Source organism: Cinclus cinclus, chromosome 12 (assembly GCF_963662255.1).
Source record: "Cinclus cinclus chromosome 12, bCinCin1.1, whole genome shotgun sequence".
NCBI lineage: Eukaryota > Metazoa > Chordata > Aves > Passeriformes > Cinclidae > Cinclus > Cinclus cinclus.
Genome location: NC_085057.1, coordinates 11,727,875 through 11,861,792, shown reverse-complemented (window position 1 = coordinate 11,861,792; position 133,918 = coordinate 11,727,875). Strand labels below are relative to the sequence as shown.

The window sequence follows — 133,918 nt, the reverse complement described above, 5'->3', positions numbered from 1 at the left end:
AGCCTGGAAATGTGTTGTTTTTATTTATCATACCATTATTCTCTTCAAAGGGTTGTTTTCCTCAAGTCTCATTTATGCTGAATTTCTGCTAGTTTATTTTCAGGTGCCAGCAGGTGTTTTGTAATAGCAAGCACACAATCCTATAGCTTGCTTTTCTTTTTATTTAGTCTGTCTAGAAAATTGAATGACTGAACATGTCAGACAGGATTTTCCCTCCATAATATGTTTCACTTGAAGGGCATCGATTTGTATCTCTAAGGTCATCTTCCTAAAATCTTGGCACTGAAGAAACTAGTGGTTTGCCAAGAAGGGGATTAGTAGAAATGCTGCCGAGCTGCTATGTGCATATTAATGGGATGCCAGATAGTGAAGCACTGGGCATTTCTGGGGTTTGGCACAATGTTGCTGCTTTGGTGTCAGTTTTCTCAGTGCATCGGGAGCATTTCTGTTTCTTAGTATGCAGCCCAGAATCTTTCTAGCATTTGATGCCATTTCCTTACTGTCATCTTAATACCTTCCTCCGGATTAAAAGATTATACAATCTTTACATTTTGAAAATCCCTGTTAGGAAACACTATGCCAGAGTAGTCATCAGTCCCCTTTTCTTTTCCCCAGTTTGTAATTTTCATAGACTCATAGCAAATTTTTGCTAATGTCAATAAGAATACTGACATTTCTTATACCACCTACCAGGGTTGATGGTCTCAGCTGCTTTCCTCTTTCCTACTGCTTCATGCTGTATCTTACCTAATGGCCTCTTTTTGTGATCTGCGTTTTGCTGTGGTTTGGTAAAAAGTGGCATACACTGCCAGCTCACAACTTGTGTATTGGGATTTAAAGGGCTTTGATGGGTTGCTTTCTGAGACTGCCATACACTGGATTTTACATTCACAATCACTGCACCTTTCAAAGGTTGTTTCGGTATTTAATACTTTTTCTTGGAATGTAAGCAGTAGACCAGGAAGTAACAAATTCCCTGCAAGCCCTGTCTTCCTAAAGGACCATATAAAAAAAGATTGATTTTCTCCTCTGACTAGTCTGCCAGTATTTGGATGGAGCATTGAGTCCTTAAGTGAACCCCTTAGACAGCAATATCACAGGCGTTATCTCAGGCTTTCCTGAAATACTTGCTCTTTTGGATTCCAATTCTATTCCGAGCACATGTAGGATGATTTTCACCAAAGCCACTCAATGATGCCTCTTCTCTTATAAAATAAGAGTGAAATGCATATCATAAGGATGGATCCCCACTAAAGGTTATACCAGTAATTATAATAATGGTGGCTCCCTCCTGCTGTTACATTTGTAAAGGAGCTGATTTTCCAAAGCGAAATATTCCAGGCCTTTGAACACAAAAGGAAGTCTTTGTCCTTTGCAAGAATTATCCCTTGGAGGACGTGTTAATTTTGATTTGTAAGGTGTTGGCCCTGCCGCTGGTTTCACTGCTGCATAAGAATCAAAAAAAGATTGCAGTTTCTTGTGCTGTCACTCTCCCTCTGAGAATGCACAGGGTGCCCATTCCAGGATATCCATTCTCTTGGATGCCTATTCCTGGAATGCTCATTCTGTGGAACCCACATTCCCCACAACCTGTCCCCACCGTTTTCCAGGATCCCCATTCTTGAGACCTCCATTTCCAGGATCCCCATTCTCTGGGATCACTATCCCTCAGACCTCCATCCCCTGGGACCGCCATCCTCTGGGACCCCCATTTCCCAGGACCCTCATCCCCGGTACTCCCATCCCGGTACTCCCATCCCGGTACTCCATCCCCGGTACTCCCATCCCCGGTACTCCCATCCCCGGTACTCCATCCCCGGTACTCCATACCCGGTACTCCATACCCGGTACTCCCATCCCCGTACTCCATCCCCGGTACTCCCATCCCCGGTACTCCCATCCCGGTACTCCCATCCCCGTACTCCATCCCCGGTACTCCCATCCCCGGTACTCCCATCCCAGTACTCCATCCCCGGTACTCCCATCCCCGGTACTCCCATCCCCGTACTCCATCCCCGGTACTCCCATCCCCGGTACTCCCATCCCCAGTACTCCATCCCCGGTACTCCCATCCCCGGTACTCCCATCCCCGGTACTCCCATCCCCGGTACTCCATCCCCGGTGCTCCATCCCCGGTGCTCCCATCCCGGGCTGCCCCGTACTTGTCCCCACCGCGGCGCCCTCCCTCCACCAGGGGGCGCTTGCCCGCCCTATCTGCGCGCCCTTGTGGCCACCGCCCGCGCCGTCCCGGCCTCGCCCCGCGCAGGCGCAGTCGGGCCGCTGGTACTCTGTGGCTCGGGAGAACAAGATGGCGGCGCGCTCTGTGTGCCGGGCGGGCAGCGCGGCCGGGCGGGCCCTGCTGTGGGGCCCGCGTCCCTCCGTGAGTCACCGCGCCCCGCGGGGGCAGCGCGGGGGGGGAGCCCGGCAGGGCCGCGGGCGGCTCCGCAGTGCGGAGTGGCCGCCGCGCCCCGCCTGTGCCGCGGCCGGGAAGGTCATGGGGACGCGGCGGGCGGTGCGGGCCGGGCGGCGTTGGCTGTGGGAGCCCTCGGGCCCCGAAGCGGGGCCGGGCGGGCGGGGGGCAGCGGTGGCTGTCACTGTCACCCAATGCGGGGCTTGCCGCTGAGCCGCTGTCCGTCCCGGTACTGGGGTGTGACCCGTTCGTGCGGCTTTTCCCTGAGGTTTCCCACCTCTTCAAACCCCTGAGTTCCCGGCGTTGCCGAGGGGAACAGTCTGTTAGTGGTGATGACAGCGTTTGTTTTTACAGCCAGCTTTATTGAATTTGACAAGGAAGCGAGGTGCTGCCACCTATGCCCAGACACTCCAAAATATCCCCGAGACCCAGGTCACCACCCTGGAGAACGGCCTTCGAGTAGCCTCAGAGGAGTCCAATCAACCAACTTGCACGGTAAGTTTAGCATGAGTCAGAGACTTATTTGAAACAATCAGTCTTGCCTAGCCTGCAGCTGTCCAAAAGGGACAGACCCCTGTCTGAACCAGTGCTTTGGACAGAGACCCCACTGTTTCTCTTTGCAAACAGGTGGGATTAATATAGTAGCAGGAGACCCAGACTGGTATTTTATTGTCTTTAGACAGATTTTTGTGCTCTACAAATTTGCTCAGCCTTACAATTCTTGTATGAGCAGTAAGTGATCAGTAAACGTTATCTCTATAGCAAAACCAGATTTGGTGAAGCTGAGAGAGAAAAAGCCAAAATATGTGCAGGAAACAGTTGCTAATTTGTTCTTATTTTGGTTTTTCTAGTGTAATGTCTGTGGACAAGACATTTTGTCTCTGCTGTTATGTTTGTATCATTAGGATGCTGATTGTTTTCTTCTCTAACATTGGTTCTCACTGGTTTTGCTGCCAGGTGGGTTTGTGGATCGAGGCTGGGAGCCGCTATGAAGACGCAAAGACCAATGGGGCCGGTTTCTTTATGGAACACATGGCCTTTAAGGTAAGGATGTGTGCTAGATCTGCACAGAGCTGCCCTGAATATTCTATCTATACATTGTCTTCCTGTTTTGGAGGCTGTGGTTGTTGAAGGAGGGTGTAAATCAGGTCATCTGAGTGCCAAAGTCTTGGCACACAGTATAAGTTTAAAAAGGCATCTGGTCCATGTGGTGCTCATTGGTTGAATATGCAGCAACTTGCAAGCATGCATGAATTAAAAATAACTCTTAATTACTATTTGCTGATTTTTTCGTCTTAAAGGAAAAAAATGTATTAATTAACAAGTGTAACACGCATAGAGCACTGTGTTATGAAGCGTGTTTCCTCAGGTTAGCACAGAGAGTTCAAAGCAGCATTTCCTGTAGCCATTTATTTTTCTTTGCTTTTCTTACTGGTCCAGCAAAGTTCAGAGGCTACAGTACTTGCTTTTCAAATTATGCAGGTGTCTGCTGAACTGGGCAGAAGACATCTAAGCCTGGGGCTTGCTGACTTAAGTTCAGCGTGTGCCTTCATAGGCATCTACAGCATCTGGCTAGCTCCTTAAGAGACAGACTCTGTATTAGAAGTCTTTTCTTCTATTTGTTGTCTTCGGTATGGATAGCTAGAAACCTGCTTATTTTTGGTTTGGGCTTTTTCTTGGTTTACTGCCAGGGATGTGTTGTTCAAATACTGTTGTCTCAGCATGGGTTGTCTCCTTCCCTGCTGAGTTTGTGTTGGTTAGTGATGATGACAGCCTTTATTTTTTCGAGCTGCTTTATTGTTCTTTAATAAATATAAGCTGTATTGAAAGATTGTGTTGGTCTTTCAAAATACACCTCAGCCATCCTTTATCTAGAGGAAATAAGCCAAGTATTAAATATCTTGCCTTGTGCATCTGCCCTTGGCTTTTATGAATCACACGACAGTTTTTATTCTGATCTAAAGGCAACTTTGTTCATTTCATAATTGAGTTTATCTGGTTTCCTTTAGGGCACAAAGAAGCGTTCTGGCTCAGCCTTTGAGAAGGAAGTGGAGAGCCTGGGTGCTCACCTGAACGGGTACACCTCTCGTGAGCAAACTGCCTTCTATATAAAAGCCTTCTCCAAGGACATGCCCAAAGGTAGGATGGCCAGGGGCAAAGTCTGATTGGGAGGTTAAATAAGTGCATGTGGTTCTGTTTCTCAGCTCCAAGCATCTTTTCTACCAGCAGACCGGGGACTGAAGTGTAAACTGAGCAGTAAAATGGAGGTTCTGTTTGGTAGTTGGAGAGAGCAGTGCTGTGATGTGGTGCTTCAAGGCTGTATGCTCATGTGTCCTTAAACCAAGAGTTCTAGTTATGTCAGCCTTCACTGCATTGCCAGGAAGTCTGGATGGGGCTTCCTATCCAGAAGGGATGATGGGAGGGATTTGCTAGTTTTTAGTTGTTTTATGGAGCTTAGCAGCTGAGGTCAGCAGCAGTTACTGTGTGAGGAGTCCTCAGTGCAGCTCTTGCAGGTGCTCCTTGTGCTCTGTACTGCCATGTGCTGCCTTCTCTGGGTTGGTTTTGGGCAGAGGCAATGATTTGAGTAGGGGCCTTACTGTGGAGATGTAGGTGTCATAAACTCTCAGTAAGGATTCAGTGTGTATCTGGAAGAGTGTCTGCTTCTGACATACTTCACCTTCTGCAGATGTTGCCTGCACTCTGCTGGCAGGGGTGCTTGGCAAGCTGATCTGGAGACTTGTTGCTAAATCAGTTTTGGTTTCTCTCAGATGCTTTGGGAGTAGGTAGTACTCAGCTCTGTTGTGTCGCATGCCCTCCCCCAGCATGGTTTTTGCTCACTCCTGTGTGTCTCCTTTCAGCAGCACTGGGTAGCAGTCAGGCAGTGGGATGCTAACGTAGGAATTGTGTTGCAGTTGTAGAGCTTCTGAGTGACCTTGTGCAGAACTGTGCGCTGGAGGATTCTCAGATCGAGAAGGAGCGTGGCATCATCCTTCAGGAATTGAAGGAAATGGATAGCAACCTGACAGATGTCACCTTTGATTACCTTCATGCCACTGCTTACCAGGGGACTGCGCTGGCCCACACCGTTGAAGGGACCACAGAGAACATCAAGTGAGCAACAGGCTGGATGTGGTGCACAGTCCAGGGTTGCAGTTTGTGAGGTGCATGACTGCTGCTTCCTGGGCATGATGCCTGCTCAGTGTGCACATGGAGGTGATCTGAGCCCATGGGCTTCTCCTTGTGCCCTGACTGTTTTCCCCATTGGTGCTGATGAAAGTGTAATGTTGCAAGCATTCCTTAGAACCACCTCGTGCAAGCCCTTCCTGAAATTGGAAGGGACAGGTTGAACCTTCTCCAATACTTAGCAGTTTGTTAGAAAAATTAGAGAGCTAGGGGTGCTCATTAAAGCAGTGGCCTTGTGTTAGCTCTGACTGGGTTCAGTACTCTCCAGTCCATATTGAAGTCTGTCTTTACCTCTCCATCTTGGCTGCTAGTTCCTGTTCTTTGTGTTCTAGAATTAGAGCACAGGGCAAACACAATGCAGTCTTGCTTCTAAAAAAGCATTGTTACCCCACAACAAAGACAACCACTGCTGTCTCTGCACTGTGAACTTGCTTCTCTTAAGCCTCTCATTCTTTTAGAGTTGGAGATGCTGATGTTCCACATCTCTGTGTTCTTTCCAGGAGGTTGACTCGAGCAGATTTGTCTTCATATGTTGATACTCATTTCAAAGCACCTCGTATGGTCCTGGCAGCTGCTGGTGGTAAGTTCTAGATCCTTGAAATCCTGGGAAGCCTCAGTATCTTCAAGCTTGTGATCAGACTTGTCTCACACCACTAATGTAAAATCAGATAATTTTGTTAAATTAGTCTGTTTTAAGACTGGGATCTCTCTCTTTTTCATTGCCAGGTATTTCCCACAGAGAACTGGTAGATGCAGCTAAGCAACACTTCACTGGGGCATCTTTTGCGTACAAGGGGGATTCTGTGTCTGCCCCCCCACGCTGTCGCTTCACAGGGAGTGAGGTAAACTTCTTTTGGTGCCCATCAAAACAAGCAGCTGTTACCAGACTGTGGAATGAATGTAAAACCAGTTACAGCTGCTTCTCAGTGGAAAAGTCTGTTTGTGTGTCTCAGAGAAGCTGATGATGCACCATCTTGGTAGTACTCCCATATTCTGTTCTTGGTGCTTACTGCCACGTGTTGGGTTTTAGATGGATCCCAAATCCATTAGGAGTGTGAGGCTGTTGCTCATATGATCTGCAGAACTCACATCAGAACAGCTGGTTTGTGCTGAGTTCTGCCTGGGATTCTTTAATTTCACTGGAATAACATCAAGTGCCTCAGTTTGTCAGCCTAGCGTTGCAGCAGGCTGCAGACAGATCACAGTGTTCATGCAGTTCTCCCCCACTCCTTGATGATTTTCCAGATCCGTGCCAGAGATGATGCTCTGCCCCTTGCCCATATTGCTCTTGCTGTGGAGGGGCCAGGATGGGCTGATCCAGACAACGTGGTCCTCAATGTGGCTAATGCCATCATAGGGCGCTATGACCGCACTTTTGGAGGTGGGAAGGTAAGAGTCTTGGGAGGGAGTCAGCAGGGAGACCCTAGAGCCTTTTCATGTGAAGTGTTACGGAGGCCATAGGTGGATGTGCTTTAGAGGAGGTAAGTAGTTAACTTCCTACTGTTAAGGGGTTAGGAGCCTGGGAAGTAGAGTAGAAGTATAATCGAGGCTAGTCCGGGACAGTTCTTGAGAGGTGATGCTGGCAAATGAACTGAACCTTCTGTGGAAGAGGTGTAGCTGGTGAGTTCTCAGCAGCTTATTCCCACCCTTACAACTAACCACTCCATGGGGGTGGTGATGGAAGTGGGATTGAATACTCAACAGTCTCATGATGCAAGCTTGTCTTACCCCTGCAGAGCAAATGGAACTTGTTTAAAACCTCAATATTGCATCCATTATCATCTGAAATGTGTCTGGCTGTATATCTGTGCTAACCCCTGCTGCTGGGAGACCTTGTCCTTCTCATTTTTTTCCCACTCCTATGGTGGTGTGCATACCAGCTTTTCATCTGAAGCTGGGAAAGGAAATGGTTCTGCTGGATGGACTCCTAGGCCATTGTCTGTGGCTTTTCCAGCAGTGATTCTCATCTGTTGACCACATGAAGGGTCTAAATTAAGCTCTCCTTCAGCAAAGTGTTCCGCTCTGTCTTGTCTGTGGTCTTTGTAAAAATAGCTCAATGGGAAAGAATTTGAGCTGTGGGGCAGCTGAAAGTGAAATGGCTGACAGCATCTCCTTATTTACAGAATCAGTCTAGCAGGCTGGCTGCGCTTGCTGTGGAGCATAATCTCTGCCACAGTTTCGAGCCATTCAACACCTCCTACTCTGACACCGGCCTCTTTGGTTTCCATTTTGTTTCTGACCCTCTGTCCATAGATGATATGATGTTTTGTGCTCAGGGAGAGTGGTAAGTACAACTTTGGCACAAGTTGCTGTTCAAGATGTGAGCCTCTTGTGGGACTGAGCTGCTCGGGAAGCATATTAAGTTTACGGAGAGCTGTGTCTCTTTATGAACTTCTTGGTAACTTGCACTCTGGTTAAGTGATCCTGTAAGTGGTTTCTGTAAAACTCTAAGGATGTGGCTTTTGAGGAACTGTTTTAATCCCTTAGGGCTCCTCAGGTCTTTTGTTCATGCTTTTAAGTATTAGCACTGAGACTTTGGGGCTTTTTATATACAAGCAAGATCATTCCTTAGACAAGGTTTTCCTAGATGATCAAGAGACTTGTCTCCATTGTCTTGTTAAGCCTGAGCAAAGCAGGCAGTTCCTGCTGCTCAGGCTCTTGTGTTGTGGCTGATGAATGATCTGCTGTTGGAATCATGCCAGTGTTTGGGAGCCTTCTGGCTGTCCATCTCACTGTGTCCATGAGCAGTAATGGCTCAAGGCTTCTTGTGAGCTACAAGCCATTCCGTGTGGGGCAGGTAGAGTGAGACCTTGCCCCAGAGACGTGGCCATTGGCAGGAGAAGAAGGGATGTAGCAGCTGGAGTCCAGACAGACTGTGGAGCTGTCTTGTTCTTTCAGCATCAGTTTCCATAGCAGCTTGCCAGGCATGGGAATGGCTGATGTGCCTTCCTTCTCCTGTGATAGGGCAATGCACAGTGTGTGCTGCTGGGCAACCAGAGCCAGCACCAGGGTTGCTGAACTTCTGAGTGTAAGTCAGCATGTATCCTACTGTCTGAATTCCCTGCCTGTGTGCTGGAGCTCCTGACTGCTGTTGCTCAGTGCTCCCCTGTTCTTAGCTGCTCTGTGGAGATCAAGGATGTATGGCTGCCTGCAAGACAGGCAGTGTTGATAATAGTTTATTTTTGAGGAGGCTGGGGAAAGGGAGGAATTCACTTTCTGTCTGAGCAGACAAACATCTTTAAGTGCTTTTTTGGTCTTTCGATGTCTTCTCCAGGATGCGTTTGTGCACAAGTGCCACAGAGTCAGAGGTGACAAGAGCCAAGAACTATCTCCGAAATGCCATGGTGGCTCAGCTGGATGGTATGTTCTGGTTTATGGATTGACCACTGTGCAGCTTTTAGAGGGTTTCTGCTTGGGGTTCTCCTCGGGAACAGGACCTGTGCTAAAGATTGCAGTTCTGCTGGCAGGCACTGGGCAAAACTTCCTTTTCCTGCTCCATACTCCTGCCGTGTTGTCAAAGCAGCTGACCCCAGCCTTCTGTGCTCCCAGGAATGACATAGTGCCTAGTGACCTAAAAATTGAGACCCCCAAACTGGTCTGCCTTGGCTGTTAACACTTCAGAGAAGAGTAAAGCAATCTGTGTATCGTGTAGCTCCTGCTGGAGCTGCATAGAGTGAGAATTAGGACTGTGCTTCGACAGCAGGGGGTTTAATGCTTAGAGTTTCTACTGTGTACTTTGGCTGATGATCAGGCTGTGCAGTTCTGGAGGGCTTCTTGGTGCACTGACCATGCAATATCTTCAACATCCAGGTACCACAAGAGTGTGTGAGAATATTGGAAGCCATATCTTGCACTATGGACGCCGTATCCCTCTGGAGGAGTGGGATGCCAGGATTTCTGTAGGTATCCATTTGTTTTGGCTGGGATACCTGAGATGGTTGGTGTCAGCATTGTCTGGCCTTAGTCTGCTGCAGTAACACATGGCTTACTTGTCCCTTAATCAGACTGCCTAGAGTCCAGTTGGTTATCCTGCTGACACTGATGTAACTGTCAGAATCTCTGGCTTATGTGCAGTGTATCCTGTGTGCCTGTGATTGGAGTCAGTCTGTCCCAGAAAGAGGGCATACAGCTGTGTTAAGTGGCACAACCTGAAATTCCTGTAACACTTTTCCTAGTTGTATCCCACACCTGGTTTGTGTAATTTCTGCAGCCACTCTATCCCTTAGAAGACTTCTGATTTTGGCCTTGTCTTCTGTACCCACAGGAGAATGCACTTTGTAGGGATGTTAGCCATCCTTGCAGGCAGAGCTGCGCAGTTGCTGCAGATGCCCCCAAGGGTCTGATTGTATCTTCTCATGATCTTGATATGTAATGGCAATAGTAACTTGCAACTTTGAGAAGTGTAGGTCTGCTGGAAGAGTCATTAATTACTTGTTTGATCTTTGTTAGGCCGTTGATGCAAGAATGGTGAGAGATGTCTGCAGTAAATACATTTATGACAAATGCCCTGCAATTGCAGCAGTTGGTGAGTAGTAGGTGACAATCAGTGCATACTTAAAAACAAGGTGGGGTGGAGAGCTGAGTGGAACTGAGTTGCAGGCAGTCCTCATATGTCTGTCCTGACTCCTTAAACCACTTTGGCTCTTTACTGGTTTCCTCCTGCCTCTGCACAGAAGGTGTGCCAAGGCACATTTGCCTCGAGATCAAACTTGCAGGTGATGAGATGCAGTGGCAGTGAGCTGCTGGCTGTCCTCCCACCTCTGCCTGCTGTGGAGCTGTGACTAAGACTGGGAGTCCTGTAGCTGGGTGCGGGCCCAGCCTGTCTGCCAGGTGTCCTTACCCTGGGGTCAGGGTGGTTTATGTAAGGGAAGTGAAAGGACCTGGTTCTCCTGTGCTGCTCTGGCATGTCTGTCTGGCCAAGGACAAATTCCTCTTGGAAAACCTGCCTAAGCAGCTCAGCTCTGTTGCCTCCTTCCTGTGTGTGGAGAATTCCCCTCCTTCTTGCAGCTGTTTCCTCTGGCCTTCAAAGTGGAGCAGCTTGAAAAAGGGAGACAGTGTTTGAGCAGGAAATTGAAATGTTGAAATTACTTGGTGGCTCCCTGTATTTGACAACCTGTATGGGGAGCTGTACTGAGCATTGTGGAGTAGTGTGGGAAGACACTTCATTCTATCAGGTGCTGGTATCTGCTAGTTTTCCTGATGCAGGTTTGAGCTGTAGTTGCCTGGTTTTGAGCTGAGTTGCTATGGATTGCAAGCACAGGCTGCTCTGCCACCATCTGCTTTAAAGACCATGTGAAACTGTACAGGGATTTTTAACTATGTCTGCAAGTGACTTTACTCCTGTTCACTCAGGTCCCATTGAACAGCTCTTGGATTACAACCGCATCCGCAGCGGCATGTACTGGATCCGTCTCTAGGATGTGCTGCCTGCAGGTTGGAAATAATGAAGCTGTGGACTGTGACAGGTTCCCTCTGGCACTGAATGTCTTGGGCACCACAGGCAAGCTGAGTCCATTCAAAGCAGCTGTCTTCTCTGTGTTAAATGTATAAAAATAAATACATTCTATGTGAAGTTGGTTCTGCTGGTAGTCAACTGTGTCTTCCTGGGTGGTGTGTGTAGACGTTGTTAATCTTGCCAAATTGGGGAGATACCACGTGAGGAGCTAGAGCTGTTGATGGAGCAACTTCTTTCCAGAGGGCCTATGTTTTAATAACCCATATATTTCTGTATGGAGATCTGTTACCTCTTATCTTAAGCTTCCTGATTGCCTGTAAACCAGCTCAGTAATGAGCAGAGTTTGTGTAGTGGTGGTGTTGGTCTACACATTATTTTCCACTTTGTGCAGTCAGGCTCAGCTATGCAATAACTGAGAAGCTTCTGACTGACCTATACCCATAAAATAATCCCTAGGTCTGAGTAGCTGGAAGAGCTACCCAGCACTTTAAGCCTTTTTGGTATTAAACTAGTTGTTGCTCCCTTGTCTTGCTTCTGGGAAGTTGGAACATAGAAAGCTGAGCAAGGGAGAGGGAGAAAAGTTTCCCACCAGGTGGCACTAGCCTGTCACAGCTACCCTTAGAAGCTGCAAGGTATTCCTGTTTGATTTTTCTCCTTGAGATAAATGTCGCTGAGGTTCTCATTTAATTTCCAGATTCTGCCCTGACAAGGGAGATTTAAAAATAGTGTGGAAGTTTCTCAGAGTTAGTCATTACACTTGAGACAAATCCAGTGTACTAAATCATTTGTGCTGAATCTGGATTCTTGATCAGAGAGTCAGTGTGTCTGAACCCATTGCGTATACTAGGCAAGTTTGAAACTGTTAAATGCTCCTGATGCAATTTGTGTTTAACTATTGTCACAAGCTCTGGCTCGTTACAAGTGCGCTGAGGACTGAAAAACTGAACAAGCTCACTTATGCCTCCAGCCTTGTGGAACCAGTAAATGATTCAGTCTTGGTTTTGTGACTGCAGTCAGACTGTAATCCTCTTTTGTCTTCCATTGCTGTATATTCTCTCCTCCTGGTTGACTTTTCAAAGTGTTACGCAGTTGGTGAGAAATACAAGGAAAGACATCCTTGCTTAGCATTTCCTACAAGTTTTCTTCTTTGGAGGTATCTCTTTGGGAATGTCTGTTTTCCTTGAGTAATTAATTCCTCAGGCTCTTCTCTACTAGTTTATTCTAGGAACACATTCAAACCCCTCAGCAACGGATGCTTTCCAAGTTGCTCTGTTTTTCTGGATAAAAAAAAAAAAAAACAGAGTTGGCTGTGCTGAGCCTTGCTTCCAGTACTTCATAAAGGACCAGCTCCTGACCAAAGACTGCAGCTCTGCTAGGCTGCCTTTTATACAGCCTTAAATGGATTTTGTAGATGCTTTTTCCATGTAGAACTCTTGAGTATCTGGTTTGGTCTGGACTAGGAGCCATGCCCTGGTGGGTACCTGTAGTAGTTGAGGCTCAGCTGTGCCTGGGATGTTGGCACTTTCAGGTTGCAGTTGTGATGGCACTCTGCCTTGTAGTGCCTGTTGGGTTTGTTTGCTGTGGCAGTCCATGCTTCCAGAAACATGAGCATCTCACCAGCTCCAGGGATGGAGAGGTTTGCAATATTATTTTTTTTCCTTGGTAAACCACAACTGGGGATGTAAAAAGTGGAGGAGGGAAGCCCGTACAGGAGTCAAGTGTTCCTGCTTGGCAAAGACACCCATGCTCTGAGCCTTATCAGTGGCTTGGGAAGTGTAACCTGGAATTGGTGCAGAGTCATTAAGCATTTGGCAGCCAAATGCTTTGATACTGGAGGAACTGAAGCTCTAATCTCATTGGCAAGTCTCTTGCTGTTTGAGCTTCATGTGTTTCTATTCCTCCACCAGAGTAGCCTCAGTCCAAGGGAATCCAAACTAGGAAATGTCTGGCATGACAGGAGTGTCCTGTCTCAGCTTTTCCTGAACCTTGAAAAAGATCTTTTGCTGGATTCCTTCTCTTCCCTCTCCCTCTCCTTCCTGCCTTCCTGCAGTTTCCACTGCCCAGTGAAGGACAGTGCTAGAGGAGGGAGTTGGAACCATCCCTAGAAGCATCCCAAGTTCACTGTAACTGGAGATGGCCTGGGTGACCTAATAAATCTGTTTCCTGGCTCCATGGACAATGTGGGATTGTTCAGTGGGGCTCTTTGACCAGTTTAGTTTTCAATGGCTTAAGTGTTTTATTTTGCTACTTGGAAGGTTACTTGGGATCCCATTAGTCTGTGCTGATAAATTTAGCCTGGTATATGGATTGGCCTTTGCTCCCTCCCCTTCTGCACGGTCTTACCCTCTCCAGATTAAGTCCCCTCTTTCAAGCTATTGTGATTGCTGTTACTCCCTGACACCTTGGCATTCCATCTGTTGGCTGCTAAAGGAGAGGATTTGGGAAGGAGGATACAGTGCACTGCTGTGTGCACCCTGTGCAAGGCTCTGCAGTTTCCTGCACAGTACTTCAGTGGCTTGTCTCCACTACACAGAGCTATTCCAGGAATGTAAACTCTAGCAGTGAGAATGGGGAGCACTCAGAGCTGTGTGCTGAGCACTCCATGTTGTCCTGGTCTCTTCAGGGAGAGCTGCTGGTACCCCCAGTGCAGGGCTGCAGGGCCTGGCAGATGTACAGGGTGGATCTGCCTGTGGAGTAGGCAGCCCCTTTGATATGTGAGATGCTTGTTTGTGATTCGGGTGCTTGCCAAGAGAGGGGCCACAGCAGCCAATTGTCAGAGTTGCCTCACCTGAACTAATTACCCACCCTGGAAAGTACAGTTGATATTCATCATGGGTGCTGAGCCAAGCCTGTCCTGGGGAAGCAGGGAGCTGCAGGGAGGCTTTCACAGAAATGAGAATCTTGGAGCTGTGCCACTCTTTAGTGCCAGAGAGCTTTTGGGAGGAGAGCCCACAGCCCTCTGGGCCTGCTTCTCTACCTGCTGTCCTGCCAAGGCTGGTGAAAAATGGCAGTGGGAACCATAGGTGAGTGGGGTTTAGAAGACAGGGCAGCAGTGCAGCTCTGTGGTGTCTTGTGCTGGAGCCTTGCTCTGTTCAGACCCCTGGTGCAGGGATTGACTGAGGTGTTTGCATGGCTGTGACCAGGGACTTTCTCCCCTACCCAACCCCTGTTTTGTGTGGTTTGCTCAGGAAAGAGATGGGTTCTCCCTGTGATGAAGTGTCACTCTGTGGGGCTGCAGGATTGCCAGGCTGAGGGAGGTACCTGGTGCTTGGTAGTCCTGACCAGGACTCCTCTCTTCACTTTGCCCTTCTGTGCACTGCTGAGACTTCATACACCAGGAGAGAGGATCAGTGAGCAGTGGTATCTGGACACATATCCAGCAATCCTGTTTCCTATTCGGGAAAGGAAATGCCTCGTGTAAAGCTTTAGTGTATTCATTGCGTGGAAAAGCGATGGACAAAAGGCCCATCCAGGCCTGACTGCCAGCAACATCCATCCCGGGCTGCTGTGAGGCACGAGGCATGGTGGTAGGAGCTGTCTTTGTCTGCAGTGGTGTGCCTGGAAGGGGTGAGTTGGAGCCCTGAACACCCTCATTAAAAGCTGCTTTATCCCACACGCCATCCAAAGAGGTTGGATGGTTCTCACTTTTCCATTCTAGTCTCTGCTTTCCTGTGCTTTCCCCTTATACATTTTCCTTCCTTGGGACTGTGAAGTTTTTAGTTGGGCTGCCATACTGAGACTTGGCTTTGTTTCCCATTCAGACCATTACTGGGGATGCCCAGAAAAACTGTTTGAAGTGTGGGGCATGGAGAAGGATCTGCCCAGGAATGGAAAATGGAGCTGCTGGGATGGCAGCCTGGGGAGCTCCTGGCCCTGATCTATGAGAGCAAGAGATACTTTCTTTTGTACAAAGAAATGTCAGTAGTACCTGTGCTGGATCACCTGCAAGTGTCCTGGAGACACTGCTCCTGCTCAGTGTCCCGCTATCCATTGCTGAGCCTCTGCCATGATCTGGGGTTATTTGAGGCTCCATATCCTGCTTTAGTGTGAGAGCTGCACAGCAGAGACAGCATGAGGACAGAGAAGGAAGCTGGATTAAATGCCTGAAGCAATGTTTGAGCAAGGCTTACGATACTGAAACAGGAGCCTGAATATCTGAGGGCTGTTCCTGGTTCCACCAAGAGCCTGCAGTGTGACATCAAGCTTTCAGGTTTCTGGGGCACTGTGTCAAGGTGGATGGTAATGCACAGAAATAAAGCTGCTCCCCATGCACTGCCCTCAGCACACAGCAACTGAGGTGTGCAAAGCATTTTGTAAAGCAGCCCCAGTACTGTGCACTGCTTTCTGCTTTGCATGTGACTTTTATTCAGAGTAGGCACTTGGATAATGCTATAAACAGAATGTGCTGCTTATCTTTGATTTGTTATATTTAGGGAAGAATGAGTTGACTCTTCTGAGGGGATTTTTTATTTCCTCATTTGAATGTTTAATCTAGGGAACTACATTGATGTTGCTTCAGGATTTAGAGTGGATGTATTTCAGCTTCAGGAAACTGCAGTCTGAGCTTCTCGGGGTGCACCGTAGAGCTCAGCATTGTACAGATTCCTGTGTACCAAAGCCATGGCCCCCGATTCAGATCATGTCACTCTTGAGCAAAACTTGTAGTGATCAAGGAATAGGCTTGGTGCTACCCATGAAACATCGAGGGTGGGATTTCCAGGTAGGGATAACTGCACATGCCCTGGGGGGGTCTCACAGGAAGCTTGGTGAAGAGCAGCATGTGTCTGTGGCAAGTTCCTGCCTCTGCTCCCCTGGCACGAAGGAAGCCCCGGTGTACCAAGAGGCTGTCAGGAGGGGGAGATGGCAGGTGAGTGTGCTTGAGTCTTAAGCATCCCAACTCCACGTGGCAGTTCTGCTTTTTCCACCCCTTCCCCCCCTTCCCCCCACTGGCTGCTGCGAGGCTGGAGGTCCCCGCTGCCCCTGGCAGCTGTCCGCTCTGGTTCTCCAGCTTCCCCTGCTTTGTTTACTGCTGTTCCAGATGTGCAGCACTTGGCAGGAGCCCCTATGACGTGGGAACACAAGCATCTCCTGTTCCTGCTTCACACGCGCAGCAGTGACTCACAGGTGACCTTGCCCCAGCTCTGCTGAGGGGGATGGAGGATGAGGTCCTCATGGTTCAAGGTGCGTCCTGAAGGTGGTGAGGGGCCAGAGACAGGATGCTGTGCTCTTCCCTTCTTGGTTGCAACACAGAGGGATGCAGAAGTGCTGGTAATGTGGTTTCTGCGAGGACCTGGAGCTCTTGAGAGCCCCTAGTTGTCACTGCCCCGGGGATGCACTATGTGGATGCAGATCATACCCCTGTCGCCATTGGGACCCCCACCTGTGCTGTTCAGCCTTCCCCCTGGAGCTCCACAACATCCTGCCCCACAGCTGTGGTCCTTGTGTGGGATGTAGGTGTCCACCCGCCCCGTGCCATCCTGGTGACCCACCCTCCTGCTTGACGGAGATGTGAAATCATCCAGGGGAGGTCTGGGGAGGGAGGAGTTCCCATGGTGACAGACAGCCATTCACCCGACAGGGCAGGGCCGTACTTCGTCCTTTTTAATCCTTTCTTCTGGAGTCGGGCACCCAGCCAAAGAGCTGAAGGAGCAATGGCACAGCCTCGTGGGGGAGAGATGCAGGGCAAGTCTGGTCTCGTGAACTGCATGAATCCCTCTGCAGCAGTTTCTCCTCCAGCCTGGCTGCTGCCCCACACGTAGGGGTGAGCCTGACCCTTCCTGCAGCATTGCTTCCCTGGGTGCTGGCTCCCTGCAGTTTCCTCACTATCCTAACAGACTGATAAACAGACCTTAATCCTCCTTCCCATGGGTCATCGGTCATGTGTGGAACATTCGGGGCAGTATCCTGCAGCTGCTGGGGATCCAACACTGTTAGCCAGCATAGCACTGGTATGGGCAAGCGGGGGTAAAAGAGCTTTGTGCTATCCATATGCCTTTATCGGTGCCCAAGGCCTGCAAAGTTGCAGCATGGCCCAAACTCTAGTGGCAAGAACCCCTTCCATGCCTGGTTTTGAGCTGTGCCATCGCCTCCCTGGCAGACCACTGAGGGTCCTGGCAGAGCTGCATGTCTCCCAGCAGCCCTCCAGCTGCAGGTGATGCTCCCCACGGCTCTGCTGGGCTCCCCTTGTGCAAGGAGCAGCCAAGCCCCAGCAAGAGAGTGATAGGGGCTCTTTCACAAGTCCTGCCAGAAACTTATATAGAGCTGCAGGTAGTTTTTAGGGGGGTTGGTGCAGGTTGTGAGACACTTGAGGCAGAGAGGAGGCACTGAGCAACCACCCTGTCCTCCCAGCCATCAGGCCTGCATCCCAGATGAAGAACTGGGGAAGTGAGAGCAGGATCATGCAAAAGAGGAGTGAAAGAGGGACAGCCTTTCCCTGGCACAGGGGCTGTGAGAAATCTGGATTTGGAGAGTTGAGGTGAGCAAACTCCTTCTTCTGCAGCTCCAGAGGGTGAGTCTCTTGCTGTCACTTGTGAGCAGAAGCTGTCTGCTCTGCCAGGCCCAGTGGTACCAGTGCCTGTGGGCTGGCAGCAGGAGAGGCTGAGCATGAAGCATTAGGGATTTGTTATTTCCATGTCTTGGGAAGGCAGTGTCTGCCCACTGTGAGCTGTGGTGCAGCAGCAGGGTCCCAGGACAGTGGTCCAGCATGTCTGTCCTTGGGGGCTGGGATAGAGGCCCCTGAGGACTGGCTCCTCAGATTCACGAGGAATAGCCAAGGTATTCCTCTTGGCAACACTCCTCCCCTGGGAAGACAGCTATCCTGATGCCGGGAAGGATCTGTTGTTGCCATTGAAAGGAAGAACAAATATACCCAGCCTCGTCAAAGGAGCAAAGCCCCTGCAAGGAGCAGCTTCTTGCAGCACAGCTGGCAGCATCCCTGGAACAGCTCCATCTCCCTAGGCCTGCATACTGCCTCTGCCTTTCCTCCTTCCTGCACTGCAGTTGCTGTGAGCCCCTGTCACCACCCTGCTGCCTTCTCCTGCAGGCTCTCCAGGGTCCATGAGGGTTCCCATGGCTGGGTTAGCCTGCAGCTGGCCTTGTTCCTTGGGTGCTGTGCTGGGAGCTGGGCAACTGCCATTTCCCTCAAAAGCTCAACATTATGCAGCAGAACAGATTCCATGTGCAGGAAAGGTGGTGCTGCCTTGTCCATCTACCCCTGTACCATTTGCTCCCAGCTTGGGTTGGGAAGGAGGGATGGGGGAGCCATGGTTTCATGGTCCTTGTTTCACTCTTATCGGGAGTGGAGATGGTGCAGGGTTTGGGATCTGATGGGCAACTTGCCCCCACATGTGACAGGGGCTGCTGTGTTGCTCCTGCAAGTGCCCTGGCTCTGCAGGTCTGTCCTGGCCTGGCCTCCTGCAGACACCCCTGCTTGGCTGTTCCTGTGTGCTCCTCCAGTCCCCTGCAGCAATGGTGCCCCTGGAAGCCAAAGTTGGGGCAGAGCACCTTGCAAGGCCAGGAGCAGCCCCTGCTGCAACAGTCCCCCAGCACCCAGCAGGGCCTGAGCTGTCCCATCTGCCACACCCCTTCTTGGAGGGATGCTGGTCGAGGGCTCCAGGTGGCCAGAGGCGTGGCAGATGATTTCACTTGGTGTTTGCAGATGATTTCCTGGCTTTCCCCGGCACTGTAGGGAAGCACCAGTGACCTGGCCTTGCCCCGAGCTGCTCTCCCAGGGGCCGGCTGCAGGAATGCCACCTTTCACCTCTGCATCTCTCACCTGGCCCGAGGCGCTGGGCTGCCGACAATTCTGGTCCCTGGGGAGCCCCGCAGAGGCGCAGGGTTGGGCCGGCAGGCTGGGCAGCACCGCTGGGTGCAGCGGGCACGGGCTGGCTCAGCAGCCCAGCGTGTCGAGTCACGCTCTGCGCACCTCGACCCAGCCCTCACATGCCCTGTGTGTGCGCGACGTGGGCTGGCAGCTCTCCCTCTGCTTCCCTTCATCTCCTCCTCCTGCAGGCATCCGAGAGAGGAAACCGCTCCCTCTGTTCTGCCAGTCCCCGCTCTTGCATTGCAATGGGTCCCTGGGTCTCCCTTTGTGCACCCCAAGCCCGACTGTGCCCCAGGCGCTGCCAGTCACTGCCTGCTGCTGCCTGCAAACCCTGCAGCCAGGACTGGGCTGGGAGCACCTCAATCCTCGTAACCCCAAGGCAGGGAATTTTTATCTGCCCCTACAAAGAAGCAGGAGTTTTCTTTCCATAACTGCATGTGCTGGGCTGGCTGGGGCATCTCTGGGGCATAAGCATCCCATAGGACTGTCAGCTTGAGGAAAAACAGCACCCATGAAGAGGTGTTGGGGGAGCTTTGCTGCACCTGGTCCCTGCATTTCTACTATCTCCTACATGCCCATTCTCAAGGGCAAGGCAGGTTGATTTTACTAAGCCTGGACCCAGCTGCAAGTGGGGACTGCAGGGCCAGGAGTGAAGGGGAGCAGCTCGTGCCTCAGTCAGTCGTGAAGCTGGATTCCTGCAGAAGAGCTAGGCTGTGTGTGTGGCCATCTCAAGCATGGGGTACTTTAGCCCCTACCTGCATTCTTCTTACACCTTCCCCCTTGCCTCTTGACACCCAGCCCCTGTGCAGCCTCTCTGGGTATCCCCCAACATCACCCAAAGCCCAGCCACAGGATGCAGCTGAGGGCAGCTTTTTAACTAGGGAGTCTAGAGCCCTATTCAGTGCTGCTGGCTCCTTATCCTGCTTCCATCATCCCCATTGTCACCTTCCCTTTTTGGCATGCTGGCCCTATGCCATTGCAAAGCACTGCCAGCCCTTGGCAGAACCCTGGTGCTGCCTGGCTCTCCTCTTGCTTCCCTGAGGAGCAGCCTGGCCTCTGAGATCATGCTGACCAGGACTGCCTTCTCCTGCACTACTTGGCCAAGGGCAGGGTCACATCCCTGTGGTGTCACCATTCCCTCATAAGCCCATTTTGCGTGGCCAGTGGAGCCTGGCAGCAGTCCAGCACAGGTTCGTGCGATGCTGATGTGCGGCTGTGCTGGCAGCAGCCTCCAGACACAACAGTTTACAGGCAGGAAAAACTTTCCATCCCTCCACAGCAGTTGTGGGAGAGCTGAGACATGCACCCACTTCATGGAGAGCCCTGGTGTGGGGGCACAGCAGGCTCAGCCTGACCCCAAGCTTGGCCACAGTGGGACCACTTGCCTCCACTATCATTCAGTCACCAGACTGCTCCTGTATCTACAGCAGCAAAAGTCCCCACAACCAGGAGCATCCCCTTCACTTTGGACATCCCAAGAGCTGCTGGGCAGAGAGGGCAGCTTGTTGGTCATGACTTCATCCTGATGTCATACTTTGATTCCTTTTGCCACAGGGATGTGGCCTTGGGCAGCAGCAGGAGGGAGGGTGCTCTAAGCTGCCCCCTCTGGCACAGAGAAACAGGGGAGCTTCTGTCTGTCCCTCGTGAAGTGCAGCGTGGAGGACTGGCATGGCTTTTTCCCAACCCAGACCCACCAGGGTAGGTCAGCAGGTGGTAAGGGCTGACCATTTCCAACCCTGGTCTATTTTGTGGTCTCCTGGGTTGCTGGATTGTTCCGTGGGGTGGCACAAGTGTTCCCCAAGGCTGCACTGTGTCACCTTGTCCCTCTGGGCTCTCCCTGAGCTGACTGCTGATAGTGGCCAGGGGTCATGGGCCTGCTTCCTGGGATGCTGGGCTGGGTGCCACATCATGGAGCTGGCAGTGGCTGCTGCTGGAAGACATTCCTGAAGCGTGTCCCAGCTAGCCCCTGTGGCAGACAAGGCTCCCCCTCCAGGCTCTGACCAGCTCCTCAGATCCTCACCCACCTCAGTACCAGCCCTGTGCTGTTCCTCTCCCCAGTGTGCAAGTGCTGGGAGAGGTGGCTTGTCCCTCCCAGCAGCCCCAGAGCTGTTCCATGCATCCCCACTGGCTGGGGATGCTTGAGTCATACTGGAGTGAGGAGCACAGTAGGGCCAGAAAACTAAAATCCTATAAGGGTTGTGCTGAATCCAAGCCCATGTCAGATCAGCACAGAGGCAGTGGCTGCGGTGGGTGGAGAGGGTGGGCAAAGGATGGGGACAAGAAGCCCCACAGCACCACGAGTGCAGCAGGCTCTGTCTCTCATCATGATACGTGACTCATCCTGTCTCAGAGAGCTGAAACCTCACCTGGGGCTGAAGATTTTCTTCTTGCTTCCCACTAAGGCAGCAGTGAGGCCTCATGCCTGGCAAGCATGGGCAGGGAGAGGCTCAGCTCCTGTGCTTCCCTTATGCACACACTCAAACCAGGGGGCTCCCTTCCGTGGGGGTGGCAGGGGAAAAGCCCTGTGAGGCTTTTCCTGGGCAATGCCCTGCAAAGACCTGGGTTGTTGGGAGGTGGAGGTGTCCTGGAATATCTCATGATCTGGCCAGAGGCTGAGTGTCATTTGGGAACCAGGTTGGCATGCACAGGCGAGGAGCTTGGGTCAGGGTCACCCCTACAAATTTTGACCAGTGTCCGTGTAAAGGAATCAGCAGGCTCTGGGGCCGAGCCAGGTGGGAGATGGGGAACCCCAAGTCTGGGCTGTGGGAATGACTAGTGGCTGGGCTGCCACCCTTCCAGGCTTTGAGGAGGGTTTGCAGCCTTTCGGGATGTTCCCGGAGGGACTGGCGTGCAGCGGGGCGGGGGTGCCCGTGAGTCATTCACACCTGGTGCTCTTCATCTGCACAGGCAGGACCGTCCCGCGCCGGGGGCCGCAGATTCCTTCCCTGGTCCTGGTATGCGGAGGGAAGCTGGGAAACACCGCGGAGGCGGAGACACTCTGTTTTTGGGGCACCCCTGCGTCCCCCGCTCCAGAGCACATGTAAGGGGAATGCTGCTGACAAGATGGTCAAGATGCTGCCGGGATCTCCATGGGCGACTGGGGTTTGGAGACCACCCCAAACCAGTGCCTGCCCCAGTCCTGGGTGCCGAGGTGGTGGGCAGAGCCCCTGGCATGGCTATGAAATGTCGAAGCCACGGTGCCACTGCCTACGGTGCCCTCTGGGCGATGCTCGCCCCGGCGCTGCCCTCGTTCACCGGGGTGACCCCCAGCTGTCCGTGCCCTGTCGCCGGCACCGCGCCGTGGGGCTGCTCCACCAGCTCCGGGCCCGGGGCCAGCCACAGAGCCCTTGGCAGGCCCCTCCGCTCCCTGTTTAACGAAGCCCCTTGTCTAATTGGGACAGGCCGCCCTGTCTTCATTAAACGGGCTCTGGCGGGAGGAGGGTTTAGGGATGGTCCTGATCTGAGGATGCTGGACTCACGGCCGGATCCGCAGAGCTGGGGCGGGCAGGGGGAAACCTGTGGCCACGGCGAACTTCGGAACCCGCCCACCAGGTTTGGGGGCCAGGGCTGGGGTCTAAGGACAGGAAGGCTAATGAAGAGGAGGGGATTCACTGCTTGCTGTGCCTTTAAGAAGAGCGAGGGCATCACCGCTCCTCCCCTGCCTGGGAACAGCTTGTGCCTGGGAAAGTTGCCTGCAGCCGACCCTGGAGCATCTTTGCTTGGTGGCCAGTGGCCCTGCCCCGGGCCCCCAGCTGTGACGCGGCCCTGGGCCCCAGAGATCCCCACTGTTGCTCCCCTTGCTGCCCACGAGAAGATGCCCCTGGACCTGACCATTGCCCTGCCAGGAGCTCGAGGGGAGCCCCTGGGCCAGTGGCCAGGAGGGCACAGGTACGTGTGGTGCCGGGGACAGGGGAATGCGGGCTGACCACGGGGACAGAGGATAGATGGTGAGGGGTGCATGGCGGGTTCCTTGAGCCAGAGTCACCCTTAGGTGAGGACAGGCACCAGTGGGGAGGATGAGGTGCTGAGTGATGTGCCTCAAGCAGCAGTGTGGTCCCACAGGTGCCTTCGGGGTCAGGAGCACCCTGAGGATCAAGGGTGCACCCTGGGCTTAGGAGGAGCCTCAGGGGACTGTTCCACCAGTCACAGAATGGGCAGGAAGTGAGACCAGGGCAACACGAGGTCCCTGCCTGCCTTGCTGGGCATCTTCTCCCTTTCACCTCCTTCCAGCAACTGCAGCCACATCACCAGTGGCTTTCCAGCAAGATTCTCCAGCTCTGGGGTAGGTCTCAGCCACAAGGTGGCTGTGAGATGGTATTTTGAGCAGGGCAGGATGATGTTCCCGCTCCAGTTGACTCCAGGGCAGTCCCCATACTAGAACCATGTGTGTTGGGGCCCCACATGACGGATACCCCCAAACCTTGTGTGCAGGAAAGATCCTGGACGAGGCCTGGCTGTCCTGCAGCCGAGGGGGAGCTGTGCTGGGAGGGGGAGCAAGCCTTCACCACCAGCGTCGTCCCCAGGCAGGGCTAGTGCTCAGAGCCAGGCTTTAACCCAGATGGTGCCAGTAGCTCAAATCCTTGTGGCATCTCCATCCAGCTGTGCCTGGGGAAGCTCTGTCCTGTCTCCAGGACACATTCCTCTGAGATGGATGGATGGATGGATGGATGGATGGATGGATGGATGGATGGAAGAGGGTGGACAGCTCCTGGCTGGCAGGTGCCAGAGCTGCTCGCCTTCCTCGAAGATGCAGATGCTGGGGGGAAAATTGCCTTGAGCCTTACTGGACCGCACTCAGCCCCTCACGGAGGTCTCGGCGACAAATCCAGCAGCAACCGTTCCCGGGCGTCCAGTCTTCTCCTGCTCCATCCCCATCCCAGAGCCGCTGTGCATCGTGCAGCCGCGGGGCAGCCCGGGGGTGGCACTCGAGCGGGAAGAGCCTGAGGAGCGTCTTGCTTTCTTTCCTTCCTTCCTTGCTTCCTTCCCTCTCAGAGTAGCGGGTGGGAAAAGCCCTTTGGGAGGCCGGGCTGGGCGGGGGCCGCGCCGCTCCGCTCCCCCCGGACCGTGCGCCGGGCCGCCCTCCATAAAGGGGCGGGAGCGCCGGGGGCCGGTGCGCGTCGGCACCGCCTGCGCCCGGCACGGCTCGGCACGGCTCGGCACGGAGCGGAGCGGAGCGGAGCGGCGCGGGACGGAGCGGCCCCGCGGGGGCAGTGGGTGAGCGCGGAGCTGCGGCGGGGGTCCCGCCGCGGGCGGGGGGCACTGCGGGGCAGGACCGAGCCTCCGTGCGGGCACCCGTGGGCGCTCGCCCACCCTCCCGTGGCGGGGCTCACACCGCCGGGGCCGGGCTGTGCTTGGGCTGGGACCCGGCGTAGCCATCGCGGGGCTGCCGGGCCAGGTGGAAGCGGCGGGGCAGGGGGCTGACAGGCAGGGCTGCCCACGCTGTCTCTCTTCTGCCCTAGAGCACCTTCCTGGGGCGGGAGGAGCCCCTGCGGGCGGGGGGCCAGGTGCAGCCCGGCCGGGATGCGCCGCTGCCGTGGCGTGGGGCAGGGAAAGGGGCAGGGAAAGGGGTGGCGGAGGCAGAAGCCGGGCTGTAGCCGGGCCAGTCGCTCCCTGTATCCCCCGCACCGTAGACAGCCCCACCGGCTGTTCACGGGCCAGCTGCTGCCCGCCTGCCCCGGCCCGAAGCGGGGCTCTCCCTGTGCCGTGGGGTGCCTGGGATGGTATTGGCGCCCTGCCCTCCCAACGCTACCACGGCTGCTGCTGGGAACCTCCCGGAGTGCTGTCCCCAAGGCTTGGGGCTGGTGTGACACTGGTGGTGGCATCCTGTCCTATAGGCTCCCACGATGAGCAGCCAACTCCTTCTCCTGGCTGTGCTCCCAGCACTCCTGGGTCCTCCAGCTGCCATGGCACAGAAGAGGAGCCAAGGTGGGTGCTGAGCACTGTGCAGAGAGGTGCACACGGTGGGTGGGACAATAAGAGGGCTTCAGCACCAAAGTGCCACAGTCCCAGTCTGTGTCCTGAGTGCTGTCACTGCTCCGCAGCAGTGTGCGAGAATGTGCTGGAGGCTGACATCGCCTTCCTGGTGGATGGCTCATCCAGCATTGGAAGGAACAACTTCCGTGCTGTCCGCACCTTCATGGATGAGCTGGTGGCACCCTTTGTGCAGGTGGTTGGTGAGAAGGCAGTGCGCTTTGCCATGGCACAGTACAGTGATGACCCACGGTAAGCCCAAGGGAGGGGGCATGTGGGGTGCAGGGTGGCAGAGCTGGGAAGTGACAGTGTCCCCCTGCACTCCCCAGGGTGGAGTTCCCATTCTCCCAGCACACTGATGGTGCAAGTGTCCGGAGAGCCATCCAGCAGCTGAGCTACAAGGGTGGCAACACACGGACAGGCGCTGGCTTCCGCTCCATTGCTGACAACTTCTTCGGCCCCACGCAGCGCCGGCCTGGCGTCCCCCAGGTATGTCTACCGCAGTGGCCTGGCAATGTGAAGAGAAGTGACAGGTCCATGGGCCCCATGCTGGATCCCACTGTTCTTTCCTGGCCCCGCAGATCTGCATTCTCATCACGGACGGCAAGTCCCAGGATGATGCTGAGGGGCCGGCAGCGAAGCTGAAGAGCCAGGGCATCAAGGTCTTTGCCGTGGGTGAGTGAAGCTTCTGCACCATGTGGAAGAGCCTTGAGTGAGGCTTCTGCACCATGTGGAAGAGTATTCTGCTTGGTTCAGGTTCCTCCCTCCCCCATCATCTCACTCTGTCCTAGGTATTAAGAATGCTGACCATAAGGAGCTGATCCGTGTGGCCTCAATGCCTACTGAGGCCTTCTTCTTCTATGTTGGTGATTTCAAGCTGCTGGACACGCTCGTGCCACTGATGACACGCAGGGTGTGCACAAGTGTTGGGGGCTCTCTACGCCTGCTGGGTATGGGCCCACATACTCCTCCCTAAGGGGCACAGGTGCTGACAGTGCTGGGTGCCAGTCTGTTCACTCTTAGCATCTGTCCTGACCCCAAAATGACCTCCTGGCTATCCCATCCCACTAAGCACACATGCTGCCCCAGCAAGATCTCCCCTCTTCTTCATGCACTGTGAAGCCAACAGCCCCTGTGCTGCCCCACAGATGGGCCAAGCCACACTGGCCCCTCCAACCTGGAGATCCCAGAGGGGGGCCTCGACCATCTGCGGATCCGCTGGAGAGCAGCCAGTGGTCCCCTCACTGGCTACCGGGTGCAGTACTTACCTCTGACAGGGCTAGGGCAGCCCATCATGGCAGAGAGGCAGGAGGTGAGTGCCCCCACCTGACTGCTCAGAGTCCTGGGGGTTCCTGATGCCTCCATGTGTGACCTGGGGAAGATGAGGGAGTGACATTGTTCCTGCCCAGGTGAGCGTGGGACCACGGGAAACAAGCACTGTGCTACGGGGACTGCGTGTTGGGACAGAGTACCTGGTCACTGTCACTGCCCAGTATGCCAACAGCATTGGCGAGTCAGTGTCTGGCCGAGCACGAACCCGTGAGTGTCCATGTCCATGGGGATGGGTGAGTGCCCACAGCACATGGGGCTGGGCACTCATCCCTGCTTCTGTGTGCCTCCAGAAAGCCGTGCTGGTTCCATACTGGATTTTCGTGTGGTGGAGACTGGACCAACATTTCTGCGGCTGGCCTGGCAGCCTGGCCCTGAGCCTCCCCAGGGCTACAGCCTCAGCTATGCTGTGCAAGGTGAGGGGATGGTCCCTGCCAGGGTCAGTGCTGCCTAGGCACCCTGCCTTTATGCAGCCCCTTGGGCAGAGGGATGCATGAGTGAGGGTTAATGCAGGGATACATGCCCGGAGTGCTGTGGGTGTGTATCCACCCACCTTCTCCACGGCAGCCGCGCTGTGCGCTGGGTGTGGGGCGCGTGTGCGTGCAGAGGCGTGGAGGCAGCCTGTGTATTCCTGCACCCGGAGGCTTCGTGAAAGGCTCAGGGTGTGTGCTTGGGCGTGCACAATGGCTGGGGGCCTGGTGTGTGCCCTTGTGGCTGCTGCACATGGGGGGCAGGCAGCAGACCCCCGTCCCAGCCAGGGACAGGGCTGGAGCCACACACCTGGCAGCCCCACCCTGGCCTCAGGCGCTCCAGGGGCTGCACCTGGCCCACATCCCAGCCTCTTCCCGGTGCTCCCCACCCCTGGCACTGACTGGCATCCTCAGGGCAGGGTGCAGGCCCACAGACACTCCTTCCCTGCTCGGTCTGGTGTGTGCCATGTCTCTGTGTCCCCCCACCACCCCTCCAGGAGCACCTCAAAGGGAGGAGAAGAGCCTGACGGCCAGCGCACAATCGGCCACGCTCAGCAACCTGCAGCCTGACACTGAGTACGTGGTGGTGCTCTGGCCCCGCTATGCACAGCAGCCTGCTGTCCCTGCCACCCTCACCGCCAGGACACGTAAGTGCTGTGCCCACCCCTGGGCCCAGCCAGGGTTAGGATGGGGTTCCCAGCACAGGGATGCCCCCCTCCAGTCATTGTGTCCCATTGGGATGAGACTGCCTGGCCCATTGCTGCCTGTGAGGTTGGGATGGTGATACAGGTGAGCATGGCTACAAAGTGATGTTCTGAGCCCCAAAAGTTGCTCCCAGGGCAGGATACAGCACTGTGCACTCCCAATTTCCTCTGCAGCCTTCTGGGAGTATTTCCACCAGAGCTTTTCTCCCATGACATAAAAAAATTCTGACTGAAAAAATGAAGGGTTTGATTACAGTGCTCTTTGGGAGGAAAATGTGGTTTCCACCAGGGCAGAGGCTGTTGGAAAGCATCTCCGGGTGGGAGTGGGGTTGAGGCCCCAGGGCAATACCTTTGCAAGCATCACATTTTGGCAAACCAATTCCTTCAGCTGCCCCAGGCAGTCTTAACCCACAGAAGGTATTTAAGGCATTAAGAGGAAGACATTTGAGCTGCATTTTGCATGAGTTTGATGCTTTGAAGGAGCCACCTGAACTTGGGCTGCACTCAGTGACCTCAGTGTGGTTAGCATCCATGAGCAAGGGCAAGGGGCCTTCCTGGAGAGAGCAGTTTGCAGGTGGAGGTGGTTCCTGTTGCTCCCTGCCCCATTCTCATGTGGAAGATGGACAGTCACCTCACTTCCACAGGGCACCTGGTGGCCGTGCAGCACTTGACTGTCCACAACGTCTCAGCACAGAGTATGCTGCTGGCCTGGCAGTCTGTCAGTGGTGCTACTGGCTACCGGCTCTCCTGGGCAACCCACACAGGTAGGTGCCTCTCCCAGAGCTTGTGCCCTTCTGCTGGTGGCCCTGTGAGGAAGGACAGGAGGGATCTGGTGGCACCTGCTGCCTGAACTCCCCAAGGAACTGCTGCACCGGTTCCTACAGGGCAGGACAGGCACAGGGTGGACCTGGATGCTGGGCAGACATCACATGCACTGGTGGGGCTGCAGCCCAACACTGACTATGTGGTGATGGTGGCCCCACTCTTCAGGCAGCTGGAGGGGCCCACAGCCACTGTGAAGCAGAGGACAGGTAGGTCTTGGGTACAGGTGACACCATCCTGCTGCTCTGCATGGAAGGAGGCAGGGACCAGCCCTCATAGCCCCTATCCTTGCCATGTGTGGGGACCAGAGACATGGGCTAGGTGGCTGGCAGCAGAGTGGCACAAGGTACTGTGGCCCATGGGGTCCCTCTTGCAGAGGCAGGTACAGACCAGACGCTGCAGACCAACATCCTGGGCCCCACATCCATCCAGGTGCTCTGGACCAGTGCCCGTGATGCTCGTGGCTACCGTCTGGAGTGGAAGAGAGCTACAGGTGGGCTTGGGGTACCTGTTGCCCCTGTGGGCCCTCCATGCCAGCAGCTGGCTGTGATCCTTCTCTTCCTGCAGGACCAGAGCCCCCCAGAACGGTGTCTCTCCCCAGCAGCACCAATACTTACCAGCTGACAGGGCTGAAGCCCGGCACCGAGTACCGCATCACCCTCTACACACTCTACGATGGTGGGGAGGTGGCCACCCCTGTCACCACCTTTCAGACAGGTGAATGCTGCTGCGGGTCCTCTGAGTTGTCTCCCACCATTCCAAGCCTTTGGCATGGAGGGATGTCCCACTGGGCATTGCTCAGCCTGAGGAATTCCTTGGCCATGAGACCCCCCCCAGCTATCTGGTCACAGCCCAGGATGTGTATGGGGGTCATGCTGTCCAGACTGTGCCACTCCAGATGTGCCTCACATTCCCCTCACAGGCATGGAAGCACCCATGGGTGCTGTGTCAGACCTGCGGCTCATCGAGGAATCGGGCAGGCGGGTACGGCTGAGGTGGACCGGTGTCCCCGGTGCCACCGAGTACAAAGTGGTAGTGCGCAACAACCAGGGTGAGTCTGTGGGCAGGGACACGGGTGGCACCTGGAGGATCCTGACCAGCTGATACCGAGTGACAACACTGCCCTGCTCCTGGCAGATGGCACGGAGAGGACGAGGCGTATCCCAGGCAGCCAGACAGGGCTGGAGCTTGGTGACCTCCAGGAGGGCATCGCCTACCTGGTGCGTGTTTCGGCACTCGCAGGCAGTCAGGAGGGCAATGCTGCCACACTCACCATCCGCCTCAGTAAGTCCACATCAGGGTTTGGTGCCAGGAGTTCTGATACTGCATGTTCCCACTTGGACATGCATCTGACTTCTATCAGCCTGAAATTTCTTGGGGTGGCAGCTTGGCTGTGGAGTCCCTTTGGACTCCCCAAGGTGACACTGTGGTGCTATGGGATGGTGCAGAGTATCCAGAAGTGGGCAGCATTTCGGAGCTGCGGGTGATGGAGGCCGGTCCCAGTCAGCTGCGGGTCACCTGGCGAGGGCTACCAGGTGCCGGGGGCTACCTGCTGATGTGGCAAGGCAGTGATGGTGAGTATATAGACTGTGGGGTGCTGTGGCAGCAGTGCTGGAGCCCTTCCTATCCCAGCCATCTCTTAGGTCTGAAGAAATCCCGCTTTCTCCCTGCTGAACCCACCACCTTCACCATTGAGGGGCTGCACGCCAACATTGTCTACACTGTCAGTGTCTCAGCCATTGTAGATGGCCGTGAGGGCAGCCCTGTCACTGCCACGGGACGGATAGGTGAGTTAACCCCTGCCTGACAGTGCTGTCTGGTGCCATTTACTGTGAACCTGGGTGACAGTGGCCCTCTTGGTGTCACAGTGCCAGAGCAGGTGGGGAAGGTGACCCAGCTGGAGGTGCAGGCATCCAGGAGCAATGTTGCCCGTGTCACTTGGGTCGGTGTGCCGGGAGCCACTGCCTACCGTGTGGTGTGGAGCCGCAGGGACGGTACTGTGGGACGGGGATGGGGTCAGGCTGTCAGGGCAGCAGGGTGGGGGGACTGATACCACAATCCTTGGCAGGGGGTTCGGAGAATAGCCGACAAGTTCCTGGCCACACCAACTCCTTTGACATCCCCAGCCTGGAGGGAGGCGTCTCCTACACTGTGAAGGTGACAGCACTCATTGGCAACCGGGAAGGCAACCCCGTCTCTGTTGTTGTCACCACCCGTGAGTGCTGGGGCAGAGGGCATCACCTTATGGTGGCACTGGGCACTCTTGCCCTAATGGCTGCCCCTCTGCTCCACAGCGGAGGCAGTCCCCCTACGCTCCATCAGCGGCTTCCAGGTGACCGAGGCCTTGGAGCACCACCTGCGCCTGACCTGGCTGCCAGTGCCTGGCAGCACCGGGTACCGTCTGTTCTGGCGCCTGGCTGAAGGTAAGCATAGCTGGCTGGCACCCCTGCATCCCTGCCATCCCCATCCTCACCCCTCTCTGCCCCTGCCAGGGGGGTCCCAGCATAGCCAGCAGCTCCCAGCCACCTCCAGCTCTTATGTTCTGTCGGGACTGGAACCGGGCCGGCGCTACCAGATCAGCATCACCAGCCTGGCTGGCAGCCGAGAGAGTGAACCAGCCACCATCACTGCTATCACCGGTAAGTGACTGCCTGGGGTCAAGGCAGCATAAGCCCCCTGACATTTGGCTTGAGCCCAGAGGGGCACCCAGGGACTGGACTGTCTCAGCATTGGGCTGGGGAGGGAGCAGGTTGGGGGCTCCCCCATAAAACTGGGACACCCTTTTCTTCCCCTTGGTAGCATCCCCAAGCCACATCACCAGCCTGCGGGTAAGGGAGGTGCAGAGAGATTCAGTGACTCTCACTTGGACCCCAGTCCCTGGCGCCTCTGGTTATGTCCTATCCTGGAGTCCTCCCGCAGGTGAGATGAATGGGTGGCCCCAGGATGGTGGGCAGCATCCCCGCAGGGGCTTGCTGATTTCTGACTGTCCCCTGGGCGGCAGCTGGCGGGGAGAGAGGGCAGACGCTGCCCAGCACTGCCAGCTCCCATCAGGTGTCTGGGTTGCGCCTGGGTCAGCGCTACACCTTCACCCTCCGCCCACTCCTGGGGAGTACACCGGGTGCCGAGGTGTCCGTCAGTGAGCGCACAGGTACTGTGGGGTCACTGCAGGGGTGGGCTGGGCTTGTCTCCACTCTGGTGGTGGCTTCATCCCTTCCTGGCTTGCAGTCTGCAGGGATGCCCTCGGTGACGTGGTCTTCCTAGTACACGGCACCCGCAACAGCTCCTCTGGTGCCCACGCTGTCCGCACCTTGCTCTCCAACACCGTGTCTGCCCTGGGACGCCTGGGCCCTGAGGGCACACAGGTAGGCTGCTGCCACAACTCTGGGTGCACGGAGAGGTGTGGGGGGGCCTTAGTGTCCACTGCCCCCCTGCATCTTTGCAGGTGGCCCTGGCCACATACAGCTACCGCAGCCTGCCCTGGCTGCTCCTCAACCGCTCCAGTGACCTGCCCACCGTGCTGGAGCAGATCCGCACCATGCGCTATGAGGAGCCCAGCGGCAACGCCATTGGTGAGGGGCAGCACTAGGAGCTGGGGCACTGGTTTTCAGGATCCTGCTGACTGTCCCTTCTTCCTTCTCCCTCTCTAGGGGCAGCCATCACCTTTGCCAGGACCTATCTGCTGAGTCCTGGTGCAGGGCGCCGTCCTGGGGTGCCAGCAGTGCTGGTGGTTCTGGCTGACAGCCCCTCTGGGGATGATGCCATCACTGTGGCCAGGGATGTCAAGGCTGGGGGTGAGGATGAATAGGGTCCCATCAGGGGGTGTAGGGAGTTGTGTGAGGTGCTGAGGGTGCTCTTGGCTCAGGGGTCCAGGTGCTGGCAGTGGGCATGGAGGGGGCAGACCGGGAGCAGCTCCGGCGCATGGTCACCAATGAGGACCCTCAGTACATCTACCATGGCAACAACCTAGCAGAGCTGGAGGGAGAGCTCACTGATGACCTCTGCACCATCATCTCCACCAGGGTAAGGGCCAGAGTACCTCGGGGAGTGTGGAGGGGGAGCAGCCCCAGGTAAGCCGGGGGGTCTCCTATTCCTGGGTTTTTACACAGGCTTGTCTTTTCTTGCCAGCCAGCGCCAAAGCCAAAGCCCTGCACTGTGCAGTGCCCCAAGGTGAGCTTCTCGAGGCTGTGCCATGCTGTGCCGTGGCGCGCCACAGGCGTTCAGCATGCATGAGGGACCCCTAGTTGCCGACTGCAGAAGCCTAGTAGGGAATTAAGTACAAGAGTGCCACCCCTTCTCTCTGTCCCCTTGCAGGGCGAGAAGGGAGACCGCGGTGAGGCAGTGAGTGTTTTGGTGACACCCTGCCACCAGCTGGTGGCTTTTGGGGGTTTCCATCTCCCATACCATGCTAACACCGGCTCACAGGGGATGCTCACTACTGTCTTTGTCTCTGCAGGGACTGCAAGGACGTATGGGACCACCAGGTCTCCCTGGTCAGCCGGTAATAACCTGATGGAGGGGGGGCATCAGAGAGGCAGCTCCCTGGAGAGGGCAGTGTCATGGTCCCCATGTCCTCATGTTCCCTTGTCCCTTTGTCTTGCCAGTGGGTGGGTGTGGTACAAGCACATGTCCTACCCTTGCTACAGGGGTAGACAGGAAACACCTCTTGACCACCATCTGCCACCCAGCCTGTGCTCTCCACTGTGTCTCCAGGGTCGCCACGGGCTTCCTGGCCCTCCAGGTCCACCAGGGCCACAGGGTCCACCAGGAGAGAGTGCTGAGAGTCTGGGCAAGAAGGGGGACAGGGTGAGTACCTCTGGCCCCTCACCCAGGCACCCCAGGATCCCTGGACACAGTTACCTGGCTCCATGGGGCCTCTCATGCCCCTTGTCCCTTCGCTCTCCACACCTACGCTGGAGGTGAAATCCCATTGAAGCACCCCAGTCCAGCCCCACACTGCACCCTCACACCCCAGCTCAGCACATGGGGAAAAGGCACCTGGGAACCCAGCTCTGCCTTGGGGCTACCCTGAGCTGGGACCAGCGCTGCTGGGGACACTGAAGGAGTCTGGCAGTGGTGGAGTACACCAGATGCTAGCATGATCCTCTTCTGACCTCCAGGGATTTCCTGGAGCTGATGGGACACCAGGAAGCCCTGGACGCCCTGGGAATCCTGGATTACCTGGGCAGCCAGTGAGTAAGGGTGTCCTTTGGGCTTTGCTGCTGCACATCCCATAGCCCTGCCTGCTCCCTGAGCCAGCCTTTGCTTCCCTGTTCCCTGTGTTTTGGGAGTCTCAGCAGCTGGCAGGGGCACTGCTGTCTCCTGTGTGTGTATCCGAGGCACAGTGTACTGACTATCCTTGCTTTGGCTGGAGATGCCATGCCATGCTATGGCATGCCACCCATTCTATCTCATCCTATCCTCACTCTCCTGGCTGGGAGGGATGTGTTCACCTCCCGAACCATTATTTTCTAGGGCATCCAGGGCATCCCTGGTCCTCGAGGGGATCCTGTGAGTATGGCCCCAGCACTCCCCAACCCTTCTTACACCCAACACCCCCTCTCATTCTCATCTGTCCTTCCCAGGGGACACGGGGGCCCATGGGACTTACTGGCCCAAAGGGGCAGAAAGGTGAACCGGTAGGTGATGGACAGGGGGCTGCCCCACAGCAGTGCCTGGGGAACACTGGGGACTCTGGGGGCACATCTTGGCACCTAGCATCTCCTGGCCCCAGGGTCTCCCCATCTCCCTGCCAGAGTCCTGGCCTTGTGGCACTGTGGCCACAGCAGGGCACATGTGGTCACTGATTTTATCTCCCCTTCCTTGTGCAGGGAGAGCCCAGGGTGATCACGGATGGACAACAGAGGCTACCAGGCCAGAAAGGGGAGCCAGGTGTGCCGGTAGGTGTGGGAATACAGATGTGAAGGGATCTCTGCCAGCACCCCCAGCCTCAGCTGATGGAGCACCTCTGTCCTCCAGGGCAGCCCCGGCTCACCTGGGATCCCTGGCCCACGGGGGCCCCTTGGTGATCCAGGCCCCCCTGGTCCACTTGGACCCATGGGGCTACCGGGACCTCCTGGAGAGTTTGTGAAGGTATTTCCCCCCCAGTGCTGCATGGGGATGGCTGGGGGATGTGTGGGCAGGTGGATGGGGGAGCAGCCAGCTGCTCCACTGTGGGGTCCTCCTGGCCCTACTCACAGGCTGTGCCCTCCACCAGCTGTGCCTGCACACATATGCATGTGCCTGAGCTGTTGCTGGCATTGGGCAGTGTGGGGAGAGGCACACAGCATGCACATAGCCTAATGCCACTGATGATGGACTGCCCTTATTTGCTTTTTTCACCCTTGCAGGGAGAAAAGGGTGACCGAGGGGAAAGGGTGAGTGGCTGTGCATTTCCCTGACTCCTCTGACCCATGGAGGTCCCTTGAGTGTCCAAGGGCACTGCAGACTCTCAGGGTGCTGGGGAGGATGGAGCCCTAAGGGCAAGCACACAGGAGCTGACCCTTCTCTCTGCAGGGCCCCCCTGGATTTGTAGATGGGGCAGTACCTCGAGGGGATCCTGGACCCCCAGTGAGTTGAGCCCCTAGGCCAACAGATTTGGCAGAGGGGATCAGGGCTGCAGTGGCTATGTGTGCCCAGGGCTGAGTTCTATCCCCAGGGGCTGAGATTTTCTCTCTTGCAGGGCCCACCTGGGGACCCCGGGCCTCGGGGACCTGCTGGACCCCCTGGCTTGAAGGGAGAGAAGGTAAGAAGGTGTCAGGGATGATCCCCACTGGAGCTGGACCTCACACCACTCTTCAGCGGGAATTCCCATGTCATGAACATCACTATTGCCTTTCCAAATCCCTAGGGTGATGGCACAGAAGGTTTCCCAGGGTCACCTGGCCGCCCTGGGGACCCAGGAGACAGGGTGAGTTTCCTGAGACAAGGTAAGGCAGGCAGGAGCTGGCCATGCCAAGCACCAAGCCCAGAGGGCACACTTGAGGGCTCCTGCTTTGGGCAGTCTGGGCATTTGCGTTGTCACACCAAAGGTGACAACAGCTCCATTCTCCTTTGCAGGGTCCTCGGGGGCCACCAGGAGAGCAGGGCAGGAAGGTGAGTGGTGCAGGAACCAAAGCGACACTCATCCCATGCCTTTGGCAGGGAGAAAAGGGTTCTGGGTTCTGTGCCAGGACCCAGGATGTCCCCCAAAGGTCCTGCTGCCCCTGACCCTGTGTTTCTCCTATGCCAGGGAGACCGTGGGGCACCGGGCGAGCTGGGAGAGACAGGCGAGAAGGTGAGATGTTGCCAAAGCAGACCAGCATTGGCCAGTCCTGGTGTCCCTGAGACCTGGTGGTGGTTGTGTATGGGGATTGCTGTCACAACCCAGTGGTCTTGGATGGGATTCAGGACTGAATTGTGATTCAGAATGAATCAGGACTGAATTTGGGGGAGTGTATGGGGTGGGGGCAGTGTGACGTAGAGGAAGGAAGGCTCCCTGAAACACTCCTCTGCTTTGCTCCGCAGGGAGACCGTGGTGTGCCAGGCCCACAGGGTGAGAAGGTAGGTGTGCTGGAGCAACTGTGCATGGTGAAGTGATGCCTCCTCTGCCCTGGAGCAGCCACCTGGCAGGATGCTCATACACTTTCCTCTTCCTCCTCTCCTGTAGGGTGAGACAGGAGCCCCAGGGCACCCAGGGCCATCAGGCAGAGAGGTGAGTCAGGGTGTCAGGTGTGGCGCTGTGGAGCCAGGAGCTGCCATGCCCTGGGTGCATGTTCCCAGGCACTGCCAGCCCCCTGAGGTCTCTAATCTTGCCATAGGGAGCTCCAGGACCTGCTGGCCCCCGGGGGGAGAAGGTGAGGGCAAAGTGGGGTGCTAGTGGGGTGGCAGGGGTCTGTTTGGGAAGGGGCTGGCAGTGACACCTATCTCTCTGCAGGGTGATCCAGGACCACCTGGCAAGCCAGTAAGTGATGCTGCCCAGCGGGTCCACTTCTGCCTGCCCTAGCCCCAGGACAGGGAGCCATGGGCAGTGCCCAGCATGTTCTCCTCTGCTTTTCTTCCAGGCTCCTAGCGTGGCTGGTGTTGGAGAGAAGGTAACCCTGGCCCAGCTGTGCCCTCCACCCTCTGGGCATGGCTGTGGGCTGGGGAGGGGGATTGCACAGTTGGGCCCATCCTGGTCCCAGGCCTGGTTGTTCACAGCTGTAATGGGGAAAAAAATGGGTGGTTTGGTGTGCTGATTTTGTCTGCTCCAGGGTGATAGAGGTTTCCCAGGACCAGAAGGACCTCCTGGCCCCAAGGGTGACACAGGAGATAAAGGTGCCCGTGTGAGTACTGCCTTGAGGATAGGAAGAGCAGGGCACATGGCACCGCCCTCCCCAGACTCATGGTGCCTGTGCTGTTGCTCCATGCTATATCCTTTCATGTCTAGGGTCCCCCTGGCCTGAGCATCCCAGGGCCACCCGGCCCCAAAGGCGAGCAGGGCGATCGGGTGAGTCTGGGGGCACCCTGGGGGCATCAGCTCATGGGCCTGGTCCCTCCCCTGTGAAAGGGTCACCGAGGTTCCCAGTGACACATGCTCTTCCTCTCCAACAACCAGGGTATCGTTGGCCTCACAGGCAGGAGCGGACCAAAGGTAGTGTCATTGCCCTTTCATTCAGCTGTCCATCCCCGCCTGTCTGGCTCTAGAGGGGCTGATCCTGCAGCTGCCCAGACTCTACCCTGACTGTTGCCCCTTCCCTTGCCTAGGGTGACCCAGGAGAGCCAGGGGAGAAGGGGGAGCCAGGCCGAGCAGGCACCCCTGGGCAGATTGGGCTGCGAGGCAAGGAGGTAGTGTGGGACAAGGGGCTATGGGATACTGTGGCCCTGAGGAAAGGGGGGCTGTCAGGGAGCAGGGGGATGCTGGTGACTTGTACTTTTCTCTCCTGGCCGGTGCCCACTGATTTGTGCCGCAGGGAGAGCGAGGAGAGAAAGGTGACGAAGGCACCCCGGTAAGTGAGAGTCCCCAGGACCGCTGCCCCTGTACCCGCTGCCCCTGTTCCCACTGCCCCACACTCACCCTCTCTTTCCCCACAGGGTGAAGCGGGTCTGCCTGGCAAACCTGGAGACAGGGGTCCCCGGGTAAGTGCAGGGCTGCTGGGCACCCTGGGGCAGGAGAGAGACCCATGGTCTTGTGGTGGCTCCTGCTAATGCATGTCTTCCCTTTGCCCTCCACCCAGGGCCTTCCTGGCTACCGTGGTCCCCCTGGGGAGAAGGGTGATTTGGGGGACCCAGGACCTGAAGGCAGGAATGTGAGTACCCCCTTGTATGTACCCACTGCTCCATGGACACCCCTCACACCTCATTGCCCCAAACCCACCCTTATTACAGGGTACCCCCCATCCCACAGGACTCATACCCCAGGGTGCCCCATTCCCTCCCCCTCTGACTCCATCCCTCTTTCCTGCAGGGCAGCCCTGGAGCACCAGGAAGCAAGGGTGACCGTGGGGACCCAGTGAGTAATGGCAGGGCCACGTGTGGCCCCCTATTCTGGAGCCAGCTTCCCCAGATCTGTCCCTTAATCTGCTTCCCTTGCTCTTCTTTCAGGGGCCTCCTGGACCCCCAGGACGAACTGTAAGTTCTGCCTCCCTCTTCTCCCTGCCCATGGGCTGGTGTCCAGCCCCATGTTCTCCAACAGCTGCTCTCTGCCCCACAGGTTGATGTTGGGCTCGGAGGAGTGGGGGCAAAGGGTGAGAAGGTAATGAATGAGTCCTTGGGATGCTAGTGGTGGGATACCCTCTGCTGTCCTCTGGGCTCTGCCTGTCCACTGGGATCATTGGTCATCAAGCCTTCCCTGCCTAAAACAGCCTCTGCCACGTGCAGCTGATGTGCACTAGGACTGAGAGGCACATGGGCTGACACACTCATGCCCTGTGATGGGAGGAGGCCCTGTAGTGCTGAGGGTTGCAAAGGAAATGGTGTGCTCCTGGCTCCCCAGCCCCACAGTACTGCTGGGGTAGCACCCAACACTCTGGGTGTTCTGCTTTTACAACCCAGCTTAGGCTCAGGACAGCTTTGGTTTTCCTCTGAGGTCTCCTCTGGTTTTCCACAGAGGTTTTCCTCTGTGCTGGGTGGCATTGTTGTCCCAAGCTGTAGCTGAGCTGGCTCCTGGCTCAGCAGTGCTGCTCGGTGCCTTTCTTCTGCAACCATGCTGTGGCCCACACTCCCCCAGTGGGAGCTTCATTGAGCCTAGCTAACTCTTTCTCAGCCTGTGCCTCTTATTTTGAGACCATTCCTCTCATCCCACTCCTAAACCACACAGCACCAGCACTGTGTACTCTTGGTACAGCGCAATACCCTCTGACCACTGTGCCCTTCCCTGGCAGGGGGACCCTGGGGACCCGGGCAAGGATGGTGCGAGCGGTGCCCGGGGTGATGCTGGCCCCCCTGGAGTGCCTGGAGAGAGGGTAGGTGCTGGGTCCTGGTGTGGGAGGCACTGGGACAGCATGATGGGCGATGTTCTGCAGGAGAGCCAGGGATCCTGGTGTGCACAGACAGCCTGCTGAGCATCCAGGAGCCCCTTCTTTCCCCCTAAGCCCCACTGCTGAGCGTGTCTCTTTCTTGCAGGGTGTGGAGGGCCCCCGTGGCCCCCCTGGCACACGGGTAAGTGTCCCCTTTCTCGTGGGGGTCTGAATGGGGACCAATGCCCTGTGCAGCTACTGTTAATGGGAGATGATGCTCACTTCTCTTCTGGCTCTGTAGGGTGACCCTGGGGACCGAGGCCTGCCAGGAGAGAAGGTGAGAGGACTGGGGGCTGAGGGTTGCCCCACAGCACTCCTATCCCACCCCAAAACTCCAGCCGTCCTGCTCTCTTACAGGGGGACCGTGGTCCACCAGGGCTGGATGGCCGCAATGGGCTGGAAGGCAAACCTGGGCCCCCAGGGCCTGCTGGGCTGCGGGTGAGTGTGGTTCAAGGTGGGGGGAATGTCTGTGCCTGGGTGCCATGGATGGGAGCTGTGGATAGAGGGAAGATGGGGTGGGAGGAGCTGTCCCCCTGGACACCCTCTGCTTCAGGCTGGGGATGCTCTGGACAGGGGCCTTTGGCAGGATGGGAATGTCCCTGTCCTCACCTCTTCCTTGTCTGCAGGGAGACCCGGGAAAACAGGGAGATCCTGGCCGGGATGTAAGTACTTCTGGAGAGGGTGGGTTTAGGTTGTGTTTCTGCTGGGGCCATCGGACTTGTAAGGGACCAGTGCCCTGTCCCATGCTTCTTGGTCCAGGGCAGTGCAGCAAGACCCTCCACTGTCCCCAGCAGAGTGTCACTGCCAGTCACACTCCCTGCTCCCAGGGCTGGCTGTGGCAAATGGGTGCCCTGCTGCCCTGTGCTCCCACCATCTCCTTTCCCTACAGGGGCTTCCTGGGCTGCGTGGGGAGCAGGGACCACCTGGTCCTGTGGGTCCCCTGGGACCACCTGGTGTGCCTGTAAGTACCAGCCACCCTGCAGCCTAGGGACACATCCTGTGCCATGCCCTCTGTGGTTCCCAGTTGGATCCATCTAGCAGGGTTTGCCCTATGCCCAGCTCCCCCTTCCATGCACCTGGCTGCTGGTGCCCCACCCCTGGCTGCTGGGGCTCAGGCACCCCTGGCTGCTGGTGGAGAGCCTGGGGGCTCCCTCACTTCCTTTTTTGTCCTCCCAGGGCAAACCCGGTGAGGATGGCAAACCTGGTCTGAATGGCAAGAATGTGAGTAGGGGAAACAGGGCTTGACTTTGGGGCTCTCCCAGGATGCTGAGGGATAGTGAAGCCAGTAGAACATAAGGCAAGGGGAGTATGTGGCAAAGAACTGCCATGCTCTGAGTCAGCCTCCGGTTTGTACCCATGTTGAGATGGTTGAGTGGGGCGCTGACTGGCAGCCTTTGTTCCCAGGGAGAAGATGGAACGCCAGGAGAGGATGGGAGAAAGGTAAGGAGATGATCCATGGTTGGTTCCTATATGGTCCCCGTGGTCCCCATGTGATCCCCACAAGCCTGGTGGCTCCACCCTCTCCAGACCAGAAGCACCATTTTGGGGCATGAGGATGGGGCAGCATCCCTCCAACTCCTTTCTCTCCTGGTTAGGGAGACAAAGGTGATACAGGACTACCTGGGAGAGAGGTGAGTGCTCCACAAAGAGGAGTGTGTGATGGGGGCTGCTGGGTACATGCCCCCATCAGGCACAGACCTGGGTCCCAGATCCTGGGGGTGACACTGCTGTCTCGGCAGGGTCGCAGTGGTGCCAAGGGTGAGCAGGGGGACAGAGGTGTGCCAGGCCCCCTTGGCCCCCCTGGCCTTCCCGGTGTCCCAGGGCAGGTTGGCCCCCCAGGCCAGGTGTGTATTTCTCAACCCTATGGTGCCATTCAGCAGCGTACCCTGGAGTCCAGACTGCTCTGAGGCAGACAGGACCCCCATCCGTGGGCATTGCCCTGTGTCCATGGAGGCTGGGTGCTATTGTGTCACCTCCTTGTCTTCTAGGGCTCCCCAGGCCTCCGTGGGGTGGCTGGACCAAAGGTAAGTGTGCTCCTGCCCCCAGTCCCACAAGACAAACATCTGGGGGGGGACCACATACCAGAGGGAATAAATCCCTGGTAGGAGTCCCCACTGCCAAGATGACAGGGCTGGACCCTGGTGCTGCAGTTGGTGCTGGGCAGTCTGACTACTCCCTTTGATCCCTTTGCTGTGTTTCAGGGGGACCCAGGGGAGCCTGGACTGCGAGGGGAGCCGGTGAGTACCCAGCACTGAGCCTGACAAGCTACGAGCACCCCAATCACAACCACAGCCCCTGCTCAAAGTGTTAACTCTGAAACCTACTAGGGGTGAGCACTGCTCACCCCTCTTGCTGCACCTCTGTGCATCTTCTCACTCCCTCTTTTCCTGTAAACCTAGGGGCGACCTGGCAACCCTGGAGCACGTGGTGACCCTGGGACTACAGTGGTGAGTCCTTACTCTGATCTGCTGTGCTGCATCAGCCCTGGGGGACAGAGGACTGTTCACAGCCTCTCTGGTGGGATTCTACTTTGTTTTAAATGTCTTTTTATTGCAGAACATTGAACGTAGCCTGGAAGCGCTTGGCATCAAGGTATGTATTTTCTGACTGTTCAGGCTGGGGATTTTTTGTGCCATATTGCAGCAGGAAGAGTGCATGGGAGGTGGTGGGAAATCTGAGCAATTTAGGATGGGTTAGCAGGACTGTAGGGTGCTGGGTTCCCCTTATGCCCTGAGTGGTGGCTCTCTCCTTCCTCCCAGGTTTCATCCCTGAAGGAGCTCACAGGTGCCTATGATGGGAGCTCAGACTCATTTCTGCCGGGGTTCGAGCGGCTGCGGGGCCAGAAGGGCAGTCGGGGGGATCCAGGAGAAAGGGGGCCCCCAGGCCGAGAGGTGAGTGGAACCAGCCTTGATGCCAAGCCCCGGCACTCTGCCCCACTCCTGCTTTCTGGGCTGGCTGGGAGTTCATGCAGCCAGCCCAGCCCTGGAGTGCTTGGGGAGGGCTCACAGCCCCACCTCAGAGCTGGCTCTGGCAACACAGCTTATGTTTTGCAGGGCTCCTTAGGCTTCCCTGGTGAGCGAGGACCCAAAGGTGACAAGGGGGACCCAGGTACCCCCGGCCCCCAGGGCCCCATTGGCCGGGCCGTGGGTGAACGGGGTCCTGAAGGCCCTCCTGGTCAGCCAGGGGAGCCTGGCAAGCCAGGCATTCCTGGGGTGCCGGGCCGGGCTGGGGAGCTAGGGGAGTCCGGGAGGTCTGGTGAGAAGGTGAGTGTGTGTGCAGGTGCCAGATGAAGTCTGGGGGACCTGGTCTAGGGGCTGGGGATAGCCCCGTGACAGCCACCATGGTGTTTGCACAGGGCGATCGAGGCGAGAAGGGTGACCGAGGTGAGCAGGTGAGCTGGGATAAGGACATGGTGCCCTCCATCCCCTCCTGTGCTGTGCCCCTCTTGAGGGGATGCAGGGCTCTCTGTGGGGCAGGCAGATGCCCTGTGGAGGCCAGGAGTGGCCATACCAGGAGGGCTCTCCCATGCCCTTTGACACTCATCCTATTTCTCTACCCTTCTCAGGGAAGGGATGGCTTGCCTGGACCCCCAGGGCCCCCAGGGCCCAAGGTAGGTCATGGCTGCTGCTGGGGACCATTGTCAAGGTGCCAGCCTGCCCCTCTGCAGATGGATAGCTACATCCAGTCCCTTGGCGCAGGAGCTTGGGGAGGGCTTTGCCCCTGAGGGGCCCTTCCTGAGGTTCCCTGGACGCTGGCCCTGACTGTCCTGCCCACAGGTGGACGTGGTGGAGGGCAGCCTAATGGGCCTCCCAGGTGAACGCGGCCCCATCGGACCCAAAGGAGCAAAGGTGTGTGGCTGATGTGAAAGGAGAAGGGCAGCCAAGACAACTGAGCTGGGACAGCATCATGAGCTGGGGCTGAGGATGGCGGTGGGGCAGAGGGGCAGCAAGGGCTGATGGCATCTGTCTTCTTCCCAACACAGGGTGAGCCAGGAGCTGAGGGCGAGCGGGGACCCAAAGGAGATAAGGTCTGAGGTTATAAGTATCCAATGTCAGAAGGGGCAAAGCCCTGTGTGAGGGCACTGCTGTGCCCACCCCTCTTTGGGTGTCAGCAGACCTGGGTGGTCATGGAAAGGTCCCTGCCTATCCTGTGACACTGCCTGTCCCCACTGCAGGGCGAGGGTGGCTTGAGGGGTGACCGAGGGGAGCCCGGTGAGAAGGGCAGGGACGGTGCCCCGGTGAGTACTGCACTGTTCCCCTGCCTGGCACTGACCCCGGACCCTGCCTGGCACTGATCCCAGACCCTGCCTGGCACTGATCCCATCCCTGTCTCCATCCTTTGCTCCAGGGTCTCCCGGGTGAGAGAGGGCTGGCCGGCCCTGAGGGGAAGCCGGTGAGTGGGGACATGGTGGGGAGATGCAGGCTGGGGTTGGGGGAGGTCCTGTGGTCTCACACCAGCCACCACCAGTGCCAACAGGAGTGTTTATGCCTCATTCACCTCCTTCTCCCCCCACACCCCATGCAGGGTCTGCAGAGCTTTAGGGCGTTTCTCCCTGTTCCTACCTCTCCTAAATGCCCTGGCTGGGTACTACACACTGGGAATGGGGAACATCCTGGGGGGCAGGCAGGGCTGTGTGGAGGTGGTGGGTTTCCACTTATCTACTGACCCTGATGTGGTTCTTTGCAGGGCTTGCCAGGCTTTCCTGGTGTGCTGGGCCGCCCGGTAGGTGTCTGTGTGTCCCCCGTGTCCTTGTGCCCCACCACCTCAGCACACAGCTGGGGGGCCCCTGGCTGTGAACGCTTGGTGAAACCATGGGGGTCACTCTGCTGCCGGGCTGGGTTCTTGGCCCCCTGCATCTTAGCAGGACCTATCTAGCCTTGTCTTACTTGGTGCTTACACGAGCTGCTGGCACTGTCTGGGTCTGCTCTCCCTCGGGACACCCCCTGCTCCCACTGGGGAAAACCCACTTCTGCAGTGATCCCATGTCTTCCTCCCTTCAGGGCAGTCAGGGAGACCCAGGACCCCCAGGACCTCCGGTAAGGAGCCACCTTGCACCAGGTGCAGGGGACTGTCATGCAAGGGCGATGTCAGCCAGGGTGGGCATTCCCACAGGGAGCAGAGGTGGGGTGGCAGTGCTGGGACTGAGTGGTCTTGCTGCCCCCTCCCTGTCCTGTGTTACCAGCAAGCACCACCCCAATAATGTCCCCTTGTCCCCTGCAGGGCAGCACTGGCCCACCAGGGACCCAGGGCCCAGCTGGGGCCAAGGTAAGGCAGTGGCATTGGCATCTGTATCAGCACTGCCATGTCCAGCCTGGCAGAGTGAAAATGGTGCCTTGCCAGATTTGGGGACTGGAGGGAAGAGCACATTTCATTTAATTTTTCACATTTTACGTTTCATTTTCATTGGGTTGGAGGGAGGGACGTTTGGGCTGGACCCCCTCCTGGATCCAGGTCTGAAGATAGGCCTGTGACCAAAGCAGCTGGTTGGTTGGGGTGGTCAGGCTGATGCAACCTGTTCTTCACAGGGTGATCCAGGAGAACCTGGCTCCAGCATCCGTGTGAGTACTCATACCCTCCCTGCTAGTACCCACCTGGCTGCCCAAAACCATTCAGGCTCCCCAGAATCAGCCAGTCCCACCCCAACATGCCTTCCCACAGGGGCAGCCAAGGTCCTAGCTATGCCATCCCCTCTCTGATGTGGCTGTTTCCATTGCAGGGCTTGCCTGGCCCCCAGGGCAACATGGGCCTGCCAGGACCCCTTGGCCCCCCTGGCCCAGCGGTAGGTATTTGCAACACCCCAAACCCGCCCCTTGGCTGTTCCTGGTGCCTGGGATGCTGCTTGATTTCTGCTCATGTCTCCATTGCAGGGCCCACCAGGTGTCCCTGGGCTGCCGGGACAAGTGGTGAGTGTGTTGCCCCCCACATCTGTCTGCCATCAGTGTGGGTGTTTGGGGCTGCCTGGGGGGCTGTAGGACCCCCCAAACCCCACCCCAACTCTTACTGCCCGCAGGGGGAGAGCGGGAAGCCAGGAGTGCCAGGCAGGGATGGTGTGCCTGGGAAGGACGGTGAGGCAGGAGTGCCTGGGAAGATGGTACGTATATGCTCACCCTGCCCCATCCCAGGGGGACCCCCACTCAGCTCAGCCTGGGTTGTCTGCAGCTAAGGCTGAGGGCTGTGCTACTTGTGCCAGGGCTTACCGGGACCTTCAGGGCCTGCTGGTCCCAAGGGAGAGCCAGGGGATGCTGGAGTCCCAGGGCAGGTGAGTGCAGAGCTGCCTTGTCCAGTGTTCCTGACCAGGATGAGGGGGAGCATCCCCATGCAGCCTTGCTCACCTGCCCACTCTGTCCTCTGCCCCAGGCCATCGCTGGCCCCCCTGGAGCCAAGGGAGAGAAGGTAAGGAGCCAGGGTGTGAGGGTTGGGGTGGGCAAGGGTCTGCTGGGCACTGGCATCCACAGTGGGCACATCTGAGCACCTTCTGCAGGGTGAGCCGGCGCTGCTGGAGGGTGTGCTGCTGGGAGAGCCCGTGAGTCACTCCCATAAACCTGGACACTCCCATTACCCTCATCTCCCCTCATTAACCTTTCCCTACCATTGACATCATCCCCTCCCACCACCCTTGCCTTCTGAGGGGCAAGCCAGCCCTATGGCTGCCCTCTCCCCCAACTCTGCTGTCTGTGACAGGGTTCCAAGGGTGACCGAGGCTTGCCAGGCCCCAAGGGTGAGAAGGTGAGTGCTGTCTTGGGGGTCGGTGGGGAGGGGGCTCTGTGGTCCCTGGCTGCTTGGCCACAGTGTGGGGATCCAGCTGCATCTGCTCCCCCCATTCATAATCCCACACATCTGCTTTTTCCTTGTTTTTCTCTGCCAGGGGGAGCCAGGAAGGTTTGGAGAGCCAGGAGATCCTGGGGAAGATGTGAGTAGGAGGCATATGGAGGTGGTGGGTGGATACTGGGGACACTGGATGCTGGCAGGGGCTGGGATCTGTTCCCCTGCCACCTACTGCACTGCACCTACTTCCTGGGGGCTTGGTGTCTTCACAGGGAGCCAAGGGATCTCCTGGAGCCAAAGGGGAGAAGGTGTGTGTGCCCTGCCCCCAGGGGGATCCCCCACCCTGGGGGATGCTCTGGGTGGCATGATGGCCCTGGCACCCCTGTGCCCATCAGCCAGGTGATGTGCCACATTCTCTCTGCTGCCTTGCAGGGATCATTGGGTGTCGGTGCACAGGGACCACCAGGACAGGACGGGCCTCCAGGTTTGAAGGTAACCCCTGTCCCCATGTCCTTCTGGCTCTGATCCTGTCCCTAATGCCCCACTGATACTCTAGCTTGGCTGGCTGAGGGAAAAGCACACTTCTGAGGAGCTGATTTTGTGGGCCTCATCTTTTACTTCCCTACTTCAGGGTGACACTGGCTTGCCAGGATTACCAGGACCCCCAGGCTTAGCAGGCGTTGCTGGGATGCCAGGACAGCCAGGCCTGAGAGGGGACAGTGGACAGCCTGGCCCTCCAGGTCCCCCAGGAGAGAGGGTAAGGACTACAACCAGAACGTAACATCACTGATCCTGGCAACTCTGGACCCTTGTGCAGTGTCAGTGAGGTCCCTGCAAGCCCCACTGCTTCCCAGCCACAGCTGCTGCCCATTCCCTGCTTTTTCCCTGCCAGGGTTTGATCGGCTTTCCTGGAAGGGATGGCACCGCTGGACCACCAGGACCTGTGGGGCCCCCAGGGCCGGCCGTGAGTATGGTGCCACAGCATTGCTGGGGGTGTAGGCTCTGCCCTGGCTTCCCCTCTGTCTCAGAAAGGCTGACAGGGATCCAGCCGGCTCCTCCCTGGCCCCTGGGGCAGGGTGTTGCTGGAGTGCCCAGTACTGCCATGGGACTCTCAGCCATGTTTTGCAGGGTGTCTGGCATTGCTTTCCTCCCGTGGGTTGCTCACGCTTCTCCTTTCTTTTAGGGCATTCAAGGGGCTCCTGGCCTGAAGGGTGACAAGGTAGGACCTTTAGCCTGAGCGTGGGAGGCTTCTTCTCTTGTGGAGTGTCCCTGCAACCACCTCACCCCTGAGGGTGCTGAGCCCGCTCTGGATGGTGGCACATGGGAGCCTCCTGTGCACCAGGCACCCAGAGAGGTGGTGGGGACTGTAGAGTGTGCCCTGGCATGGGAGGTACCTGGCAGGGCTGGGAGGAGCTGTGGGCAGTGAGGATGGGGATGAGTTTTTGCCTTCCTCTTGCAGGGCGCTCTGGGGGCTGGGCTGCCAGGAGCCAGAGGTGAACGTGGTGACCCAGGACCACGGGTAGGTACTGGCACAGTCCCTCCCATGTCCCCACAACCAAGGACAGGAAGGCTCATGGTTCCAGCCCTGACAGGTCTCTGAGCAAGAGCTGCACTGTCCCTCAGGTGGGGTGATGCTGGGGTGCCCCCAGTCTAAACCCCCTTCTCACATCTCTTCCTTCTTGCAGGGTGAAGATGGGCGCCCAGGGCCAGAAGGGGATCGTGGGCCAGCAGTAAGTACCCCCCTTCCTCAACTGCAGCCTGATCCAGACCCCTTCCTGACCACACCTCTCTTCTCCCCCACAGGGCTTGCCTGGAAACCGTGGAGAGCGTGGGGACAAGGTGAGGGACTCTGTGGGCTGAGAAGCTGGGGGGAAAATTATGCACTCCAGGTATTGAGGTACCCAGGGAGGTGCTGCCTGCTCCTTGCTGTGTGTCTCTGCAGCATATCACCTTCCTCACAGGGAGACCTTGGGGCCCCAGGACCCAAAGGAGACAAGGTGAGTCCTTGGGGCAGGGTCAATGGGAAGGCAGGCAGCAACCCTGGCCCCCCTTCTCACCCCACCTCTCTGTGCTTTGGGTGTATAGGGTGATACTGTGGTGGTGGAGGGGCCACCTGGAGCACGGGGCAGCAAGGGGGAGCCGGTAAGAGCTGTCCTTATCTTCCCTCTCTCCAACCTTCCTGTCCCTCTGGGAAGAGCTGGAAGAGCTTTTCCCTGCTGAGGGACCCTCCCTTGCAGAGCATATTGTCCCCTCTCCTTTGTCCACCCTACAGACCCCCATGTTCTTGCCCTCACAGGAGTCTGTCCTCCCCACCCTGATGTGTGTCTGAGCTTCTCCTCATTCCCTGACCCCTCTTTGTGTTTCCTCCTTTGCAGGGAGAGCGTGGCCTGAAGGGTGCAGAAGGGGACAAGGGGGACAAGGGGGAGCAAGGGACGCTCGGAGAGAAGGTACAGGGCTGGGGGGAACTTGTGCAAGGCTGAGAGCTGCTGGGTTGGGGATCATGGAGGGCTGTTGACAGGGCAATGGACAGAGGAAGCAGGGCATGACAGCATTCCTGTGCCCTATGTGCTGGTGCTAGTAGGCACCAGGAGCATGGTGCAAGAGGAGCTGCCAGACCTGGCCTCAGAGGTGACCATGGCTGTGCCATGGCCATGCAGTGGCTGGAGCTCTCCATGCCCTGTTCTAATCTGGGTTTTTGCTTGCAGGGCATGAGGGGTGAACAAGGAGAGAAGGGCTCCATGGGCTTCCCTGGGGCACGTGGCCCTAGTGGGCAGAAGGTATGAAGCTGGGCAGCCCCTCTGCTGGGGGATGCTGGTGGCACCATCCCCCTCACCTGACCTGACTGATGCCTTTGCCTTCTCCAGGGAGAGGTTGGAGCACCAGGAGAGCCTGGCGAGCCGGTGAGGAGTTGTCTTTGTGCCTCTGCCACCTCACTGCAGGGCAGAGCAGACCCTCATCACACTGTATGCTCTCTCACAGGGTCAGCCTGGCCGTGATGGGATCCCCGGGGCCAGGGGAGAGAAGGGGGACATGGGACCCCTGGGCATGCGTGGCCTAAAGGTGGGTTGGCTTCTCTGGCTGCTAGTGATCTCCTGGCCAGGACTAGTGCTGGCTTGGCATGGCTCTGACTTCCCATCCTTGCAGGGTGACCGGGGCATGAAAGGTGCCTGTGGCCTCAACGGGGACAAGGGTGAGAAGGTGAGTGGGTGCCTGTAGGATGCTACAGGAGCCCTGATGTTGCCTGGAGGCTGTGGCCCTTAGGATCCCCTGCATCAGCCAGCGGGAGCAGGGAGATGGCTGAGGCCAGACCTTGACCCCATGACAGGGTCGTGGGGTCCCTTCCTTTGCCTGTGGCTCTGAGGTGAGCATTGAGGGGTGAAGGACTGACTGCCCTGCCTCTCTCCTGCCCGCTGTAGGGAGAGCCAGGGATCCCAGGGCGCTCAGGACTGCCAGGAAGGAAAGGCGAGCCGGTAAGAACCACACTGACACCAGGGCAGAATAGGAATGCATGGCTGGTGGCTGATGGACATCTGTTCTGTCCCATAGGGAGAGATGGGTCTGTCAGGACCACCAGGCATTCCAGGAAAGGAGGGGCTCATGGGACCCAAGGTTGGTTAGAGCAGTGCTGGGAAAAGCTGTGCTGGCACTTCATCCCCTCACTGCCTGCCCCCCACTGTCTGTCCCCTGCTGCCTGTCCCTTCCTCTTTGCAGGGTGACCGGGGATTTGATGGGCAGCAGGGAGCCAAAGGAGACCAGGGGGAGAAAGGAGACCGGGTGAGCAGGCTGGAAAGGGATGGGCTGCATTGCACAACATTGTATCAGGATACAGCCTTGGTTGGAAGCATATCAGAGCCTGATGCTCCCAGAAGAATCATTCAGCGCTGCTCTAAATTATATCACCAAACAATGAATGACAGCAATTCCCTGCTCTTTATAAGAAGGCACCAGTGCTGGTTCTTCAGGGAGAAGAACCCAGCTGTGGGGTCAGAGGGTGTATATGGCATCTGCCCTGAAGTCAGGGGCTCTGACACCCCTAGCCTCACCCTCTGTTCTCCTCCAGGGTGCCCCAGGTGTTATGGGTGTCCCTGGTCCCCGGGGCAGTGATGGTGCTCCTGGTCCCCCTGGGCCTTCAGGGAGTGTTGGACCACGAGGTCCTGAGGGCATGCAGGGCCAGAAGGTAAGTCCTCACCACAGGTGACTGGTCCCCCTCTGGAGCCCTGCTTGTCCTTGAGTTGAGCTGGACCTGTCCCCATCTCCACCTGCACTGGTATCCCTGGGGTGGATGTGTGGGGAAAGCAGCACATCCATGGTGCTGGGGAGAGCAGAGACTCCAGCACCCACCAGGCAGAACCTGAGCACATGTCCTTTGCAGGGGGAGAGAGGCCCCCCTGGACAGTCAGTGCCAGGTGCACGTGGCATGCCCGGCATCCCCGGTGAGAGAGGAGAGCAGGTAAGTGTGCAAGTGCCTGGCCCTGCCTGGATGAGCTCCAGCCAGGGCCGGTTTCCCACCTCCTTTCTGCTGTCCCCAGGGCAGTCCTGGCACCCACGGGCTCCGTGGGGAGAAGGGGGAGCCGGGCATGACGGTAAGGAGCCAGAAGGGAGCTTGTGGCACAGGCTTGTGGCACTCAGGTCACTGGGGTGGGAAGGGGTTCTGGATCCATCCCACTGCCACTGATGTAGGGGCTGCCCTCACCTCTGGCCTCTGCTAGACCCTGGGGAAAGGGTTTTCCCTCCTCTTTAATTGCACCATCTCCTATTACTACCTTTGCCCCTTCGTATGCCCGGCAGGAGGAGGAGATCCGTGGCTTCGTCAGGCAGGAGATGAGCCAGCACTGTGGTGAGCATCCCCCACTGCTGCCCTTGAGGCTGAGGGTCTGGATCTGCTGCCCCTGACCCCCACCCTGTCTCTCCTACAGCCTGTGGTGGCCACTTTCCACGGCACCAGGATTCACGTGAGCACTCAGGTTGCAGCTCTTCTTTCCTATCCCCCTGCCCCACACGTGTGGCACCAAAAGGGCCCTGGCCTGCAGGTGTGCCACTGGTTTTGGGGAGCTGGAGGTGGCTGGCACCCTCCGTGACCCCTTCAGTCAGGGTCAGCATCTCCCTGCACAGGGAGAAAGGGTGGTGTGTGGCAGAAGTGGTGGTGCAACAGGGATCCGCAGGGGCAGCTGGCTCGGAATGGTGCCAATGGGGTCTGGGTGCTTCCAGGGTCTGCCCAACTGAAGGGATCACAGGAACTGCACCCCATCTATTCTTGGGTGTCAGAACTGGGGCAGGGGTCTTGCAGGGGTCAGCAGTGCTCTTTGTAACACTACTAGGGGTAGGGTAGGCTGGAGGAATGGGATTGGAGGGATGAAAGCAAGGGGTGGACTGGGCTGGGATGAGGTGGGTGCTTTCTCTCCAAGGAGGCTGGGGGGCTCAGGCCAGGAGCAGCTTCCATTCTGCCCAGGGAGCAGGAAGAATCGTCCGCCAGGAGAGAGAGCATGACCAAACAGGTGATGGAGAGTCTGGAGGACCTGTGAGATCTGGTGACATGGGCATGTTTGCCTCCCTGTGCCCTCCCTGTCCCTATCCTGCTGGGCTCCAAGTGGGTGCTGTCTCTCTGGGCCTCCCCTGCCTGTCCCTCCTCTAGAAGCCCCCATGGCAGCCCTGGTCTGTGGTGCAGAGAGAGGAAGGGGTATCTCCAGGTCCACCATCCCTGTTCATGTACCCTGTCAGGCTGCAACAGGGTTGGGGCAGTTCTGGACTGCCCCACACATGAAAGGGGTGGATTTCCCTTGGAAAATAAGGGGAAAGCAGCCCAGACTCCTTTGCCTCTTCCCTGATGCCTGTGTCCCCTTTGACAGGGTCCTTCTCCACTCAGCCGTTCCTTGCTGGCAGTGCTCACATAGTCCCTGTGCTCAAGTTGTCACACACTGAAGAGGATGAGGGTGTGTCATTGCTGTGCTTTTAGTCCTTGTCCCCCTTTTTCTGTGCTCCATGTGTGTAGTGAGGACTGCTCATGTGTGGTGCTGTCTCCCAGGGCAGGACAGGCAGATCATGCTCGACAATGATGACCTGGAGTATGACAGTATGGATGGAGAGGAGGAGGACTATGATGAGATGGAGAGCTTAGAGCAGCCTACAGTGGATGGTGAGCTTCCCTGCACTCACCTGGCACTGAGAGCCAGATTACTGGGGGAAACTGTGGAGCTAGCCCAGGTTTTGCTAGGGGTGGTGTCTTTGCATTCAGCTGCGCAGTGGGTCCCTGTGCCATCTCTTGGGGGGGGATTTGGGATTTCCTGCCCTCTCAGTGGTACTTGAGAGGGTTGCACCTTCTCTATCACTGTGCTGCCCACACCATGCAGACCTTGCTCTATCTCCCTCACCAAAGCTCTCACCAGCAGTGATGGGTGGTGTGCTGGGCTGGTGGGACCTGCTGCCCTGGTAGCTTTCCTGTGCTCTAGTCATGAGCCACAGGATGGATCCAAAAGGCCTCAGGAGATCAGGGAAACCCCAGTGGCAGCAGCCTTTGGAGAGCCCCTCTATCACCCTTTCAAGGGGTGCTGTGGCCATCATGTCCCCATACCACCTACCTCCTAACTCTTTGCTGGGAGCTGTCCCAGGAGACAGCTTACCTAGAGTGGTGCCTCCTGCCCCAAATTCCAACACTCGGGCAGAGCACAGAGATGTCTCCTCCAGCCAAACCCTTCCCATGCCCAGGCTGCCCCTTCTGGGATTTCTCCTCCTCTGCCAAGTGGGTCTGGCAGCCTCCACCACCAGTGTGCTGCCAGCCCCTGCCTGCCCTCAGCAGCAGTGTTTGCCCCACAGCTGAGCCCTGCAGGCTGCCACTGGATGAGGGGGACTGCCAGCACTACACCCTGCGGTGGTACTACAACCAAAGAGTCACGGAGTGCCGGCCCTTTGTCTACAGCGGCTGCCAGGGCAACCTCAACCGCTTCGACAGCAAGGAGGAGTGTGAGCTGCACTGTGGGCAGCACCCAGGGACAGGTAGGCAGAGCTTGGCACAGCTACCGGCACCAGCAGGTCCAGCAGCATCTCCACCTTGTGCTGTGGGCTCAGCAGTGCAGAGCTGGGGGGACTGTGCTGGTCCCCCACCTCAGCTCTGACAGCTCCTTGCTTCTCTCCGCAGATTCCCGTGGCAGTGCCGGCAGCAAGGTGGGAGGGCAGCCAAAGGTGCAGGCGTAGGTGCAGGCAGTGTCTTGGCAGGCAGGGCTGCCTAGAAGTGGGGCCCAGCTGCTGCCCTGGCTGGGGCTGGGCTGCCCATGTGCCCACCAGCCCCAGCAGGAACCTGGTGCTATTTCTAACCTGTCTTTATGCTGCTCATGGGTTTTTCATTGCCTATCAGTTTATTGTCATTAAGGTGAAATTTATATCAGATGAGAAACTGCCTCCCACCAAGGCTCTGAACCCCCTATCCCACTGGGCTGTTCTGTTAGATTTTTAAATTATTTTTTGTCAACAGAATGGTTCTTAGCCCTGTTCCCTCTCTCTGAAAGCACAACTGGGACTTGGCACAGTTGGGCTCCCTCCCCTCCCATAATAGCCCTGTACCCTTTCCTGCCCCCCAAACTCCCTCTCTGGTCCATGCTCTCTGCTGAGAGAGTTGCCCATATCCTTGTGCCAGGCAGTGCCTCCCTGCACAGCATCCCTCACCCCCACCCTGCAATGAGCTCCATCTGAATAAATTTCACCTTAACCTCAACTAGGGCCCAGTTCCCCTTTTGTGGCTGCAATGGTTTGGCAATGACCTGTGGGGAGACTGGAGGCTCTTGCCATGTGCTACCCTTCAGCTCACACGCCTGCCAGCAGCACCTTTCTTTAATCTGGGGGATCTCACCTGCACCCCCAGGCCTGTCAGGAAAACCCTGAGGATGGTGCTATGTTAGAAGAGGTTCCTGCTTGTCCACGCTTACTCTCAAAGGCTTTGTGAAAGTGATGTTGGCTGCCAGGGTCGCACCCTCTGCTTTCCCCCATGCCCAGGGCTGAGTAGGGACATGCCCTTCACTGTCCCAGAACCCCAGGGACTGCTGCGTGGGTATTGTGGCTCCCACATGTACTGCTGTTCTCTGTGTATATCAGTATACAAATGTATATGTGTACCAATGCAGGGGGGATGTGTATTAAAGCTGTGCTCACAGAGAGATGTCACACTTCTTGGCACGTTGCTGGAGATGCCTGTGGATTTTGGGGACAGCTCTTGACTCAGGCCTGCCTCCTGCCCACCCCAGCTGGGCTGCCCTTTCCAGCTGCCCACTGCTGGCAGTTCTGGCTGGGGTTCCTCACCCTTTCCAGGGAAACCAGTGCTCCATCACTGTGCCCAGCACGTGCCCAGCTGATGCAAGCCAGGCCATGACCCAATGACCAGGCCCTGACGTGTCGGCACATGGTTCTGTGGTGCTGCATCATGTACTGTGTGAATCAGTGCTGCAAGCTAATTTTGGCTACTGGGTGTGAGTTCCTGGCTGTCCCTGGGAGGAGGAACAGAGTTGGCATTATTTCTGTTCCCTGCTATCCTGGGGAGGGTGACACAGGATGGGTCACCCGTCAGTTTAGACCATGGGGGTTGGCAGGCTCCCAGTGGTCTGAACCCTGGGCACCCTGACTCCTGGCCCTGGCCAGCCCATGGGGCTGAGCATTCACAATTCATGGTGAGGCTGGGTGCCCCCCCAGCCTAAGAGCCTTGGGATGCTCCCACAGTCTCTAAGGGAGGGAACTTTGGAGCAAAACCCATGTATATGGGGCTCACCTCACAGCAATGCTGACAGGCTGATACCCACCTTGGGCAGCTGGCAGATGGGCTGGACTAGGCTGGACTGGTGCAGGTGCCTGCAAACCAGTAGTGTCCCAGTTGGAATGTATTAAGGTGAGCTGCAAGCCGCTGGTATCCTGCAAACCAGTGGCCAAAGCAGTGCTTGGGTTTGGTACAACAGGGAGGTGACATGTCTCTAGATCTGTCCTCCATGTGGCCAGGGAGTCCAGTCAGGACACAGCGCCAAACTGGTACCAGGAGCTGTCCGGGAGCCTTGTGAGGCAGAGTGCCCAGAGGGGTGCCCATGATCCATGCAGCAATATCCATGTTCTCTCCCACCCTTAAGTGATCACCAAGCCTGACAGGAGCAGGGAGGCCTAATTAGACGGAGAAAAAACATCTTGCAAGTCAAACATGAAACAATTACCACTGAGCTGTCCCAGGTTCCTGAAATCCCCTCCAAATGCAGCTGGTGGAGCTACAAGGGGGCACGCACCCACTCACATCCCGGGATGACTTCATCTGCTATTAGGCAAAATGTATTAAAAACATTTCCACACACCACCCCCCCACCTTCGCCCCCCATTCTCCCCCCCCCCCCACCCCCCCCCCACTGTCACCCCCTCTGCGGGTCAGAGGTGGAGCTGGGACAGGATAAGAGCCAGGGCTTGGCAGGGAGAAGAACAAATCCCCAGCTTGTGGTCCTGTCACCCTGGGAGCAGTGCCTGAACATCAAGGAGACGAGGACCTGCTGCAAATGGTGAGGCTGTACCCTCAGTGGTGCTTTTCAGGGGCTTTTAGCTGGGAAATAGGTTGTAGGGGGTTAGATGCTTTTCATTTCTCACTTTGCAGTGAGTGAACCACCTCTGGCTGCCTACTCTGTTACTTTCCAAAGGATTTCACCCCAGGGATACCCTGCTGGGTGACTGATTTTGGGGAGAGGCAGCTGTATAGCAGAATTTGTGTAGCAGCGTCCCTGCACCTGCTCTGACCCCCACCCCACATCCCAGCACCGTGACCCCCACTCTGTAGCACAGCATCCTGAAATCTCTGGGGCCCTCCCTGTGACTAGGGTGAGGGATGGGGTGGAGAAAGTTGCTGAGGTTTGACACAACTCAGGACATGTGGCCAGCCTCCAGCCCTTGTCACCCCATCATGATCAATATGCTGTGTATTTTACTCCAGGTGGCTGGTATCCCTTCTTGGTGGGTGGCTTTTGCCCCAAAGAGCCCAGGAACACAGTGGGATATGGCAGCTGCCAGGGAAGGTATGGGAGGAACAAAGCCTGCACAGCCCTCAAACCCTGGGCACTTCCCTGGCCAAAGGGAGGAATGAGTTGGGGAGCAGCCACAGTACCATGGCAGCCACCCTCCTGAGCAGGATTGCCTCCTTCCCTGGGTGACAAAGGGCTGAAGGATGTGAAATTGAGAGCACAGCTAGCATCTTGCCAGGGGCTGTGTGAAAGAACAAGAAAACCCAGGTGATTTGCTTCCCACATCCCCTTCAGCCTCCCCAAAACTTCCCACCCTGTTCAAGAGGGTTAAAATCAGAGTGGAATAATGAAGCGTTCCCGAAAGGAGGGTGAAGCCCCACCAGCTGGTGCAGGGAGTGGAGCAGTTCTGTGGGTGACACCCTGGTGGGGACGTGCCCTGCCTGGGGGGCTGTGGAGCCATGACAGGTGATTGGGGTGATGCTCAGCACCAGCCACATGCTCCCCACAGGCACTCCTGGACACGCTGCGAGGAAGGATGCTGCTCTCCTTCCTGCTGGTCCTCGGGGCACCAACGAGAGCCTGGAAGGGACCGAGCCGTGAGCGGCTCCTGCCAGCCCCCCAAGCTGTGGATGGAGGGAAGCTGACGAGGCAGGAAACCACCAGCAATAACAAGATGGTGCCAGATGTGTCCAAAATGAGGAGCAATGACGATGGCTCTGGAGCAGGGTCTCATCTGGACACAGCCAGCCTACCACTGCTAGAGGGATCAGAAAGACAAGCACTGCCTTGGCTGATGAGCCCAGCCACCAACAGAGCTGCTCCCAGGAAAAAGGGGAGGAAGATGTCCCTGTCACTCGATGTCAACACTCACTTACTGGAAATCCTGCTCGACCTGGCCAGAGAGAAGGAACTGCAGGCCAAGGCAGCTGCCAATGCTGAGCTGATGGCTCGCCTGGGGCGCAGGAGATGAACTGTCCTGGCTGGGATATAGCAGGCTGGAGAGGGCAGCAGGGCTGCCTGGGGCACAGGCGCAGTGGAGCATCGGTGTGTCTGCAGGGGACTGTGGACTGGCACCTCGTCCCCACACTCCCAGTGCTCATGGTAGAAGCAGAATCCATGGGAGAATTTGGTTTAATAGCTATCACCTCAGCACCACTGGAGAAGATATACAGCTGGGTTTACCTTGGCCAGTGTTTGAGCACAGCTGGTCCCAGTGCCCCAGGCACTACAGGGATTTCTGTGCTTGGCTTTGCTTCCTGCTTGCTCATCCACCCCCAAGATGTATCCAAAGAGGCTGCATCCAGCCAGGCAGCTTTTCCTGGGTGCTTCTTTTCTCTGGGTGAAGCGCAGAAAATCCTCCACGAAGCTTGGTCAAGCCTCAAAGCTGGAGTTTTGAGTGAGCGTGCACAATAAAATGTGGCATCAAACACAACTTGTTGTGCTTTCTACCTGTTCTGTACCCCTTTCCGCTCCCATTTTGTGTTCCCTTTCCCCAGAGATGCTGTGAGGGCATGTGCTCGGCTGGGTCCAGCACAGGAGGTCATTAAATTCTAAATGAGAGATGTCAGACTTTGCACCAACAGCAGAACCAGCCCCTGGCCCAGGGAATCCACAGCAGCTCTGGACCAACAGGGAAATCGTGTTGTGTCACTGCAGCTGCTGCCTTCAGCACAGCTGCGAGATAAGAGCAGTGCAGAGCAGAGTGCGGCTGCCCCGTGCAAAGTACAAGGTGGTGCGAGCGAGGCAGAGGCTGGGAGACACCTGCAGGGGGGCCACTGGAGCTGGTGGGGGACACGGCCATGCTCTTTGAAGAGTACCTGCAACAGGGTGAGTGAACTCTTTCACTGTGGAGCGGGCACTGGCTTTGGGAAAGGGGCAGAAGCAACTGAGGTGAGTGACCGCACATTCCATGGGAGGGACAGGTTTCAGGAAGGGATGTGGCAGTAGATGGTGGGTTGGGGTGAGGTGGCAAAGTGCGTAAAAGGTCCTTTGCCATCCCTGCCTGACCTGAGGCTCAGGTGATGCCCGGGCAGTGCCTGGCCCCTTAAGATAACCCCCTTCACCCACTGGGTGTGTGCTGTGGGGCTGAGCCGGGAGTCTGTGGTCCAGGGTAGAGACCGGGTGCCAGTAGCAGTGAAGGACAGGGGTCATAGGAAGACCTGCCAGAGCAAGGTCATCTATCCAAGTGTCAACAATGTTGACAGGGCAGGCAACCTGAGTGACAACTGGGCATCCCCCAGAAGGGGGCTCTCCCCTGCCATCCCAATTGCTCCTGGGACGCTGAGCCTGCCAGGATCGTCTCCTTTCCATGTCCTGCCCCAGTGTCTCATCTGTCCCAGTGTGTCCCCATGCTTCAACCCCCTCTGCCCCGAGTGTCACCTCATCTCCCCAGTGCCCTTCCCCTGCCCATCACCGACGTTTCCCCTGGTAGCAGTGCCTCCTGCCCCAGGCCCTGTGCCGTCCCCAGCGCCAGTGTTCCCCCGTGCTGCCCCTGCCCCAGAGTCCCTCCACCGCAGACCCCGACCGCCGTCAGCCCCGCCCCTCCTCTCCGCCAATCACACCGCGCCATTGCCTATTGGCCCCGCCCCCTCGCTGTCAGTCACGGCTCCGCGCCACGCCCTGTACAAGGCCTGGGGGCGGCCCCGCGCCTGCGCAGTTCGGCGGCCGCAGTGACAGTGACAGGCTGGCAGGAAGGGGCGGGGGCAGGAGGGAGCGAGGGCGGTGCCGGGATCGGGATTGGGACCGGGTCCGGGACCGGGATCGGGATCGGGATCGGGATCTAGATCTAGGCTGGGTCTGCCATTGCCGCGGGCCGGGAGGGCTGCAGCGACGGGCCGCTCGGTAGCACCATGCTGAAGAAGTTCGACAAGAAGGACGAGGAGTCGGGTGAGGGAAGAGACCCCTCTGTGGGTACGGAGGGGATTGGTGAGGGGAGACCCCTTGGTGGCTACATAGAGAGCTGTGAGGAAGGAGACCCCTCCTGTGGAAATGAGGGGATCTGTGAGGGGGGCACCCCCACGGAAGCTGGGAGGGAAGGCTCGGTGCCAGCTTGGCAGCGGGGGCTTGCTGGTGTGCATGGAACGCAGTGGGGAGCACTGTAGAAGAACTATGGGAGCACTAGAGCAGTCTGCTGCCTCCTTCTCGCAGCTGCAGCCAGAGGCTAAACTGGTTGTATCGGCACAGCACACCGAGGCTGCCTGCCACATCACCAGGTGCAGAGCCTGAGACTAAATGTTGACCATATTAGCCCTCGTCACAGTTGCCCAGATATCGAAATAGGTGCTATAGCTAGGTAGAATCCAATTCATTTTCTGGCCCTGCAATCACTGCTACTTTCAATGGGTCAGAAAATCTGAGAGCACCAAGGAAATATGAAGTGATTGCCTGACTTTTCAAAACTTTAGGCCGGTTAGTAAGGAAGAGGTTGATAATTTATGTGGTCTGTACTTCAGGTGGAAGCAATGTATCATAAGACAGTGTTTCCTTTCATGGTTTAGCTTTGTGGTATCTTTTTCATCTTCCTATGAAGCTTTCTACATAACTTGCTCTGCATAACAAATCTGTGTGTTCTGAAGCAAATTGATTCAGCTTACATCTTGGTGATTGTTCTGTGTGACCATGCTTGCTTTTTATCTTAAAGTGCATTAAATGCTTTGCCGTTGTTTCCCCTTTCCAAGGCCTCCAGTGACATCTTGATAAGCAGAGAATTTTGTGAGGCAGTTACTGGAGGGGAATAGCTCTTGGCTTTAATTTTCAGGGCTGTTCTTCATTTGCACCTGCCACACCCATCAAGGTATTGACATTACCTATGGATAGTGCTGGTAGGAGATACAAGTATCCAATTAGTTGGCTTCTATGTCTTTACTTTCCTTGAATGGTTTTGCTAGCCTTGGATGACCTGCTCCCACTCCCTTTGACGTGTTACTTTGGGCACAAAATTATGTTTCTCTACAAATCAGAATAAATTGTTGTTAGTTATCCAATATTAGAAACTGTATGAGCACAACCTCTGCCCTCCCTGCATCTTTCTCCCTCTCTGTGGAAGAAAACTGATGCAGTGTGCTGTGAGGACTGAGACCCCATGTACAATGTATTTCAAGATCCTTAGTTCTGTGAAAGATAAAGAGGTGATGCTGTGTTGTTCATGGCTGATTTAAGGATTGTAGACCTGCTGGACCATGAAAATACTAGGCTGCTGGGCAGGGTTTTTGGAACACATTTGCATTGTTATACTAGAACTAGCTCATACTCATACTAGAGACATTTTTGCTCTTTCCCCTTGTTTTGTTCTACCTCTGCAACCTCATGTAAGTGTCTGTGGTTTGTTCGGCCACCTGCCACCTTTGCAAACTTCTCCTGAGCCAGAGGAGGGCATTTTATGAACCAGGAAGGAGCCAGAGTGCAGATGTGTTTTCTTTTGTATGTAAGGCTTACTCTAGAAAGGGCTTCTGGCACCAGGATGCTTCAGGCTTAGGTCAGGTCAGATTTTGGCCCAGGAGATGTTCTCTCTAGTGGACCAAATCAAACTTTGTTCTCTCTTTGGAACAAACACTGGAACAACCCTTAAGAAGGCTGCATTTTGTCCCAGGGCCAGGCTGAACACAGGTTCTAATTAAAACCTGCTTATTGATAACTAGCAGCTTTTGAAAAACTGCAGCTCACAAATGCTTGGGAGGCAATCTAATAGAGACCATGCACAGTGATAGTGCCTTTCCCTCTGATTATTTAATCCTTGATTGCTGGGGGTTGTAATTATTTAGAATAATTTACTTTATTAAGTGGAACAATGGAAGTTACTTGTGTCCAGCCTATCTAATCTGCTCTCTTGTTTTCTTAATTAGTGACAGAGTCAAAAATACTCTACTGGTAGATTCTTGATTGGTCTATATGGGAGGGATAAAACACTCCTGACTCGCCAGTCTGGCAAGTGATGCCTCTTTCTGTCTAAGCTTTTGTTTCTAGGCCTATTGATGCTCTAACTGCCAGCAAGCTCCTAGCCCAGGGGTGGAAATAGGTCTTTGGGGATACAGTGGAGCAGCTATTTAACAGCTAATCAGTCTACCTCAGCTCACAGTCAGTTACTTCTGGAGGGGATGGCAAACTGAAGAATGCCCTGTCTGCTCTGCCTTCCCTGACTGCCATGAAGATATCCAATTAATATTGCTTCAAAGAGGGTGCTCTGATTGCTTGGTGTTCATGAAGAAAATCACCCCAAAAAGCTCAGACTGTTTTTGAAGTATGGACATGGCTAAAAAATTTATTTCCGATGGCACTATCCTTGGAGAGACTTTTACTCTCTCTCTTTTGCAGGTGGGAGTTCCAACCCATTCCAGCACCTGGAGAAGAGTGCAGTCTTGCAAGAGGTAAATCTTCAGACTATCTTCTCTGTGTACCCCACTGGACTGAGTCTCTCCCTCTCTTGAGTAGGTCACTGGAGTACTTCAGCAAGGAAATGAGGGTTTGTTACAGTCCTGCTTGCTCTGAAAGAAATGGGCAGCAGTTCTTACTTTATTATTAAGGGAGAAGTTTGAAATGGTCTCTGTAACAAATTAAGGACTGTGAACTATAAATAGTAATAAAAGGAATAAAATTATCTGGGAAAGTTCACCCCAAAACAGGAAGATTAGGAAATTGTACATCCAAACGTCTTGTGGATGACAAAATTAATGAGGGGTGTGTGAGTGGTTATTAAATAGTTTTATGAGTTTTCTTTGAAGAAATCCCATTCTTTTCAAGACTAGGTGAACATCTCAATTCCCAGCCCCTGTTGTTTCAGCATTCTCTGTTTGCTTGTGAGGTTGGGAATGGTGCTGGCTCCTGTAGCCTCAGCAAGCTCAAGTTTGTTTGTCAGAAGAGTGGTGTATTAGCTAGCACACAATGCACACCTGTGTGGGTGAAAGTGTGATGAGAATTTAGCCTTTAAACCCTTATTGCTCTTGGATTTGTAATCCCAAACTGTGAAACCAGCTATTTAAAGGGGTCCATATTTAACAGGAATTAAAGGGAAGTCTGATCCAAAGCCATTAAGTATCTTGCCATACCTCACTCACAATGTGTTGTCGGGACAGACAGCACAATGTTTGCAAGGGGGTGTCAGTGTCAGCCCTTGTCCGTGCTTTGTTTCCAGGCTCGGGTGTTTAATGAGACTCCCATAAACCCACGAAAATGTGCTCATATCCTCACCAAGATCCTGTATCTCATAAACCAGGTAAGAGAGAGAAAATACACATCTATACAGACACATGCATCAGGCCCAAAGCTGGTTGTGATAATTGGGATTTCCTTTCTTCTTTCCAAACAACTAGGGGGAGCACCTTGGTGTCACGGAAGCTACCGAATCCTTCTTTGCTATGACCAAGCTGTTTCAGTCCAATGATGTAAGTCTGCCTTTGGTTTTCTGTATTTACTTGGTGGAACAAGTCCTTTGAGATGCACATTTTTATACAGTCAGCTTTTCTGTTCTGTCTGAAGCTATCTGATCTGAGTGGGAAGAGTGGAGTGAAAGTTTAGAAATGTGATCAGCTTCCTAGCCCTTCCCAGATCTTGTAGCAGCTTAACTGAAGTATGCACTGCTCTTGAGGCAGAGATTCCTCTCTCTAAATTGCCATTTAATTCATGGGATTGTAGTAGGCAAGTGGATTTTACTGTGCTTTGTGTCCAGCATTAAAATATCCTGCTGAGAGTCAACAACTGTGTTTTTGGAGGAGGCTGGGAGTTAGTGCCTACCCACAGCAGTAGCACTGTAATTACATATCCTGCAATCTGCAAGGCATTAAAATCATGAGACCAGTGTAGAAATCCCCAGACTCAGGAATATAAATGGTTTGCTTTCTTGCTTTTGAAGCAGCACAAGGCTTTCAACCACCAAACCAGCAAATAGTTTCAAGGCTTTCTACTTGTTCCTGTGAATGATGAGTGGAAAATGAAACAGCTAAATTAGTAGATCCAGCTAAATCTGGTATCTCTATGGCTGCACCCTAAGACTGAGGGATTTAGAAGAGAAAGAGGTGTTTTGTTAATCAATCTGGATTTTGTACATCTTCTACACTCAGGGGGTGAAGTGCTCTGAAGGTATCAGGTTCTTGTGATCTTCACAATAAAATGATGTAAGCAGGGAAAACTGAGATCCCTTTCTATCTGGGATCATCTCAGCTGATGTTGTTCTTGCTTATTTCCTTTCCAGCCAACTCTTCGCAGGATGTGTTACCTCACTATCAAAGAGATGTCTTCTATTGCAGAAGATGTGATCATTGTTACTAGCAGGTCAGTGACTCCACTTTTCTTGCTGTGATATTGACATGCCCTTCAGTAATGTCTGTCCAGCTTCTTGAAGATCACTGTAGTCCCTAAGCAGGGTGATGATAGGGAATGCCCTCAGTGAGGAAAGTTTTCCTTTATAAAAGACCAATAAAATGCAGACATTGAACTCAGTGATGTACGCAGAATATGCTGTGTCCCCATGCCCATGAATGTTTGGGGTGTCTCTTGGTTACATGATAAAGTAGCATTGCTGTTTTTTCCCCTTTTGCAAAGGCTTTTTCATTAACTCCTGTGTGAATCCCTTGAAATGTTTTGAAGAATTCTGGTATAAATCCCAAAGCTTTCAACAGGTAGACAAGGATTTTCTTCTCCTGTAGCAGCACAGAATATGATTTCCCTCACTCTTCTATGAATCATTCCTGAACTGCTGATCATCCCAATGAAATGCCCTGTCAGGGAGTCAGGAGCCTGACAGTGCAGGGTCTGTGAAAGGCTGAGGCAGAAGCCAGTCTCAAGTGCTGCAATGTAATGAACTCCCAGCCCTTCACAGATGGTCTCACTGACCAGGACCCTGGGAAAAGGGCAGGGATGAGTGTTCAGTAGAAAGGACAAATGCCTCAGGGGTCTATGTATGTGCTCCAGCCTCACTTGGTGAACAGTGTAACTTTCAACTACATCAACATGCAACTTGTTGATGGGCTTGGGACCTGAGTATTGATCTTTTCCTCCCGCCTTCCCACCCCAGTGGGATTTGCCTGAGACCTGCAGCTGCCTGCTTGGCATTCAGCCATGGTGCTGGCTGCCTGCTGCTCTGTGTGCACTGTGTGTGCACTTGAGAGCTGCTGGTTCAGGAATGCCATATTGAGAGCTTCCTGTTTTTCCAGCTTAACCAAAGACATGACTGGGAAGGATGACAATTACAGAGGCCCTGCTGTGAGAACACTCTGTCAGATCACTGATGTAAGTGCTGCTTTTCCCGTGGGGCAGCTCTGTGCCCTTCACTTTTTCCTGCTTTACCCCATCCCACCTTCCACTCTGCTTTTCGTGCCTTTGCATCCCCTTTCACACTCCAAACAGCATTTCCATATCAGCTGTTGTTTCCCTCTCCCTGCAGAGTACCATGTTGCAGGCCATTGAACGCTACATGAAGCAGGCGATCGTTGACAAAGTGCCAAGTGTGTCCAGCTCTGCTCTTGTGTCTTCCTTGGTATGTACTCCCTGCAGCATGGGCCTGAGGGACAGTCAAGCAGGGAAGCAGTCATCTATGGTGGGACTGGGCATTTTGGGAGTTTCAGAATTTTGTTGCTGTTCCTGTCTTTGTGAACTGAGGGACTGGTGCTGATTTTTCTAGAAGTCAACCTCCTGTGGCCGCAGCTGCTATGGTCAGGTCTCTGCACGCTGATCCTTTGTTCTTCCATAAGTTGCTGCTGCCAGCACACTCATGCGGAAGGCTCATTGCTTCTTAATATAAACTGAAATTCTCAAAGCTTCCTCCATTCTTATCTCATGGGTTGTTGTGGCTTCATTTCCTTCCAGCACTTGCTGAAGACCAGTAATGATGTGGTAAAGCGCTGGGTGAATGAGGCTCAGGAGGCAGCTTCTAGTGACAATATCATGGTGCAGGTAGGACACCCACCTCCACCAGGGGAATAGCCAGCAGCAGCTGGGCATGGAGCAGTTTGCTGGAGCTCAGCCAGGCACCTCTGGGTGACAGAGAGGACAAAAGGGGAAAGAACCCACCGTGGGTTTGTGATGCTCTCTTTCCCTGCACAGTATCATGCTCTGGGCCTGCTGTACCATGTGCGGAAGAACGACCGCCTGGCAGTCAACAAGATGCTCAGCAAGTTCACACGCCATGGCCTCAAGTCCCCATTTGCCTACTGCATGATGATCAGAATAGCCAGCAAGCTGCTAGAGGAGGAGGCTGGCAGGTGAGCGGGCTCCTCTGCCCTGCTGAAAGAATTTCCTGGTCCTGCTTCCATCTCCTCTTACAGGCTCGCTTGCCATCTCATTATTTCTCTTTGAAGAGCACCATGCAGCTTCCACCCTCTTATGGTTGGATAAAAGCAGAGAAAATATAGGATGTCTTCATGGTTGTTTTTAGATCACTTCTGTGAGTCTTGCTTGCACATCAAATACTATCTTGTTTCTCTGGACTGTTTTGGATAGTTGTTCTTTGTTCTACTTCATTTTCCCTGACTTCTGTAATTGTTTATCCAGCATATATGCAGTGTGGCTTCCTGGTGGATAAGAACTATGGTGTGTACAGTCATTTCTTTCTGTCTGAGAGTTGAGGGAGATTCCCTTTAGCCTGAAAGGCTGAGAGTGTCTTCTCAGAAGGCAGCCTGACTTTCAAGCATGCTGGAAGTACAATATAATGTACACTGCAAAATCTGGGATAAAAGTCAGTTTATAGCTGCTTTTACCTTTCCATGGGCTGTGGGACCTGCCCATTTCTGCTGTTGAATTCATAATTTCTGTTAGTACCTTTTCTTAATTCAGTCTTGTGGGGTTTTTTTATCCCTTAGCCGTGATAGCCCTCTGTTTGACTTCATTGAGAGCTGCCTAAGAAACAAGCATGAGATGGTAGTGTATGAAGCTGCATCTGCCATCGTTAACCTGCCCAACTGCACTGCCAAGGAGTTGGCTCCAGCTGTCTCAGGTAAGTGTGGTGCTCATGGCCATTGTGAGGGAATTATGATTCTCCAGTGGTGATACCTGGTGATGGCCCCAAGAAACAAGGGCCTTCTGTAGTTTCAGGCTTGTTGTGCTGCTCTATCCTTTGTTTGCTTTATGCTTCTGCTGAGAGCCTGTGGTGTGTGTGAATAGCTTTGTTCTTGTAAAGGTATTTCCTGGTGTGTTCAAATGTGGGTTAATTCATGGGTCAGTTCTGGGAAGGGAGCAGGGTTTGCTCCATTTCTCCATGAAATGGAGAACAGCAGTTCAGATTAACTTAATAGTAAAGATGACAAGGTGATGAATTTGGCTTTCACAAGGAGCAGAGGATAGCAGCACTGTGGAAGCAGAGGGAGGTAGGTAGGTGTTAGTTGTCAGCAGGGATGTGACAAAGGCAAAGGGTACAAAAAGAAGTGAGGAATCTGTTAAAGGTAAAATTGTTTCTTAAGCATTTTTCTAGTTAACCTTATGTTGCAACTGTCTCTTCACTGAAGCTTATGCTTTAGGTATGAAATGCTTCTCAATAACAGAGTGCCTAAACGTCTGCCTTTGTTGGTTTTCCCACCTTGCAGTTCTGCAGCTGTTCTGCAGCTCCCCGAAAGCAGCACTAAGATATGCAGCCGTCCGTACCCTCAACAAGGTAGGAGCCAGTCTCTTGGGAGCTCCAAAAGCATCTCATGTGCAGGGAAGTGCAGACTTCAGAAGGAGGCAGTCAGATTTTGTGATGATTTTGTGTGAATAAGTTCTTTCTTGTGCTACAGCCTTACATTTCATTGCTTTCTGTCTGGAATAAAACCTCAAATAGCACTCTACAGAAGGAAAAGAAACCCTGATAATTGTCACTGGTCTCTTAGAATGTCACTGGTCTTGGTGTTACTGCTTTCCCTTCTGAGCTTCCCATTGTGAGGAAGCTCCTTGTAAAATAGGGATAAACCTTGATGATTATGCTTCTTGCCTGCTCTGTGGTAGTCTTTCCTCCAGCTTTTCCCTTCTCCTTATAAACTCTATAAAAGAAAAAATAAGAATGGCAGTGTCTGGTAACTGCTGTGCTTCCACCCACTGAGCTGTTTTGCACAGCTAGGCTGAATTTTTGTTGGGAATTCATAGCTTTCTTTTCTTACTATATGGAGGAAAATCAGAGAATTAAAAATAATAAAAGATTGTTTATTACTACTGCTTCTCTTCCAGCAAGGGGTGCAATTCTCTAGGAAACAAGAGCCTGTTACCTTAACTCCAGATCAGCTGTTTGTCTGAGATGTCCCTCATGTGCAGTCTATACCACTTACTTCTATGGGAAGGAGTGAGTTTTGCTGGGTTTTGCCAGCTGAGCCTTTTGCATCTGTTGAGAGATTTTCATTCTTCCTTTGCTGCTGCAGGTGGCCATGAAGCACCCATCTGCTGTGACTGCCTGTAACCTGGACCTGGAGAACCTTGTGACAGACTCCAACCGAAGCATAGCCACCCTGGCTATCACCACACTGCTGAAAACGGGCAGCGAGAGCAGCATTGACCGGCTCATGAAGCAGATCTCCTCTTTCATGTCAGAAATCTCTGATGAGTTCAAAGTAAGGAAGTAGGAGGAGGAGGAGGGGTACCCAGATTCGTGAAGAAACCTCATGTATTTGTCCATGTTTGTGTGTGTGTGCTCTAAACCTGCATGGAGCTGCTTCCAGAAGCAGCAGAATATTTGCAGGGAGGAGAAAGTATTTGAGGCTGTCTGACTAAGCCATGCTTCAGTCCTACATCTCTAAAGTCACATGCTCTCTTCTGGGGAGATCCCTTCTGAGAATCAAATCATCTTCTTTCCAGTGGGCATGGGCTTTCTTTAGGGGCTGGCCAGTGCATAAAGATCTATCTCCTCCAGTTGTTAGGACTGTACCTCCTGGAACTGCATTTGTTGAATAAATAAAGACAAAAAAACCCATGATTTCCAGGCTAGGGAGGCCAGCACAAAATTGATACAATTCAGCAATTTTTTCCTGCATGGGGTTTCTTGCAGGTTGTAGTGGTGCAGGCCATCAATGCTCTGTGTCAGAAGTACCCTCGCAAACACGCTGTCCTCATGAACTTCCTCTTCACTATGCTTCGGGAGGAGGTAAGTCTGCAGGACAACTACCTGCCTTGCTTGTGTGCATGAACAGTACTCCTATGAGTAATAAGGCTGTGCAGTGAAAGCCTCTCTCTAAAAGGCTTGCAGTCTAACTGCAGAAATGCTCAGCCATGCACAATAATTATAAGCATACTGCCAGGCATAATTTTAGTGTGGTTTTCATTCTGTTTTTTTGGGTTTTTTTTATGGGGGGTTTATTAACCCTCAAAGCAAATGCAAGCAACAGCAGATCTGTTTGCAGTCCATGTGTGTTTCACATTTGAACCTTTTATACTTTGGCAGCAAATTCCAAGAAGTTTTGTCTTGTACACAAAGATTTGATAACAACCTATTTATTGATGACATGGGACCACTTTTGTTCTGGTGTCTGTGCTGTGGCAGTGAAGGGATCACGAGTACCTACAAACATTCTCTGCATTCAGTCAGACAAAAATTGCAGAAACAGCGCTTTAGCAAACAGAGGTTTGCTAAAGCTGTTTCTAAATGAGCAAACATGCCTGCAGCACAGCTGGCACCATTGCTTGCTCTGACATCACTTCCTGCCAATTGCAGCCTCTCAACTGGGAACAAACCAGAGCATCTCATTTTGCTCCTGTGAAAAATGGACCGTTCTCTTTTCCCAGATTTTCTGTGGGTGGATGGTATCATTTTTGAATGTGGTTTTGTACTTCAAACCATTCTGTTGTAAAGCTTTTCTGGAACTACTTCGGATTAGAAAGGTCCAAATGCCTGGCACTGTGCATGTAATTGGCAGAGGGTAATGTGCAGTTTAATCCCCTGGTGTGTACTGAGGACATTAGTAAATAATGTCTGAAGATAACCAAGCATTACTGGCATGTCAGGTTGTGGCTGTACCTGGAGAGGTATTGATTGTCTATCATCCCACACTAATGGAGCTATTTGCTGCATCCTGCTGTGGCAGATATTATCCTTCATACATTTCTCTTGTGCTTCATCCTCAGATGTCTAGTGCTAAAGGTGAGAGGGTTGTGTTTTTCTCCTCCCAGATGGCTATTTTTAAGCACTAATTCTAGCAGCAGAGGATTTTGATGGAGATAAAAACCCTTCAGCCAGATGAATCCTTTTACTCTCGGGTTAGGACTCGGGTGTTTTTGTCTCCAGTGCAGCCATTCTGAAGGGAGCTGGCAAGAGAGCTTGAATATTAGCTGGCCCTCTAGGTGTAAAGAGGTTAAAAGTGAGGGCAGAATTACTGCCCTCCTCCTTTTAAATACATATTAAAAATCACTGAGTGTGAGCGACCTTTCAAATGAATGTTTCTCCTGTCTGGGTAGCTCACAGTCTCTAAAATACTTTGAGATTTCCAGCTGAGCAGTTCCCTTTTGCTCCTCAGGGTGGCTTTGAATACAAGCGAGCCATTGTGGACTGCATCATCAGCATTATTGAGGAGAACTCAGAGAGCAAAGAGACAGGCCTGTCTCACCTCTGTGAATTCATTGAGGACTGCGAGTTCACTGTGCTGGCCACTCGTATCCTCCACCTCTTGGGGCAGGAAGGGCCCAAAACCAACAACCCCTCCAAATATATTCGCTTCATCTACAACAGGGTTGTTCTGGAGCATGAAGAAGTCCGGGCAGGTAAGTGACAGACCTGGAAAGCTCTCTGTCCTTGGACAGATCTTCAGGGAGCCATAGTCTATGAATGCCTCTGCTTTTGAGGGTTGTGATTTGCTCTAGGCCTGAGGAGATAGTTTTATACAGCAAAGATCCTGCAGTCGTATTGATGGAAGAGGTGGCCTGTGGCTCAGAAGTGGGAAGGAATATACACTGATTCTGAAACTAGACAAAGGTTTGCAGACACTTTACCTCTGCTTCCTTCTAGTCACAGTTTTACTAGTGTACACAGTTTACTAGTGTAGCATCTCTGACATGGCCTAGATTGTGGTTTGATCAAGGCCAAGAAATGGAGGAAACTTCAGCTGATTACTTTGCTTTCTAATTCTGTTTTCATGACTTTTGCTACAGGTGCTGTCAGTGCTCTGGCCAAGTTTGGAGCTCAGAATGAGGAGATGTTGCCCAGTATCTTGGTGTTACTGAGAAGGTCAGTTGTGCCTCAGAGTTTTTCAACATCCTGGGTGAAAACCCCTGTTTACTTGAGAGCTTGTCTAGTCTCTTCTACCTGTGGGTCTGAGAAGGTGCAAGGGGTACCAGTGATCCTGTGATACGATCACCACTACATTAAGTACCACAAAGTGGACAGAAGTAATGTGTAGCAGATTACTGCTTTTTTAATACAGTCACTAGGAGATTGCTGGATCTCCCCTGTGGCATGTCTTTTCTGGCTCTGTGATGTGTCTTAGTCATGTGGATTGTGAAGACCATTTTCCACTTTATTCTCAGGTGTGTGATGGATGATGACAATGAAGTGAGAGATAGAGCCACCTTCTACCTGAATGTTCTGGAGCAGAAGCAGAAGGCCCTCAATGCTGGCTACATCCTGAATGGTAGTGCAGGAAGGCCTTAAAACAAGTCTGCACTTCTTTCCTGGTTTAACAAGAGTTAAGCAAAAGACCTGACATTGTTGTGGTTTCAGTGACCTGTCCCTTCTGTCCCCAGGGTTGACGGTATCCATCCCTGGCCTGGAGAGGGCTCTGCATCAGTACACCTTGGAGCCCTCTGAGAAGCCCTTTGACTTGAAATCTGTTCCTTTGGCAACAGCTCCCATCACTGAGCAAAGAGCAGGTGAGGAATCGTGTCCCCTGAATGCTAGTGATTCTCTACATTGAGCTTGCTGGGAATTGCTGAGCTCCACCCTATTTGAATTTTGTGGGATTGCATCTCCTGGAAAAACTGAGGCCTGCAAATCTGGTTGCTCCCACATTAACGTTTCAGTTTAGTCCAACTGCTAATAATAGTAGTAGTTGGCAATCCTCACTGGAGCTGCTGCAGTTCTAAAGCTGCTTAGGAAACCAAATATGGGTGTCTAGTCTATACCATGAGAAACAAGCTCCCTTGCTTTCCTTAGTCAAATCCCTCTCCAGACCCTGATCTGTTTTGTGATTTAGTAATTTCTTACTCTTTGCCTTCAAATCTTTCGGGTTTGTTTTTGTTTGATTGTTTTCTTTTTCATTTGCAGAAAATGTCCCTGTTACTGTAGTGAAACAGCCAGAGAAAGTGGCAGCAACACGACAAGAAATATTCCAAGGTAAATTGATGCAAGGCCTCTCCTCTGTCCACGTGTGAGAACTCTGTATCCACCTCTTGCTGAGCCTGCCTTAGCCCCTCAGCCTTCTTCTTACCTTCTTGCAGGGAGCTCCCAGTTTAAGGTCAGCTATTCACTCCTGGAGGGTGGGGGTGCCTGTAGTCCTGTTTTTTCTATCTTGCAGTAGACGTGAGCAAAGGATGACTCTTTTTCATTTTAAAAGTCTCTAGGGAATGTTAATGAGTATTTGATTGATAGTTCCTTTCTGTAGCAGCTTCTGGCAGCTGAAATGGGATTTGAAATGGCTAACACCTCCTTGTGTCTTGAGGAAGGCAGTAATTTGTGTCCTCTATTTCAGAGCAACTGGGGGCCATCCCAGAGTTTAGGGAGCTGGGCCCACTCTTCAAGTCTTCCCCAGAGCCTGTGGCCCTGACAGAGCTGGAGACAGAGTATGTGGTTCGTTGCACCAAGCATACCTTTGTCAACCACATGGTGTTCCAGGTGGGTATCTATGGGGTGTGGTGCTTAAGACTCTTAGAGTATAAGCTCCTGACTGGCTAGAAGCTTCATTGTGAAGACATCCCTCAGGGATATCATAGAATCATAGAATGGCCTGAGTTGGAAGTGACTTTAAAGATAATCTAGTATAAACCCCCATGCCATGGACAGGGACACCTTTCACTAGATCAGGTTTCTCAGAACTCCATCCAACCTGGCCTTGGACACTTCCACAGAGGCAATGCCCACACTCTGTGTTCAAAGCCTGGTGCTGCGATGAGTAGTTCTTAGTTTCATATGCATGGTAGCAGAACCCCAAAGAACATTAATAAGGGGGGGGGGGGGGGGGTCGTCTGAGCAAAGCTTACAGGTACATTCAAATCCAACAAGCACCTGGTGGGGCTGTTCTCACTGAGAAGTTGGCAAGGGCATCTGTGTTTTTTCTTCAGAGTCCCCAAGTATGTGGTTTGGACATGAAAGAGTGAAGCTTACTATATCTGAGAAGCTGAAAAGGGGGTACCCAAGAAAGGAATCCAGTGGGGGAGAGCTCTTCATCTGCTATTGTTTTTTTAGCCTGTTGCACAGATGCTTTCTTCTGTACATCCTGGCTTTGGCTGTACCACCCTGCTGCTACATATGAGAGGTTAGGATTGATGTGCCCCAGTCCCATTGCCTGGGCTTCAGGGAGTCCGAGGCACAGCAAGTCCTTTGCTAGCTTTTGAGCAGCACTGTTTTGTCCTTAGCCAGGATCCTTCCTCAAAGCTCAGAACTGCTTACACAGCCCTCACAGGGTTTGACCTTTGTTTCTGTTGTCCATCCACCAGATGCAATTGTATGAGCTTAAGAGGTTTGGCATTGCAGCTGGAACGAAGTCTAATCAGCCAGTTTAGACTTGCTGAAAACATCAAGCTTGCTGAAACTTGCTCAGGCTGTACCTTGTTCAAGCCATGCAAAGGATCATCTTTCCATCTGCTGTGAAGATGAAGGCACTGTGTCCCTGTAGCTTTAAATGGGATGATGTAGACAGTACTTGCATTTCTGTGGATTAAAAAATTAACCCAGGAATGACTGGAGATTGGAGGAAAAAGTTTCATACTAACTGGTGGAACTGAAACAGGCAAAATCTGACACATCCCTGGTCTCACTGAATTTGTGATCCTTCCTGAATTGCATAGGGCAGGCCTTGGATTGGTGTGCGCTGGTTCATTTTAAGTCTTGTTTTCGTAACAAAAAAAAAAGTTTGCTGGAGCACCGGACTCCTCAGCAGGTTTTAGTTTCTCCTCTAAAGCATTTAAATGAGCACTCTTTAGTCAAATTGCTCTGTAATGAGCCAGCTGATAGCAAGGTGCACCATGGAAACACAGGGAGCTGGGGGTTCATGGGCTGACACCAGGCTCTCACTGTGCCTAAGCTAAGTCTGCTCTTGAGTGAGTAGTGAGCAGCTTCAAGCTGTTGCTGCTTTTCCCTTTCCTGTTTAGTTTGACTGCACCAACACCCTGAATGATCAGATCCTGGAGAATGTCACAGTGCAGATGGAGCCAACAGAGGGGTATGAGGTCATTGGTTACGTACCTGCCAAAACCCTGGTGTACAACCAGCCAGGTACCTGCTACACACTGGTGGCACTGTCTGAAGAGGATCCGACAGCAGGTAAACAGTCTGCATTCCTTTTTCCTGTGTTGCGTATTCCCACACATTCTACCTTTCATCCTAGGCAGATATTTATAGCCTGTGTATGAGTGCAGCCCTGAGTGATGCTAAGCATGACTTGTCTTTGCTGTTTTGGGGGCTGTCAAGCCTTTCTTCTCCTCTGCTGGTTCCCTTGTGTTGTAGTACTGCCAAGCTGGGCTGTGAGAGCTGGCAGATGAGTTGTCTTTTATGTACTCTTGCATGTTCTTCAGCCTTTCTTTTGTGTTAGACATGGGGAAGGTGATGCTTGTAAAGTGCTGGGGGTGCCCAGATGCTCTGAGTAGCAAAGGAGTATTTCAGACAAACTGCTAGAATTTATGAGATGCCTGTTAGAATTGAGTATCCCCATCTCTGTTTGCCACTATCCAGAAAATGAATCAGGCTTTACCTGTGCTTTGGTTTCCCTGTTTTGTGCTCTGGAGCTGCTCTCCTGTCTTGTTGTTGCTGTTCACTCAGCAGTGCTCATCTTCTAGGGATGAGTCATCACTTCCTCTCCCAGCCTAGTGGTATTAATGAGCTGCAGCATTGCAGTGCAAGGGGCTTTCATTTCAGAGGTGCTGAAATAAACTGATCCCTATATGTGGATCTTGTCTCTTTACAAGGTGCTGGTGGGACATGTTTAGTTAGTATTCCCAAGACAATGTGAGGTTCATTAGTAATAGCACTTGATCTGAGGATTATGGTCTTGTACAACTATCATGAGCCTGTCTTTATCACTGTTTGCTTAATATTATAAATAAACAGCTTGTCCTTGAGAGACAGAAATTGTTGGAGAGCTCTCTCTAGGTCAGTGGCTAAGCCTGTGCTGCTGACAGTGATGGGGAGAGATCCTGGCTGCCCCAAACCTCCCAGCTCCATTCTACCTCAGGGGAGTGTGGATATGGTGGTAACGTGAGCTTTGCTTTTGCTTTCTTGTCTCCAGTGGCCTGCACATTCAGCTGCATGATGAAGTTCACTGTCAAGGACTGCGATCCTAACACGGGTGAGGCGGACGACGAGGGTTATGAGGATGAGTATGTGGTAAGAAGCTGGGCATGTACCTGATCATGGAAACTGCTGTCATTTTGTGGGGGTTTGCAATCAGAACTCGGATCCCTGCAAGCAATGGTGTGACCACAAACACTGAAGCGGGCAGCATCGTGCAGAGAGAGCTCTTGCTGTCTCTGATACAGATGGGAGTTCGCAGAGCTTGCTTTGTCTCATTTGGAGTATTCTCCTGTTGCACTGTAGATGGACATCTGACTGTGCAGGATATGTGTGTTTTGGGAGGCCATGGTGCATCCTCTGTGTTTGGCTGACTGTGCCCTATGGGCTCCAGCAATGGCACACTCGGGGTTGTGGAGATAGAGGGCCATTGGGCATCTTTTGTTCTTCACAAGTTGCTCCTGTGGTGGCACAGGTAATTGTCTAGAGGCTTGCCTGGCACAGGAAAGGTGCCATCGTTGTTCTAATTCTGGGGAAGGTGGAGCTCTTCCCTCCCCAGCACTGACACTGCTGAAAGCAGTGGTGCTGCAGAAGCACCTCACTTCCTTGGAGAGGAAGGGATGTTATTCAGAGCCTCAGCTTGGCCTGCTAACTCCAGAGACTGTTTTCTGTTCGTTGCCTGTGAATCTAATTAGAGGCACTGCTGTGCAGTGAGTCACTGTCTTCCCAGGAGTGGGGAGAGTTTTTCACAGTGGAACATACAAGGTTAACACTTCTTTCAGCTTCCTACCAGTCACCAAGGCAATTGACTGATACTTAAACAAACTCTTCCATGCATTTCAACTAGAATCAGGAGAATCTTTTCTGCAGCAATTGTTGGATTTAATGCAGGCTGGTGTCCTACAGGATACTGCCTGCCCTTCATTGCACACTCTGGAGGGAAAAGCCTGGTTCTGCCATGCACAGGTGCAGTCATAGCAGCTGCTCAGCTTACCCTGGTGCCAGTGTTAGGTGATTGCACATGTCTGTTAGTGTCTCACTTTACCAGCTTACAAAATGATAAGCCAGGAAGGCAAAACAAAGCTGACATGCATTTCAGGGAAGCAAATCCTCAAGCAGCTATTTCTAAACTTTTGTTTCGCCCTCTGTTTTAGCCATTTGACTAATGCTTTGATCTCTGTCAGGCCAAGGGCTGTGCTCAGAGCAGGAACCTGGTTTTTAAGCCCTAGAAATGGCATCACTGTGCCCTTCTCAGGTCTAGCAGTTGCTCAGTAGCAAACCAGAAGTGGAAGTGGAGGCAGTCTCCTGCATTCACCTGATCTCAGAATCTAGTCTAAAGTTCACCCTGAGGATAACAGGGTTAAGAAAGCCCTTCTTCTTCCTCTTCTACGTCTAGCTTGAAGACCTGGAGGTCACAGTGGCTGATCACATCCAGCGAGTTCTGAAGCCAAACTTTGGAGCAGCCTGGGATGAAGTGGGTGATGAGTTTGAAAAGGAAGAAACCTTTACTTTATCTGCTATTAAAACCCTTGAAGGTAAGGAAGGGTGTGCGAACACAGCAGAGCTCTTATTTTCCCTCTTGTAGGCAGAGTCCAGAGGCCCAGTCTGGCCCACTTTAGATCTGTCACAGAAAAGCTAATGGTGCAAAACCCTTCACAAGCTTTACACCACAGCTGTTGAATAGGGAGCTGCAGTTACTGTGATAAGTTACTTCAGGTTTCAAAAAAAAAATAAAGAGTGCTTTGTGACCAGTAGAGACCAGGCTGGATTGTGGAGGCAAGAGATTATCTTGTTTTGCTCTTGTACTTAACCCTTCCAAGCAGACAGACCATAGTTCAGTTATGAACTCCCACCATTCTTATTGAGACCAGTAAGGAAAAATGAGAACAGCAGAAGACATGAGGCTGGTGAGCAGGGTGGTGGGGTGAACCCTCTTCTCTTTCATCATGTATTAAAGAGTCCTTCTATTTTACTGACACAGTTCTTTCGATGCCTTAGAGGGTGTCCTTGTCCTGTAGCCATTTCTGTGCTCCCTTGAACAGCCCCTTGGGGTTTTAAATTCTCTCCCTGAGGCCTTTTCATATTTCTCCTGAAGACCTGTGTCTCCTTTGCAAGTCTCCAGAGAAGTGAGCAGGGTGACAGGGCAGTGCAGTAAGTGCAGCCAGCTGCATTCTCCTTCTGCCCTTGTCTGACTCATTCCCCCTCTTCATTCTGTTGCACATTTGCTGTATCAGATAACAGAAGTCTTCCATGGTGGTGGAAGTTTTTGTGTATTGTCTTTGCAGTCCCTCTGGCCTCCAAAACCATGATTCTGACCAGTGGTGTGTGTCCCTCAGGACAAGGAATGTGAACTCTAACATGTAGGGAGAGCTTGAGTCACTTTCAGGTGCTCTTTATATGCCCCTGTTGAGATATCTGTGACACACAGCTCATTTTATTTATTTTTTCTAACAGAGGCTGTGAGCAATATTGTGAAGTTCCTGGGGATGCAGCCCTGCGAGCGGTCAGATAAAGTGCCAGATAACAAGAACTCTCACACACTGTACCTGGCAGGTGAGCTGTGGGGTGAGGTTCTGCTTCAGAAGCAGCTCTGTGAGGTTGCACAGAGCTGCCTGTTGAAAATCAGGACAGGAGTTTCTGATGGAGCCCCCTGTGCTCTGGTTTGGATTTTGAGGTTTGTTCCATGATTTCTGTCTCTGCAGTGCAGAGCAACTGGTCTTGGGATCAGGGAGAGTGCTATGGTGGAGGGGTGTTGGGAGCAGCCCCAGGCTCAACTGGGTGGAATTTGCTGTCTTCCTGATCTGTGGCATCCTGCTTTGGAGTGAGCCTGTGGGAATGACAGCAGCCTTACCCAGCAGAACAGATGAGTACAGGAGCTCTTAGACATGCCTGGATCTCTTCACCTGGAGCTTTACACTTGGGTTTCACGGGCTTTACAGTAGCTGGAGTCCGAGGTATGTTATAATGAATGGGAAGTCAGCTGCTTCAGGGTCTCTCCTGGCCCAGTACTAGGATTTGCCAGACTGCCTGTGCCAAACTGTAGTGTTCATCTTCAGACTTGCAGGGGAGAGCACCTACACCATACTCCCCTCTTCCTACCCCTCTCCTCTTTTCTCCAGGTGTGTTCCGGGGTGGCCATGACCTCCTGGTGCGGTCTCGTCTTGTTCTCACGGACACGGTGACCATGCAGGTCACGGCCCGCAGCGCAGAGGAGCTCCCTGTGGATGTCATCATGGCCTCCGTCGGATAAAGCCCCCTTTCCAGGACTGTCCTGATTCCGAGTCCCCACTGGCACCAGAATAAGGATCGCGGGCACTACAGCAGCTTTTGTGTTCTCTGCAGTATAGCTGTACCTGGGGCTTTGTCTATAAAATTACCATGTTTTTAATCTTTGGCTACGCCGCGCTCTCTCCCCGCACCGGAGTGTCACAGCCGCCGCTCCCTGTCCTCCAGCTCTCGTTCCAATAAAGCAATGTTGTGGCTCTTCCTGGCTGTGTCGGGGGCGGGACCGGTGTTTCGGCGGCGCGGGCCGGCCCTGCCCCCGGCCGCAGCCCCTCCCCGCGGGCGGGAGCGGAGCGCGGTGCCCGGTGTCCGGTGCCCTGCGGAGCCGGCGGGATGTGCGGGCGCACCGCCTGCTCCCTGGCCGCCGACAATCTCCGCCGGGCCTGCGCCTACCGCGACCGCCGGGGCCGGCACCGCCAGCCCGAGTGGGTGCGGCAGGAACGGTACCAGCCCTCCTACAACAAGGGCCCGCAGTCCAGCGGCCCCGTGCTGCTCTCCCGCCGCCACCTCCACCAGGTACCGCCTCCCTCGCTCCGCGGACCGGGCACGCAGGCGGAAGGGCCGCATCCCGGCTCCGGCGGGGGTCCCTTGCGGCGGGGGGCGGGTGCTGGGCATCCTGCGGCTCCAGTCGGAGCGGAGGGAAGGAGGCCGTGCCTCCCCGGGGTGAGGGACTCGCTCTGAACGGCCCGGCTTTGTTTCGTTTCGCTTTGCTGTACGTGGCAGGTATAGAGTTTTCTAATTGCTAAAATGTCGCTTCTTGTTAATATTTACGTGTTCGGAAGGAGGATGGGAATCGGCGTCCTGCTTCCACTGCAGTGTTTACGTTTTCTGAAAAATTGTGTATAAGTGCTTAACCTTGGTAGAGGTTTTTCGCAAATGCCTGTAATTGTTCTGCTGGTTTTAATTTGCTTTCCTGAGACATCTTTTTTTTTAAATTTTTTTTGTTATTTTAATTTCATAACACAGCGTCGTGTGTCCAGGTCACAGTGGTAGTAGGAGAGAGTAGGGAGAAAAAAGAAATCTCAGCGCGGGAGCAGAGCAATAGCTGTATACCTGTGGTGACTGTTGTCCCGCATAATTTAAGCCTTACTCAGACAACATGGGCAGCCTGGACAGCTGTTGCTGCTGCTCGTTTGGTTTCAGACAGAAGGTGTGAAGTGCTGCTCTTTGGCGTTCAGCGGGGTGAAACGGGGTGTGCTCAATCAGAACACCCCGACCTGGACCTGCTCCGCTCTCCCTCCCCAGCTGGTGCGGCAGCTGCACCTTGAGCCGTTACTGGCACAGGTGATCAGGTGGGTCTCTCGGTGGGCAATGCCATCAGGCATCCCTCGTGCCCTCCTTTCCTGCCTTAGGGGTCCTACATCCCCCCGAGAGTAGTCAATGGAGCTGATGGAGCAGAGGAATATGGGGTAAGGAGTGTGGTACGTGTCACAAGCAGAGACTTGCTTAGTTGTCCGTCACTGTTGTTGGGATGCTGGTGTGGTGTAGGGTGTCCCTTTTTGCCACTTCCCCCCGAGGGAGGCTCTGAAAGTCTTCACAAAACTGCACATAGATGTCCCTGCACATACACACCTATAGTGGTGTATATGTGTGTCTGTCTACTGCAGTCCTCTGGGAGCAAACGGCCTAGCAGGCGCTGCCAGGGCCGGCAGCTGCGGGCAGAAAGTGAGAGCAAGCTGGGGAAGAATCGAAAGCCACAAACTGTTTCTGTTGTCCAAAGGCAGGTAATATGCAAAGCACAGGCAGTGAAAGTGTGCCAGGTCAGCAGAAATCACATTAAATGAAAGTGAGGTTTTTGCCCTTTTGGGATGTTTGGTGTCACCAGGGGGAGGTTTTGCAGACTTTGACACCAGCCTGACATGGCTGTTTACTCAAGAGCTTGGGAGTTCATGTCTCCTGCCATTTCCACTAAAAAGCGGCTGTGTTAATTCTTCAAGAGAGTTAGATAAGCCTCACTGAGACAGTTCTTTATTCCTGAAAAATATTAATGTGTTTTCTGCTGAAGATTAATTCTTGCATGAAGGCTGTTAAGAATATGCAAAGATTTATAATTTGTGGCTATTTCTGCATGGCTTGTGAGGGAGGGGCAGTGAGCCCCAGTGTGTCTCTTGGCAGAGATGCTGGCCAGATCCCCTCTTTTAGGGGGCAAAGCCACTTCCACAGGACTTCCCAAAACACCTCTCTCAAGCTGTGGGGGTGCTTGTAGTTGCTGTGGTGTGTCTCTGACCTGAAGTGTTTCTCTGTTCACTCCAAAGGATGCTGACTCCTCTGAGCGGGTCCTCATGGACATGCGCTGGGGCCTGGTGCCCTCGTGGTTCAAACAGGACAACCCCTCCAAGCTGCAGTTCAACACCTCCAACTGCCGCAGTGATACCATGCTGAGCAAGTCCTCCTACAAGGTGAGCTGCTGCCACCTTTGTATCCTGCCTGAAGAAATCTTGTAGTCAGCAAAAACAGGGCTGAAACATCTGCCGGGCAAGTACTGGTCACCACTTGCCATTGCACAGGGGAGCAAGTCCCTGTACTGTAAAGCTGGGGGTTTCACTAAAACAGAAGTGAAAGGCAGTTACTGGTAAAGCTCAACATAGCACTAGTGGTGGCATTTGTGCATCCCAGGGGCAATTTAGGAAAGTCCTGGGAAGAGAGTGAGAGGGCTGGGTGGTTGCAGGAGCCCTTCTGCCATTGCAGGCTGCCTGAAGTTGCTGTTCTCCACTCATTTGTGCTATCTCTCCCTAGGGTGCTCTCCTCAAGGGCAAGCGTTGTGTGGTTCTGGCAGATGGCTTCTATGAGTGGCAGCAGCAGCAGAGTGGGGGGAAACAACCGTATTTCATTTACTTTCCCCAGACCAAGGATGCCATGGTACAGAATCCCTTGCTGTGTCTGAACACTTGTACCCAGCTCTGTGTCCCTGCTCCCACCAGCTACCTGGGGAAAAGCCTACTTCCCTCCTCCCCTGCCCATCTCTGAGAGTCTGTTTCCCAGTCTGTTTCCTGTGTTCTACCTGGGCTCAGCACTCTGTCATCCCTCTGCAGTCCCCATCACAGTCTCCAGACTGTACAAGGTGATGCAGCATCCTTGCCGGTCACGGTCACTGCTCCCCACGTGCCAGATATTTGCATGGCTGGGTAGTGTGGCTCACAGGGGACTGGGCTGGGAGTTTCACTACCTGTTTCATTTGGCTGAACCAGTGGCTTACATATTAAGAAGGGGAGGGAAGCATTGGTTTGCCTGTGAGAAGATGAGGGTCATGATACCTCTCCTGAAGTTACCTCAGATCAGTAGAAAGATTTCTGGAGAGCCTCAGATTAGTTCATGACTCAGATCTGAGTCACTGACCTGCCTCAGCACTGGCAAATCTGTGCTGCTTTGGCTGTTCATGGGCCAGCACTGACCAGGACAATGGGGCCTCTCTCCTGCAGGACAAGGAGGTGGAGGGAGATGAAGAATGGAAAGGATGGAGGTTGCTCACTATGGCTGGGATTTTTGACTGCTGGGAGCCACCAGGGGGAGGAGAAATGCTGTACACTTACACCATCATTACCGTGGATGCATCCAAGGATGTGAGCTTCATCCATCACAGGTAAGTGAGAGCAGGCAAGGGGGTTGCAGGGCGGAGGGGGATGAAGTAGGAGAACTGCACCTTTAGACACCAGTCTGGCAGCACACAGGCATGGAGTGCAGCCTCCTCCTGCTCTCAGAGAGAAGTGCTACACTGTTACTGACTCATTTGGGGTCACGAGCTCATGCCCTTTCCATAAATCACCATCTTTGTGCTCTGTGGATGGCAGTTGGAATTGGATCACTTTCTGGAATTGGTCTCTCTACCTGGCCAGGGCTAGGCAGCCAACCCCTCTGCCTCTTCCAGCAAATCAGCTAACTGAGTGCAGTGAATGCACACTCTTCCTTGCAGAAGAGCATTCTGCTGCTTCAGTTTTCCCTGTTTCCCCCAAGATGCCAGCTCCATGCTAGCTTACAAGTCTGGCTTTTGCTACCACACTGACATATTGCTGCTGAGCTTTGGCTCTGACTGTCTTATCCCTTAGGATGCCAGCCATCCTGGATGGGGATGAAGCCATCAGGAAATGGCTGGACTTCGCTGAAGTGCCAACCCAAGAAGCTGTTAAACTCATCCAGCCCACAGAGAACATTGTTTTCCACCCAGTGTCCACCTTTGTCAACAACATTCGCAACAACACACCCGAGTGCGTTGCACGCATCGAGCTGGGAGCCAAGAAGGTGGGTGCTGGTGGGGGGCTGGTGGGGAAAACTCAGCCACCATGATGTCTCTGAGCTGCCAGGCTACAGGAGGAGTGGCACTGGGCAATGTCTGCAGAGCATGCCCGTGCTTGATGCTGGAGTGCTGAGCCCTGGACAGATTCCCTTCCCTCTGCTTCCAGAAATAGAACTGTCAGCCCATGCCAGGATTTTGCTGCCAAATGAGGCAAATTCCTTTTTTGCCTGGGGCCTTGGAACAAGCCTGTTCGCAGCAGTCTGGGGAACCTCCCACAGATGTGCCTGTTTTCAGGAAGGGCCATTGCTCCAGCCTCCACATCCTGCTCTGGACCAGCTCTTGCAGCTGGCTGGCTGCCCTGCTCTGTCTGTGCTTCTGACTTCTTTCACACTGTGTTTTGTTTTTTTTTTCTATCCAGGACGTCAAAGCCACCCCAAGTAACAAAGTGATGCTGGGCTGGTTAAAAAGCTCCCAAGAGGGCTCTCCCCAGAAGAAAGAAAACGATTTGCCCAAGTGGACAAGTCAGTTCATCCACAGCCCTTCGCCCAAGAAAACCAGCGCATCTGTCCTGCAGCAGTGGCTGGGGAAGCAGGAACAACCAGCTGCAAAGAAGCACAAGGCTTAGGCACTGGCTGAGATGGCTGGCCATCCCTTTTACCGCTGATTTTCCTAAGCAGAGTGAGAAATGGTATTTATGGAAGGCTTTGCAGACTGGTGTTGCCATTGTCCAAGTCTCTCAGGTGTTGATCTGCTGCTCTAAGTTGTTGTCTCTCTTCCTTGTGTTTTGTTAAAGGTTGATGTCTGTAAAGACTTTGGTGTTGTCTTGTGCTGATGGGAGTGAATATAACCTGTTGGCCTCCCTACTTGCCAGTCATGCCAAGTGAAGATAAAGCCTTGAGAAGCATCTCAGCCTGCTAGGGAGGAATAGCTTCTGTGTCCTGACAGTTTTCTTTCTGTTTCTTCCCTTTTGTTGGTGTTAAACTGATACCTCTTTTCCACTTAATTCCACACTGATTCTTTTCCAATTCCTTTCCAATACTCATGCCCTCAAAAGATGGCTGCAATACTGAGGAACAGCAGTAAATATTATGAGGAAACCCCAGGCTGGGAAGATCTACCAGATCCACCCTGCTCTGCACCAGCATTGTTGTGTGCATTCGTGACTCCTAAACAGGGAGATGTTCCAGTGGTGCCTGGGAGGAATTGGACTTTGCTTAGGTTTCCCTGCTGGCAGCAGGGTGGAACAGTGTGTCTGTCACGTTGTTTGTACAATCATTTTGTTAATGGGATTTGAAGACTTAGAGGGGATTTCCTTGATCTGGGGAGGGATGCACTCTGCCTTATTTGAAAAGGCCAGTCATTAAAGCCCAGATAACCTAAGTGCCATTACAGAACAGCATAGGGCCGTTGTTTTTGAGGTCAGGGATTTTGTAAACAGAGCCAGATGTTACAGACCAAAAGCCTTACATGGTGAAATCCTTGCTAGAAGTCAGTACATCCTTTGTGTTGGAAACAATAAAATGGGCTTCACTGGCTGTTTGCGCCGTGCCCTTGTCCATGTGTGTGTCTGTGTCCCTGTTGCCCATTGGCAGCCCCAGTGCTCCTGTTTTGCAGGCAGAGTTTGTACCTCCTGTCCATCTGCTGAGGAGCAAACCACCTACCCACTGCTGAGCTCTCGGTCTGAGCTCTGCGAGGCCATGTTGGTGGATCATTTCCATTTGCCAGTGGTAAATGTTCTCTGGGGATTGATTCTGTGGCTCCTCTAGAGTCATCTGTCCCTGGGGGAGCTGCAAGGTTGGCTGTAGCTGGGGCTTCTCCCTGGGGAGGGACAGCAGAGGTAGGGCAGGAGCCACGGGGTGAACATCTGGGGAGACCTAAGTGCTCTTGGAATGAAATCTGGCTGTGAATCCCTTGTGTGCTACAGAGGCAGCTGAGCACAGGTTTCATGACTTATGGGAAGCCGGGATGGGATTAGGATTTCTATCCAGAAAGCCTGTTGCTAGCTGGCTCCTCGTTGCTGTCACCATGACTTGGGGCAAGAGAATCATTGTATTAGCAGCTCCTGGCACAATAGATTTTCACCTTGATGCCTGTCCTTGCAGGAGCCACAACGGGAGGTTTCTCTCCCCCTGCCTGCCCATCGCTGTTCCAGGATGAACTGCTCAGCTGCCCCAGCCTAGTCAGTGCTAACTGCAGATGAAGCTTTTCTAAAGGTCACCAGCTCATCTCGAATTCATTTCAGGTCTCCAGTTGCTGTGGAGGGAGTGAAGATGCTGAGCAGGAGTGGGGAGATGCTCAACTTTCCCAGCTCTGGAGAACATAATCCTTCCCGTGGGGATGCAGGGGTGATACGGAGGCACAGGGTACAGGTTATCTCCCTCCAGACCGTGAGCACCAGCATCGCCAAAAAAAGCCGTACGCTGAGTGTTTAATCAGGAGGTGTTATTATTGCTGAGCTACACCACCTTTAAACTGGAGTCTGGCTGCTCGCCCAAGGCAATTTGAGGCAGTTCCTCTAACCTGGTGCGGAGATGACCACGATCACCCTGGCCTGTTCACAGAAACTGATTTGGGAGAAACTTCCCTGTTAGATACAGGAGGAGACAAGGGAGGGTAGGAACTCGCTGCGGGTTGCACTCCCGGTCGGGGGCTCTTTTTCCCATAGCATCGCTCTCGCCCGCAGTCTTTGGCATCCTTCCGGGAGAGATGCCTCTAGCCGAGGAAGGGGCCGCGGGTTTGGGCAAGGCAAACAGGCACAGCGCCGCCGGAACACCCACGGGCGCTCGGGCCAACCCCCCTCCCCCCATCCTCGGCCCCGACGCAGCCACGAAGCAGCAATCGGGGCGCAGGGAGCGCCGGCCGGATCCGGGACCGGCTGGAGCGCGGGCAGGGCCGCGTCACCGCCCGCCTTGGGCGCCGGCCGGTGGCGGAGCCGGGGTGCTGGGAGCCCTATGCAAATCAGGGATTGGCACGGTGACCAATCAGCGCCGTGGCGGCAGCGGCGGTAGCCAATGGAACGCGGCGTGCGGCGGGCGGGCAGCGATATCCGCGGCGCGGCGGCGGCGGCACGGGCAGTGCGGCGGCGGGCGGCGCGCAGGGCAGAGCGGCGGGAGCTCCTGCGGGTAAGGGCGCGCGCGGCGCGGGCGGGGACGGCGGCCGCGCGGCCCCCGCGGTGTAACGGCGTTTGTCTCCCCGCAGGCGCCGGGACCTTCTGTGTGCGGCGCTGCTTGAGAGGCGGGGGCGAGGGGCCGCTGCCTGCCGGCCATGTCGGGCCGGGGAAAGTCCGGCGGAAAAGCGCGGGCCAAGGCTAAGTCACGCTCGTCGCGGGCCGGGTTGCAGTTCCCCGTGGGGCGGGTGCACCGGCTGCTGCGGAAGGGTAACTACGCGGAGCGCGTGGGCGCCGGGGCGCCGGTGTACCTGGCGGCCGTGCTGGAGTACCTGTCGGCTGAGATCCTGGAGCTGGCGGGCAACGCGGCCCGCGACAACAAGAAGACGCGCATCATCCCGCGGCACCTGCAGCTCGCCATCCGCAACGACGAGGAGCTCAACAAGCTGCTGGGCGGCGTGACCATCGCCCAGGGCGGCGTCCTGCCCAACATCCAGGCCGTGCTGCTGCCCAAGAAGACGCAGAGCTCCAAGAAGTGAGAGCTGCCCCCCGTCCCCCTGCCCCCAGCTCCCTTCTCACCACTGCCTCACTTCACCTCCCCTTCCAGTGGAGCTGGGGTTCCCCGTCCTGCCCCTCAGCCCAGGCTGGGTGGTGAGACCTGGCAACACCCCACCAACCCTTCAGTAGCCCCCCCTCCCTTGGCCTGGGCTGTAGCATGGTGCTGGGCGAGCATGGGTGAGGTCAGGCTCTGCTTGTGCTCCTGCTCTGCCTCTCTTCCCTTTGGAAGAAGTGGTTTTGGAGGAGGCAGCTGGATCACAGCTGTTGGCGGTGGTGACATCTGGAGCCGTGTGGTTAGGTCACGGTGCAGGGCTGTCGGTAGCTGCTGAGGATTGTTGTAGCTGGCAAAGGGATGGACACAGGCACCCCTGGCTGCCTCTCCCCTCCGCCAGCCCTGGGACTGTGCAGGGGTCCCCCCCCCCCCCAGCTGGTCCTGCTCGCCCTGGTGTGTACTCGCTGCTGCCGTGCCCCCGCCTCCATCCTCAGCAATGCCGTCCTGGCCGCACTGCAGCTGTGAGGGCAGGGGGCTGGAAAACGTGAAGAGGAGAAAAAGTTTCTCCATTGGCAAGAAGTGGCTGTTAGTCTTAGTTTTGTTCATGGTAAAACTAGTGCATTGCCTACTGTAAAGAAGCTTTGGTCCCATTTATTTTCAGGTCTCTATTTTTGGGTACATCCCTGTAAAGTCACTTCCTTGCAGCTCCCTGGCTCGGTGGGTGCTGGGGTACTCGGTGTTCCCACATGCTATGGGTCCTGGTGGTGGGGTGGGGTGGAGGCTGCGGTGACAAATCCCCTCGGAGAGCGTCGCAAGGTCAGGCGCCCGCCGGGAGCGGGAGCTGCCATCTTCTGCCATGGCTCCCCTCCTCTCCCAGCTGCAGAAGCCCTTCGTCTTGCTGAGAGCTACCCTGTACCCTGGTTGCACTTCTGGAAACGACATTCTGTGTCTCTTTTTTGTTGTTTGTTTGTTCAGCACTATTTCTGGCTTTGAGAAATAAAGTGATTATGATATCTGTTAAGTGTAACCCTTTATGGATTAATATTTCTTTCGAAAACCACTAGAGTTTGTGTTAAAGCCCACTCCTGGCTAATGCCATATATATTTCCTGGCTGTGTGGCTAATGTCGAGCATGGGGGCAGGATAGCTGTCCTGTGACCCCTGGAATAGGTAATGCAGAGACAGCTTTCCTGCCCAGCGCAGCCGCTTCTGTGAGGATGATAGTTGTGTGCATGCAGCAGTGTCAAGGCAATCAGACCTAGACCTTCATCACACGTTTTTTTAAGTAAAAAAATAGTATATTCCATTTATGTGCTGTAAGTAGCATGTGTTCAACCTATTGATTCAGCTGTTAATCTTGTGGATGAAGTAACTGGATCTGAGTTTAATGTTTTCTAGAGTAGATGAACCTGGATGCTTGTCAGCTGGCTTTATGCAGGGGTTTTTCATTCTGGTATGTGGGAGCAGTGTGTTCATTGGTGTCAGTGCTGATGGGGGTGTGGAGGTGTCCTACAATTCCTCTGGGGTATCCTGACCTCGGTAGGTGGGGACAACAGGGCACACAGCCCTGGTGCAGCAGCACAGAGCCCCTGGGATCTCTCTGCCTTCTGCACAGGGGCTGTTACCATCATCGAGGTGGGGATGAGCAGCTTCCTTTCTGCTGCCCAATGTGGTGGTCAGTGTGTCTGTATCCTAGTGTCTTGTTCTCTCTCTCCTGTTTTCTTCAGGACCAGCATTCTGTAAACCTGAGAGCGCTTTGTATCTCTTAGAAAAATGCAGAACTTGTGATTCTAAAAAGAATGGTGCAAACCTGATACCTGATTAAACTGGTTCCCTGTTGAATGCTCTTAAATGTGCTGTGTCGTGTCACCTCACCAAACTCATGGAATCTGGCAGGCTCTCTGGTGTCTGGGCTGTGTGTTCTCCAAGGGGGGAAGGATGAGTAAAATGCCAGACAGGACCACTGCTGGACTTTGTGTTTGCCCTTCACTCAGAGAGTCTTTTCCTACTCTGGAAGCTGATAATACTGATGTCTGGTTCTTTTCCCCACTGTGGGAATGTCACACTGCCTGCTTGCACTGCCATGAGTGCCAGGAAGCTTCTGCTGCTCCTGGCTGGGTGCGGTGGAAGAAGAGTGAGAGGCTGGACCTGGGACCTTCCCCCAGGGTGCTCCAGGAGCCTTTGAGGTGACCTGGCAGGCAAGTAGGCAGAGCTGAGAAAAGTGATCCTGAAGGGAAGAAAAGAACTTGGAGATGAAAGGCTGTTGGTGACTTTCATGCCCTCTCGTTTGTTGGACATTCCCAGATGGCTGTCCTGGAGGCTACTCTACAAACCAGTATTGCACCCTGTTTGGGTTTATAGGGAGGAAGAGTTGTGGGAGGCTTGGGTGACTCCCAGTGGTGTTGGGATTGGGTGCTGGTTGGTGTGTGCAGGGCTGTCGGAGGTGTGGGTCCAGGCTGGGGTGCTGGGCTGGTCCCTGTAGGGCAGTGTCACTGTCCCTGTAGGGCACTGTCACCTGCTGCCCTGCCAGCTGTGCTGCCAGCACAGGGCAGCAACATCCATGGCGGGGCTGCTGCCCAGGAGCTGGCAGCCACCCTGGATGTTGTGTGGCTCTGCTGAGGCTGGTGGAGGGGTGAGGATGCTATGACTGGGTGCTGGTGGCACATATAGTGCCCTCGACACTGAGCTCCATCTGGGTTCTGAACTTCCTCTGCTGGCATGTGACAGACCAGCTGGAAAAGCTGGGATGTTGCAAGCCAGACCAAAGGAACTCCTGTCTGTCACAGCAAGCATTGCTGAAGTGCTTGGCCTTTATCACCTCATAAACTTCTGAACATTGTTTTGACCAGGAGATTTGGAAGTCTTGGTCTTTATTGTAAAGCTGGAATAAATGTGGTCACTGTCAAGCCTGCAGCTTCAGGGCCAGTTGTGTTTTCTAGAGGGTTGTTACTGGTCTTGGCTCTTCTGAATGCTTCAGAGCACCAGAGCTCATAAAATGTGAAGGACTTGGCTGAGCAGAGCCTTCCTCAGAGGTCAAGTGAGCCTGGAAGGGTGTCCCTTGCTCTGTGCTTCCCTTAAGGAGAGGGCTGGGTGGCTGCAGGATTTTTCCTTTTCCTCTTGGGTACCTGAAGATGAGAGGAGCAGACCAGGAGCTGAAAGCTGCCTGCTGTGGGAGGCTGCTGTGCATCTCACCACGTGCAGCAGAGTCTCTGCCAGCTGTGTCCTCTCAGCTCTGGCAGTTTAAAGAGATGAGTCACTGGATTTTGAAAGTCCCCAGGGCCTGGGTTTCTTTCCAGAGCCTGGTCCTCATGGTCGGCAGCACCCAAGGGAGCTCACTCAGGGATGCCCCAGCATCATGGCTCCTGGCAGGCTCAGCCTCTGAGGCACGACAGCTCCAGCTGGATTGGCACATTGTGGCACCCTGCTGCTTTCCCTGTGCTGGGCAGTTGGAGGGTCACTGCCTTCCCTCTGCTTTTATCTGCCCACAGGAATGCTCCTGCTGCTCTGCCTGGAGAGGTGGTTACAGTTTGCCATGCAGATGAGCACCGAGGAGAGCTGAGCCCTGAGATGGGGTGGTTTAACCTCCCCTCCTGGGAAGCAGGGTGACCCCTGTGCCCCCCGGTGCCCCAGCCCTAGGTGAGGGCATGGTGGTGATCCTCCCAGCCCTGCAGTGTCAGCTATTGACCAAGGACAACAACTGCGGGGCAGTGCCAGCACATCTCTCCCAGGCTTGGTGTGGAGCAGCAGAGTGTGACGGCTTCTTCTAAATACAGACCTGGAGAGAGGCTGCAGCGTCCTGTCGCAGACCAGTGCTGGTCTCTTCCAGGAGCACGGCTGGCTTCTTTGGCTAGTTGTAGAAAAAGGACGTTTCTTCAGGGAGTAAAACTTGCTTTCCTTTCTCCCTGCTTGTTCTCCAGGAGACAAAGGGATAAAGCAGTGGCTCCAGGCGGCTGGGGCCCTGGAGGAAGGGGCTGTTCCTTTCCCAGGAGTGCTGAAAGGCCCTGCCATCGCCTGGTGTGACAGTCCCTAGGCCCCCGGGCTGCTGTCCCCGTGACCTCCTCCTGGGAGCTGTTGGGTAGGGGCCTGATCATTGCTCCGTTCCCTGGGCACGGAGAGCACGTTGATGCTCCAGCACAGCGGCTCGCCATGGCTGGAGCAGTCCTCGGGCAATGCTACTGCGTGAAACTCTCCCTGGCCGGGGGAGGCAGTGGGGCAGGGCCCTGCTGTGGGGCTGAGAGTTGGGGTGATGGCAGCGCTGTCGGGGGCTTACCCACAGCCGGCCTGGGAGGCACCGCGCACCTCCTCCCGCCCTCCGTGCCCCGCTTGCCATCCCTGCTGCAGGGAGCCGGGCTGCCAGTTCTCGTCCCCTCTCTGTCCTGCAGCGCCGGTGCACGCTGCGGGTCCCCGGGGCACGGAGGGCGATGAGCCGGGGCTCATCCCTCGCCCCGTGCCTCCTCCCGCAGCAGGCAGAACAAGATGGCCCAGATCCCTGTCGGGATTTACGCAACCTCGCCGGGTGCGCTATAAATAGACAGCGCCGGGGGGGCTCCGGCTCTGCCTCCGCGGTCTCGGCACGGGGCACGCTCCCGGCCGGAGAGGCGGCTCGGGGTGGGCCCTGGCAGCTGCCCCGTCCAAGCCAGGGGCTGCAGGGAATCGCCGCGGACTGGGGCGGGGGCTGCGGGTGCCCGCCGGGGGTAACCCCCGCCCCACTGCTCAAGGAGCTCAGCCGAGCGCAGCTGCGCAAGGATCGCCCTCCTCCCTTGCATCCGTGGCGAGGCACCCTTCTTCCTCTGCTCCTGTCCTCCACTCGCAGGAGGATGCGGGCTCTGGGCATCAGCACCCGGACGGCCCCCGATCAGCAGGGAAACCCCCCCCCCCAGGACCATCCCCCTTCCTGCCCGCTCCCCGACACCGGCAGGGAGCACACGGGAGAGGCGTTTTGTACCAATTTATTTGAAACGACTGTAAATGAAAAGGAAGAAAAAAAAAAAAGAAACAAAAAAACTGACCCCACTAACCCAAACCCTCCCCAACCCACCCACCCCCCCAGACCCATTAAAAAAACATTGAAGGCCTTTGCAGTGCGGTCGGCAGCCGCCAGGGGGCGGCCACTCCCGCGCGCCGGGCCGTTGCCATGGCGGCGAGGCCGCGGGCCGCCAGGGGGAGCCGTGGCCCTTCGGTGCGGCCGCGAGCACGCACGGCGCGCGGCGGGAGGGGCGGGGCCGGGCGCGCGCGGGCGGCGGGAGCGGGGCCGGCCCACGTGGCGCGAGGGGGGGGGGGAAAGGGGGGGGCCTTGCAAAATGGCTGCTATGGAAACCGGGCGGGGAAAAAAAAAAAAAAATATCCCTGTGAAGAACCGGGGAGACGCGGGAGGGGGTGGGGGCCGGGAACCGTCTACAGGCTGGGAGGGGCACGGCCGAAAACAAAAGGGCGCGATCCGGGAAAAGCCGCAGAGTGGGATGGCGGGGAGAAAGGGTGGAGAAAATAAGGCGGCGGAGAAGCAGAAAGGGGGCTGGGGCAGCCGCAGCCCCGCTCACCGCGCACGGCGGTGGCTGCGGAGGCGAGTCAGCAACACAAAGACAAAGCGGGTCCCCTGGGGTCTGTCCTCAGAGCAGTCTGTGCCGCCGGGCTCTCAGTCCGGGGGGCGGCGGGAGGCTCTCTGTGCCTCTATCTCATGCCTTCCGGCTCTTGAGCGCCTTGGGCTTTGCCGACTTCTTCACTTTCTTTCCCCCGGGGGATGCGGCTCCCTTCTTGGTGGCTTTCTTGGCTTTGCCCTTGTCCTTCTTCGCCGCCGCACCGCCGGCTCCCTTCTTGTGCGATTTCTTCTCGGGCTTCTTGCTCTTGGCCGCCGGCTTCTCCGCTCGCCGGGTCGAGGAGACCGTCGCTTTCTTCAGGGACTTGTGGGCGCTGTTGCCCGCGCCCCCCTCGCCGCCGCCTTCCAGCTTCTTCCTGTTGAGCTTGAAGGAGCCGTTGGCGCCGGTGCCCTTGACCTGGAGCAGCGTATCGTTCTGTACCAGCGCCTTGATCGAGTACTTCAAGTAAGTCCTGCCGTTCTGCTGGTCGAACCAGGCCACCTTCTTGGCCTCATTATAGATCTTGGCCAGCGAAGACCCATTGCGCTCGCCCAGCTTGCGGATCGTCTCCACCACTAGCTGGCTGTATTTACCCGGCTGATTCTTCTTCTTGTTGTTCTTCTTTTTCTTCGATGGCGACAACGAGGCGCCGCCGCCTCCTTTCGCCTTCTTAGCAGCCGCTTTCTTCTCCGGGGAGAGCGGCGCCTCCTCTGCCTCGGTCAGGGGCATATCACCTTCTTCTAGTTCTGCCGACATGGTGCGGGGAGTCGCGGGCCGCGGGCCGGAGCGGGGTCGGGCAGGGGCAGCGGCGGCGTAGCGGGGCCCAGCAAGCGCGCTCCGTCTGCTCCACTCGGCGTGCGTTCTGCCGGGGCGGGCGCCGCCGCAGCCCCTTATATGGGCACGGGGCGGACCACGTTGAGAACAACAACAGCCTGGTCCGCCGCCAGCCCCGACTTGTGCTTCTTGGGGCTCTTTCGCGGGGCTCCCGCGCCGCCTCCGGGCCCTCCCGCGCCGCCGCGCCCCGCGCCCCTCCGGCCCGGGCCCGCCGCCCAACCCGCGCCCTCCGCCGCGCGCCGCCCGACGACCCCCGCCCAGATTTTGGGGGCGCGGCCGGCGCGGCGTCGGCAGCGAGGAGGGGGGCGCCCGACACGGCGGCGGCTGGGGCCTCGCCTCGGCCACCCCGCCCGTCGCTGTCGCCGTCGCCCGCCGCCCAAGAGGGGCCGCCGCGGGCGGGGGGAGGCGGCAGGGGGCGGGGGGCGGTGGCGGTGGCGCTGGCCCCGGGTTCTCCGGAGGGAACTAACACAGGCGACGCCCTCCCGCGGCCGCCGGCAGCAGCGCGATGCCCCACCGAGACCGGGGGTCGTCGCCGCGGCGACTGGGGCCGCCCTCCCACCGACCCTCACCCCCGTGTCGAGGGGGGAGGCCCCCGGGGGAGCCCTGCGTGTCCGCTGTGACCCCCCCCCTCCCTCCTGGCGGCCGTCGCCCAGCGGGGGAGGATGCGAAAAGCGCGGCGGGGCCGGGGTAGGGCTGGGGAAGGGCGGGGAAGCCTCCCGACCGGGCTCAGTGCCGTGGGTGTGAGGGGAGTGCGTGAATCGTGGCCGCCCCTGCAGCTGTGTGTGCCGTGGTAGCCGAGCGAGGGGCTCAAGCTCCGCTGCAGACGCAGCTCTGTATGGGCGCGGGGGTGGGGGGCAGCAGCGATACTCTGAACCCACCCCCTACAATTCACCCTATCTCCCCAAATCCCACCGGGGAAATGCGGCTTCGGGGGGAAGAAGGAAGGACGTGCACGACGCCTCCTTGGCCGAGTGTCGGGGCTGGGCCAGGAGGGGCCCGTCTATCCCCCGCTCCCGGGAGTGGGATTCTGTGTTCCCGCAGCCGGCACACGCGTGTGCTGGGGCGCGGGGCACAGGCACGGGGCTGTGCCCGGGCGTGCACACACCCCTGCACGCACACGTTCTACACACGCACATACATGCACACACACATACGGTCGCACCCCGCCCCCTGCCCACTCTCGCCGAGCCCGCACAGCCCCGCCGCCTTCCCTTTCTCCTCCTCCCCCTCTCCCCATCCCCCGACTCTCTCCGCCATTTCCCTCGCCCAGCCCCCGCCGCCGGGGAGACGAGTCCCGACTGCCCGCGGTCTTGGGGTCCGTGGGGTAGCAGGATCCTGTCCAGCCGCGTGTGTGACCCCATCCCGAGCCGAAGCGGGGAGCCCTGTCCCGCCCCCTGCTCCCCCTCCCCGAGGAGAGATCCCCCCAGAACGGCGGGGTTCTGTCCCCGTGCAGCCGTGCCCGGTCTCCCCTGCGACGAGTTCTGCCCGGCCCCTGGGGCCTGCCAGGCGCTCGGGCACGAAGAGGGGGCGCAGCCCCAGCAGCGCGGGGGACCCCGGGATCCCCCATCGGGAGCCCCTCGGAGCATCGGGAGCATGGAACGCCCACCCCTGGGACACGGCACCCAGCGCTGCTGTCAGCGAGCGGGGGTGCGTGATGTGTACGCGTGTGCAACATGCAAACACACACCTGTACACGTGTAAATGTAACGCTGTAGCCTGGTGCAAGCTTACAGCTAAACCGGCTATAGAGTGTGGTTGGTATGTATGTTGTGTCTATTATAGATCTGTGATATCTAATAGCTGTTATTGAATCTAATAGCTACATGGAAATTTAAAATAAATAAATGTAAGTGCATGCATACACGTAAAGACCTGTCTATATTCTAAAATATTGACATAAACATATGGAAAGTTAAGAACAGTACCTGTGTATAAGTGGGTGGATGTATGATCAGGACTGGGCAGTGAGTGCACTGATCTCACCCCGGCTGTGGGGCTGGGACCAGCGCAGGGATCCAGCGCCAATCCCCAGCCACAGAGAGCCAGGGCTGTCAGTGCGGGCTCTTCTCCCTCAACTCCAAAGACAGGGTAGGGAATGGAACACACACGTGGAAATATATGCAGGTATATTTATGTGAATAGAATGTGTGGGGGAGGCTGCTTGTGTGTGTGTGTGAGAGAGAGAATAGGAGAAAATAGCCCCAACAAACAAACACACACACACACACACACACACACACACACACACACACATTCTGTCCCCATATGAACATACACACATGTCATATACCTATATATGGACATATATATACATATATGGACACAGACAGCGAGTCTGTTCACACACACATCTCATATATATACATATCTCCAGAGTGTGAGAGGTTCACAGGCTGTTCTCCCCTGCTATATATACACACATATTGGCATATGTAGAAACGGTCGATGAGTGAGCGTGCTGTTCAAACATTCTCACTATGCATACGCAGACATACATGCATAATGTATGCAATATATATTTGCATGGGGATAAGCTCTCACACTTTTCTCCTGACCTCTCTGTATGTATAAAAAATACATACACACTATTCTCTCTCAATATATACATCCATATATGAATAGAGACACAGAATTAGAGCTGTTCACACACATTATTTTTGCTTGCTGTCTATAGATAAATATGCATATATACTTGAGGAAAAGAGGAAGATCTATTGTCTCACACACACACACACACACACACACACACACACACACACACATTTTCTATCAATCACTCACTCTCCCTGCCCTATATAATTGTATAATCTTTGCATAATGCTTTCTCTGTATGCAATACATTACAGAGAGCAAGTGAGAGTTTTTCTCACATACACAGTACTGGCTCTGTATAGATGCATGTGTGTACATGTGTACAGAGAGTGTTCACTCATAATTATCTATATATTAATTTATACAAATACAATTAGAGGGAGCATTGCTTACACATATTGTTCTCTGTTCATATATATGCACATATACCTATATACTGAGCTGTTTTCACACAACAGTCCTTTCTGTTCCTGTATAGATATGTATATATGCTTATATATGCATATCTACATATGTACTCTCATATATACAATTGTTCACACATAATTCTAACAGAACATATGGAGTTAGGGAAGAGCTGTTCACACACACACTTCTCTTGCTATATACACATATATTCATGTGTATTCAGAGTGGGGAGAGAGCTGTTCACACGTAGTTTGCTCACTGCATGGGTATACATACATTTATTTAGAGAGAAAGCTGTGACCTATAATATATATATATATATATTTCTATATGTAGAGAGAGCCTTTTCTCTCATGTCATTCTCTACATATTTATACATACATGTATAATTAGGGAGACAGCTGTTTGCACATGCACAATTCTCTCGTTATAAATTAAATGCACACATACACAAAGATCTTCACACAGCAATAGTCCATGTGAATAGTTCACACTAACAATAGTCTGTGTTCACACATATCCTCTCTCTTGCCATATCTATATATTTAGGTATACAAATAACAAAATTAGTGAGAGCAATTCATACACAAAAACAGCTTCCGTGACTCTCTCTTTTTGTCCCCCCTCCATATATACTCTCTGGGATGAATAAATGTATGCATATCTATGTATATATGTTGATGTATTCCCTCTCCATATGTACACACGTGAGTAGAGATAGCAAAAGCCATTCTCACACACAGTACTCTCTCTTGCCTTACATGAGTATATCGATGCATATATACAGATTGTTCATGCACAGCTCTCACTGTGTATATATACATACATAATTAAACACATACTGTTTACACAGAATCCCTATTTTCTCTGCATCATACACATGCATATGTATAGTGAGCTGTTTTCACAGGATACTCCTCTCTCTTTCTACACAAATACATAGATGTGCAGATAAACACACATATATATGCTGTACATATAGACAGCCTGCTGGCCTCTCACCCTTCTCTGCCTACAGATACAGGGATGTACTTAAAGAACTGTTAACGCTCACAGTTCTCTTCCTATACATGCACACAGATAAATATATTTTCTTTCATACAATTCTTTCAAGGTTCTTTCACACAATTACACAACTCTTGCTACACACATGTGCACACACTCCATGTATGTATGCACATAGATACATATATACTTATACACATATATGTAATATACTTAGCATAAAGTATGTTTATATATTATATAGGCTATATATTTATAGATGTGCATATATACACACAGTGAGTTGTTCAGAGAACTGTTTTCACATACAACATTTTCTGATGTATATTCTCTCTGTATATACATGTTCTCACACATTAAATGCTTTTTTTGTAATAGATAAAACTATATACATACATGTTTGTATATATATATAAACTTTGTACATATATATGTTATATATATGCATACACATATATATGTGTATATATATATAACTGGAGAAAGCACTTTGCACAATCATGTATATATAGAGAGAACACGTGAGCTGTTCACAAATGTGCACAATTCTCTCACTATATATATATATATATATATATATATATACACACACATAGGTCTTCTTAGAAAGGGATGAGATCTCTTTGCATATGAGTTTGCCTGAAATATGTATATTTATATATATACACACACATAGGTACATATGCACCTACAGATATTCACACATGCACACTGTATCCTTAAAAACACAATGCCCTTTCCCTCCCTGCATGCACATATACATGTGTACAGTGAGATTGTGAGCTGCTCAGTCTTTCCCTTACTACACACACACACAAGGTGCATGTATACACACATGAAGCACACATGCACATTCACTCACAGACAGAGCATTCCCTATATCTCCAGCCACACACACTTTATCTAAACATTTATTTATATGTGTAACTAATTGTGTGTGTGTGTGTGTGTCTATTTTCTACTGTTCTTCCCATCTTTTCCTTTTCCCCCCAAGAGGGAAAAACCTACACAGAACATGGTAAAAAATAACCCCATCACATCCCTCCCCCTGTAAAAAATGCCTGTGGGGTGTGTGTGTGTGTGTGTGTGCAGCTGTGGTCTCTCCCACCATCTCTTCTGCCCCATGTACAATATATGGGATGCATATACATTTTATTGATCTGGACATACATGCATGCATGTGTGTATGGAGAGCAAGCACAAGGGAGCCAGTCGTTCCCCCTCCCAACTCACAAATGTTCTCATATTCACCTCTACATCCAATTTATTTAGATATTTATGTGTCTGTATTTTCTTTCATTTTCTTTCTCTGTCTCCCTCCCCCTCCTCTCTTTCTCAAAGAAATATAAAAATAGCTAAACCACACACACAGAGCTGCATGTAAATGACCCTTTTATATAAAAACCAGTCAGAAATAAAGAAATAATATACATCTACATTAAAATATTTATATATATATATAATAGACATAAAGAAGTGTATAAATAGTAAGAAAAATCTCTCTGTTTAGACAAAGAGGAAAAACCCACACCCATAAAAATACAAGAATGTAAGTATAATTTAAAATGTGTCTGAATGTGTGTGATCATGTCTGTCTCTCCATGTATGGGAGCAGTAACTAATACACAGACATACACACCTTTGTATATGTGTATATCCACATAATTAATTTTTAAATTTTCTTATATAAATATATAAATAAATTATACATGGGTGTAGCCATATCTATGTGAGATATTTTTTTCTCCTTCTCTGAGTGTATATACATATATATATACATATATATATATATATATATATATATATGCATGTGAAGAAAAATACTTTATGCTACACATGTGTATATGGGTAAGGCTGCAACCACACATACGTCTCATAAATAGAAACCTGTAACTCATGCTCTATCTCTGAGCCTTGGGAGATTTGTCTGTGTAACACAGCAATTCACACACACACAACTCCGTGCCTTTTCTTTGTGCTCTTGTGCTTCCCCTGCTGATTTGCTCTCCAAAAGATGAGTCCTGGTAAATAAATACATAACACCCATGCCTGCTGGTGTAATAAACATGTAAACAGCAAACACACCCGTGTTTACCTAAAAACATTCAGTGTACCGATAGAAACCGGAGCATGTTTTTGTGTTTGCGCGACCCATTTCCCTCCGGGGTCCCTGCACACCTGGGGCTGGTGGCGGTGGCAGCCGTTTGGGGCTCCAGGTGTGCAGGGCTGGGGCTGGCACCGAGCCCACCGTGGTGGCTGCGGCTGCTGGGCTGGCAGGAGGGTCCTGCCGGGGGTCAGGGCTGGCTGCAGAGCGGGACGGCTCCAGCCCCAAAGCCCAGCCAGGTGCCACTGCCAAGGCACGGGAGCCTTCCCGCCCCGGGCTTCGCAGCTTGGCTCTCCATGCCCCCTTCCACGTGCCAGCGCCGGCGGTCAGCCCGCAATTCCCTTGGTGCTACTCCCCCCTGCAGCACAGACGGGGTTGTGTGAGTCTCCAGCTTTCATATTTGCACATCGCACAGCACGGCTGCCTTCTGAGCAGTTCCAGCGCTGCTGGAGCAGCCGCCAGGCCCCACAGCTACCGGCCCTGCCCACCCCACCCTGCCGCGACCTGGCTCTGCTTCACCCCCTTCAGCAACTCTGAGGTGCTGGAGCTTTTCCTGGTACGCTTCGGAACGGTGAACTCGGGTACTGAGCCACTGCCCCGCGCCAGGTCAGGCTCCTTCTTTGGGTCTCTTCCTCCTGCCCTGCCAGGGCTCCCCCACGAACCAGCTGGATGTCTCGGCCTCTTCCAGAGCCAGGGTTCCTCCGAGATTAACCCAGCAACACGTCACTCTTGCACCTATTGTCACTGCACTAGGAAGAGAGGTCATCACAAAAACCGTGAGACTCCAGTGGTGCAGGGAGTGGTTTTAAGTGCGTGTGTTCCCTGCAGTGATAGTCCAGCTGCCTTCTCCAGTGCCAGGATCCTCCAGACCACAGGGATGACAGTGACTCTTGCAGAACAGCAGTCCCCACCTGTGACAACATAAGCCCTGAGTGTAACAGCAGGGCATCAATTCCCAAGCTGCTTGGCTCCTGCGCTGGTTTCTGAACACTTGTGTGCATTCGCACCTGTAAAAACACTGGTATGTAGGTGGCAAATGGAATCCTCCCCTCCCATTTAGCATCCATAACATCCTGTGGCAAGGAGCCCCACAGCTGCCCTACCCCATCTGGAGCACTCTCCCTCTGCCTGGGGTTACTGCCAGTTTATGTGACTGGAAAGACATTAACCACAGGGGTGCTTCAGGGCTCAGCCACAGCTCCACCACCCAAGACCAAAGCAGACAGAGGGCTGCAAAGTTCAGACCACCCCCTTTCCCAAAAAACTTCAGGGTTATTGTTCCCCACCCCCCCAACTTGGCTTTCCCTATATTCCAGCTGTGTCCACAGAAAACAAGTGCAGAACAACACTAAGTGGAGACGAGCAGAAGGTCAAAGTCTTTCAAAAAGGATGCAGAGAGAAAAGCAGTCCCATCAGGACACAGTGCTAGTGCAGTTATTTGAGATTGATGTGGACAGCAAAAGCCCAGTCAAGTGAGAAAAGTGTGATAGGACAGCACCATAAAATAGGATATGGAGCACAAAAACTGCTAGAAAGCTCTTGAAATAACTGACCTCATTTCACTAAACTCTGTTTTCCATCTTCCTCTGGGTACAGTTGTCAGCTCAGCCTTGGTGAGTGCAAGCAGAGGGTCATACCCAGCATTTAGAATTTAAAAACTTAACTTTGCCCAGGCTGGACCACAGAAAGGTCCCCAACTCACTCCAAGGAACCCCAGGCCAGCCTTGCTGGTGAGCAGCAAGGGCTGAGCCTGCTCTGCTCACATAACCCCTCCAAGGGGAGGCCAGCAAGAGCTTTAAACAGCCTGTCCCAAAACACAAAGGCTGTCCAGGAACAGGGCTGAAGGACTGTCCTCACTGAGGAATCTGATCCAGCATCATTCCTGTCCCTGCAAGCAGCTTCCAGAGAAGCAGAGGGGTAACTCTCTAGTAGTGCCCCAGCCAAGCAAGCAGGGCTGGCTCACCCCACTCTTAAAAACCAAGCTGGAAGGCACAAACTTTATAGTAAGGAAAAAGCACAAATGTCCTTCAGGTAGCAGGCACTGGCTTGCTGGAATGGTGACTAGACAGAGGAAAGAAGGCATGTTAGTGGAGAGGGGAGAAAAAAAAAAAAAAAAAAAAAAAAAAAAAAAAAGAGTCAGAAACAGGAGTAAACAAGAAGGCTCGTTCTTGTTAAGTTTATTGGCATCATGTTTGTTTCTTTACATAAGAGCTCAGCCTACGTACTAGAATGTAGACCTCTGGAAAACAGGTAGAAGGGCTCCATTTAAGCAAGCTACAAACGCAAGAACAAATACTAGGAAGAAAGGAAGAGAGGAAAGGGACTAGATTGCCAAGTTTTTCCATACCAAAAATCCAGATTAGCAGTCAGTAAGAAGAAAGGGAAGATTCATAGTCCAGGTCATTCATCAAGAAACAGTTACCACACCCCGAGTGGGAGAGGAGCTCCTTCCACAGCACAAAGAGCCACAGGCACACCTCCACTCTGGCTCCTCATGCTTGCTCCGGGATGTCAGGAGTTAAGCAGTAAGGGAGGTGAACAAATGAGGTCATTTCATAGCTGTATTTAATTTTAAATCCAATAATCCAGTGTGCATATCAATGCTGTTATGCAGATCTGAGAATTTAGATACAAAGAAGCCAGACAGATTTTTCCAGAAGATGAAGCCTTTTTGGCCTCAAAACAAGAAGGCTTACATAGTTCATCTCTACTGTACAGAATACTGCCTCTATCTGGACTCTGTGTTGCTAGCGTGCCGCAGGTCACAAGTGTCCTCCTCACTTTCTACACAACCTGTGTTTCAGTACTTGAACATGTAATTCAGGAATTTTACACTAATTTATACATTTTTAATTGGTTGCATATATTAACATGTACTATAAGATTTTTTCCTAAAGAAGCATTACATAATACATGGATACTGTAAAAAGATCTGATTAGTTAAAAGTAACAAGCATTAACAGAGATACATACAAAACTCAACCTAGTCGGACTGAGTGCTGAGCTTGCAATGAACTATGGGTAATCAGCCTTTCCAGTTGCAGCCTTCACAGGGGAAAACACCAGACAGTTAAAAATGTATGTAACTTGTTACACAGATTACCTGTAAACAGTTTCTCTCCATTGGACACCTGGAATTAGATTCAGTTCCAAACATACGTAAGAGTTTTCATTTTAAACTAAGAGAAAGGTCTGTTACCTTGAAGTGTGATGTGGATGGTGTGGGGACGTGAGCTCTGAAGTGCAGGACTCAGATGCTCATGAGAGATGGGTGGATTTTGGCAGCTGGAGATGCATTATTTTTTTTTTTTTGTAATTTCATTTTAAACACAGAAGAGGGGCTGTGTGTTTGAAGGCCTAAGTGTGATATTCATTTGTGAAGGACTGTGCTCAACCCCTCCCAATCCCCTCAGCAGCTGCAGCTCTCCGCAGAAGCCTTCGCTCGGTCAGTCTTGTCTAGTTTGATGGGTTCAGGGAATTCATTGTAAAGTTCCACTTCGGTTTCCTAGTGGGAGAGAAGGAGGAATTAATGCCACGGCTCTGCAGACACCTCCCAGCAGGCAAGGAGCTGGGGAAGGCTGGGGGTGAGCCCCAGGCTGCCCACAGCACCAGCACTGGGCTGCACCCTGGCCCCCTCCCTACCTGTTTAAGTGCATTTCGTGCAATCGTCTGGAAAGCTTGTTCCACATTAATGGCCTCCTTGGCACTGGTTTCAAAGTAGGGGATGTTGTTTTTACTGTAGCACCAGGCTTGTGCCCTTTTTGTGGTGACCTGGGTGGACAGAGAGCAGCATCACTACCTTCTGCTGTTCAGGGAGGGGTTTTATTTTTGGGCAAGAACAAAGATCTCTCACATCCAACCTGAGAAGCTCTGACCTCATCAAAGCCAGAGCCTTGAAACAGAACAGAAGACCACTTCCCATCACCTGACATACCCAGCCCAAGGGCAATGAGACCAGAGAGCACTGACCTGCTCCCATAGGAACTGCTCAGCACAGCTGGGGGAGGAGAAGCAGCTCCTTTCCTTGAACCTCTCAAGCAAGCTGCTGCAATCCTTCCACCAGTGGGCAGGAGCATGCTGTGCACAAGGGTCTGACCTCTCCAGGCAGGAGAAACCCTTCTCTGGTGGCAGACAACATCTGAGCCACTCTCAAGCACCTCCCACTCCCGTTTCTCAGGTAAGCCTCCTGTGTTTGTACAAGGTCTCCCACCCCAGCAATTTCTAGAAAGGAGGTTAGTAAGTCCCAGTACTCACTTGTCTGTTTTCTAGGTCAATCTTGTTTCCCAGCACAACAAAAGGAAAATTCTCAGGATCCCTTGGACTGGCCTGAATGAGGAATTCGTCCCTCCAGCTGTCTAGGGTTTTGAACGTGTTGGGAGCTGTGACATCAAATACCAGCACACAGCAATCTGCTCCCCTGTAGAAGGCAACTCCCAGAGACTGAAATCGTTCTTGGCCTGCTGTATCCCATATCTGGAGCAAAAGACAGGGCAGATAAGCCAGCTCTACTCTGACACAGTCAGTCTGCAATTAGGGCATTAATTCCAAAACTCCCCACCAGGCATATATAGTCCCCAGCTAGGCAGACAGCTACACCTGAAGGCTTGGGGATTTCTGTAGGCACTAAGCATCAAGAGCCAGAAACACCTTCTAAAGATAGTTGACCCTTTTTGCGTTCAGCCTCAGCCAGGGACATATCCTTGTCCTGAGCAAGCAGGACTTGGGTATTGGGGTCAGCAGGTGCCTGCAGTGCTTGAATGCACCTGGATACCAGCAGAGTCCAAACACTCCTCTGATGGCTGCAGCTCCTGCCGCCTTGCAGTCAGTTTCACCATGGAGAGATGAAAGTTTCAGATACCAGAGACATAAGAAGGCGGGCAGGTTAACACTACACCCACAGGACTTGGGGTGACACAAATGGTTGACCTTGGGAGTCCTTTTCCAGCCCTTTCCAGTTCTTGAACACTAGGGAAGTGAATCTTTCTAACAAGATCTACTTTACTGGCAGTACCAAATCCATATTTTTAAACAGCCTAGCAACACTGCTGCTAGCTAAACCCAGATTAATCTTTGCATTCCCTTGTTCAGCCCATACAAAAATTTGCAGAGAAGCTCAGAAGCACTTATGTCTGCCAGAAGTTCAGTGCAAACAAGATTCACACCCAGTACACTGACCCCCTACACCAATCTGGGCAACACCACACAAGTGGGGTGATGGCACCCCTTGCAGCAGGGAGCAGAGTCCTTCCTTACCTGCATTGTCACTAGCCTGTCATCCACCATCACCTCTTTTGTCAGGAAGTCTGCGCCTATCGTAGCCTTGTACTGGTTACTGAATTTCTTGTTCACATATTGGTTCATAAGCGATGTCTTTCCCACCCTGCACAGGAACGCACAAAAGAAAACTTGGTAGGCTTTCTATAGCAATGTTTAAGTTAACCACCCTGAAGAGAACATTCCAGTGCCCTTCATTGCCCATAACCTCCTGGCTTTTCAACCAGTGAAAAAAGCACCCACCTCTGCAAGAAGGGGCTTGCACACCAAGAGATGCTGAGGCACCAGCTGAGTAAGAGCATTAGCTACCCAAGGATACAAAGGATTACATCCTGAGAAACCTCACTTCCCCATCACTAATCTGATCCTTGGTAAGGAACAGACATCATATTATGACCATGAAGGCAATTTTGGAAGATGAAGCGCTTCAGAGAAACCCATCACAAACAGTAATCTTCAGCCTCTGCAGAAGGAGGAGGTGGAAAAACAGAATCTCAGATGGCAGCATCTCACAAACACATCTGCTAGGCACCCAGAGGTGGAGATCCTCCCCAGGGAGCAAGCTTAGAGGCTCACATGCCCTCTGTGTGGCTGAGAAACACTCCCTGAACAACAGCTTGTGGGGACAGTGGTATAAATAAGCCTTATGTCATGGGAATCGGGTTACAGCCTGCACAGCAAGTAACCTGTGACAGCAGAGCAGACTCCTTGCTGAGAGCACAGAGCAAAGCCTTTCACTCCAAGGGGTGTGCTCCAGCTAGCCCAAAGAAGCAAAGCAGATGGCTCAGTATAGATTAGGTCTCTGACAGAGACAGAATTTTAGGAAGTGACCTAAGAATGGTCACTAGTGGTTTTGGGGTTTTTTTGTTTATTTTTATTTTTTTGAAGTGAAGCACTCATTCCAGCAACACATGTCCTCCTTACAAAAGGCTATTCCACTCTGCTACTGCAGTGGTCTGCCCACCACATTTTCCCCATTTAATATTGTGGCAGGACCTCAAGATACTAAACTACAGGGACACATTCAAGACAGAGGGCAGTGAAGAGTTCTTAGACCTGTGAGGTAACACAGCCAATCACTGGCTGTAAAAATCTCTCCTCCCAGCACTGCTGATTTCTTACAGTATATCCAGGCTCCCACTGGTCAAGAGCATTGCTCTAGCCAGATACAGATTAGCACCTTAAAGGCTCTTGCACTTACCCAGAGTCTCCAAGGATGATGACTTTCAGCAGCACTTTCTTCCTAGAAGTCATCTTTCACACTAGAAAGGAAGAACAATCCCATCACAAACTATTTGTATGTAATTCCTCAAGAAAGCAAGCAGCAAGTTTGGAGCCTGAGCAACCTAATTCCCAGCAAGGAGCCAGCAACAGGCAGGGCCCAGCACTCCTGAAACCAGACTCCAGTTCAAGGCTACACTCAGCACTGACCAGGTGTCTGCCCGCTGCAAAGGCTGGGCCGTGTCAGACCAGTAGTAGCAATTTAACACCAAGAGGTAGATGAGCTGAGCACTTGTCATTTACTGTACCAAGACCCTTCTGGATCCTATTTCCAGGCCATTTGGTAGATACACTAGTCCAGACCATCTCCCTTGACTGGAGGCAGCGCAGTAAATCATACCAGCTCCCAACACAGACTAATAATTCTTACACATGCCACAAAGTGAAGGGTAAGCAGGGACGTGTCTAACATGACTCAAGCTTTTTTGTGCTGTTTAGTAGTTTCACAGCAAAAAATAAGGAAAAAAAAAAAAACCACTTCCTCCATCATGAGCTTGGAGAAGTAGTAGCTTTCTCTAGCAACTATGCAGTGTGAAAGAACCAATTCCCAAGGACATATTATGGTTGAAGCAGCTACAACAGCAACACAAGGCAACTGAGTTACAAATCAAACTGCTACCAGACTCTGTGGGTTCTCTGAGGGCACAGGAAGCTGACTACTGCCACCTCAGCTGTGGTCTAACAAGGTTATAGTGACAAACCTCAACATGCAGCCTACTGATGGTCATCTACTCCATTAGATGATGACTTGTTTGTTTAGTTGTATCCTGCAACTGAAAAACTTCATGGACCACTAATGGACCATCCAATTAGCAAGAGAGCTGAGTTCCACAGAGTTTCACACTTATTTGCCCTCCTTCAGATAAGTGAGGCAGCTACAAGTTCATCAGCTGCAGCAGGCCTGAATACATTTCTGGATACACTTCAGCATGGTGAGAGCAAGTACAAGGTCTTGCCAGTGGCTGAGCACACCCTTTCTACCATGAGACCCTTCTCCACACTTCTGGGGAGGGGGCAGCCACTTTCATGTGCTGGATCAGATCACAGACCCTGTTTTGGTACTGACCTGCTCAACAACACAAGGACTTCTTGGCTTCCCTGAAGGAGCCCTGCAGGTTCAGTTCAGCAAGAGGAGCCACAAGATGGATATAGATGTGCTACTTGACTTCAAAGAGCCTTGACAACCGGCCTTATGGACTTGGTTACCCTAAAATTCCCATCCTGCTATGCCACATTCATTATAGCACACTCCTACTCTTCAGGAGCTATTCCTGATTTTCACATCTAAGGAGGCCTTTGCTTCTACACAACGGGGATTTATGTCTTCCAAGCAGCTTGATGCTATGTGCTTCCTGGGATACACAACAGCCTAAGGTGCTACATAACTACACCCACTTCACCCCACTACTACAGGAGGCTTCAAGATGTAAAAGCCTCTCTCTAGATGCAGTCCAGTTGCAAAAGATCTTAATCATCTCAGGTTTTAAGGTTAGAAGATACTAAGTGCTTTAGCCTTCTGCTGTCAGTGAATGCTGCAGAGGCTGAAGGAGCACCCCTGCAGCTACACCTTTTTGGACCGCACCCACCTCACAGTCACAGGGTTGTTTTAGGTTGGGAAAGACCTCTACAATCATCCAATGGGTCCAACCATTAGCCTGGAACTATGCCAAGCCACCACTAACTCATGTCCCTCAGTGCCACAACTGCACAGCTTTTAAACATATGCAGGAATGGTGGGCACTGGGCAGCCCATTCCAGTGCTTGACAGTGCCTTTAGTGAGGAAGTTTTCCTTAATATCCAATCTAAACCTTCCCAGGTACAACTTGAGGCTGCTTCCTCTTGTCCTGTCACTTGTTACACCTTGGGAGAGGAGACTGATCCCTGTGTGGTTACAATCTCCTCCCAGGTGTTGTAGAGCCATAAGGGCCCCCTGAGTCTCCTTTTCTCCAGGCTAAACACCCCCAGCCATTCCCAAAGAGTCTTGTGCTTCCAGACCCTTCCCCAGCTCCCTATCCCTTCTCTGGACACACTGCAGACCCCCAGTGTCTTTTGTGTAGTGAGGGGCCCAAAACTGAACCCAGGATTTGAGCTGTGGCCTCGACAGTGCAGGGGGACAATCACTGCCCTGCTCCTGCTGGCCACACCACTGCTGATCCAGCCAGGATGCCACTGCCCTTCTTGGGCACCCGGGCACACGCTGGCTCGTGTTCAGCTGCTGTCAACCAGCACCCCCGGATCTTCTCCTGCCAGGCAGCTTTCCAGCCACTCTGCCCCCAGCCTGGAGATGCAGGGGGTTGTGACCCAAAGGCAGGATCCACCTTTACCTTGTTGAACCTCACACCACTGGTCTTGGCTCATTGATCCGGCCTGTCCAGACCCCTCAGCAGAGCCCTCCTACCCTCCAGCAGAACAACACTCCCACCTAACTTGGAGCCATCTGTAAATGTACTGAGGGTGCCCTCAATCCCCTCACCCAGAGCATCGATAAAGACATTAAACAAGACTGGCCCCACTACTGACCCCAGGGGAACAGCACTGGTGACCAGCTGCCAGCTGGGTGTGATTCCATTCCGCACCACTCTCTGGACCCAGTCATCAAGCCAGTTTTTTAACCCAGCAAACAGTGCACTTGTCCAAGCTGTGAGCAGCCCGCTTCTCCAGGAACATGCTGTGGGAAACAGTGTCAAAGACTGCACTAAAATCCAGACAGACCACATCCACAACCTGATATACTAAGCAGGGTATTTTGTCACAGCTTGGTCAAGCAGGAGCTGCCTTTCCTAAACTTACGCTCACTGGGCCTGATCCCCAGTTGTCCTGTACATGTTGTATGATGGCATTCAAGATATCTGCTCCATAACCCTCTCTGGCACCAAGGTTAGACTAACAGGCCTTCTGCAGATCCTCCTTCTGACCCTTCTTGTAGATAGACACTTCATTTGCTAACTTCCAGTCCTGGGACCTCCCGAGGGAGCCACAACTGCTGGACTGAAAGGGGCTCAGGGAGCACTTCCAACAGTTCCCTCAGTATCCACCCACACATCCAGAGTTTTGAGTGTGTCTAGAGTAATGCAGCCTTTTCATCATGCTTTGTCACTATGTTTCGCTCCAAATCCAATAAAGGACGGGGGTTCCCCTTAGCTCTCCTTTTGCAGCTAATGTATAAAAACACATTTTATTGTCTTTTACCGCAGTGGCCAGATTAAGTTCTAGTTGGGCTTTGGCCTTCCTGGTTTCCTGCATAACTTCACGAGATCCTTGAGACACAGCTAAACAGGACTCAGTGCTGAGGAGATAACAGCCTGGGGCTGTGGTGTAAGCAGCAGTGACAGGTCACCCACAGGCTCATGCCACCCTTAGATGGGTGTTAGCAGATGCCAGAGAGCATGTGGAGGACAGTTGCCCCAAGTGTCAGCACACCTCCCTTTTCCAGTGGACTGCATTGTTCACTGATCCAGCTGACAGCCCGGCTATGCTCGCCAAGATAGAGCCAGCCTAAAGTTGTCAACAACACCAACACTCAGCTCTGCTTCAGCTCTTGCCAAGATCCACACATCATAGCTTGTCTCCCCCTATAGCCATGGGGACAACAGACCACAGAAGCTCACCTGTGCACCTCCTGTATTGGCAAAGCACATAACAAGTGACACTTTTGCCAGCCAAGCCAGACTTGTGCAGCACAAACAGCCCAGATGGAGCAAGAAGCAAGTGAACAGAGCTTTTAAACAGCTTAAAGACAGCTGTGTACACTGAACTATCAAAAAACATCTGCATAGGTTCAGTCCAGTGCAAGTCACCTGATTTCCTCAGGACAGAGGAAAACAACTCACCCAGGAGTGGCTGTGCCAGAACCCAGCATGCTTCTGGGAACTGCTTCTATTTTCTTCAGAGTGTTTCCAGTATCACTTGCTGCTGTAGCTCACTACCTCCTGGTATTCGAAGCAGCTTTGGACAAGCTGGCATTAGTTCTCATGCTTAGGGAGGGATTTGCAGAGCCCTAAATTGCAACACTAAATCACACTGGATGCTTATCTCCCAAGTTCAACATAGCCTGAAGTCCCACTGTGAGGGGAGGGAAAACTGCTCTGTCAAGATTCATTACCTTAGAAGTAACTCAGCAACTCAGCTGAGCAACCACCTGCAGCCACAGGAAGCCAGGCTGAGTCAGAGCTGACACTGCCTTCTTGTCATAGCTGACACTGCCTTCTTGTCATAGCCGACAGGCTACCCAGCAGTGTGAAGGGCTGTCACTGCCCCATCAACACCAGGCAGGTGAGACACTCAGCTTCCATCCCAGGTGATGCAACGGATGTGAGCCATAGCACAGGAGGAGCTGCCACAGCTGCATATTTGGTGTGGGCCATGAGGCAGTGAGGAACTCCAGCCCTGCCAGGGACCAGCAGTGGATACTGCCCAGTCTCCCACCCTTGACTGTTGCTCCCTTGAAGCCCAGTCAGTTGATGGGCTAAGCCCTCTTTAATAATCTTCTCATTACAGGTAGAAACAGACAAACACTTCAGAGTTTTTCTGGCACAATACAAGGAATCATCTTCATGTCCTGTAGAAAATGGTTGAGATAGGATGGAGTCCCACTGACTCAGCACTAAGACTATTTTGCACTATATAATGCAGTTTGTCTTGCTTTATGGTGTTTGACACATTTACTCTAGAGCAGCACCCTGTTGAGGCACCCTTCAGATGGCAGTGCAAGAGCTCACATGAGGCTTGTGTCCAGTACCGGGAGCACTTCTGAACAAACACTTCCTTTTTCAAAGGTATCACAAAGAAAAACTTGTTTGTTAACAGTTGACATGAGTAGTTCTGTTTCACACTGCATAAAATCTTTTTGAGAGAGGTCATCTGCATGACTGCTCAGAACACAGCCTACAGCAGCACACCCAGCCAGCCCTGCTCAGGAGCCACCTGACATTCCACATCAGCCAAGAGCTGATCATCAGCATCATTCTTCCTCCTGGCTTAACTGGTGCCAAAGAAATGACACAGATGTCTCTAATACAGGAGAGGAGACCTTCCACTCCATTTTCAATGCCTATCCTCTAAGCAAACAAGCCATAAATGATATGCTGACCCTCAGGAAATTAAGTTGGTATAGCATACTCTCTCCCACAATACTGTTATTACCTTTAAAGCTCACCTGCAGGAGTAGCAAGGGAAAATCCCTAACACCTAACCTGCAAGTGTCACTGGCTTAGCTGATCTGAAAGGAAGAGACCATCCTATGAAGCTTCATAGCACTACAGCTCAGATGCAAGAGCAAATAAAGTCTATGCCAAGTCTAATTAGGTTTTTCTTGTTGCTTCAGAGCACATTACAACTGCCCTTTCCCTTGCTATATTAAGACAGCTGCTTTAACTCAAAGCAGAAATGGAAGGCTATGAATTCCTTAGAGATGTTCATGTGTCAAGTCACAATGCAGGCATTTTAATATTAATTGTGTTGGTACAAGCAAGGAACAGTAGTAACTTGCACTGATGGCTCACCAGACCTCAGATTAGCTGTGCTTTAACAGAAGCAGGCCTTGCAAAAGGAATATTCTAAGTTGCACATGGACAGTTATCATGAAAGCATCCAGCCCTAGGGCAATCTCACCTCCAGGGAAGACAAAGCTCCCTAAGCAGCAGCATACCCATACCAGTTCTGAAGATGCTGAGCAGTCTTTACAGTTTCAGCTTTGCTGTTGAACAGTTGGAATCATAATCCTAACAGGTCTATAGGGGCTGGAATGTTTGAACAGGAATTCCCTATCACTACAGCTATCAGCCAGCCACCTACACCTTCTGCTAGAACCCAGCTCAGCACTGAAGTGAGGATGCTGGACAGCACATTTTGCTTTGTGCCCTCTGCCAGGAATATTTAACACCACACCAACAAGGTACAAAGTGGTAGCGCAGCAGGCATTGAACAGAGCTAAACTCAAGAGTTATGGATGCCTAGTTTTGCTCCCTGTTCCAGCAGCACAAGAAGCAGGTATCACACAAAAAGGTGTATTTGAACCTGAAGCACTGCAGCTCTGTTCTGTGTGCTGTGGCTGATAAGCAGAGCTTCCACTGTCCCCCAGACTTTTAGCAAAAACACCCACCATGAACAAGCTGATGTGGACAGATCAGGTCTCCATTAGGGGCTACCACACACAACAGCATGCTCACCACAGTGACCAGACAAGAGCAACCCTTGTGTTCTGGAAGAACCTTGTGTCCTGAAATGTGAGAAAAGTGTCCCAAAATGCAGCTAAATGCACTTTTGCACAGAAACAGCACATCTACTTACTGTTCTCTTGCATGGATGTCTCTGTACTACCAAGAGCTATTTTTATTCCCTCCTTCCTCCCTCACTGGGCTCAGGATTTCTTCAAGGAAACTGAAGCTAGAAATATGATCCAGGACCAGCTCAGTCAGACTGAAACAGTTCCCTCTCAAAAGTAGCAAGCTCCCTAGCACATTTGTCATTTCAAGGCCTTATGTCTGCTTAGATCTTCAGACACTGAAATGAGATGGCCACTGAACATATATCCTGGTTTTAGAGGACCAAGCACACCAAACAGCCTGGCAAATACCACTTGCCCCATGGTCACACTATACTTTGCCATGCTTTAGCCGAACCTTTAAGTAGATATATTAATTTGATCCAATTTCTCAGCTACTCTGAAAAAGCAAGGCCTCATCCTGAGGAAAGGATGGCCTGTTATTGCCATTAGTTAATCTGAGTCACAGTTGCAGAGTGTACAAGCAGTCCAGACACTCTTGGTACTGAAGCCTCAAACTCCATCTGCAGCAGAGCCCAGATGGGGCTGAACAAACTTTACTAGTCACAATTTAACAACAGCTTGGTTCCCACTGGCTGGTCAGACAGGCATTACTAACAAGGTGTCAACCAATACAAAGCTACAAGTGACTGCCTGAACAGTTCAACACAAATCTGAGACCAATGGATACTAAAATTTAACACATCACTTGCATTCCTCCAAGAGCAACACAACAGCCCACAAAGAGGACAGAAGTCCTGCTTTTCAGCTGGGCAAAAGCACAGCAGTAGCCAGAAGACAGTCAGCAGGGGCTGTTAATTCTGTAACATGGCTTAAGGGATGCCAAGCTGCCTTCAAGGAAGAAGCTAGAAATATGGATGCCTTTGATGCTTTTGACTGCTACAGAGCCTGCGTATTTTCCTTACCAAACCTGGGTGTTCTACAGGTGGAACATAAATCCAGCATCCTCACATTGAGGACTACTACAGAAGCATAGGAAATTGTAACAGCAGGTTGAGTCTTCACGGACAAAGGCTGCACAAGCAGGACTGTACTCTCTTCTACTGCCATGACAGGACTATCAGGAGCTCAGCTTCCCCAGCTCACTGGAAAATACCAATGAGAAAAGCCTCACATTTAGTGGGGACACGTGCTGTGCCTAAAAAGGAAATCGGGAACATCTTGTCATTTGGGCTGACAACTTGCAGGAACTACTCCCTGTAAAGAGGTTGTTTTTGAGGGCAATGGGCTCCTACAGTCCATGCAATCAGAGGTGCCTTCAGGCCTCGCAGATGCACCATGGAGCAGCAGTCAGTTGAACCCACACCAAAAGCAGCTGGCAGAATATTCCTGTGACAGTTCCACTGAAGCTTCACTCTAGCTGCTGTTCTATCAATAGCATCTCAAAACTGATTTCCACCTCCTTCTTCCAAACACATTTATGTTGCTGTTCTAACCAATATATTCCCTCCTGCTGGTACCCAGCCAAAAGCTCAAGCACAGCTCCTCATTCCCTCCTTAAGAGGAGCAGCTCAGCTGCCTGCTGCTTACTGCTCCACCAAGAGCAGGCTTCTGTTCAGTTGATACCTTTCCTTTCCCAGACAGCCCTGTGAGGCAGAAATTACCTTTACTCATGGAGCTAGAAGCCTCAGCTGCAACCTAACTTTTGACACCCTGTGTAAAACATCATATTACAAGCTATCAGGTGTAAATACACTGTCCAGTATATCCCACCCCATCTGAGAGTCCTGTACCAAAAACTTCACCTTCTTGAAGAACAGCCTAGAGCTTTAGATGTCTGCTAGCACATTGACAACTCAGATCAGAATCGAATCTTAGAACATCATTCAGTGTCCCAGAGGAATTAGTTTTTTAGACTACAGCTGTCTGCAGTAACTCTCCACCTCCTTTTGAGGGTGCAGTTGCAGCCTCCAGTGCTGGAGCAGCTGCTCTAGAACTGAGTGAAGCTTAGGAACCAGCAGCAGCAGCTCAGCCACATGGCTTCAAGTTCTGCTCATTGTCTGCTTCAACATGGGCTCCAAACCAGAGTGACAGTGCTAAAAGCCAACTGACATGGTCTGAAGTAGCTCCCAGATGGAGCTGACACTAGGCCTACACAAATATTGTGCTGCCTCCTGTTTATGGGTAACACACCCTTAAAACAGTTCAGCACTAAAGGAAGAGAATAATGGGGCAACATGCAGCTTGGAGAAATAGCAGAAAACCCAGCTGGGAAACAGAAGCTTAGGATCAGTTTTGAGCATAATAGCTTCTTGGTGTGATCAAGGAAGCTCTGGAGCAAGTGCTGGGTAAGGAACTCCTTTCAGTGGGAATAAGGTTTTAGCTTGCCTCAGACATCCCCTCAGTTCTCAGCTGAAGGCTCTATCACACATCCCTGGTGTGAGCAAAGACTCAGAGTTCACTGGAAGGAGACATGCCAACATCCATCTTGCCATAGTCCAGACAACACAGGGAAGGCAGAAGCAATGCCACTGATAGGAGCCATGTTGGCCATGAAATCACAGGACTCAAACATGAGAAGGCGTCTGCCCTGCCTGAGGTCTCAGCTTGGCTTAGGGCTCAGATCTGGAGAGCACTGCATTCCTGAGAGGCAGTGATGCATATGATCAGTTAGGCTCAAAGCCCAAGTTCGCAAAGCCAAGCTCTTCAGTCCAAGCCTCACTGATTCACTGGCCTGTTACACCTCTTGACGTTTTCCCAGATGAGAGTTGTTCTATGCTGCACAAAGTTTAAATACTACCTGTGGAAATGATCAAGTTTTTGGCTCTAAAGCTGCCATAATGAATTATGACTCTACTCTAGAAAAGTTCAAGCTATGTAAGACTTAACGCCACCTCTAATGCCAAAAACTAATCTCTGATTTCTACTGGTTTAGATATCACAACAGCCACCTTCTTGTGAGGAAGGATCATGTTGATCTGACTACATGGCTTGCAAGTGGGAGCAAAACAATCATGAAAATGCATTTGCTTACAGTACCACAGCATATGTTTTTCCATGTTCAGTCAGACCAAGAGTGTGCTTAGGAGCAGTGGGAAAGGTCTGGAGGGCATTTCTTGCTGTCTACAGGAACAGTACTTTGCCCACACTGCTGCTAAGCCTAAAATCACAGGAACACATGTAGGATTCTCCCAGGTGATAGCCACACTGAGCCAAAGCAGTGGAAGGAAGGGAGTGAAGACAACGTCCCCAGGAATGCAGCCAGCTATGCTGGGCAGCCAACTTGGGTGGATCACTTTGCTCCTCAACAACCTGAGGATGATTCCCATCATCTCCACAGTGGGTAGCAGGTAGGGGAGACTGCAGCTGTGGCAGGAGAGGAGTCCAGGAAGATCCTTTTGAAGCTAATGCTACACACTAACAAGACCAGGATTCCCAGAAAGCAAGCCAGGGTTGCTGAAGTAGAACCCTTCAGGTTACAGGAAGACATCTTTATAAGAAAGCCAAACCCAGAAGCTTCACTAAAAGCTGGATGTTTCCAGTAATGAAGTTTTAGTCCACTGATTCCTCCAATAGCTAAATGGCCTTTACACCACAAAATAGCCTCTCAGGATTGGGCAGATATACCCTAACAGACTGACAGCAACTGCCTCAAGCCTCTTCTCTTGGAGGCTCAAATAATGTCAAGAACGTCATGCCATTCAGTATGAATGAATCAGTATTGCTGTGCCTCTCCTTCCAGGAAGATGCAGCTCCCCTGTTAAATCCTACAGGATTTCAGGTAGTTCCCAGCAGATTTCCCCCAAGGATGAAGCTGTTACAAGAACAGGCATGCTTGCTTTAACACCCCTCCCCCTTTATCAGAGCAAGCTTAACTTCCCCTATTCTGCCCTGGGGGAGACAATCTCAGGATGTGGGAGGAGAGTTGAGCACATAGCTGGCTGCTGGGAGACACTAGGCAACAAGCCATGTGTCTTGACTAAGGGCCTTGCCTACGCAAAGCGCTGCAGCTACACCAGCACAGCTTCCATGACGCCTCTACCACGATGGCCTCCTTGGTGGACAGCTTTCCACTCAGTAAAATAAATCTTGAACTAACTGGAACACAGCTCTAGTGCTCATACAGCCCAGTTTATACAGTGGTATCTGTTGGCCTTCTGGCATGCAGCCACCCAACAGTATTAGTAACCCTGACATGAATATCAAGAGCCCGACACAGTTCTCACATCAGGCCATACCCTGAGTGACAACTCCCTTACTGCTTTCTGTAAAACAGTGCCAGAGGCAGCTGGGTTTTAATCTATGTCTTCAGAAGATAAGGCTGTCCAATTCAAAATATTCTAAGTTAGCCAGGCCACTAACCAACAGTTGAGTTCTTAGATTTTTGCCATATCTGACAGTATTTTTAAAGTGCTCAGATTAATTTCTAGTTTTGACTACAGTTTAAGTTTTCACACACTCCTGTCATGCTTTCAGTTTCAGAAACACAAATAGATAACTTTCACAGTGGTAAGCAAAGCAGAGATCTCAGACCTTGTCAGTGGTAAACAAGCCTTGTTTATCCACTCCTGGCTGCCAGAGTTCCTAGAGGCTGGGCAGGAAACAAGAGACTAAAAGGAGACTTTGACCAAGTCAAATGACAGCCCTTAGGAGGTCTGCCAGAGGCTATAACTTACACCTGATATTCAGACCAGAGAGTGAATATTGCATCTCCTGCACCTTAAGAAACTTGATAGAGGATCAAGGACAAATATTGATGGGTGATCCTACTAGCAGACTAGCAGATGTAGGGAAGCACCAGATCAACCATAATGGCAAAACAGTTACTCCTCCTTCCAGGAGGTCCTGTTCTCAGTCATGAGTCTTCTAGAGAGAAAGCTTTCTCTAGAGACAGGTTGTAATCTAAGAACTACACCTTGATCTGTGAGCAAAACTCTTGATCCTACACACACTCAATACTATACTAATGTGGTTTGCAGAGCAGGAAGGACAAGTATTTCAGTACCAGGATGGGACAGGTGCAACAGGTAACTTTCCATGACAGCTGAAGTCAGTGACTAACAAGGAATTCATACTGTGGATACTCAGTTTCACACTCATACTTCACACCCTCATACCTCTTGCACAGATCCTGCATCAATACTTTAACACTTGACCTATTCTCTAGATGAAGCTCCGCACAGGTCCAATAAAAACCTCACTCACATGGTGAGGTTCAGAGAACTCTGTGGGCAAATGGCATCTTGTTAGGCAGGGGAAAGGCTCAGGCCTAGGCATGTCTCAGCTAAAACCCTCTCACTGCTCATGCTCAAGAGAATGTCACGACTGTGCCAGTTTAGACTCCAGATATCATTATCCACGTCTGGGAGCCAAGTGACTCAGCCCACTTGAGGGAGACAAGCACCAAACAGGTTACTTTGAAGAGGATTCTGCTTCCAGCTGGAAGGAGTTCAAGGGCTCAGCACAGACTCGTCAGATAAACTGGTAGCCCCAGTAACCAAGGTCCAGGTATTCCAGACAGGTTGGCTCTGAAGGCAGCTCCAGCTGATGGCCACCACTTCATTAGTCCACTTTGTCTCTCAAATGACCAAAGTTACAGTATACAGGATAGACTCAAGAAAAAATATTAAGTCTTTTAATTGACATTAAAGGATCTATTAAATTTCATTTAACAGTTTCTGCTTGAAACTCATGCAAGTACAGTTAAGACACAATTAGTCACCTTAAATTATCATTTTAAGTGGTTATGCAGAAGAAAGAGCAAATCATTCATTGTATCAAGTGCCTTTAAATCATACAGCTAGAAATCTGTGCCACAGGTTTACACTTCAATCCCATCTCATCATGTCCTGAAGCTTCATTGCCCTGTGAAGACAGACATGGCCTCAAAAACAGGTTTCCTGGCAAGAGAAATCAAGGCTATTTGAGATAAGCCTCAAATCAACACACTTCAGTGGCCTTGATGAGCTTGCTTCCCTTCCCTGGGTCATTGACCAGGAGGTAGCAACAGCAGTGTTGGCAAAGCTTCCCCCACAGGCAGAGCACTGGTTGCTGGCACCGGAGAGGAGGAGCAGCCTCTCAGGAGCAGCGCTCACAGCAGCGATGACATCACCAGGGCAGATCTCCACCAGCACAAAATGCAGCAGCACGCTGGGCTCGAGAGCTGCATCCCTACCAACAGAGAGCAAAGGCAACAAGCACACCGAGAGCCAGAGGGGAACCAAGTGACACAGAGGCATCCCCTTCATCGCCTGCTGTTTCTGAGCAGCACACATGCAGTTCCTGAGCTTGGACGCTCATTTGCAAGCTTTATTCAAGGTGCATTTAAAGAGAAATGGGACCTTCAACCACTGCAGACATAAGTATGGTATATTAACTACTGTCATTCAATTAATTACCCATACCTAATTCCGTTTTGAGATGCACAGCTCACGTTTGGATTGGTGCTGCACACTGTGACAGTTTTACCCTCACAATCTCCGGTCACAGCTATATCTGAAGGCAGACTGTTACAAAGCAACTACAGAAGATCATTTTAGGAAGCTGCAGAGGGAAGCCAACTCAACTCTCATCAGACAAACTGCAATCATCAAGACAATGCTGTGAAACAATTAAGTACTTCAGCATCTGAAGGATGCACGATTGCTGTCAGAAAAGCAGCACATGCTACTGCCCAACCAAGTTCAGCATTTAGGCAAGGTCTTAGCTGGACTCCCCTCTATGGAGGCAACAATCTTTAAGTCACTCTACAGCTCGGCAAGGGAATCTTAGGTCCATCAGGCCCTAATAACAAGGACTTCAGAGCAAGTCAGGTCACAGCCAAGGAGAAGCCAGGAAGACATAAGGAAACACTGGCAACATGCAAGGTGAGGGTTCTGTACTTGTTTCACAAAGGTTCAATTTACTTCAGTTAATAACAACATTGCTGTATTCTAAAGGCAGGGACATGCAACAATAAGTACCTGTGAACACACTTTATCCACCAGTTTCAGAGAATGCAAATATTCAAGTGCCCTATTTCATAGCCCTTATTCTCGAGCCAGGTACCTGCAAACCCTCTCTCACAATGCAGCATTTAAAAAACACACCCTAACCAAGCACAAGAAATTTTGTTTACAGCTAAATGTTAAGTTCTGCATAAAGTAGTCTCATTTTCACACAGAAGTCAGACCAAAATCCCATACATGTTAGAGACAGAGCTATTTATAGTTTTGCACAGATGGTTTGATGGTAATTGTCATGTTTCCTCAAGGACAAGCTTTACCAGAGATTTGCTCCAACAGGTAATTCTCACAACCTTCTGAAACAAGTTTCTTAAAACATGAGCTTTAAGAAGGTGTTGCAGAAAACAAATCTGGTAACCTTCCTGCTCAAAAGCTTTCATTTTGATTAGCAGACTAAGCAAAGTCCTATCTTTCTCAGGTCACTTCAGAGCAAAGCTTGTACATTCTACAATTTTAGTTAAGGATTTATCAGTGTTGTAACATGTCTGTGCTACTCAAAGAGTTTGATCCCCTGTGTTTGGCAGGAGGGTCAGGATGCTTGTAGTGCAGACTCTGCAACGCAATTATTTAAATTCTTGTCACCTTGAAGGTACAATTCAGGGTATCCTGTTCACCACCTCTTCACTCTGGTGACCAGAGACAGGATCAAGAGAACAGCATGAAGCTTTGTCAAAACAGGTGTAGGCTGGATATAGGGGAAAAGTTCTTTACCCAAAGGGTGGCTGGGCACTGGAGCAGGCTCCCAAGGGAAGCAGTCCCCAAGGAAGTGGCCATGGCCCTGAGCCTGCCAGAGCTCAAGAGCACTTGAGCACTCAGGCACATGTGGGGGTGTCCACACCCAGGAACTGAACTTCTATGGAGGGCCAGGAATTCAACTTCTATGATCCATGTATGTCCCTTCTAACTCAGGATATTCCGTGATTCTGTGCTGAGCTATTATCAGGATACTGGAGTTTGAGGACAGGGACCACTGCAAGACAACACAGGGAAGAAGAATGTTTAACACAGCTATTCCCTGCCATCTTATCAGTTATACTTTGCATTAGATGTTTGGAGAGAAAGAAACTACTATTTCAGAAATCTTCCTTATTGAGGCGTCAGATTAGACCCCATCTAACAGCCTTTCTACACCAGATGCAGGGTATTAACATAACAGCACAAAGAGTAAAGAAAAAACAAACCCCCCCCCCAAAAAAAAGGCAGTGCTTGAAAGTCAACAGTATTAGAGCTGCTTTAATTCTGAGGACTCAGGCCGGGCAGGCATGGTGGGTCCACTCATTAGTGCATGGAGGGCAAGTCATGTGTTCAGTCAGCTGTTGGGAGTCACAAGGGAAAGGGGGAAAGAAAAGTATACTTGTTCTTCCTGAGTAAGTACAGCAACGAAGCCTTGATTATTTAACAAGGAATATTCAAATGACTCCACCCACTTTAACCTCAAATTCAGCTCCTGAGAGCAGGGTACACCAACTCCAGCAGCCCGGTTCTACTGGAACCATAGCTGGGCTGAAGCTACTATTCACACACCACTAGCACCACAGCAGCCTTCAAGTCACAGCCAGCCAAACACTGTGGCATAGCTACTTACACACCATTCCCCTAAAAAGAGAATTCTCCACTTCCCCAGATCAAATTCACACATGGATACACAGACTGTTAGGCACAGGCCAGAGCTGGCCAGGCAGTGACAAGTACTGAAAGCTTTAAATGCTCCATACCAGCAAGTGTCAAAGAACAGCTTGCTTACAGCTGGGGGGACTTCATTCTGTCATGTGTTCTCAGCTTACATATAAAAATCCCATACACACAGATCACAACATATCAGCAAACATTTGGAGTTTTCCAGGAAATAATACTGAAAATTCCAGCTTTGAGAACAAAAGGCCTAGAGTTACTACATAAAACATACTAATTTTGATGCTGAGGTTAACTATCCTACTTCAGATTAAGTCAGCCTTTTTACTACTAAAATAATCCCTCTATTTACAGGGAATACAATTAAGTACAACCATTAGGCATTTCCATATTTATTAGTCTCTCTCTGTATACATGGAAACTAATAATGCATCTATCACTTAATTTACCTTATTATACACTCACAGACAAAAGCACTTCTAACATCCACTCTAATAGTTCTTAGAACTGACTCAGGCTTTACACACACCGACAGCTACTTTCGCAATAACTGCCAGTCTCCTCGGCCGTCTCTTTGGTCAGATCAATTGCTCCCGAGGCTGCCAGTTCCTGTTAAAAGCGATCCCCACCGGCCCCCAGAGCAGCGTTTCACCGGCCCAGCGCCCCCCCCACAGCCCCAGCCCTCCTTCGGCCACCGGCTACCCCGAAGCCTCTTCAGGCTCCGCGAGGAGGTACAGCGGCTCCACACGCCACAGACAATGCGCTCCCTCCCCGGGAGGCATTGCTCGGGCCTCCACGAGCCTCTCAGCAGAGGAGACTCCACAAAGGCCTGATGAAACGTGCATCCCGGGAAAGGCCCTCGGGGAGGAGCCCCTTCCTGAGGAGACCCCCCCCCACCCCCCGCCGTATTGTCCCGAGGGCAGCGCCGGGCCCAGCTCCAGGGAGCTCGGCGCCGGCAGCGCGGCCGCCCAGACCCGCCTCGGGGCGGGCAGACGAGACGGGCTCCGGTGCAAAGCCGGCCGGGAGCACCGAGACAGCGCCGCCTCCGCCGCGGGCCCCCCGGTGCCGGGGAGTGGCCGGGAGGAGCTCTCCCCGCCCGGGTGAGGCCGCCCCCACCATCCCCGTCAGCAGCGCGTGGGGTCCCCAGTACCGCCGGGCTCACCTGGTGCTGCCGCCGCGGCCCGACCCCGATCGCTGCGCCCCCCACCCGCCTCGTCGGCTTTAATGGGCCCCGCCGCCTCCCGCGCTCGCTTCCGCCTCCCCGACAACTTCCGCTCACGGGGCCCTGACGTCACCGCGCGACGGCCCCACGTGACCGCGGGAGCGCGCCCGCCATGTTAGGTTGCCGAGGCCGGGCTGTGTGCGAGACGCCGGCCCAGCGCCGGCCTCGTTTCCGTGATTGTCGGGAAATAAATGTTTGTGGTACCACCGGAGCCCGCACAGAGGGGAGGGTTGGGAAGGTATCTGCCTCCCCAGCGGGCTTCCATCGCAGCAAGGCAGTGAACACCGCACCCTGGGCTGAGGGGAGGAGGAAAGGGCCAAAGAAACCTTCACGCTTGCAGAAAAAAAGGATGGGGACACACCGGCACAAACCTGTTCTTTGGTGTCTTCTAAAATGTATTGAAGAACTAGCACGGAGTCCTTCACAGTTAAATTCCTACGTGAAAAAAAACCCCACCTTTGTTACTGCCATTAGAAATAAAGGGGCTACATTTTAGATTGTATGTATTTAATGTTTATAAATTTTTACTCTCAGGTGTAATCTAAAGTGGGGTAGTAGCAACAGTGCTTGTCAGAAAAGGAGATAAAATATGCCAGTTGAATATACATTCAGGTTTATTAGCCAAGCAATTGTCAGCACCAACATCAATAGTGCAGGCAAGTAAAATGGGACGCTTTGAAGTCCCTGGACCTTAATCCATGGGGTAACAACTGTTCTGGTGGTGTTACAAGCCAAATCCATATTTTCTACTCTGTGTTGGCAGCAAGATCATTTTATTACTCAGCAATTACTTGAATATTATTATTCATCCAAGTCATGTGACTGCTGTGGGTTTAGTTAGCTTGTGAACTCAGGAGATCAACCATGGGAAAAAAAGTATTTTTAAAGCTAATGAAAGATAATAGAGGACCGATGCTACTTCCAGCAATATTAAAAAGAAAATCACACAATCACAGACTTGTTAGGGTTGGAAGACACCTCTGGAGATCATCCAGCCCAGCCCCCTTGTCAAGGCAGGATCACCCAAAGCAGGTGACACAGGAACACGTCCAGGTGGGATTTGAACGTCTCCAGCTGTTCCAGGGCTCTGCCACCCTCAACATAAAGAAATTATTTCTCATATTGAGGTGGAATTTCTTGAGTTTTCATTTATGGCTGTTGCTGGTCTCCACCAAAAAGAGTCTGGCACCATCCTCTTGGCAGCTGCCTTTGAGATATTTGTATGGATTACAGATCCCCTCTCAGTCTTCCCCAGACTACACAGGCCCAGCTGCTGCAGTCTCTCCTTATAACAGAGATGCTCCAGATTCCAGAGAAAGGAACTTTTAGCAACAATTTATTAGTACTTTTAGGGTGCCTCATTAGATTCGAAGAGCTGCAGAAAAACCTGGAACCAGTTAAAATGCAGACTGGAAAAAGAGGAATAGCCTTCAGCACATCAGCAGCTGGTGGAGCAGAGCACTGGCTTGTACCAGTACATTGCCTTTAACAGGAGATCCACATGCTGGGCTGTTATGGGCAGACATTAATGGCAAATTACTGGGTGTTCCTCAGCTCTCTTTTCCTAAAAGTTTCCTTTTTAAATTTTTTCTACACAATATGAAAAGCAAACAAAAACTATGAGTGAAATTTTCTCCTGTATTGCAGAGCAATCCTGGCACCACCTATTACAGACCTTTGTTATGCAGAACTTCATAAAAAGTTCCTGTGCCACTTGCTCTTGACCAACAGATGCTTTCTGATCCTCAGTGGGAGCACAGCATTTTCTTAATCTGATGAGGCAAGATCCTGCTTGCCTCAAAGAACATAGAGGTCCTGGCACTCTGGAGGACCAGTGGCAGCAGACAGGTCCCTGCTGTCCAGGATGGGAGCTACATTCATAGTGGCAGAGTGAAAGTAGAAGGACGGTGGTAACGAGGTGGTAAATGGAAGTATTGTTCTATGGCTCTTAACGTGCCCCCATCTCCCCTCCCCATCAAAATAAACACGTGCCCTGGGGGACACCAGAGTGTGCTGCAGTGAGCAGCATTCAGTTTTAGCAGCTTGCGAAGGAAAGTGTAAAATGTCAAAACCCCAATGAAAACCCATAAAAACGCGTCAGTTTGAAACCAAATGCCAGTCGTTCCAAATCACTAACACTGCTCTGAAGAAATCAATTCTCTATCCTTGAGGGATATTCACACAGCTGAGTAGATCTCTGAGGTCACAGGAACAGGTCTTTAGGCATTTACATTCTGAAGTGCAGAAACCTCAACCTATTTCATGCACTCGTTCCTCTAAACCAGGAAGTGAGAATGTCTCCTGCTTTGATTTTCTTCCTTTTGTGTCACCTAATCTCTATTTACTAATCTTCCTGATCCAATTAGAGACAATAAAATATTATATGTCTTACACCACCTCTTTGCTTCTATCCTTGGACAGAAAGAGCCCCTCCCTTTCCCTTCTCATTCATGAGATGATAGAGTGAACAGCGATACAAAATCACCTGCAGAGAGGCCCAGGGAGGATATCACCTCAGCTGCAGCACCTACAGATCCCTGACATGAGCTGAGAGCATCTGAGATTCCCCATATTTACCCTCTTCCGTGGACACACAGCTACACCACCCCTGGCCATCTGTGACATTAAAAGCTTTGGGAAAGTCTCTTTATTCCCCTGATACTTGTTCAGCATGTTTCAACTCTTCAGAGTCCTGCAGTCCCTCCCCCTCATGGCTGGGAACAGACCTGGGACCCTTCTTTGCCTCTGTGTCCAGAAAGATGTCACACCAGCCTATGGTGGCTGTGCCTCAGTGAAAACTGACTGTCCAGAGCTTCCTGTGTGTAGCTGTCCTCTCTCAGACGGCTGTGCAATGCTTCCCTTGTCAACTTTGGCCTTCCAGACCTGCTTCCTCAAATTAGCATTATAAGGATCTAACATAAGAACATTTTAAAAGGGAACTAAAAACCAGTAAACACACAAAATCTTGCTTTGGTACTCCAGTCTTTGTCGTTATTTGATTTATCTTGTCTAAAGCAGATTCCCCCTGCTTCTGCTGGCATTTTGTTCGTTAGAAATCTGCTATTTTATAACCACCTATGCCTTTCCACTGGCAAGAGCACAGACTCAGTCTTTTGCCCGCCCTGTCCCCTAATTACTGCCGGCAGTACAAATACTGCTCTGGTAATCTACTAATGCTTTCACCTTTGCAATCTTCAGATAGTTTCCAAGTCATAAAGCAGCATCACATGAAACCAGAAAGGTGGCTCTGTCAAAAAGGACAAGACTTGATCACCAGATACCAACTATAGGAAGCAACTGCAGCCACTCTACCTCATGGCAGATCTCCAATCTGTGGTGCAGAGGACATTGAACACAGTGCAGGGATTATGTCTGTGCTCACTGAGAAAATGCATCTGCTGGAGAATGAACATCTTAAAGACAAAGCACTGGTAGAGGGTCTAAATGCAGCCACTGAAGCCTGAGCCCCACAGGGAGGGTGGGGCTGACCTGCAGTGATGCAAAACCAACTTGTGCCAAGCCCCCTCACACCAGACACAAGAGACACATAAAAGAAATTGCTTTGGACTCTTTGGACAGCTTCCCCCTGTTCAACAGCAACAGCCACAAGACCACTACAGAGTTGTCATCTCTTTGATACTGAGAGGTGGCAATACTGGCACATTCTCTTAGATGCCAGCTCACTCCCTGAGATGAGAAGGTCCAAATACCTACTCTGCCTTTGACTCGGCCTCCTGCAGAGGCTGTGGACAACATGCTGATCACAGGGGATATCCTTAGACAAGTATCTATGGTGGCCCTGGCAAGACAGGCAGGGAGAAACAACCCCGTGGTGCTGGTCACGATGTAAGGTGGGCACCACACAGCTTTGTGCTTACTGTACTTATCTGGGCCTAGACTGGTGGAAACCAAAGCCCATGGAAAAGTCAAGTGTCAGGGGTGAAGGGGTGAAGGGCCCCAGACTTTGTGCTTGGGGCCAGAGAAGCATCCACATCCTATTTATAACCATAAACCCATGAGTCTGTCACACAAATAGTGACAATCACCTGAGCCTCCTGCAAGTCTCCCAGCAACCTGCCTCCCCAGCAAGAGGTTCTCCAATACCACCACCACCTTCCCAATTTTACAGTCAGTCATAAATACCAGATAATTTTTTTTTTGCAGCTGTGTTAGGAGGTATGCCAGGTAATTTCATATGATTGTTCTCATACTCAACTGGAGATGATCCAGAGAGTGAAGTAATTTCCCCGAGGCCAGACTGAGTCAGTTACTTTGTAATCCATGTCCCTCTAAAAACACAGACATTTCTGAAAGGCTTTTTAAACCATAGGAAGGGTACAAAAATAGGTACAGAGAGAGGTGAACAGCCAGCACAGAACTGCACAGGCCTTTGCAGAACTGGCCCTCCTTCAGGGTTCAAGGTTTTGTATGAGGAGTGTGTTACCAAAGCAGCAGGTTCTATGAGCTGTTAACTTACCAAGCACTGAAGCCCTCATAGTGAAGATCTAGTGAGCCTGAGAGCTCTCAGCTCATGCCATTAGTGTTTTTTAAGGCATGAGGGCAGGCAGGATAGGCTAATGGCTGGCAGGGCCTGGAACACTTTGCAGCACCCACGGTTGGTGTCACTGCTCTTCTCTGCACGGGGTGTTGTGCGATGGGGTGGACCAGCCACGTGAGCTCTGCATCCAGGTGTTTTGTGGCAAAGGTGGTCATGTCATGCTGTTGTTGCACCCAGAATGTGTCATGGGACAGGAGCCTGGTGCCACATGATCTCTGTGAGTGGAGCACTTTGTGGGACAGGTGACTTGCATGTTGCTTATTCCTTAACAGTGAGTCAGTGCCAAAAGATGTCCCAAAGACAGCTCTCTGTGGGTAGGAACCAAACTGGTTGCAATGCAGCACACTCTCTGGGGTCTGCAGGTCCAACCTGGATCCTAAGAAAAAGAGGTTGTCTGCAGAGGCCTAGGAAGTTCCTCTGGGACCCCCTATGGGAAGGACACAGACATATCCCACAGCAGGATTCCTACTTCAAACACCAGGAACCTCACTGCAAGTACAGGGTGCTGCAGATTAGCTTCAGATCTATCTGCTTCAACTCTTTTCAAGTGACAGATTTTCGCAATGGCCTCTTGTCTGCTGTAAAAGGAGAAGCAAATCCTGTATCAATGGTAACCACAAGAAGCTGGTGTAATTTTGAGTGCATGTTTTTAAAGACTGTGACAAAGATACTCAGCCTTGAAGGATAAGCGTGTGTGGGCAGTGAGGTTTGCTTTGCTTTTATCTTGGACAACACTTTTCAATGCCTGGTACCTCAGCAGCTGCATTTCTGACCCGGGGAGTTATGACTCACTGTTTGCAAATCACTGAGCCACCAAATTGAAGGTATGCCTTGCAAAGCACGTTCCTAAACTGAAATGCTTGTAAGTGGGTGTTACAGCTCCAGTTATTCTCTTCCAGCACTCAGGGCTGGCTCCATATTGCTGCCTAAATTTCTGGCTAATAGAAATCAGCACCTCTTACTTTGTTTAGATAAATAGGATCTCTCTGGCTTTGTCTTCTTCAGTGAAGTTCTCAACCAACCTGTGAGCAATGAGGTTACAGAAGATGCATTATCCCACCTACCCCAGCACAACACCAGTCTGAGGAATGTCTGTTCTGCCCAGTTGCTTCAGACACCAACATCAGAGCTGGGGATGGCCTAAGGCTTTTAGATGCCTTCTGGGTGACCTGTGTGGGGTTAAATGAGCCACTGGCTGCCACCCTTTCTGCTGGATTGGATCAGTTTGTTGACTCAGGGAAGAACAAATGTCTTATCAAACACTTCTTAGCAGGCAGGCAGGAAACCTATCTTTGAGGAGCCCAAGGCCTTCAGAGAAATTAATAAGAACAAATGATCAAAAGATCTTCACATTTCTTTTTTCCTTGATTATTGATGTTTTTCTTATCAGGAAAGTGACTGCATACACTGATGTAGACCAGTGCTGCTCACAAGGGGTTAATGCTCCCTCTCTTTGGGACACTTGTGATGGGAAGGAATCACCACCATCCATCTGGCAGGGCATGAAGAGTTTTCTCTTGGGAAGGGGCCACATCCATACATGCTGGGGTCCATGAACAGCTGGGCTTGGGTCAGAGGTTTTGATTCAGCCAGGCAGGGGCTCAGGGGTGCCTTTGCTGAAGAAATGTAAATCCCAGCTAGCACTTTACAGAGCATGATCCAGGAAGGTCCCTGACAGTGGATTCAAAAACTTAGTAACCTGGTGTGAAATCTGCATTATCTCACTGCTTGAACTCAGGGCTCCTGGAGGGAGCAAAAGAACTGCCAATCTGTAAATGACCCCCTCTTGTTTGCTGTCGGCAGGATCCTCAATTTCTTGCTGTGTGTGGCAGATCCTGCAAAACTGAAGCTTTAAAATCCAGGTTTAAACTCTATGTGAATAACAGGCTCCTAATAGATACACCAACATGTACTTCCCTTTCCAAAAACAAGCTGAGAAAGAGGAATTGCTCCACGTGAAAATGGCAACTCCCTTATTGTGTGGAGTGGCCCGTGACAATTCCTTGCCGACTTCACTGCCACTGAGGACAGTATCAGGGACCACAGAACTGTACTGTTCTCAGATGGGTCCTGGCACCACATTTGCCAGACCTTAAAGGGTTAGGAGGAAAAATGCAACACTACTTATAAGAGAGACGGGCACTAAATCCCATGGCGGTCCCACGGCACCCGGGCACTGCATCACTGCACAGCCTTTTCCCTCACCTTCCGTCCTTCACCACGGGGACAAACCACCTCGTGAAGTGACCCCAGCGGAGGCACTGCACGCCCCAGAGCCCGGCAGGCAGCGGGAGGGCACAATGAAACCTGCAGATCCCTGCAGCACGAGGTGCCCGCTATCCCCGCAGGTCCGGGCGGCTCTTGTCCATCACAAACAGCCTGACCGAGGGCTGCAGCCGGGATCCTGCGGGAGCGAGCGGAGCCCCGCCGCCCATCGATTGTTGTGGTTGCTGCAGCGACCGGGGCGGTGCAGCCAGGCCCGGGGGCGGGGCTAAAGGACGGCCCCGCCCTGCCGCGCCCCGGCCCCGCCCCTCCGGCGCGCCGCGCGCGCCCCCTGGCGGCGACGCGCGGACATGGAGGGGGGACACGGCCGAGGGGACACGGCCGGGGGGACACGGCCGAGGGGACACGGCCGAGGGGACGCGGCCCGCGGGCACGTGAGGCTTTTTGTCACCCCTCACAGCTGGGAACCGGCTCCATCGCCCCGTCTGGACGGGGTAGAAGTGTCACCGCTGCCTGCAGCTGCCGACCAGGAGCCCAGCGTGCCCAGCCCAGGTCAGGGATCTCAGCAGCAGCCTCTCAGGTGCTCCTACCTTGATTCTTTCGATGTATTTATCTCTGATTTCAGCCAAACGCGGATGCTGTTGCCTCCATCACTGGCCCTGGAAGGGTGCAGCCCTGGGGCAAACAAGCTGATGGAGAGATGTAATTCTGTGTCAGGCCGTGCAAGGATTTACTCATCTGCAGCATAAGGGTGAGATGAAGCTGCTGCCCCAGGAACCGGCAGGTGTGTCCCCTCTGCCCATAGCTAGAATTCCCAGCTTCCTCCTCTGGAGCCTGGAAGGACGGCAGGTTCCCTGCCTCCTTGGTTCTCAGTGACAGGCAGCATCTCTCTTTTCCAAGATATGCACTTTTGTCCTCCTCTCTCCACCTCTGGCTTTGCAGGTGCCAGCCCACCAAAGGCTTTTTCAAGCTGTGGGTGTACCCAGGTCCTGTGTGAACTGTGAAGTACTTGAGTGGAAGCCCTGTTCACGCCCTCATTTTTTTTAATGTTGTGAAAACAGCACTGTTCCCTCTACCCAAAACATGCTCTGATCCTTCGAGACAAAATCCAGACCCACCCAGCCCAAAGCAGCTCTCCTTGTGTGGACCACATACCTTGCTCTGGTTTTGCATTTTAACTGTACATGTGTAGCAGATTTTTTTCATTCACAGCCTGCCAGTGCCTGCCTATAGCTATTTCAGTTACATTTTTAGTAAGCTTTAAGAAGAGTTAAAATTACTTTATAAAGTAATGAAGTGTCCTCTTTTCCACATCTTTTTTCTCCTTATTTCAATAACACTCATCACACTGTGGTCACACCCCTCGTAGGACTCACAGATGCTCTCCCATATTCTTCCAGGAGATTCTCCCTGTATGTTTCCCAATTCTTTGTACAATTGCTATACACAGACAGGTTTTATTAATTATTTTTTTTTCCTGAGTCTTGTGGTCTGACCAGGAGAGAAAAACAGATTTTTATTTTATTTTAAATCAGGAAAATTTTATTTTAAAGAAAGGGTGAACAATATACCTTTCCTTAGGGTGGGGAGGGAGGGGCTACTGCAGATAACTGAATTAACTTGAAAAAAGTCCAGAGTAGCAGCCTCTGGACAGACAGTGCCCCACCACCACAGTTTCTCTGCAAAGGCAGGATGTGTTTCCAGAGTAGCTGAACAAAGAGTGGAGCCAAGCTCCAATCAGACCCCTAAGACCATCATTCCATGGAAATCACAGGCAAAACCCAGATAAGAATAATGGTGTGTTTTGCTTGGCAGAAGCTCAGTGTGAGTTGTGCTGACGAGCTAAAAAAGGAGGTTGTAAAAATAACTGGAAGACTGTTGTTTTTCTCCAGCTGCTTTTTGAGGGCCTTAGCAAGGCTAAGCAAGCTCTGCTGTCACTCAGCTGCCTTATACCTGTGCTCTCATGGCTGGCAACTGCAACACCTTGCTCAGGACTGCATAAAGAGAGAGAAATGCCCTCTGCCTCCCACTGGCAGCCAAAAGGCTGGTTTTACAGACAATGGGTTAAATGGTGAAACACCAATAAAATCTCAAGCCAGGAAGCTTTTTTAGGATGACTGATGGATTTGTATTAAAATCTTCAAGATATTGCCAGGTTGACTTCTGCTACACATGAACAGTCCTGTTTACTCTCTCCTGTCCCTGACCTGGGCTCCTCAGAGAGCAACACATTGTATCATGGTCCCTGCATATTCCTGGTGCAAGCTCCCCACTGGTATGAGGCTCCACCAGAATAAATCCTGTTCCCTGCTGCTACAGGCTTCAGTGTGCTTTTGTGGTCACAGCCAAACCACTCCTTCTAGAAAACAACTTCTCCTTCCCTCCTTGAGAACAAATTGCTCTGACAGATGACACAGCTCTGAGTTTGGCATCAGCCCTGTAAAAACAGAGGAACGCAGGGCTTTTCCTGGGGTGCGGTTCTTTTCGTGGCCTGTCCAGCCAGAGGCATGTATTAGACCAGGATGGTCCCTCAGCCCTGGCAGATGGCTGGGCTGGCACCGGCTCCATCGTGGCTGTTCCACTCCCGCTGCTCTGAGGCCCTGAGGGTGACACGCTCTCTCTACAGCACACGGGGAGCTGGGGCACTCTGCCAGTGCCTGGACGGCAGCAGGGTCTGGTAACCTCTCTCATGCTGCTTCCTGACCTGCAGCTCTCTGGACGTTACTGCTGGAGGGGGACATTCCTTGCAATGAGAGAACAAAAAAACATAACATAAAAAGAGAGAAACTGACAGTTTCTGAACAGAGAGAGACAGTTCTGAACTACTGTCTCTCTTGGCAACAAGCCCGGGTAGCTGGATACGCACACAGGCACTGCACCCTGTCCCTCCTGAACAACAGCCTGCAAGCTGTCCATGAGCTGTCCCTGGAGCTGTCCCAGCCACCATCACACCCAGCCAGGGGCCACAAGCAGCTGTGACTGACCCCACGCATGAAGGGGGTCTTCATGTGGCACTGCTCACAGGGTAGTGGCAAGAGGGGCCTGTAGAGCCAAACTCAACCTTGAACAAGCTCAAAGGCAGCACCTTTTCAACCCAAAGACAAATTTAGCCTATGTGGTAGGGCTGAAGTCTTGAAACAGATGATGCACAGGCTCAGCATGACTCAGTTATCACAATTAGAAATGGATTCAAGCACAGGGTTAGTGTAGAACAGTCTGGTTCAGAGCTTGCCAGGGTCTGGGATGGGTCACATCTTGAAATTGGCATTCGCCAGTGAGGTCAAATCCAGCCTCTGGGATGAACCCACTGGAGAACAACTTTTGGCCTGGGATGTAACAGCTGAGGCCCAATTATTTCCAGACATAAGGGATGTATGCATTTACTTCGTTCTCTCCTTTTACCAGGAGAAATCACCCTAAGGAGAGGGGGAAATAAGAGCTGGAATTGCATGTGTTATTAATGAGACTGACTGCAATTCATTTTTTCCGTGTGACACATGGAAGGACAGTGATAGCCATTCCTAGCAGAGGAACTTGCAAACCCAACTTGGACAATTGGAGGGAGTCCCCAGATGCAGCACTGCTGGCCAGCCTTTAATTAGGGGCAGCTGTTCTGCTCAGCCCCTCATGTTTCATGGTTGCTTCCCCCTGAATATGCCTACCTAGTTCTAGGCCCCAAAGCCCAGCTCTTTGGAGAATGCCAAGAAAAACAGACTTTTCCTGGAGAGCAGAGGGACCCGGAATATTTCCCTGGCTGAAAACATGAGGCTGAGGAGCTGTAACCCACCCCTGCAGGCATCTCCTGCTGGGCTGCTGGAAGAGAGCACCACTGGCACCCGAAACACGGTGACAAAATTACCTGCTTGTCTTAGGATATTCTTACAGGGCGAGTTGCCAATTTCACAGTACTGGTGCCTACATAAATCAAAGGGAAATTTAAGTAATTTTCCAAGAAAATTTCCATGATGGGAATTTAGGGGGTGGGGGGGCTGGTAAGGGAAGAAAAGCAAGGCTAGCTGAGAAATTATGCTGTTTTGAACATAACACACCAGGAGACATCCCATTTTATTTAGCCTTTGCCAAGGGGATATTTGACTCCATATCCAAACATGTAATTTAGGAAATCCTTTTCCGATACTTGACAATCTCAGGCCAAATCAAAGAATTATCTCTGTGACTCGTATTAGGATCTTAAAGAAAGATTGAGTCCTGGATCACATTATCCAAACATGAAAGGTCTGCTGTCCCACAGGGCTCATAGGCAAAAGCCCCGCTCTGGCAGTCACAGCAGACAACATCCGTTCCTTTCTTTTATCTGCCTTAGATGTTTGGGAATAAAGTGTCAATCACCTCTTCCCCGGACATGTGTTAAACCACTAATATTTTCCTTTCCTCAGCTGCCTTAAGTCAGTGCAGGGCTGGTTACCATGCCTTGGCTACCTGCAGCACTTCTGCTCTGGCATCACCTAGCTGTCAATTCTTTGTGGTTTTTTAGCAGTGTTATAGATGGGTGGTGTGGTGATTGGCTCTTGCAAATGAGGAACGGCTATTATGTGTGTTAAAAGTTGTTAAGGTTTAAAGTTCTTTTGATGTGTAACTATTGTTGTAGGTTGTTTTTGGACCCTTTTTTGTTCTCCCTTTAATGCTCTCTTCTCCCATCTGTAGTCTTACCACCAGACAACCCTAGCTGTCAGGGTTTTCAGAGACATTTGGGGGAGGGCATATACACGTGTCCCTTGCACAAGGCAGCAGGAGTGGGGGAAGCTTGTCTCTGGGAGGACTTGGCATGACAACACCTCACCTGCAATCAAGTTGCAATAAGGTTCCCACCAATGGATGGTAAAAAGAGTTAACTGGCATACTTTGGGAGGGGCCAGGTATGTATATATATATGTAAGGAAAATGTTGGAATATGTATGATCACTTATAAATATGCATTTGGCTGATGAAACACCAGGGGTATAAAAGGTGGAGCTGCCATTTGTGGACCAGCCTCTGGTGGTTGGCCATGCTCCCAACACTGTCCCTTTTTGCTTTGTGAGACTTTTTAATTAGTTCTCAAGAGAACTTTTATAACTCATTTCTGCTTGGGGTCTGAGTAATTTATAACAGCAGAAAATTTGGGTTCATCCTAAACTCTATTTCTGTTAAACCTTACCTTCCTGAGCAACAATGTGTGCCAGGCCAGTGAGATGAACTGTCCCAATTTGAGCCTCATTAATTCAACAGCATAATCAAAAACACCAAGTCCATCTCTTGGCAGTGCCCAGTGCCACATCCCAGTGCCATCCACACCGACACCTCCTCTGAGCCATCCTATGTCCAACATTTCCACCAGGATTGACACCTCTGGCCCCTGGAAACCCTGGCAGGAACTGGCCACTGCTAAAAACATAGAGAAACAGAGCTGCTATGTGCCATGGCAGGAGAGGAGACTGAGGAGGACCTGAAAGCCCAGAACATCCTGTAATATTTGTTATAGTTGGTTTTTCGCTCTTTTTTGGGCAATAAAAGAAAGCCCAGCAAGGCCAAACAAGCAGCGTTTGACCGGCCCCGAGGCCTACCTAGGACTGGAAACTCAGCAAGAGCACAGGCCCAGCAGGAACACCCAAGCTCGCCGACAGAACCGGGACGCCAAGAAGCGCCGCAATTGTGCGAAGCCGAAACCACCCCCGGGACTCTGAAAGAGCCCGCCCACCTTCTCTCCTCAATCACCGTGGAATGTGGGGAGTAGGGGGCCGGGCCTCCAGCGCCACTGGGCGCCGCCATCGCGAGCTTCCTCCTCTACTGGACGCCGCCATCTTGTGTCGTGCCCGTACAGCGCGTGCGCCGCCATCTTGTGCCCTCCCCGCACGGTGTGCCGGCCATGGCGGATCTGGTGTGCCGCCTCCTGCTCCTCTGCCTGGCGGCCGCCGGGGCCAACTCCAGTTTAGTGCTGGAGGAGGTGCGGCGCTCGCTGGACCTCAGCACACACCTGGCCAAGATCTCGGCCGAACTCAGTCTCGGCAACGCGCCGGGCGGCGCGGCCGCCTCCACCTTCCTGCTGGCGCTGGAGCCCGGACTGGAGCCCCGCCTGGCCCACCTAGGCGTGCAGGTGAGCGTAGGGAGCAGGCACCGAGCGCCGCCTGGCCCACCTGGGCGTGCAGGTGAGCGTGGGGAGCAGGCACCGAGCGCCGCGCCCGGGGCAGCCGCGGGCGCTGCCGGGTCCCGCGCCCGAAGGGACACGTCGGCACTGCCGGGCCCTCAGCGCCGCTCCCGGATCCCGCAGCCGGCCGGGAACGGGGTTGTGTGTCGCGGGGTGAGGGCGGGGCTGGGAGGCGGTGAGAGGGGGGATTCACGCCGTCGCGTCTGGGCGGGGGTCGCCGCCAGCACGGCCGGAGTAAGGCTGGTAGCCCGAGGCAGCACCGAGATGGGGGGACCCGGCCCTTACCTCACAGGAAGGTCGGAGGACCAGTAGGACAATAAACTTTACATACAGCAGAGAGAGGTACATACAGTACTCTGTAGTATACCTTTATACAGAGTTCTGTGGTACATATACCTCAGCTGGTCAAGCCATATTGGCCTGCTCACTCCCCAGTCACAAGGGAAAGCACGAAAGGAACATGAGAGTTACCTGAAACCTGCAGTATCTGTTTTTGCACACTGACCACACCGCAATTTGTATTCGTGAACATTATGAAAGGGCCCTTATTTTTTTTTTTCTTAATACATTAGTTATATATTAGCTTATACTTTCTGGGGGCATCCACTTTAAAAACTCCTTACAGGGACTGTACATACTTTGGCCTGGATGTGTTAAGTCTCTTAAATAGCAGCACACTGATCCCATATGTTCTTTGGGAGCAGGTGAAAGGCGAGGAAGAGGAGGAGAACATCTTGGAAGTGAAAGAGACTAAAGTTAAGGGCAAAAGGTGAGTATCACTCTCTAAGGTCAATACCTAGGGTTGTGCATGGGGGGTTCATAATTGTCCTCACAGTAAAGCAGAGATACTACCCCAGTTCCACATACCTAGAGATTACAAGTGTGTACTTCCTCAGCTGTGCTCAGTCTCTTGTACTCAGTGCCTTGAGTAATCCCTTGGCCCCCTGGGACACCAGGTGAGAGAAGCATTTGGTCATGCTCTTACCC

At 52.7% G+C, this 133,918-nt stretch overlaps 9 protein-coding genes and 1 long non-coding RNA gene across 15 annotated transcripts in view; 8 read left to right on the top strand and 2 right to left on the bottom strand.

Moving 5' to 3' along the window:
• The first annotated feature begins 2,303 nt into the window (after nucleotides 1-2,303).
• LOC134048856 (cytochrome b-c1 complex subunit 1, mitochondrial) lies at nucleotides 2,304-11,172 on the top strand. Its single transcript, XM_062500908.1, has 13 exons — nucleotides 2,304-2,380; nucleotides 2,765-2,905; nucleotides 3,368-3,454; nucleotides 4,420-4,549; nucleotides 5,323-5,521; nucleotides 6,094-6,173; nucleotides 6,320-6,435; nucleotides 6,839-6,982; nucleotides 7,717-7,877; nucleotides 8,868-8,953; nucleotides 9,404-9,492; nucleotides 10,043-10,118; nucleotides 10,946-11,172. The coding sequence occupies exons 1-13, from the start codon at nucleotides 2,309-2,311 to the stop codon at nucleotides 11,008-11,010; spliced, it is 1,446 nt and encodes a 481-aa protein (XP_062356892.1). The 5' UTR covers nucleotides 2,304-2,308; the 3' UTR covers nucleotides 11,011-11,172.
• Nucleotides 11,173-24,713: 13,541 nt separating this feature from the next.
• On the top strand, nucleotides 24,714-53,533 carry COL7A1 (collagen type VII alpha 1 chain). The gene is made up of 116 exons (XM_062500996.1): nucleotides 24,714-24,795; nucleotides 24,912-25,092; nucleotides 25,170-25,329; nucleotides 25,422-25,515; nucleotides 25,632-25,773; nucleotides 25,966-26,152; nucleotides 26,250-26,385; nucleotides 26,586-26,596; nucleotides 28,008-28,107; nucleotides 28,228-28,374; nucleotides 28,542-28,658; nucleotides 28,733-28,882; nucleotides 29,088-29,216; nucleotides 29,303-29,449; nucleotides 29,584-29,739; nucleotides 29,809-29,952; nucleotides 30,034-30,159; nucleotides 30,234-30,380; nucleotides 30,460-30,588; nucleotides 30,658-30,804; nucleotides 30,965-31,111; nucleotides 31,182-31,313; nucleotides 31,391-31,527; nucleotides 31,608-31,734; nucleotides 31,813-31,956; nucleotides 32,028-32,185; nucleotides 32,291-32,332; nucleotides 32,477-32,503; nucleotides 32,619-32,663; nucleotides 32,767-32,769; nucleotides 32,876-32,968; nucleotides 33,748-33,801; nucleotides 33,994-34,062; nucleotides 34,513-34,539; nucleotides 34,679-34,732; nucleotides 34,845-34,907; nucleotides 35,013-35,072; nucleotides 35,222-35,257; nucleotides 35,394-35,438; nucleotides 35,669-35,704; nucleotides 35,811-35,855; nucleotides 35,962-35,997; nucleotides 36,078-36,104; nucleotides 36,205-36,234; nucleotides 36,394-36,465; nucleotides 36,570-36,629; nucleotides 36,738-36,773; nucleotides 36,887-36,967; nucleotides 37,093-37,128; nucleotides 37,214-37,258; nucleotides 37,357-37,428; nucleotides 37,587-37,631; nucleotides 37,724-37,750; nucleotides 37,833-37,874; nucleotides 38,503-38,583; nucleotides 38,744-38,779; nucleotides 38,879-38,914; nucleotides 38,995-39,075; nucleotides 39,264-39,299; nucleotides 39,527-39,598; nucleotides 39,814-39,858; nucleotides 40,042-40,077; nucleotides 40,233-40,268; nucleotides 40,377-40,481; nucleotides 40,626-40,661; nucleotides 40,839-40,874; nucleotides 41,037-41,084; nucleotides 41,194-41,229; nucleotides 41,397-41,528; nucleotides 41,691-41,900; nucleotides 41,993-42,028; nucleotides 42,203-42,247; nucleotides 42,414-42,485; nucleotides 42,620-42,664; nucleotides 42,812-42,874; nucleotides 42,985-43,029; nucleotides 43,324-43,359; nucleotides 43,638-43,673; nucleotides 43,858-43,902; nucleotides 44,163-44,195; nucleotides 44,354-44,416; nucleotides 44,505-44,540; nucleotides 44,648-44,728; nucleotides 44,828-44,896; nucleotides 44,995-45,030; nucleotides 45,119-45,160; nucleotides 45,319-45,363; nucleotides 45,503-45,547; nucleotides 45,675-45,710; nucleotides 45,835-45,894; nucleotides 46,034-46,159; nucleotides 46,295-46,366; nucleotides 46,586-46,621; nucleotides 46,862-46,921; nucleotides 47,088-47,132; nucleotides 47,206-47,241; nucleotides 47,364-47,399; nucleotides 47,488-47,544; nucleotides 47,778-47,849; nucleotides 48,108-48,179; nucleotides 48,267-48,302; nucleotides 48,382-48,462; nucleotides 48,547-48,600; nucleotides 48,819-48,872; nucleotides 48,949-49,011; nucleotides 49,114-49,176; nucleotides 49,463-49,579; nucleotides 49,775-49,852; nucleotides 49,932-49,985; nucleotides 50,191-50,239; nucleotides 50,319-50,432; nucleotides 50,808-50,897; nucleotides 51,249-51,332; nucleotides 51,425-51,535; nucleotides 52,213-52,392; nucleotides 52,515-53,533. The coding sequence occupies exons 1-116, from the start codon at nucleotides 24,714-24,716 to the stop codon at nucleotides 52,847-52,849; spliced, it is 8,991 nt and encodes a 2,996-aa protein (XP_062356980.1). The 3' UTR covers nucleotides 52,850-53,533.
• Nucleotides 33,338-34,050, top strand: LOC134048686 (uncharacterized). Its single transcript, XR_009933563.1, has 4 exons — nucleotides 33,338-33,354; nucleotides 33,638-33,673; nucleotides 33,748-33,801; nucleotides 33,994-34,050. It is a non-coding gene; the product is annotated as an uncharacterized LOC134048686 (long non-coding RNA).
• Nucleotides 53,534-54,887: 1,354 nt separating the features above from the next.
• LOC134048937 (urocortin-3-like) lies at nucleotides 54,888-56,454 on the top strand. Its single transcript, XM_062501037.1, has 2 exons — nucleotides 54,888-54,914; nucleotides 55,876-56,454. The coding sequence occupies exons 1-2, from the start codon at nucleotides 54,912-54,914 to the stop codon at nucleotides 56,335-56,337; spliced, it is 465 nt and encodes a 154-aa protein (XP_062357021.1). The 5' UTR covers nucleotides 54,888-54,911; the 3' UTR covers nucleotides 56,338-56,454.
• Nucleotides 56,455-58,097: 1,643 nt separating this feature from the next.
• Nucleotides 58,098-77,170, top strand: COPG1 (COPI coat complex subunit gamma 1). Of its 3 annotated transcripts, none has more exons than XM_062500455.1 (24): nucleotides 58,098-58,253; nucleotides 60,678-60,730; nucleotides 61,495-61,575; nucleotides 61,673-61,744; nucleotides 62,551-62,630; nucleotides 63,512-63,587; nucleotides 63,742-63,834; nucleotides 64,164-64,250; nucleotides 64,401-64,558; nucleotides 65,156-65,289; nucleotides 65,876-65,943; nucleotides 66,680-66,868; nucleotides 67,303-67,398; nucleotides 68,765-69,008; nucleotides 69,396-69,471; nucleotides 69,771-69,874; nucleotides 69,987-70,112; nucleotides 70,507-70,575; nucleotides 70,931-71,073; nucleotides 72,549-72,720; nucleotides 73,682-73,779; nucleotides 75,080-75,218; nucleotides 76,138-76,236; nucleotides 76,803-77,170. In XM_062500455.1, the coding sequence occupies exons 1-24, from the start codon at nucleotides 58,217-58,219 to the stop codon at nucleotides 76,931-76,933; spliced, it is 2,625 nt and encodes an 874-aa protein (XP_062356439.1). In that variant the 5' UTR covers nucleotides 58,098-58,216; the 3' UTR covers nucleotides 76,934-77,170. The 3 variants fall into 3 exon arrangements, with proteins under 3 accessions (XP_062356439.1, XP_062356438.1, XP_062356440.1); XM_062500454.1 differs by having other exon boundaries at nucleotides 58,098-58,277; XM_062500456.1 differs by lacking the exons at nucleotides 76,138-76,236; nucleotides 76,803-77,170 and having other exon boundaries at nucleotides 58,098-58,277; nucleotides 73,682-73,741; nucleotides 75,080-75,160.
• A 128-nt stretch (nucleotides 77,171-77,298) lies between these two features.
• HMCES (5-hydroxymethylcytosine binding, ES cell specific) lies at nucleotides 77,299-82,704 on the top strand. 3 transcript variants are annotated; one of them, XM_062500459.1, is made up of 7 exons: nucleotides 77,299-77,481; nucleotides 79,221-79,364; nucleotides 79,936-79,938; nucleotides 80,178-80,195; nucleotides 80,385-80,545; nucleotides 81,009-81,201; nucleotides 81,615-82,704. In XM_062500459.1, exons 1-7 carry the CDS (start codon nucleotides 77,299-77,301, stop codon nucleotides 81,819-81,821), a joined length of 909 nt encoding a protein of 302 aa, XP_062356443.1. In that variant the 3' UTR covers nucleotides 81,822-82,704. The 3 variants fall into 3 exon arrangements, with proteins under 3 accessions (XP_062356443.1, XP_062356441.1, XP_062356444.1); XM_062500457.1 differs by lacking the exon at nucleotides 79,936-79,938 and adding an exon at nucleotides 79,702-79,824; XM_062500460.1 differs by lacking the exons at nucleotides 79,221-79,364; nucleotides 79,936-79,938 and adding an exon at nucleotides 79,702-79,824.
• Nucleotides 82,705-84,307: 1,603 nt separating this feature from the next.
• On the top strand, nucleotides 84,308-85,517 carry LOC134048955 (histone H2A type 2-B). Its single transcript, XM_062501080.1, has one exon. The coding sequence runs from the start codon at nucleotides 84,461-84,463 to the stop codon at nucleotides 84,839-84,841; it is 381 nt and encodes a 126-aa protein (XP_062357064.1). The 5' UTR covers nucleotides 84,308-84,460; the 3' UTR covers nucleotides 84,842-85,517.
• A 4,400-nt stretch (nucleotides 85,518-89,917) lies between these two features.
• LOC134048796 (histone H1.10) lies at nucleotides 89,918-91,230 on the bottom strand. The gene has a single exon (XM_062500784.1). It carries the CDS (start codon nucleotides 91,179-91,181, stop codon nucleotides 90,525-90,527), a length of 657 nt encoding a protein of 218 aa, XP_062356768.1. The 5' UTR covers nucleotides 91,182-91,230; the 3' UTR covers nucleotides 89,918-90,524.
• An 8,298-nt stretch (nucleotides 91,231-99,528) lies between these two features.
• Nucleotides 99,529-120,020, bottom strand: RAB7A (RAB7A, member RAS oncogene family). 2 transcript variants are annotated; one of them, XM_062500726.1, is made up of 6 exons: nucleotides 119,946-120,020; nucleotides 103,844-103,904; nucleotides 102,622-102,748; nucleotides 101,623-101,841; nucleotides 101,011-101,139; nucleotides 99,529-100,873 (listed from the first exon to the last, which is right to left on the bottom strand). In XM_062500726.1, exons 2-6 carry the CDS (start codon nucleotides 103,894-103,896, stop codon nucleotides 100,778-100,780), a joined length of 624 nt encoding a protein of 207 aa, XP_062356710.1. In that variant the 5' UTR covers nucleotides 103,897-103,904; nucleotides 119,946-120,020; the 3' UTR covers nucleotides 99,529-100,777. The 2 variants fall into 2 exon arrangements, with proteins under 2 accessions (XP_062356710.1, XP_062356711.1); XM_062500727.1 differs by lacking the exon at nucleotides 119,946-120,020 and adding an exon at nucleotides 107,755-107,776.
• Nucleotides 120,021-132,631: 12,611 nt separating this feature from the next.
• RPN1 (ribophorin I) overlaps nucleotides 132,632-133,918 on the top strand; it is a 7,561-nt gene continuing 6,274 nt past the window's right edge. The window contains exons 1-2 of the mRNA XM_062500420.1: nucleotides 132,632-132,880; nucleotides 133,636-133,700. Coding sequence (XP_062356404.1) covers nucleotides 132,653-132,880; nucleotides 133,636-133,700 — 293 coding nt within the window. The 5' untranslated portion in view covers nucleotides 132,632-132,652. The remainder of the gene's footprint in view (nucleotides 132,881-133,635; nucleotides 133,701-133,918) is intronic.

Bases quoted from the DNA above. Each gene is read 5' to 3' on its own strand.
- COL7A1 (XM_062500996.1), top strand. From the start codon at position 24,714: ATGAGCAGCCAACTCCTTCTCCTGGCTGTGCTCCCAGCACTCCTGGGT. The intron at 46,922-47,087 runs GTAGGTACTGGC...TCCTTCTTGCAG, and splicing joins GTGGTGACCCAGGACCACGG to GGTGAAGATGGGCGCCCAGG. The intron at 49,012-49,113 runs GTTGGTTAGAGC...TCCTCTTTGCAG, and splicing joins AGGGGCTCATGGGACCCAAG to GGTGACCGGGGATTTGATGG.
- LOC134048796 (XM_062500784.1), bottom strand. From the start codon at position 91,181: ATGTCGGCAGAACTAGAAGAAGGTGATATGCCCCTGACCGAGGCAGAG.
- HMCES (XM_062500457.1), top strand. From the start codon at position 77,299: ATGTGCGGGCGCACCGCCTGCTCCCTGGCCGCCGACAATCTCCGCCGG. The intron at 79,365-79,701 runs GTGAGCTGCTGC...ATCTCTCCCTAG, and splicing joins TGAGCAAGTCCTCCTACAAG to GGTGCTCTCCTCAAGGGCAA. The intron at 81,202-81,614 runs GTGGGTGCTGGT...TTTTCTATCCAG, and splicing joins TCGAGCTGGGAGCCAAGAAG to GACGTCAAAGCCACCCCAAG.
- RAB7A (XM_062500726.1), bottom strand. From the start codon at position 103,896: ATGACTTCTAGGAAGAAAGTGCTGCTGAAAGTCATCATCCTTGGAGAC. The intron at 101,842-102,621 runs GTAAGGAAGGAC...CTTTTGCTCCAG, and splicing joins ACAGGCTAGTGACAATGCAG to ATATGGGATACAGCAGGCCA. The intron at 101,140-101,622 runs GTGAGTACTGGG...CTGTCCACCCAG, and splicing joins TTGACCTAGAAAACAGACAA to GTCACCACAAAAAGGGCACA.
- COPG1 (XM_062500454.1), top strand. From the start codon at position 58,217: ATGCTGAAGAAGTTCGACAAGAAGGACGAGGAGTCGGGTGAGGGAAGA. The intron at 64,559-65,155 runs GTGAGCGGGCTC...TTTATCCCTTAG, and splicing joins CTAGAGGAGGAGGCTGGCAG to CCGTGATAGCCCTCTGTTTG. The intron at 71,074-72,548 runs GTGGGTATCTAT...TTTCCTGTTTAG, and splicing joins TCAACCACATGGTGTTCCAG to TTTGACTGCACCAACACCCT.
- LOC134048955 (XM_062501080.1), top strand. From the start codon at position 84,461: ATGTCGGGCCGGGGAAAGTCCGGCGGAAAAGCGCGGGCCAAGGCTAAG.
- LOC134048856 (XM_062500908.1), top strand. From the start codon at position 2,309: ATGGCGGCGCGCTCTGTGTGCCGGGCGGGCAGCGCGGCCGGGCGGGCC. The intron at 4,550-5,322 runs GTAGGATGGCCA...ATTGTGTTGCAG, and splicing joins CTCCAAGGACATGCCCAAAG to TTGTAGAGCTTCTGAGTGAC. The intron at 10,119-10,945 runs GTGAGTAGTAGG...CTGTTCACTCAG, and splicing joins CCCTGCAATTGCAGCAGTTG to GTCCCATTGAACAGCTCTTG.